At 35.1% G+C, this 144179-nt stretch overlaps 3 protein-coding genes and 1 long non-coding RNA gene across 4 annotated transcripts in view; 1 reads left to right on the top strand and 3 right to left on the bottom strand.

The window, feature by feature from the left end:
- Positions 1–7472, bottom strand: part of LOC145266954 (pantothenate kinase 3-like) — a 51170-nt gene extending 43698 nt beyond the window's left edge. Inside the window, exon 1 of the mRNA XM_080122777.1 lies at positions 7159–7472. Coding sequence (XP_079978903.1) covers positions 7159–7327 — 169 coding nt within the window. The 5' untranslated portion in view covers positions 7328–7472. The remainder of the gene's footprint in view (positions 1–7158) is intronic.
- Positions 7473–7725: 253 nt separating this feature from the next.
- On the bottom strand, positions 7726–18486 carry LOC145266955 (uncharacterized). Its single transcript, XR_013864802.1, has 2 exons — positions 17799–18486; positions 7726–8378 (listed from the first exon to the last, which is right to left on the bottom strand). It is a non-coding gene; the product is annotated as an uncharacterized LOC145266955 (long non-coding RNA).
- Positions 18487–55123: 36637 nt separating this feature from the next.
- Positions 55124–96737, bottom strand: LOC145266953 (uncharacterized). Its single transcript, XM_080122776.1, has 10 exons — positions 96548–96737; positions 88453–88566; positions 84357–85089; positions 79696–79737; positions 76994–77079; positions 69786–70032; positions 66063–66193; positions 61965–62041; positions 58688–58815; positions 55124–55413 (listed from the first exon to the last, which is right to left on the bottom strand). Exons 1-10 carry the CDS (start codon positions 96575–96577, stop codon positions 55253–55255), a joined length of 1749 nt encoding a protein of 582 aa, XP_079978902.1. The 5' UTR covers positions 96578–96737; the 3' UTR covers positions 55124–55252.
- A 7557-nt stretch (positions 96738–104294) lies between these two features.
- LOC145266952 (small ribosomal subunit protein bS18m-like) lies at positions 104295–133582 on the top strand. Its single transcript, XM_080122775.1, has 5 exons — positions 104295–104447; positions 117286–117455; positions 119588–119671; positions 127382–127508; positions 133291–133582. Exons 1-5 carry the CDS (start codon positions 104342–104344, stop codon positions 133386–133388), a joined length of 585 nt encoding a protein of 194 aa, XP_079978901.1. The 5' UTR covers positions 104295–104341; the 3' UTR covers positions 133389–133582.
- The last annotated feature ends 10597 nt before the right edge of the window (positions 133583–144179 follow it).

Genomic DNA, 144179 nt, shown 5'->3' with positions numbered 1-144179 from the left:
CTCTGCCCCCCCCTCGCCAATCTTTCATGATAAACACCCGTCTAGCTGAAACCACTGTCAGTAATTTTCCCCACTCTTTATCTGTGCCTAAATCAAAACATAGATTCCATGAACAAAGCTTCTTTTTTTTAGAAGTGCACGCCTGTTTCCCACCTGACTACAACTTGGATGTCTTCAAGTCCAACATAAACAAATTCCTGATAAACCGCCACTTTATCAAATCTCCATTACTAACGATTACTACGATATTATCCCATTGATTACTGTACACGCAATAACACTTATCCTGCCTTGACAGAGTACAAAATAGACTTCGTGGCTTAGTGGGGGATGCCCTTTTCTCTTCCCTGCAACCTCTCTCCCACAGAAGAGACGTTGCGAGCCTATCTTTGTTTTATCATTATTTCCATCGAGAGTTGATGAAACCCTCTTAGAAAAAAAATTAGCTTTTCTTTGACTGAAATAAAATCAATTTCTGCAAAAGCTAGATAACGCAGATCATTACTTATCAAGGCCTAAAAGGCCACTCGAGGATAAGATAGAGCAGATGTGTAGTTATACAGTAGTGTACTCTACCCTGTCTTCCTGCAGCCAAAGCCGCTAGGAAACAATCCCCATCATGAGAGATACATAATGGGGGTATGGTCCCTCACAGTTGGGAGATTCTATTTATAAACGCTGCTGTTAGGAACTAACGAATCAAATTAATTTACAGTCTGCTATCAACCAATCAGAAGCCAGAATTGCTCCATAAAAATTAAACCTTTTTAGCAACCATGCCCATATTTTTTTCGTGTCAACATCTTTTGCTCTTTGGCTGCAAAATTATAAAGCCCGGAACCGGTACAGAAGGGCTAGGACAACAGCATATTCTTTTCATTGTTTTGACTCACGAGTGTTTATCCTTTGATATCTTATATGCTTTTATATAGTGATGTGGTTCTTTGTTGTCTAACTGTGTCAGATATATACTTGAGAGTCAAAACAATGAAAAGAATATGGTGCTAGTAATTATACAGTACAGTATTCCCTCGCTATTCACAGGAGTTTATTAGTCTTTACACCCCTCCCCCACCAAATGGTGATAAAAACGCAAACACCGAATGCAGTTTTAAAACGTTTATGTAGGAGTTTATATATGGCACTAAATGCTTCCCTAACACTTTCTAAAGACATTCTTACTCATTAATACTCAGTAATACACATTAATACTCAGTAATACCCATTAATATGCATAAATACTCATCAATACTTAGTAATACACATTAATACGCAGTAATACTCAGTAATACCCATTAATACTCAGTAATACACATTAATATGCATTAACACTCAGTAATACTCATCAATACTCAGTAATATTGCATGCAATTACGTATTTTATGTATGTAGTAATGATAATGTGAAGACATTTTTAATTTTGTACTGCAACAATCAAAAGGAAACGTAAGTACAAGAGGACAGTAACACTGCATCGCATAGTTACCCATACTGTATTATCAGGTTGAAATTCTTAATTTTGATTTCAAACTAGCCTGAGTGCCTGGCATTGCAAAAAAGAAAAGTGGTAGTAGGCAGGCAGGCTCGAACCCGTACCACAAAGGAGGAAAAGAACGTAAAAAAAAAAAAATGTGACGTCTTTGCCGTTGCGTCCATCGCCAAACCGGAAGTGACGAAGGTTTAAATTAAGGTAAGTCAATCAAAAAGAGGGGAATGACTTTCGAAAATATTGGCGAAACAAGCGACTCCTCCTTGTAGAAAAGTGCCCATTTGAGGGTGAAGGAATTAATGTTTTTAGTTAATTTTTCGATATTTGTCATCCGAAGGGTCGTGCTTCAAAATGATACCAATCTCGTGAAAATCCTTTGCCTCTGTCGAAAGATTTAAGCATATGTACATACATATATACATACATACATTTAAACGCAGGTGAGATTTATATTATAGATAATGTATTTCCAAATAAGTTTTCATTATAATACCTTAACTTTATGCATCACTTTAAAGAGCATTTTTCGCTCTATCTAATTGCTTAAATTACAATCGTTTTAAAACAATTATGTCTTCTATTCAGAATGCTGAATACGAGATGGGGAAAAAGAAAATTATCTCAATTTTCTTATTTCAATTCAAGCTAGGCCAAAAAAACTGTTGAAACAGCTCGCAATATCAATGAAATGTTTGGCCCAGGAATCACTTTTGAACATATAGCTCAATGGTGGTTTAAGAAATTTCATGACAGCGACGAGAGTTTTGAAGATGATGAGAATAGTGGTCGGCCATCGGATGTTGACAACGATCATTTAAGAGCCTTAGTCGAAGCCAACCCATGCACAACTGTTTGAGAACTTGCTTCTGATTTAGACGTAACATATGCGACGATTTCCAACCACACATTTTGATTTTGTACTGCGACAATAGTTTAATCAAAAAAGAAACGCAAGTACGAAAAGACAGTAACACCGCATAGCATAGTTACCTTTACTGTATTTACTGTACCGTAAAGTAATTTTCTATGCGTACAACATACATATTAGAATTGACAGAAAATGGAACAAATTTAAATGAAAACTTAGATAAATACAGTATGCACAGATCAGGTAATAAAAATAGAGTACAGGACAATCTATATAAATAAAACAGTGCGTGTGTGTGTGTGTGTGTGTGTGTCTGTGAAAATATTTAATAGATAAACTCTTAAACTACTGGTCATATATGATTGAAATTAACAGGAAATAGTAATTTTTTTTTTTTTTTTACATAAGAGTCACCGCTTATCAAGGCCCGGAGGCCACTCGAGGATAAGGGCTAATGGGTGTACAGTAGTCAATGGGATAAAATTGTAGTAATCATTAGCAGTGGAAATTTGATAAGTTGGATTACTTCAGGGGATAGTTCATCACGAACTTGCTTACGTTGGACTTGAAGATGACCAAATTGCAGTCAGTTAGAAAGCAGACAAATGGAAGAGAGTTCCACATTTGTGTAGTTCTAAAAAAGAAGCTTTGTTCATGGAATCTACGTTTAGATACAGATAAAGAGGGGGGGGGATTATTGATAGTGGTTTTAGCTAGACAAGTGTTTTTTGTGAAAGTTTGGCAAGGGAGGACAATAGATTGGAGTTAAGATGAGCCCTTGTCATGAAAATAATGCTAAAGCAGAGACAGGCTAGTAACGTCTCTTCTGTGGGAAAGAGGAAGGATTACTGTTGCTACATCTGGGCAGGAGCTGCTAGAAAGACCTTATCCTGCCTTGACAGAGTTCAAAATAGACTTCGTAGCCTAGTGAGGGATGCCCTTTTCTCTTCCTAGCAACCTCTTTCCCACAGAAGAGACGTTACGAGCCTGTCTCTGCTTTAGCGTTATTTTCATGGCAAGTGCTCATCTTAACTCCAATCTATTGTCCTCCCTTGCCAAACTTTCACAAAAAAAACACTCGTCTAGCTAAAACCACTATCAATAATTTCCCCCCTTCTTTATCTGTATCTAAACGTAGATTCCATGAACAAGGAAGAGAAAAGGGCATCCCTCACTAGGCTACGAAGTCTATTTTGAACTCTGTCAAGGCAGGATAAGATCTTTCTAGCAGCTCCTGCCCAGATGTAGCAACAGTAATCCTTGGGTATACCTGGCATTTATATAGGTAGAGAATTGCATCAGCAGTGAGATATCTACACAAAAGGTGGTTTATAACAAGTAAAATCATTGTTTGGATGGATGAATACAGGAATATGTCGACAAGTCGAAATGCAAAGTATTCATTTCAACTTGCCGACATATTTTTATTACTTTTGCACATTCACAAAGGATTTAATTTTAAATCTTATCTGTCTGTCAATAGCTCAAACAGTAAGGAATCCAGCTGAAGTGCTAAATATTTTGGTTTCAATTTTAGCTGATGCCACTCAAGTTATTTTCTTTTTAATCTTTTGAAACCAGTGCTATATATTAGGTACAATATCATATTCAATAGACAATTGGCGCAGTAATAATAAATACAAAATCTGCATGAATTAAAATATATTTAACCATATTTTACGACCAGGAAAAGTCAGTTACCCACCCTCACTTGCTAGTTCAGTAATAAAAAGCAATTAAAAATATTGCTAATTCGGTAATAAAAACCAATTAAAAACATTGCTAATTCGGTAATAAAGAGCAATTAAAAACATTGCTAATTCGGTAATAAAGAGCAATTAAAAACATTGCTAATTCGGTAATAAAAAGCAATTAAAAACAGTGCTAATTCGGTAATAAAAAGCAATTAAAAACATTGCTAATTCGGTAATAAAAAGCAATTAAAAACATTGCTAATTCGGTAATAAAGAGCAATTAAAAACATTGCTAATTCGGTAATAAAAAGCAATTAAAAACATTGCTAATTCGGTAATAAAAAGCAATTAAAAACATTGCTAATTCGGTAATAAAAAGCAATTAAAAACATTGCTAATTCGGTAATAAAAAGCAATTAAAAACATTGCTAATTCGGTAATAAAGAGCAATTAAAAACATTGCTAATTCGGTAATAAAAAGCAATTAAAAACATTGCTAATTCGGTAATAAAAAGCAATTAAAAACATTGCTAATTCGGTAATAATAAGCAAATAAAAACATTGCTAATTCGGTAATAAAAAGCAAATAAAAACATTGCTAATTCGGTAATAAAAAGCAATTAAAAACATTGCTAATTCGGTAATAAAAAGCAATTAAAAACATTGCTAATTCGGTAATAAAGAGCAATTAAAAACATTGCTAATTCGGTAATAAAGAGCAATTAAAAACATTGCTAATTCGGTAATAAAAAGCAATTAAAAACAGTGCTAATTCGGTAATAAAAAGCAATTAAAAACATTGCTAATTCGGTAATAAAAAGCAATTAAAAACATTGCTAATTCGGTAATAAAGAGCAATTATAAACATTGCTAATTCGGTAATAAAAAGCAATTAAAAACATTGCTAATTCGGTAATAAAAAGCAATTAAAAACATTGCTAATTCGGTATAAAAAGCAATTAAAAACATTGCTAATTCGGTAATAAAAAGCAATTAAAAACATTGCTAATTCGGTAATAAAGAGCAATTAAAAACATTGCTAATTCGGTAATAAAAAGCAATTAAAAACATTGCTAATTCGGTAATAAAAAGCAATTAAAAACATTGCTAATTCGGTAATAATAAGCAAATAAAAACATTGCTAATTCGGTAATAAAAAGCAAATAAAAACATTGCTAATTCGGTAATAAAAAGCAATTAAAAACATTGCTAATTCGGTAATAAAAAGCAATTAAAAACATTGCTAATTCGGTAATAAAAAGCAATTAAAAACATTGCTAATTCGGTAATAAAAAGCAATTAAAAACATTGCTAATTCGGTAATAAAGAGCAATTAAAAACATTGCTAATTCGGTAATAAAAAGCAATTAAAAACATTGCTAATTCGGTAATAAAGAGCAATTAAAAACATTGCTAATTCGGTAATAAAAAGCAATTAAAAACATTGCTAATTCGGTAATAAAAAGCAATTAAAAACATTGCTAATTCGGTAATAAAAAGCAATTAAAAATATTGCTAATTCGGTAATAAAAAGCAATTAAAAATATTGCTAATTCGGTAATAAAAAGCAATTAAAAACATTGCTAATTCGGTAATAAAAAGCAATTAAAAACATTGCTAATTCGGTAATAAAAAGCAATTAAAAACATTGCTAATTCGGTAATAAAAAGCAATTAAAAACATTGCTAATCTGGTAATAAAAAGCAATTAAAAACATTGCTAATTCGGTAATAAAAAGCAATTAAAAACATTGCTAATTCGGTAATAAAAAGCAATTAAAAACATTGCTAATTCGGTAATAATATGCAGTTAAAAACATTGCTAATTCGGAAATAATATGCAATTAAAAACATTGCTAATTCGGTAATAAAAAGCAATTAAAAACATTGCTAATTCGGTAATAATATGCAGTTAAAAACATTGCTAATTCGGAAATAATATGCAATTAAAAACATTGCTAATTCGGTAATAAAAAGCAATTAAAAACATTGCTAATTCGGTAATAAAAAGCAATTAAAAACATTGCTAATTCGGTAACAATATGCAATTAGAAACATTGCTAATTCGGTAATAAAAAGCAATTAAAAACATTGCTAATTCGGTAATAACATACAATTAAAAACATTGCCAATTTGGTAATAAAAAGCAATTAAAAACATTGCCAATTTGGTAATAAAAAGCAATTAAAAACATTGCTAATTCGGTAATAAAAAACAATTAAAAACATTGCTAATTCTGTAACAATATGCAATTAAAAACATTGCTAATTAAGTAATAATATGCAATTGAAAACATTAATACACGGTTACAAAATATGCACTGCAGATACTGCGTACGCATTTATACAAAAAAAAAATATATGTACTGCATTTCACTAATAATTGAAAAAAAAAAAAAAAAAAAAAAAAATCAATATTGTTTGTAGTGTTGGGACAATTAATCGGAATCAGAAAAATTGGAACTTTTAGGTGTATCGGAATCAGAAAAATTAGTACATACTTTCCGATGCCAACAAGCAATTCTTTTAACTGTCTACTTTTATTTAACCCTGTTAAAAGTAGAATCTTCCACTGTTCGTAGTAACGATAAAATAAATATTTATTGATTTGAAAATAATAATTAAACTAAAATCTTATAGATCATCCTTTACAAGTGTATTTTTTTACTCTTGAGAAAATATATGCACATTTAACGTGTTTTTACAATAATTCATGGTTAAATATTTAGAGTTTATAAAGAGTCGGAATTGGTAATTGTATCAGAATCGGGAATTTAGTAAGGAATCGGTAATTGTATCGGAATCAGGAATTGCATTAGAATTGAGGAAAATATTGGAATCGTCCCATCACTAATTGTTTGTGCACTCACCAGTAATGAATGATGATATTATGCCGCCAGCCCAGTATATGATGCGCTAGGATTAAGAGTCTAACCTGCCAATACGCAAGGCCACGAACAGTAAACTGCAAAAAGGTGAGTTATACTGTGTTACATTTAGTAAGTAGTGTAGGGGGTAGAGGAATTTTTCAAACTCTTCTAATTTGTGATCCTTGCTTCCTAGGCAACCATGTTAGTTGTAAACAAATTTAAATAAATAAAATACTTACGTGGGTTTCCGTTCCGAAATTCCTTTTCGTCTCTGTTTATTGCTGATGCCGATTGGGGAGCTGGATTTCCTCCTGCAGCTGCAGCTCCTACCCCTCGCCGTCGATCATCCCCTAGGTTGGAACTATTATTAGTCTCCATGGGCAAAGATTTATCTTTCGACGTAGACATTTGGGGGCAGGGGGGGATAAACCGACAAATTTAATTGAAAAATGTCAGTTCCCACATTCACGTTAGTTTTTATTTTGTTAAGCTCAAGTCTCAACGATTATTATTATTGTTGCCATTTACGGCATATCAACCCTTTTTAATGTCCAAAAAATAAGTTTAGTTTGTTGTGCGGTCACGCGAGAAAAGCTTGCATTTTTAAATTAAATAAAAGAAAATGGAGAAATCATTTTTTTTTTTTCATCCAGTATTTTTCTTTTTATATAAAAAGTGTCAAACATGGGGTTGGAGATTAGTTTGTTTTGGTTTCTGACGCCAGGGTTCAAATATCCAATTTTTATCTTTTCTAAATGAAAGTCAAAATTTAGACTTTTTTTCTTCTTCTTTTTCTTCAAGCAAACTTTTGAATCAAATTACAGCGAGATTTTTTGTTCATTTTTTTTTTTCAAATTCTTTTTTTATAGTAAAAAAACAAAATGCTTTTTATTCCAGTCAATTAATCCTTATTCTTAAGCACATTTTTTTAATCAAACTTTCAGTGAAATTTTTCGTTCATTTTTTTCTTTCAATTATTTTTCTTCTTTGACAGTAAAAACAAAATGCTTTGCTATATCAGTTAATTGGTCCCTTTTTTTTATTTTTGTTAATTTCTGAGACCATATTTGAGACATGATCCATGGGGTTCTCAAAATAATCATTCCTAATGTTTTAAATATTCACGTAAATTGTCAGGAAATTTAAATGCAATAAAAACCAAAAAAAAAAAAGGTTAATGATTAATTTTAAAATGAAAGAAAACGGAAGTCTTTACTTTTCTATTTATAAAGTTTCAAAGTCATGAACAGATTGGAGAGTTAGGATTAGAGTTTTTTCAAAACATTTTTTTTTTCTAAATTAAAGTCAAAGTTGTTATAATTATTTTTCTTTTCCCAAAACTGTTTGTGAGTAAACGGATCCTTTTTGTAAATTTCCAAGGTTAGATTTAAGTGTTACATCATCAAAATCTGCAGGGTGTTTGAGAAAATTCCAGATTTGGTAAATATGCCTTTTGGTGCTGAAGAAAAAAAAAAAAATAATTGAAAAGCTTTTGAATAATTAATTTTTTGGAAATTTTAACTCAAAATATTTTCTGTTTTTAAAAAATACAAGAAAATATCCACTACACAAAAAACTTGTAAACTTAGGGCATGTAAAAATGTAAAAATTATATATATATATATATATATATATATATATATATATTATATATATATATATATAAAAACAAACATACAATAATGTAAAAATATATATACAAAATAATAAACAAGAAAAATCTATATAACATTCTGCTTGCTCCTTCATTCTTTAGTCCGTCCGTTATTTGCCATATGTTATGCTTTGAAAAAGACCAAATTCACTTTCCGAAGATTAAACTGGTTAAAAAAAGTGAAGCACGCATGATCCCATGTGAGTGCACAGTGAACGAAGCATAAAAAAATAATGTAGTTCATCATTTGCCTCCCTCCATTTAGCCTCAAAGGTCCCCAGGGGACGTCAAATCCTGGTGAAAATGAACAAACAGTGCCTTAACATATGCATATTTGAGTTCTGCACCATGCAAAAAAAAAAAAAAAATGACTAAGTCTATTATTTACTCCCCCCCCATTTAGCCTCAAAAGTCCCCAACGCCTTAATATATTTAAATTTGATTTCGATACCATGCAAAACTGCTAAAAAGACAGACAGAAAATATGGTAAAATAGTCCCAAAAATGGAGTGTTTTTATTAGCCCTAAAATAGCCCCTGGGACACACCCAAGAGTTATCACGACGTATAGACAAACAAAATTATATAGAAATCAGGTAATTACTACTTTTCAGAAAGTTTCATAAAAATCCAAGGCATAAATTTTTTTTAATAAGCACAAAAGTGTCAATTTAAACCATTTTAACCCGAAAGGCACCCCTAGGGGGAAACCGGAGTTTTCTCGGAAAATCCATTCTGTTACTTTTTTACTCAAATCATGTTTAATGTTTGTGCAAAATTTCAAAAAATTCGGAGGCGTAGTAGAAAAGAGCAAACAGAACGGACAAGGTTGAATTCACAGGTCCACCCTCCTTTTATAGGGGGGGGGGAAGAAGCCAAATTCGTAAAATTTGCCTTTAAAAAGGCCAATCTGGCAATCCTGGACAAGAATATGAAAGTGACCTCCCTTTGATGTAAGCCTCATTTTTTAATATCATAATAATAATAATATATGATCATTGTTGTAATGATGCTAGGAATGAACTTGTAGTAATTTTGACATGCAATAGTTCTTCACCAAGGAAAGAGGTTAGTGAAACATAACATTAAAAAAGGGAACATTTGAAAGAAACAGGGGAAAAAAATGAACATTGTCTGCCAAGAGGTGTGGGACTGAAGAAGCAAATTAAATTATCTCTTACAATGTGATTTTACTATTTGTATTGAACTACGTAGCACAATATTACTTTCTCAGTATTTATTAGTATTTATTGATTTATCTCATTCATGTCAGTTCTATATTTAAAATACAATGGACACTATTTTCCTATTTGCTGTGTGTTAGTTTTCTCTTCGGAAAAATATGAGCTTTATCAAAATATGTTTTTTGATTCAATATATTTCTTATTTTGTGGAATTTCCATGGGCTGTGCTATTAAGATTTAAGAGAAAAATATAATTAAATAAAAAAAATATATATACTAGCATGAAAGGGGGCGGGGCAGGCTTTGCGTGGGCATAAAATACGGTAAAATATATTTTAATTTGTTCAGATTTCGTATACATTATTATAGAGTCGTGATTTCAAAAGTTTAAAAAAAAAAAAAGTCTTTAAGGTGCCATCAGCTAGAATCAAAACCAAAACTGTAGCATTCAAAGTTGGTGACGTTACCACTGTACCAACGTGACACGCATATAAACTGATTAAAAATAAACCAAGAGAAATGTATAACGATTTTTTTTTCAATTTTGATCCATTTTTGACCCCGTAAAAACAATTTAAACCAGCTAAAGACCCATAAAAGAATGATCCGTAAAACATCCAATCATTTGAGGCCCCTCTGCAACTTTAAGTTTCAGAGAAGATAGAGTTTGCAAATATGGAGACAGACATATAACCTTTCATATATTAGACAAGCTGGGGTATCCGGCGTTGTTTGGGTGTTTGGAGGTATGTGTTGAGCACAAAAAAAAAAAAAAAAAAAAGTATTAGCAGACAGACAGGCTTGAACCTTACATTTTGTACATTTTTTGTGACGAGCATTGCTTGGGTTGTTGGAAAAAAAAAAAAAAAAAAAGTCTTAGTAGGCGGGTAGGTATGAACCCGTGATGCAAAGGCAAAAAAGAAAGTGAAAGAAAACCTCAACTTTTACCGCTATGCTATGAAGCGATAGGAAGTGGAAAGCGTTCAAATTTATCAATGTCAATCAAAATGTTGACTTGCTAAATGAATGCAAAAATGAACATTGGCTGAAGGCCAGTTCAGATTTCCGCCGTTTCATTTATTTGTTTCCCCATGATGTCTCTTTTTTTTTTTTAATTCAATTTTCACCCAAAACAAGGCACAGTGCCACTTTGAAGCAGGGGGCTACTATCAAGGACTTAATTTGCAGGGGCATTATGAAGGGAGATGAGTAGAAAGATGTTTGTTCACATTACACTTGAACTTCTGCATATCAGTACAGTTGGGAAAGCAGAATCTCGGAAGGGAGTTCCAAAGACCTGCAGTTCTGGGAAAGAAACTATTGGAGTAAAAGGCTTTCTTGCACCTAGGGATCTCTACTGTAAAGGGATGAGACTTACTAGCTTGTCGGGTTTGTCAGGGGTAGTTACGTTGAGGAGGTACAAGTGTTTGCAGTTCGTCAGAGCATTCACCATTAAAGTATTTGTAGAACAGGCAGAGGGATGTAACATCTCATTGATGGGACAGAGGCTGAAGCCTAGATGACAGTTGGGGAAAGCCGGCTCCCCATAAAAAGGGAGTGTCCAAATGAATAGCAATTGTCTGATATGAGGAGTTTCCACCAGATTGATCAAAGCTGATTGCTTTCTGGACGTCCCGACACGAAAGGCCAGAAAGCTGTCTTCGCTTCCGATTCAGTTTCGCTTTTATACGAAAAACACCAACAAACACGCGAGAGGATGGAATCGCACAAATTTTATAAAAGTCGATCCAAATAAATGTAGACACAACGTCCCTTCGCAAATCGTAGATATTATGATCTAGGGGGTATATAAGAAGTTGTAAAAAAATAGTAACCCTCCCGAGAACCCTCAAATATATGTCGCCCTATGTCACGATAACATATATTGAGCAAGTTTCTATCAGTTTATACAGTATAGTTTTTTCTTTTTAACTCATTTTCCCAAACTTACCATGTTCAACAGAGAGTTCAGCGCAATTTTTAATTTTCCAATACATTGGTAAACACTGTATGTTTTTCGAGCTGGATAAACATGTTACATTAAATAAAAATACTAAAAACTTATCCAGTGACTTATCTTGCCTTTGATAACATTTATTTATTATGTATTTGTTTTTTGACAACTTTTTCGAATCTATGTGTATAGTAAAACAAACCCTACTGGGCGAGTTTCTACCAGTATTCTGTTTAATTTTCGATTTTTGAGCGATTATCGAGATTCCTCACATGACCATTTTTTTCTTGTTCTAACTTAAGATTTGACACTACTTTTGTTTCAACATAAATGCTTTAAAATAAGTTAAAACACACAACAAAAATTGTCCAGGTAGGTAGAAGAGTAACTTTGCTTGCTTTTGGTAACATTTATTTTTACATTTTTTGCCATTTCTTTTGTTGGCGATTGTAATAAATGCCCGAAAATACTTATGCACCCGCCTGCACGAATTTACTCCCTTGTGGTTTTTTTTTTTTTTTTTTTTTGCTTTTTAAAAACCATAACCAGGTCAAGGGTCGCACCAAATCCAATGACGTTTATATCTCATGTAGTTTCTGACTTTTAGCCGGACACTGACACACATACAGAATAACCCTCTTCAAATATGAACTCAATAAAGTCAAGAGCCATACTGAATCCCATGATGTAACGTTTATAACTGTATCTGGTGTTGTTTCTGACTTTTAGCCGGGAACACACAGAAAAAACTACCTGGTAAATATACCCGGTGACCCAAGCGCTAGGTGTATCAGAATTTTTGTAGAACTTTTTGACACCCCTAACACAAAACTGTGAATAAAATATAAAAAACTCGTAATTTCTCTTTTAAAGGTGGGTTGTTTATTTTCTTTATGGATTATACTTCCAAAATAAACTATTAAAGTTGTATAAAAAGTAATAGAAATATTATTTTTTTATCTTTTAAAAAACAGTAATGAAATTAATTGAATTTTACGAGTTCAGTAATTTTCAATTTTTAAACTTTAAAAATCTATCAAAATTTTTCTATTGATTCAATTTTTACGATATTTTCAGGGTCAATGGGAAATTTTATGCTCTTTCCAATAAACCGAATATAATATTTTAGACAAAAGTTTTTTTTTAAAATCACGCCCCCCCCCATTTTGAAATGTCTATTAAAAAGTAAATAATTAATTTACTCAAAGTTTTATATATCACAAATTAAAGATAAAATATCAATAAATAATATATTCAAATTTAAAACAAAAAAAGTGTTTTTTTAGAAATTTACCTGTAAAGTCCAAAGTTTAAAACTTTTTTTTTTAAAATCACGTTTTTTTTTGTTTTTGTTTTTTTTTTAAATGAAGCCTTGGTTCTTGCTCCTTTAATTGAAAAAAAATTCGGGTTTGAATTACATTTTTCGAGTAGTTATAAGCTTCGAAAGACAGGGGGGTCGAATTATCCAATATTTTTCACAAAGTTTCTAACACACCTACCCAAGCGCAAATGAGATATGAATAACTGTACTCATTAAAGGGACAGTTAGAATCTCAAAAAGATCTCTCGGTTTGAATGTATCAGATAGCGGGCGAATGTCTGGCATCCGGTAGGATGCCCCCATCCCCTGCTTGAACAAAAGTGATAAGGAAAATTAGGTGTTTATTCAAATTAATTGAAACTTATGGCGGCAATTAAAAGTAAAGAAAAATACAGAAAAGTTTGTATGGTGTACTCGTTACAGGACGAAGATGTCACATTCCAAAAATCACGTAATTTGATCATGTAGGGTCTTTTTTATTCAAGAAAATTGAATTTTACGACTAAGCGAGTCAGTTTTCGTCTGGCATGACTAAATGTAAAGAAATAAAGGAGACAACTCAAATGGAAGTGTTGAGGTCAAAAATCAGCCTAATGTTCAATACAGTTTAGAAATAAAATCGCTAAAAATCGTAAATTTTGATTTTCTAAGTTAAAAGAAACAAAGCTACTTGATCGATTTACGTGATTTTTGGAATATGACATCGTTGTTCTGTAACGAGTACGTAATCATACAGAATTTTCTGGATTTTTCTTTACTTTTAATGCCAATTGATAATGAGTACCGAAAACTTTTAAAAATATATATATATGGTTACTATGTATTTTTGGTACCGCGCTGAAATAATAACGTTATTATTTCGAAAGCCATTCTTAACATGGGGAAGTGGAGGGTGTTTTGTAACTATTCTAGGGACTGCCAAAAGTTACCGCAGAATTACCCCCCCCATATGTAACATGATGTAACTTTATTATAAATTAATATTATCGGTATAACTTTTGTGCTATTCAAAAGAAGAAGGGCAAAATAAACCAGTAATAATTTAAATATTTTTCATCGAACGAAAATAATGAAATTGCGAGACGAAAATCGTGTTTACATAATTGGTGCTTTAAAATAACGTTCCCATGTAGTAGACATTCTGAACGTGAAAACGTACCTGTGTTTAATAAATCTAGCAAAAATCAACTAATGGTCAGATTTTCGTGAAATTTTCAATACTTATCCATTTTAGTATGAAATCTATATATATAAAAGCGAAAATGTATGTGTGTGTGTTCGCTTTTTCTGTGTGTCTACAAAAGGCTTCTTTCAGAGAAACGGTCGCTTGCTTCACAACTTTTTAAAACTTTTTATATCACATATAAATCGTAATATCTCACAGTTAACAACGAAGCTCGCCTGTCTATTTAATTTGCTCAATTTCAGGAAGATAAATATTCAACATTTGTCGCTCGCTGCATGTGGTTAGTCTTTTTCCTATAACATCTTAAGGGGAAAAAAGAAAAAAAAAAAGCGTTCAGCAGTAAATGAAGGTATTATCCCGGAGTCAAACTTGACCTCATTAACTCATTAAAATGGGCACCTGCCAAATCCAAGTAATTAAATAAATTCAAACGTGTTTCCGTTAGCATCTCGCGGAGGGGCAATGGTTAACGTCGCACTTTTTTTTTCACACTTTAATTTACAACTTTGCCTCAAGGGTTCAGGTTCGATCCTCATACTTACCTACCAAAACATTTTTTAACCCCACCCCCAGAGTTTCAACACACACCTACAAACACCCGGGCAATGCAGGGTACCCCTCGCTAGTGAAACATAAGAGTTCAAATAAGTAAAAAATATTTATTTTTTTTAAATTTAAATACACGTATTGAACAAAAACATACCTTGAAGTTGCAATTAAAAAATGATATAAATTTAATATTATGTTTTTCTTTAAATAGCGTTTTCTCAAATTAATATATACTATAATCAGTTGAATTGACACGAAAAAGAAAACTTTCTAAAATTAATTAATTTTTAAAAGATTAAAACGATTAATATTCCATTATTTCAAAATGTTCCGTTACAACATAGATTTTTAATTAATTGTGTTAAAAAATTTTTAAATATTAACTTCTAATATAAACATGACTCTTGTCAGCTATTTTATCGCCAGATTAAAACCAATTTGAAAATATTATTGCACAAATATTAAGCATTTTGTAGCCCCCCCCCTCTCATATTTTGTATATCTCTTTTTACCAGACAAAATATGGAACCCCGTAGGTAACCAAATAAACATTCAGTAAAACCGTAGGGTTTGTATTACTGTACACATAGATTCGAAAAAGTTGTCAAAAAACAAATATATAACAAATAAATGTTATCAAAGGCAAGATAAGTTACTTTTCTACCAAACTGGATATATTTTTCGTGTTTTTATTCAATGTAACATGTTTATTCAGCTCGAAAACCATACAGTGTTTACCGATGTATTCAAGATGGCGTCTGATTCTCTCTTTAACACGGTAAGTTTGGGAAAAGGTGTTATAAATAAAAAACCGGATAAAATACTGTTAAAAACTCGCTCAATATATGTTACCGTGACATAGGTTGACATATATTCGGCGGATTTTTAATAGTATTTTGTTTAGTTTTTTAATTGTAACACCTTTTCCCAAACTTACGGTGTTAAAGAGGGTGTGAGACGCCATCTTGAATTTATTTGTTATATATTTGTTTTTTGACAACTTTTTCGAATCTATGTGTACAGTAATACAAACCCCCCAAGTCTGATGTCACGGAAATATGCGGTCCATTTTTCACAATCGTTTGGCAGTCTCTACCTAACAATTTGATAAACAAAAAAAAAAAAAAAATGATATCGTGAAACTGGAAATTAACCTGAAAAAAAAAAACAAAAAAAAAATTTAAAAATAGCGCAGTAGTACTAAAAATACATGACCACCAAATTACGATTTTCTTATAAAAAGGTGCTTATTCAGATTGGCACTTAGCCATAAACAAAAATGTAAGAAAAAAAAAGGGGGGTGCTTGTGCACTTGCACTTTGAACCGCGCTATTTTTAAATAGTATATTCAAGTTAAATTAAAGTTTTACGATATTTTTTTTATTAAATTGTTAGGTGAAAGTACAGAATAATTACAACCCCCCCCCCCTGTTAAAAATAGCTCTCTAAATAATAACGCGGTTCAATCAGTGCATAAGTACCGAAAGTTTATTTTGTACGTACTTGTCACGTAATGAAGATTTCATATTCCAAAAATCACAAAAATTGATCAAGTAGTTTTTTTTTTAATTATTTACGAAAAACAAATTTGCCGTTTTTTTTACAGAAAATTGATAGACGAGATAATGTTTTACTAGAAAATAAGGGGATGTAATCAGTGCTTGTTTTGACAGTTTCCACGTGCATTAGGGTTGTCTGCCCTTGTACACAGATGCATTGTACGTTTTTTTTTTTCATCCTCATTCAAACAGAATAAAAATTGAGTTACTTGCGCATTGTTGCCACCGTGTTGAAATAATGTTATTATTTTGAAAGCCATTCTTAACATGGGGAGGGTTTTTTTGTAACTATTATGTGCTTCTGCTTCCACCTAACAATTTAATCAAGGCATTAAAAAATGAAAATATCGAAAAAAGGTTATATTGTACGTATCCGTTTTGGACTGAAGAAGATCTCCGACAAAAAATTTCATTTAATTTGATCAAGTAGTTTTTATTTTACAGCAGAAAAACGCGTTTTTATGAGAGCGCGTTGAAGTCAGCCATTATGAAATTTGTTGAACACGCCACGGGGAGATAACTCTAGTTAAAGCGCTGACACTCCCTCCCCATCTTTTTTACTAACTTTTCTTCCTAAAAATCGAACCTTTTGCTCGGAATCATAACAAATTGTTTTTTCGCTGTAAAATAAAAACTGCTTGATGAAATTAAGTGAATTTATTTTTTTCGGAGAACTTCGTTCCATAACGAATACGTACAATATAATCTTTTTCGATATTTTCATTTTTTAATGTCTTGATTAAACTGTACAAGTACCATAAAAAGATATCGTGAAACTTGTATTTAACCTGAAAAAAAAAAACTATTTAAAAATAGCGCAGTCATAAAAGTGCACAAACACTAAAAAAAATTTTTTTTTTTTTTTAAATTCTTGATCAAATTACGTGATTTTTAAAACATTTTTTAGGTATTTTTTACGACCTGTCCCCAACCGCCCCATGTTCAGAACGAGTTGGGGGGGGGGGTTTACCTATTCTATACTTTCTTACAATTGAATAAAAAAAAAAAAAGTATACCATAAAACTTTAATTAAACTTGGAAATGCGATTTAAAAAAAATAGCGCGCACTCTCTGTGTACTAGCACTGTAAAAATTTACCTCTTTTTATCCTTGTCTCGTGACCGGTACGTAAATACTTTTTTTTTTTTTTGTCAATGTGGTCTGGTTGTCCCCCTCAAGACTTAGCTGCAAAGAGTTGCTTTTTAGGGGTATTACCCTCCCAACCTCCCCATGTTAGGAACGGCTTTCGGAATAAACACCCGCATCCCCCCCATGTTAAGAACGGCTTTCGGAATAAACACCCTTTGCAGTTAAGTTTCCAGTGAGACAAAACCAGGCCACATTGACTTTTTTTTTTTTAAATTTTAATTTTAAATAACCGTCATAAGTGCCAATTTGAAGAAGCACCGAAAATTAAAAAATAAAATAAATAAACATATGCGATTTTAATAATAAAAAAAAAAAATACCATACCATTTATTCCTTGTGGGGGCGATAATTTGCATAAATCAATGCAAATATTTATTTTTATTTTTTTAATAAATAAATGAATTGCCGATACTACTACTACCACTACTATTATTAAATGTTGAGTAGTAGTAGTAGTAGTGGTGGTAATTTATCAGTTCTGTTGCCGAGACCCCCCCTTTTTTAAAGGGGTGGTTTATAAATAAAAGAAACTTTTCACCCCCTCAAAAGGTCATCAGAACAAACGACATCAACAACAAAGTTCTCCTATTTTTGAGGGTGTCGTTCTCGTGTTGTTGGTTCCCCAGGCCGCCTTCTTCTCCTTCCGACTCAAGCCTTCTTCATCATTTAGTTTTTCTCTTTGTCTACAGCTCCTTGTTGTTGTTAAATAAAGTCCTGACTTTTTAAAGATGGCAAAAATAAACGTCCCTTCCTCCTTGTTCGATGCAGATCCTTTTTGCTTTTTTTTTTTTTTTTTTTTTTTTTTTTTAACTTTTTAATTTGCGTAAAGGTGGGCGAGGTTTACTTTCTGTTTTTCTCTTCATTTTATTTTATTATTTTTTTATTTGTTTTGTTTTTTGTTTTTGTTTGTTTGTTTTTTTGTACTTACATTTCTTTCTGTATTATTACTTACATGTTTCGGAGTATAAAAAAAAAGCACCGGTTGAAAGAAAGGTGTGTGACTAGAATTACCGGTGACGCACATATAAACGTCCCCTATTTAAAAAAAAATAACCCGGACTAAAGATTTGGGCGAATGGCAAAAACCATGCGTATTACCTTAGGATGTCTGAAGTCAACACCAATCCAATGGCTACCAGTAGTAAGTTCAGTCGTACCACCCCACGTAAGGATAAGGAGGGCAGAGGCAACTCAAAAATGGATTCAAAACGTCAAGGTGGACACCAGGGCCTTTATCAGTCCAACAAATCTTAAAAGATATCCCAGATATATCCAGACTCAAGTCCCAAAAGCTCTTTTACAATTCAAAAATAACAAATTTACACCCAGTTGAGACATGGAAGGAGGAATGGAGAAACAATGCTCCCAAAGGAGGGGGCATTAATGGGGGATGCCCTTTTCTCTTCCCTGCAATCTCTCTCCCACAGAAGAGACGTTGCAAGCCTATCTTTGTTTTATCGTTATTTCCATGGCAGGTGCTCGTCTGAACTTCAATCTCTGGTCCCCCCTCGCCAATCTTTTACGAAAAACACCCGTCTAGCTGAATCCACTGTCAAAAACTTTCCCCACTCTTTATCTATGCCTAAATCAGAACGTAGATTCCATGAACAAAGCTTCTTTCTTAGAACTGCATGCCTGTGGAACTCTGTTCCGTCTGCCTGCTTCCCTCCTGACTACAACTTGGATGTCTTCAAGTCCAACGTAAACAAATTCCTGATGAACCTCCCCCTTAAGTAGACATTTTAAATACCCACAATAACGTACTGTACTTACAATAACCCTTATCCCTGAGTGGCTTCGAGGCCTTGATAAGTGGTGACCACCTTGTAAAAAAAAAAAAAAAAAAAGACCCAACTTTGTGCCTCCCAGGTTTTGCTACAAATAGTAAGAAGCAGTGGATAGCCACAAACTGGATCAGAAGAAAACACTGCAGGACTGCAGTTAACAAACAAAATGGGGGTCAAATAAACTCCCCAATCAACCCAGAGCGCAAGAAGGCTCCCCACAGAACATAGACCACCTGACCCTACACTGTTCAGTCACCCGATTTGAAGGAAGCTATGCGACAGCCCATCCACCTGAAGACAATTTCTCAGACTGGTTAAAAAAATAGCGTTATAGATGTTTTAACCCGCACGATACAACTACTAGCAGACTTTTCAGAAAAGCGGGGGGGGGGCTACTTTTTGGCTTTCTTGACTGCATTTCGGTTAATTTGGGTTTTAATATTGTTGGGCTTCTTTTCTTTTTTTTTTTTAACTATAGGCAACAAACCAAAAAATGGTTTAAAGAAGACAAGTATATAAGAAATAAATGATACCAAAAACAATGATGATGAGTCTCCTTGCTGCTTTGGCTGCTTGGAAACTGGGCAGAGAGTCGAGAATCCATTCATGACAATCAGCCTGAAAGTTTCTGGCCCAGTACCTGGTAGATTGAGGTATGACACCTGATTATTGCCTAGGAGGTCCACTCTCCAAGGCCTTGCCACTCAGCTTTCAGGTGGAGTAAGTTTATGACTTGCTGCCTGAGGCATTCCGACCGGGGAATGCCTATAGGGATGCCCAAGCAATTTTTGCCAAGCAAAAGTGCCCTTCCTTTAGGGGTGCTTGCTTGACACCCCCCCCCCACCTTCCGACCTTGTGTCACATCTTGCTGAGGTGGGCAGCAAGTAAATAGCTACCCTTATATAAAACATATTGCAACAAATATTTTTAATAATTTTTACGTGACAATTAAGTAGATACCATTGGTTTTAATTGATTTTCGATTTTTCAGTATTATTTCAGATAAGCACCAAAAATGGCAACCGCTTTCAAAGCTAACGTCTTCAATATAAGCAAAATATTACGTAAAATTAACTCCATACAGTTAAAGAAAGAAAATTTCGATTTTTGATATTATTTCAAATAAGCACGAAAAATAGCAACCTCTTTCGGAGCTAACGTCTTCAATACAAGCAAAATATTACTAAAATTAACTCCATACAGTTAAAGAAAGAAAATTTCGATTTTTAATATTATTTCGAATAAGCACAAAGAATAGCAACCTTTTTCGGAGCTAACGTCTTCAATATAGACAAAATATTACTAAAATCAACTCTATACAGTTAAAGAAAGAAAATTTTGCTTTTTGATATATTTCAAATAAGCACAAAAAATAGCAACCTCTTTCGGAGCTAACGTCTTCAATATAGACAAAATATTACTAAAATCAACTCTATACAGTTAAAGAAAGAAAATCTCAATTTAATTTTAAAATATTTTATTCGATGTGCATCGCTTTTTTCCCTTTATTTTTTATTGTTTCATTTTATTGTGAAAGGTTTGTGTATCTGTCAAGTAACCTGATGCTCTATTATAATGACCTTGTGTCAGACATGACAATGATGAGCTGAAGATGTTTGCTTTTTTAATGTTTTATGCTAAAGAATGGCTGACAAATTTTATTCGGCGCTTGTTGAGAGAGAGTCAACCGATCGATTTTTTTAATATGTAAAACATAACAATATAACGTACTTAATTTTCATGTCGAAAATAGTAATATATCCAAAAATTACGAAAATTCATCGAGCAGAAAGTTATTTATAATTATAAAGGTATTTTTTATGGAAAATTAGGTAAAATTGCATTTTTCTTGTATGTTTTAAAGTAGACGACGAAGAGTTCACACACAGACGACATAACTCGGAATGGATATTTACATTACATTTTAAGGGTGACTAACATTTTAGTCCTATAGCGATAGGCCTTATTTTACCAAAAACGTGGCATTTTTTTACAACCTGCCCCAGTGTTGTATAAATACCCCAACCACCTCATGTTAAGAACGGCGTTCAGAATAAACACCTCCCCCAACCTCCCCATGTTAAGAACGGCTTTCGAGGTTGGAGGTGTTTATTCTGAAACCGTTCTTAACATGGGGAGATTGGGGTATTGATAATATGCTGGGGCACGTTGTAAAAATTAACCAAAAACGTAATAGTAGTTGTTCTACTCAATCAATTTTTGTAATTTTTGGATATATTACTATTTTCGACATGACAGTTAAGTATGTAATATTGTTTTTGCTTGAAAGGACATATTTTAAAAACCGATCTGTCAGCTTTATCTAAGCACTTTCTGTTCATTAAGTTTTGCCAAACTTTTCAAAATGGTGACAGGGCAAATTAATCCACCATATCAATATTTTGCCTGCTTTTTGCGGATTTCTTTTTTCATTTTTATCATCATTTCCCAAGTATCAATTTTTGCGGAACAAATTGTGTTTTGCAGATTAATTTGTGAATAGATAGGGTCCAAAAAAGAGTTTTCAATCTAATAGGCTTCGCACTGTCGGCTAAGCTACAACCTCTGTCTCATCATTGCAATATTGCATTCCATGCGCCTGTTTTAATGAAACTTGTGTCCCTTTAACGTGCATACTCCCGACAAACCTGAAAAGCAGTAAAATTCATCCCCTTCACTGTTGAGGTCCCTAGGTGTCGGAAAGCCTTCTACTCCAACATTTGGAATTCCCTCTTTATTTACTGCCTTCTTTGACTGTACTAAACTGCAGAAGTTTAAATTTAATGTGAACAGTCATCTCGCTGCTCAACTCCTCACAGTCTCTGCTTAGACATGATGCCAAATAGTATCGCCTTACGTCCAAGTGGCAATATGCCTTACTTGGGGCGAAAAATAAATAAATAATAATAATTGTTTGTTTTGATTTTTTTTTTTAGTTTTTATGTTACCAAGATTCCAAATTATGATTAAAAATTACCGTTTTTAAACAATCAAATCCTACCGCTAACCCTAAGTCGGAGTGGCAATTACCACAACCGTCTGTAATATTAGTATGACGATCGTTCAACTACATTCTCAGTTTGTCCGGATTGTTTTGTTTTTTTTTGTGGAAGGGAGGGTTACCTGGCCTTTTTTTTTTTAAATTATATTTTCACCCCAAGCAAGGCACAGTGCCACTTTGATGCAGAGGGCTACTATCAGGGTCATGAGTTGCAGGGATACTATGTGGGGAGTTGAGCAGCAAGATGTCTGTTCACATTACACTTGAACTTCTGCATGCCAATACAATTGGGGAAGCAGAATCTCAGAAGGGAGTTCCAAAGGCTAGCTGTTCTGCGGAAGAAACTATTAGAGTAGAAGGCTTTCTTACATCTAGGGATCTGTACTATGTAGGGGTGGGACTTTGCTGTTTCTTGAGTTTGTCGGTGGTATTTATATCGAGGGGGTACAAGGACTAGGTGTGTCAGAATTTTGGGGGAATTTTTGACATCCCTAACACAAAAGTGTGAATAAAATATAAAAAAACTTGTAATTTCTCTTTTTAAAGTGGGTTGTTTTAATTTCTTTATGGAATATACTTCCAAAATAAACTATTAAAGTTTTTTAAAAATAATAATAGAAATATCATTTTTTATTTTTTAAAAAAAGTGTTTACCAAGTGCATGCGCGCGCTCATGCAGCCATTTTTTCCACGTAATGAAATGAATTGAATTTTACGAGTTAAATTTTACGAGTTAAATTTTTTCACTTTAAAAATCTATCAAAATTATTCTATTAGTTCAATTTTTACGATATTTGCAGGTTTAATGTGAAATTTTATGATCTTTCCAATAATCCGAATATAATATTCTAGAAAGACGTTGTTTTTTTTTAATTCACCCCCCCCCCATTTTTAAATGTCTATTAAAATGAAAATAATTAATTTTCTCACTTCAGGTTCATACATCACAAATTGAAGATAAAAGATCAATAAATAAAATAATCTAATTTAAAACAAAAACAAAGGAATAGTTTTGTGCAAATTTATCTGTAAAGTGAAAAGTTTTAAAAAAACACGTTAATTTTTTTTTTTTTAAGTGGAACCTCATATTTTGAAAATATTGTCCAATAAATATCAAGCACTTACTATAATTTTTTCTATTTCATTCAATGTTGTTATATTTTATATATTAAAAAAAAAATTCATTCCATAAAGAAGAAATGAAATATTTTAAATGAAAACTCATGTATTTCTTTAAGAGAATAAAAAAATGTAAAATTTGTCGAGGGGTTTGTTTATAAAAGTAAACTTACTTATGAGTGAATGTGATCATTTTGCAAGTAGGGTGACCCATATTGACTAACTTTTGTTGACAGCAAGCACATGTCAGAAATAGAAAGGGGGGGTTAATTATGGCGCTTTTAGGTCACCGTAGTTCTCAACTGGAAAGAAGGGAGACAAACCCGCGCTGTGACCATCTGATATAACAATTTAAAGTCGCTGTATTTTTTAATCCTTGCTTAAAAAATTATTTTATTTAAAAAGTATATGGAATATAAAATATAAATATGGATAAATTCTTAACAATGAAGAATGGAAGTACCCATTGATTAGTAAGTGATTTTTTGGAATTTATATATATTTATTATATTCGAAATAAGTTAAAATTTGTTGATTTTCTTGAAATCTTTTTTAAAGAAAACTGATTTAAAAAAACAAATATTGCATATTTTGCTATTAAACCTGTTATTATTTTTAAAGTTGATGTTTGCTCCTTTTATTGAAATAAAAATTAGGGTTTAAATTACATTTTTCAGGTAGTTATAAGCTTCGAAAGATAGTAAGTCTAATTATTCAAGTTTTTATCACGCATTTTTAATAGCGACTTGTGACACTGCTATACAAGGACTTGTAGTTTGTCGGAGCAATAGGCAGAGAGATGCAACATTTCGTTGATGGGACAGCAGATGAACCTTAGATGACAGTTCAGGGCCTATCAGGTTGGCGACTCTCTTTTGAACCCTGTCCAGGAGTGAGAGACTAGTAGCAGGTGCACTAGCCCAAATGTGACAACAATACTCCATACATGGACAGATTAAGGTGCGATATATCTTCTTTTGTAAGAAACAAATAATAAAATCAAGCAGCGTTCATTAAAAATGTAATAAAAATATTTTGGAAATTAAACATGCTGTATGCAAAACTGAAGAAATTGCAATACAGATAACAACACGAAAAAGTGGTAAAAAAAAAAAAAACAAGTAAATGCTATCAAAAGGCAAGATCAGTTACTCTTCTACTTACATAGATTGTAAGAAATGTCTTTCTTACACACTCAATGTCCTCCCTGTAGTAGCAAATGAATTCCACAAACAAAGCCAGACTCAAAATATTTATTTACAGACTGGGAACAAAAAAAATTAAGTTTTAATTACTTACAAATATTTTTACTGTTTTTTAAGACAATAAATATTTTTTGACAATTATTTCTTTGCTGGAAATCCTACACGAACGAGGACAAAATTCATTAAAAAAAAATCATACGTTGCTTAAGTAAATCCTCTACGACAGGTGACAAATTCTAAGTACAGTTTAGATAGATAAGCTAATTTGGCTTATGACATGTTCCTGCGTTTTTGTTTTTTTTTTCTTATGTTTTGTTTATTCCAAGTAATACCTAAATATTGTAAGAAATTTCTTTCCTACACACTCAATTTCCTCCCTGCAGTAGCAAATGAATTCCACAAATAAAAGCCATACCTTTAAACTCAAAATTTATTCACAAGTAACACCAATGAAAGTTCTTTGGTTCTAGTATAGTCCTTTTGCAAAACGATGGCCTGATTTGCTTCCATATGCATGGAGCCTTTAGTTCGAATTCCTACTGTTGGAATGTTAGTTCGTTGTTCCTTTCGAAGGATCATGGAGAAAATGTTTTTATAGTAATGTTTGTTTTTATCTTTTAGACATAAATGCTTTTTGGTCAAATATAATTCAGAAAAATCTATATTTACCAGTCTGTAGATGAAAGAGATTTTTCTCTGTATCTTGTTTGGTTCATCTGTTATTTTAACAACAAGTTTTCTTGTGTTTTCCTTTGGTCAGAGTTATAATAGTTGGTCGCCTCTCATTGCGTCCCAACGTCGTGTTATAACTGAGTTATAAATAGCGATCGTTCGCTTTTTATAGCGATTGCTAGAGAAGGTTTGGGAACAAACAGTTTAGAATGTTTTTTGTTCCATTTTTTGAAAATCTCCAGAGACACTTAAAAAAAAGTTTTTCATTCAAATTCTTAAGTAATACTTTTATATTATTTTATATAATTTTTTATTGTTATTTCCTTTTAATTAAGTAATTCATTATTTTTATTATTGTTATATTATATTTTAAGCATTTTTATTTTGTTATAATTTATAATAATACTAGCATTTTAGCCCGGCGTTTCCCGGGTGTTTGGATGTGTGTGTTGAGCCAAAAAAAATAAAAAAAGAAAGTGGTAGTAGGAAGGCAGGCTCGATCCCGTACCACGAACGAGGAAAAGAACGGGGGGGGGGCCTGATGTCTTTCCTGTTACGACCACCACGAAACCGGAAGTGACGTACATTTTATTTAAGGCTAGACAATTGAAAAGAGAGGATGACTTTCAAAAATATCGGCGAAAAAAGTGACCCCCCCCCTAGAAAAGTGCCCAGTTTAAGGTGAAGAATGTTTTAGCCAATTTTTCGATATTTGTCATCTGAAAGGGTCGAGCTTCAAAACGATACTGATCTTGTAAAAATCTGTCGCCTCTGTCGAAAGTTTTAAGCAGACATGCAAACATACATACATTTATATATTGGTAACTAAAAATTTTCGACCCAAACCGATTAAAAAGCTTGCCCTATCTCTGAATACTCTTTATGTAAAATTTCAAATGTTTAGACCAGAAATTGTCTTAGTAATTTGGTAGAGACCGCAGAGGTCAAATTTTTTTAAACTTTGACCCCTATTATGACCCCTTAAGATTTATTGTTTTGGGCTCAAATCAAGTTATTAAGTTAGATCCGTGTCCAAAGAACCTATATCCAAAATTTCAATTGTTTATACCCAAAATTGGCGGAGGAGTTTGGTAGAGTTCTCAAAGGTCAAATCGTTGAACTTTGACCACTTAACAGCCAAATTTCTGTCCGAAAACTGATTACAAAGATTTTCCCAAATCTCAGTACCCTGTATATCGATTTCGAGTCTGTAGACTTAAAATTGACAGAGTTATTGTGTAGGGAAATGTACACACACATACAGACACGTTCACTTTTATAGATATATAGATTAATAATTATTTTTATTATATTTTATTTTTATTATATGTTATTATTTGGATGATTAATATTTTGTGTAATAAATCATAATTTATTCATATCGTAAGGGGAAAATATATCATCCCATGACATTGACCATGTGGCGACAACTGCCCTCTGCGGACACATAAATCTCATATCCTTGCTGTGCATTTTGCTACAATGTGGCCTGTCCAGTGTTTGAGCATGCAGCTTGCTATTCTGTGGAAGAGCTTGTCCGTGATGTAGTTCTATTTGCAATGATGCCTGACTAGTCCGAAATTGTCGGTCAGCAAAGAAGAACCCAGCAACAACTATCAAGGAGAATCTCGCCATACTTTCTTGATGGTAACTTGATCGGTTAAACATCTTATGTGGCGTTCCCTAGGATTGTGGACTGTTATTTTTTGAAATGTGGTTCATGTTAGAAAAGAAAACCAGCTCAATTTTCCTTTCTGATGTGATGAATATCGGTACAAGTAAAATTACAAATAAGTTTCTACTCCTAAATCAAAGAAAGTCTAATGCAAACAAATTCTTGTTGATCCCACCCCCCTTAAATAATCCATTTCTACCCCATTTCCACAAATAACTATTAATATGATGTTGCCTCAGTGACTACCGTACATTAATCCTTATCCTCGAGTGGCTTTCAGGTCTTGATAAGTGTAAAAAAAAAAAAGTTTCCAGGTGCATTAGGGTTGTCTGTCCTTGCATACAGATTCGTTGTATGCTTTTTTTTTATTTTAACTTTCATTGAAACAGTTAATTTTGTTTTTATGGTACTTGTACAGTTTATTCGACATTAAAAATGAAAATATTGGAAAAAAAAAAAGTTATATTGTATGTACCCGTTATGGAATGAAGTTCTCAGAAAAAAAAATTGCACTTAATTTGATCAAGTCGTTTTTTTTTTTTCTTTCTTTTTTTACAGCAGAAAAACAATTTGTTACGACACCGAGCAAAAGGTAGCCATGTTTCGATTTTTAGACCACGAGGAAGGAAAAAGGCTATTATTTAACATGGGGAGGGGGTGTCAGCGCTTTAACTGAGTTATCTTCCTGTAGCGCCCCCTCCCTTCCTCGTGGTCTAAAAATTCAAACATGGCTACCTTCAGCTCGCTGTCATAAAAATTGTTTTTTCGCTGTAAAAAAAAATGACTTAATCAAATTAAGTGAAATTTTTTTTCAGAGAACTTAATTCCATAACGAGTACGTACAATATAACTTGTTTTCAATATTTTCATTTTTTTTAAATGTCTTGATTAAGCTGTACAAGTACCGGTTTTCTTGAATAAAATTAAAACTACTTGATCAAATTGTTACATGATTTTTGGAATTTTTCAAAATCATTTCATGACTGGTACGTGGTACGTACATCATAAATTTTTTTAGAAGATCTTTTGGTGCTTGGTAAAATAGGATCGACTGATCGATGTTTTTTTTTTTTAATCTATAGCTTCAAGCAAAAAATAGCAGTACTTATTTGTCATGTTGAAAATAGTAATATATCCAAAAATTACGAAAATTCATCGAGTAGAAAGTTATAGTTAAAAGTATTTTTTACGCAAAAATTGGGGGGAAATTGCATTCTCCCTAGAGGTGAACACCTTGAAGATAGCGAATACAGGGATCATACTTACCTCCCTTCTCGCCACTTTAATGGCTGACGCACTGTTTCAGACCGTAGTGATAGACTTTTTTTCTTTTTTTTTTTACTGAATACATAATAGCAGTTGTTCTACTCCATGAATTTTCGTAATTTTTTGATATATTACTATTTTCGACATGACAATTAAGTACTGTTGTTTTTACTTAGCACCACATTTTTAAAACATCAACCTGTCGACTCTATCTTAATAAGCAATTTTTTTAATAAGAAAATCAAATTTTATGACTAAGCGAAACGTTATGTCTTGATCCGTCATGTTTTAAAAATAAGAGGGAGACAACTCAATTCGAACTATCGAGATCAAAATTAGCCACTTTCCTAATAAAATCGCTAAAAGTCGCAAAAAAAAATGATGTACTATCTATAAAAAAAAAAAAAAATAAATAACTTAATCAATTTACGTGATTTTTGGAATATGACATCTTCGTTCCGTGACGGGTACGTACATCATACATATTTTCCTGCAATTTATTTATTTATTTATTTATTTTTCAGATACGTTAAATTCTAAATATGCACCTTAATATTTGTAAAATAATAATAATAAAATAAGAAAGACATTCGCAAAAATCTGACAAAATATTAATAGGGTGAATTAACTCGCCCTGTCACCGGTTGCAAAGTCAGCTAAAACTAATCGATAAAATTAATCATCCATTTTTTGGAAGCTAATCGCTTCAATATAACGTCATATGTTTAATAATTTAACTCATTAAACAATTAAATTTGGTTGAACCGGCATTTTTATTTGCGTTTATCGTCCGGACAAATTTATGAGGGGGCACTTGTTATATCGACGACCGCCAGTCAAGATGGTTTCTTCAGACGGACGCACAAAATAGAAAATATTGTTTCTTTTACTTTTTTTTTTTTTTTTTAAGTATTTTGTTTTTCTTTTCTTTTTTATATAATATTTATTTAACTAAAACGTCTCCTTTGAACCTCGCACACACAAAAAAAGGAGGATTTTATTATTCAAGTTAAAAATATATATATATATATTTTTTTAAAAATGGATCCAAAAAACGGATTAAAACGTAAACACCAATCGTTGTCGATCCAGGAAAAGGTGGAAATGTTAAAAAAATGGGATCTCGGAGTTTCCGTCCGCGAATTATGCGATATTTACGGGATCGGATCGTCGACCGTATACGATATTAAAAAACACAGGGACAAGATTTTGAGGTTCTACGAGGACAGCGACTCCAAGGTCCAGATGAGCCTACGAAAGACCATCAAGGACAGTAAGAGCCGAGAACACGAGGTACGGATGATGGAATGGTTTCGCACACGCCGGAAAAACGGGGTGGACATAACAGGTACCATGATCAAGGATGAGGCGAAAGCGCTTCACGAAGAGCTGGGCTTGAAGCACAGGTGCGAGTACAGCGATGGTTGGTTACAGAGGTTTAAGAAGAGACACGGGATCGTTCTACAGAAGAACGGTACAAACTGGTTGGTCAACCCTGAAAAACCGGACAATGAAGGGCGAGAGGAATATTATGACTACGAAAACGCGTGCAAGGATGATAATTATAATAACAATTACAATAACAGTAACGTCACGTTAGGGCGTTTTATTGTTGACCGTGTTGAAACGAAAGAGCGGACTTATCTACGGCGTTTCTCCCGGGAGACCTCTCCGACAGAAACGGGGGAAATGCCGGAAGATCTTACAAGCAGAATTTCGAAACTCGACCCGTCTGAGATGGCGAAGAAAATTAACGGCAAAGACGCCCTTTCTCTTTCTTTGTCGTCCGGGTACACTCACACGGACATAACTTCTACCCGGGTTGAAACTAAACATTTGATGAAAGGAAAATGTCGATTAAAAGATCTTAAAAAAGATGATGTTCCCGCAAAACAGGAAGATGACAACGCATGGGCGTCGTCGACGTACGGGGAAAGTGAGGAGGATGTGATGGTGGTCACCCAGGGAATATACAGTAATGATAATAATAATAGTAATAATAAAAAAAATCCAAATTTAACTACTAATTCAGAAATTATTACGATAAAATCTGAACGAAAAGTAAAAGAAAATAATGACGATGATTGGGTTAATATTAATAATAATATTATTAATAATAAAATTAACTATAATAATAATAATAATAATAATAATAATAATAATAATCACACTACTAATGAACTCGTAGAGGGAGACGAAAAAGAAGGCATGCTCTCACTCGAAACCTTAATGGAGTTATTAGCGGTTTTAATCAAAGGTTTGGAAACGCAGAGTTTCGTCACGGAGGAAGAGCTGACCAATTTTTATTTAATGTACGAAAAACTCGAGAGAGAAAGGTCAAAACGGATCCAGAAAGTCCACGTGCGTGAAATGTTCCAAAAGATGACCAGGTTTATGTATAACCGACAGAAAATGCGAGCGGACAGAAGGGTCATCGACCCGGCCGAAAACCCGGTACCCTCAACTTCTTCGACTCTCCCGAGGGGAGGGGCATCTTTGCAGCCTCACCCCGAAACAAAACCAAAAATAGAAGAAATAACCGACCAAAAACTTATCAGGTCTTATTATTACTCCCGATCTTGACCATTTGGTCTTATATTAGAATAAACTATTGTTATATGGTAAAAGTGCAGAATAGTGAACAGTCAACAGACAAACAAACAAACAAAAAAACTTATACCAAACGCAGTAGGATTTAATTATCTACCGACCTGTATACTTTTAACGTGTTGAAACTGGCTCAAAGTTCTTTAATTGTTTGTTTAACTGTCTTTTACACAGGAAAAAGATAATTACATGTCGCTTAACTGTTGAGGGACGTTCATTCCTCAAAAGATAATGATAATAATAAAAAAGATAACTTACCCTATCCCTAACCCTAAGTTCGAGTTACAAGCTCCTCTTGACTTAGAGTTGGTGGGGTAAGTTATTTTTTTATATTATCTCTTAAAAAGTATTAAAAAATCTCCAACAGCGAAAGTATACAGGTTGGTATGAACAGTATAACCCAAATAGAAAAGACTTCTTTCTCCGGACCATGAATCTCTCTCTTATATCCGGGGTCCTCTGTATATTAACACAGGCTCTATTATTGGACCAGAGAAGCACACACACACACACACTCTCTCTCTCTTTCTCTCTCTCTCATCGGGTCTCTTATATCCGAGTTACAATGTAATTAAATTCTATTGCGTTTAGTGTAAGTTGTTGTTGTTGGTCTCCTTCTTCTTATTATTATTATTATCATTATTATTATTATTATTATTATTATTATTATTCATTAAGAGTTTTCATACAGGCCATCATCAATCGCAGTAGGATTTAATTATCTACCGACCTGTATACTTTTAACGTGTTGAAACTGCCTCAAAGTTCTTTTATTTAATTGTGTGTTTAACTGTCTTTACGACACAAGAAAAAAAAAAGAATCACATATCGCTTAACTGTTGAGGGACGTTCATTCCTTAAAAGATAATAATAATAATAATAATAATAATAATAATAATAGGTACTTGTACAGTTTAATCAAGACATTAAAAAATGAAAGTATCGAAAAAAGGTTATATTGTACATATTCATTATGGAACGAAGTTCTCCAAAAAAAAAAAAAATTCACTTAATTTCATCAAGTAGTTTTTATTTTACAGCGAAAAAACAATTTGTTATGATACCGAGCAAAAGGTTTGATTTTTAGGAAGAAAAGCTAGTAATAAAGATGGGGAGGGAGTGTCGGCGCTTTAACTGGAGTTATCTCCCCGTGGCATGTTCAACAAATGTCATAATGGCTAACTTCAGCGCGCTCTCATAAAAACGTGTTTTTCTGCTGTAAAATAAAAACTACTTGATCAAATTAAATGATTTCTTTTTTTCGGAGATCTTCAGTCCAAAACGGATGCGTACAATATAACCTTTTTTCAATATTTTCATTTTTGAATGTCTTGATTAAACTGTACAAGTACCTAATAATAAAAAAGACAACTTACCCCATTCCTAACCCTAAGTTCGAGTTGCAATCTCCTCTTGACTTAGGGTTAAGGTAAGTTATTTTTTCATATTATCTTAAGTATAAAAGTCTTCAACAACAAAAATATACAGGTTGGTATATAATTAAATTTGGTGCTTATGCACTTTTGTTACCGTGCTATTTTTAAATAGTTTTCTTTTTTTTTTAAAGTTATATTCAAGTTTCCCGATATCTGTTTTTATATTTTTTATCAAATTGCTAGATGGAAGCACAGAATAGTTACAAAACACCCTCCCCTTCCCATGTTAAGAATGGCTTTCAAATAATATTATTATTTCAGCATGGTAACAAAAGTGCATAAGTATGTTAAATTCTACTAGCTACTGCGTTTGGTGTAAGTTATTTTATTATTATTATTATTATTATCATTATTATTATTATTATTATTATTCAGTAGGAGTTTTCACACAGGCTATCACCAAAGACTTCTCTTCGAGAACAACCTGTAGTGTTCCCTGGAGTCTGAATGACAAGTTTCCCCAGATATACAGTACTCACCACCTCTTTCGATAACGTTTGCAAATTACTTTGCATTATCGAAAAAGCCGTTTACCATGGATTTCTCGCTGGCAATCACCATAGGTCTTCACTGGAATTTGGGTGGCAATAAGCTTCCCAAGGCCCCAATCCTCTTCACATGCATTCAGTGGCGGTCTAATAAGTAGTGCTGCCAGTTTATGCCAACACTACAATATTTTTGTTGACTATTCTGCACTTTTACTTGTTCTGTTCGGTCCTAAATCACCGTCCTCCATAGCATTACACCCTCTTTCAAGAGAAGAGGTATGTTTATTACTGGTCGCCTGAGGCGCCCCTATCAGGGAATGTCGATGGGATTAATCAAGGCAACTTTTGCACCTATAAAAAGTGCTCCCTTTCCGGGTGGAGGTTGGATTGAACACTATAAACTGACTTGACCTCATTTCTAAAATTTTCAGAGAGGTCAATATACTAACTTGACTGTTCAAACCCCCAACTAATAGACACACAAATTCTTTTTCACAAACTAAATTATATTTAAAAGAAATTTGTGTGTGTGTGTGTGTGTGTGTAATTATTATTTGAATTACTTAAACAGTTTGTGAAATTTACTTTTAATGGTCTCTTGGACTATAAATAGTATTTTTGTTTTTTAACATTTCTAAGTGAATTTAGGATGTCATTCTTAACATGGGAAGGGCAAGTCCAGAGTTTAACCTAATTAAAAAAAAATACAGAAAATTTTAATGATGTACGTGCCTGTCACAGTACAAAAATGTTGTATTCCAAAAATCACATAAATTGATCAAAAAGTTTATGTTTTTATATATATATATATATATATAGAGAGAGAGAGAGAGATAGAAAATCTTTTTTACGAGTTTTAGCGAATTTAATGATACAAGATTGATTTTAAAATCTCAGTAGTTCGAATTGAGTTGTCTTTCATTTATTAAACCTGGCAGATTAAAATACCATATCTTGCTTTCTCATAAAATTTGATTTTCTTAGTTAAAAGAAACTCCTTGATCGATTTATATGATGTTTGGAACATGACACTTTTGTTTCGTGGCGGATACGTACATCATAAAAGATTTTTCTGCAACTTGGTTTTCTAATTAGGTTGAACTCCAAACAAGAATCGTTAACTCTAATGTTGCACAGACGGAACTCTTCTAAAATAAAAATAATCAATTTGCTTGCGAATGTTAAAACTGCAAGTGACCTTTTAGGGTCCCTTTTTTTTTTCTTTATATTGTCAGCTCAGGGTTAGTATTTAGGTTAAAAAAAGCATGTTTTGTTTTTGTTTTTTATGAAAGAAAAAAAATTGTTTTAGAAAAAAAAAAAATGCCCTTCTTTAGCCAAAACACTAACCCTAAGTCCTGGTTGGAAATCAAACTTGGTTGATCCTTATCTTATTAAAAAAAAAAATGCCAATGTAAGAATTATCTTACATTGGCATTTTTTAAAAAATAATAATTTGGGTACTTATGCACTTATGTTACCGTGCTGAAATAAGACCGTTATTATTTTGAAAGCCATTCCTAAGATGAGGTGGAGAAGGTGTTTTGTAACTATTCTATACGTTCATCTAACAATTTAATAAAAAAAAAAAAAGATAGATATCGTGAAACTTGAATTTAACTTGAAAATACTATTTAAAAATAACACGGTAACATAAGTGCATAAGCACCATAATTTTTTAGGAACATTCACTTTATATAATTGATACACCGCTGATAAAAAATTTAAGACCACTTAAAAATCTTTTTGAAAAAAAACTTTTTTAAGGATAGATTTTAAACTCTTCCGACTTAAGGTTACCAATACTACAATCTAAAAGGTTATGGAAACAAAAAGCTACATTCCAAAGATTTAGTTTTTAAATTTACATTTTTATTAAATTAGGCTTTTTACACATGATCAAAATTATAAGACCAGAGAGAAAAATTCTATTAAATTGTACAAAAAGTGTGTGAAAAGTGTATGAAAACATTCAACAATCAAACTTAATAGTGAGTTCTACCTCCACTGCTTTTGATGACTTCAAAAATTCTTTAGGGCAATGCTAGAAATAAGAGTTTCAATTAAGGTGCGGGGTATCCTGCTTCAGTTTCTGAAGATGACTTCACGAAGTTCATTTTTTGTTGAATATTGTTTGCCATTTCGATAAACCTCTCTTGTCAACCATCCCCAAACATTTTCAATTGGATTCAAGTCCGGTGAGCATGCAGGATGTCCCAAGAGATGGACTCCATTTTCTTGTAGAAGCTCAAAGTCCATCTTGCATTGTGGATTGCAGCATTATCCTGTTGGAATAAACATCCATCCCACACAAACGATGAGCCTCCATCATCAAAGATGCTTTTTGTAGCATGCTAACATAACCAGCTGCTGTCTGATGACCTTGCACCACCTGGAGCTCCATCGTCCCTCTGTAAGAAAAGGCACCCCATACCATTACAGACCCTTCACCATTATGACGTGTGGAAAAAATTTCAAGGGGCATGTTTTTGTCATGCCAATATAGCTGGAAGACATTAGGACCATCTAAATTGAATTTTTTCCATCAGAAAACAGGATTTTTTTCTACTTCTCAACGTCCCAGGTTTGGTATTCACGACCAAATCTTAAGCGGTTCACTTTGTGACGTGGAAGCAATCGAGGAATTTGTTTAGGCTTTTTATTTACCATGCCTTTTGTTGTAAGTGTTGTCTGATGGTTATTGGACTGCAATCAGCATCTGTAACCGCCTTAATTTGACAAGAAGAAAGTCCTCTGTCATTCATAACAATCTGTCTGATTCTCCTACTCAATGCAGGAGAAATTTTTTTTTGGGGGGGGGCTACCAAAGGATTTTGTTTTTCCATAATTCTCAGTGTTCATTAGAAAGTTGCAAATAACAGTTTTTTGTTTTTTTTTAAGTTTTTTTTTTATTCAATTTTCACCCCAAACAAGGCACAGTGCCACTTTGAAGCAGGGGGCTACTATCAGGGACTTAATTAGTGGGGTCATTATGAAGGGAGATGAGTAGAAAGATGTTTGTTAACATTACACTTGAACTTCTGCATATCATTGCAGTTGGGAAAGCAGAATCTCGGAAGGGAGTTCCAAAGATCCGCAGTTCTGGGGAAGAAACTATTGGAGTAAAAGGCTTTCTTGCACCTAGGGATCTCTACTGTAAAGGGATGAGACTTAGTAGCTTGTCGGGTTTGTCAGGGGTAGTTACGTCGGGGAGGTACAAGTGTTTGCAGTTCGTCAGAGCATTCACCATTAAAGTATTTATAGAACAGGCAGAGGGATGCAACATCTCGTCGATGGGACAGAGGCTGAAGCCTAGATGACAGTTCAGGACCTATCAGGTTGGCGACTCTCTTTTGAACCCTGTCCAGGAGCAAGAGACAAGCAGCTGATGCACCAACCCAGATGTGACAACAGTACTCCATACATGGGCGAATGGTTGCCTTATAGAGGTATAGGATACTGTCAGGCGTAAGTAGTTTTCTAGCACGGTAGAGGGAGCCAACCTTCCTTGCAGCAGCCTTGGCAATGCTCTCGATGTATCTATTCCAGTTCATATTCCCTGTAAACGTTAGGCCGAGGAGTTTAAAAGAAGTACTTTCAGGCAATGTGTTCTTGGCCATTGCTATTGGTGGTAGAGAAGGTTTCTTGTAGTTATTGAAGGAAACAAGCTTAGTCTTAGCAGCATTGAATGTGACCAACCATTTTTGTCCCCATTCCACTACGATTTTCTGCGATTTACCTTAGTTGCTATCGCTCGCTGTGACAAACTTGTTTATAGAATCCTAGAATTCGGTTAGTTTTCTTGCTTTAGGCATAGTAACACCTTTACACAGTGATTGCTAATCTCTAACTGAACTAAAAACATTAGAATTACCATAAATCTAACAATTTATACCCTTAGTCTTATAATTTTGATCCTGTGCCTAATTTAATAAAAATGCAGATTTTAAATAAAATTTTTGGAATGTATCTTTTTGTTTCCATAACCTTTTAGATTGTAGTATTAGTAACCTTAAGTTGGAAGAGTTTGAAATCTATCTTTAAAAAAAAAGTTTCTTTTTAAAGATTTTTAAGTGGTCTTAAATTTTTGATCAACAGTGTATTTAGGGACCGTTAAAAGTCATTTTCCCCTGAAACATTTTTTTTTTAAATGCTATGATTAATAAATTGTACATTTTGTTATATATATTTTATTTATTAATATGTTTTCGTCATTAAATTATTAATTGAATGAAATTGTTGCTGCTTCAGTATTATAATAATGAAAAAATATTGAATTTCAAGGAAAACAAATGGCACCTAAGTAATTGTCATGTCACAAATAGTAACATATCCAAATATTACAGAAAACGATAAGTTAGAAAAATAATTATTCATGAAAAAAGACATTCGTAAAATTTAGGGATTTGGTTTCAAAATGTTCCCATTTGAATTGGAGAGTTACCAGGGGAGTTTTCAGTTTCTCATAAATTCAATCAGTTATTTTTTTTTTTAATAAAAAAATTAAAAATTTAAACAGTTAAAAAAAAAATATTTTTAAACACTTTACAAATTATATGTCATGTTTATTTTTGTTTTCTGAATAAATTCTGTCTGCTACAAATTGTTTCAACTGATTTACCTCCCCTTTGCTTATGTCACGTGACCCAATATGTAATCTTATCGGAATTGTTTTTACCCATATTGAAACAGTTTTTCAAGAATAATTATTTTTCTACCTTATTCCTTTCTGTAATTTTTGGATGTGTTACTATTTGCGACATGACAATTATGTAGGTACCCTTTATTTTACTTGAAATTCAATATTTTTTTTGTTATTACAAAGTTGTTAAAACAGCAGGGTTGCTGCATGCATGTATATAAATGTATGTTTGTCTTAATCTACCTGTATATAAATTACACAGTCAAAAGAAACAAAAAAAAAATAGGCTAGTCTGAATCAAGTATCAATATAGCAAATCGTTTGCTATTTGAGTCTAACTTTTCAAATCTGGGAAGATAACTTCATATGTTGGATGTGTGGCTTAAAGTAGGTAATAATTGACCAACTGGGGATGGGTGGCTTCAATGACCCTTCTCGATGTTGAAGCTGACATTTCCTATTTTACTTATATACCAAATTACAGATGATTTCTTTATTCTAGATTGTTCTTTTTAATATACAAGTAGCCCTGTGCAGCCAAATGGCTGCATATTGTGAAAGAAAAGCGAGTAAGTACAGTGTATTTACACAATTTTTATTTACATGAAAGAAACAGCAACAGTGGAAACAACAACAGCAAGGAAGTGTTCAACACGAAAGTATTTGAAGTTATAGGATTTCTTTATACACCACGTTCCTCGTCTTTTTGCAGTCACTTTTTTTTCAGAGCGAAGATCAGATCGTCTGGGTTTCTTACCCGCGATGTCGCTACATACAGTTGACCATGGGTGAAAGTCCGTTCTTCCAGCCATACACCCACCTTGCTCAGCATCTGGCCTTGACTTTTATTGATTGTCATGACAAAGGCAGGCCTCACCGGGAATTGGTGACGATTCCACGCGACAAATTGTTCATCTTGGTGATTCATTTGTATTCTTGGTATGAGTATCTCCTCCCCGCAAAAAGTTCTGTCAGACACATATAGACACAGATATATAGATATGTAGATACAGGGATTGAGAACGCACTAAAAATGTGACTTTTTTTCATTTTTTTTCATTTCCATACAACAAACATGGATATAAATATCACTAAAACATCTGCTGGGTCAGAAGCTTCATTTCAGTACCTAACTTGTCTGGGTGGGTTGCCTGTAGGCTGAAATAAACCGTATCACACACACATACACACACACAGGCAGACAGATAGTAGGAAAATTTATATATAGATAATATAAATTTCACCTGTCTGTTTAAATGTATGTATGTACGTATGTATGTATGTATAAGGACGAATGAACCCTTTTTCGAGGTCAACGACCAACTAGCACCGTGTGTGTTTGTGTGTGTGTGTTGGAGTGGAGAGGACTCCTGTAAACTGTGGTGAAGGCAACCTTTCTAGGAGAAGCAAATCTCTGATTTAAAAAACCATAAAGCAGGAGACCAGTACCCGCATTAAGCTGGTCTGCAGTTTAACTTCTTGCTGGCTATCTTGCTCATGCTTGTTGCTGGATCTCAACATTTTGAACCGAGAGAGAGACTTAGCTGTTGTACAAAGCTAAGACTCTGTAACATCATCTGTGTATAGATACTCCCTCAGGCATTTGTCTATAAAAGTGGTCCTGTGGCAATGGAAAAGTTGTGACGCGTGGAGGCTTGAAATACTGGAAGCATGTAATAAATGACCATCTTCAGTGTCATGCCTGCTTGAGCGTGTGAATTCACCGGTAGGACTAAAAAAAAAAGTCATTATTGGGCTCATGGACTTTAAGTGTCTGAGGGAGTGGCACTCGTCTGACAAGACGTTGCAATCATCATTTATGTATGTATGTATGTATGTATGTATCTATGTATGCCTAAAAATTTTGACAGAGGCCATGGATTTTCATAAGATCGGTATTATTTTGAAGCTCGACCCTTTGGACGACAAATATCGAAAAATTGGCCAAAAACATTAATTCCTTCACCCTCAACTAGCCACTTTTCTACAGGGAGGGGTCGCTTTTTTCGCCAATATTTTGGAAAGTCGTTTCCTCTTTTCGATTGACTAGCCTTAATTTAAACCTTTGCCACTTCCAGTTTGGCAATGGGTGCAACAGCAAAGACGTCACGTTTTTTTTTTCACATTCTTTTCCTCCTTCGCGGTCCGGGTTCGAACCTGCCTGCCTACTTACTACGCTTTTTTTTTTTTTTTTGCGCAACACACACCTCCAAACACCCGGGTAATGCCAGGCACCCACACTATAAAAGCACCAAATTGTTAATGTTATAATGTTATAAATAAATGTATGGTCACAAGAAAAACAAAGGGATTAAAATTATATGCAAGATGCCTTCAATAAGTTTCATATGAGCACTTTTACTGATAGAAAACATATGAAACTTTAGTTTCCTTTAAAGTAATCTCCTTTGGCTGCAATGTACTTGTTGTACCATTCCAACAAGTTCTGGAAGGCCCCATGGAATTCCTCTTGTGTGATCAATGTCCCTCGTCACAGCCTTTTTCATCTTCTCAATTTTTCATCTTCTCAATTTTCTTATAACAACAGCCTCCAAATTTTTTCCTTGAGCTTAGGGAATAACCAAAAGTCACAATGAGCAGTGTCTGAATTATAGGGAGGATGAGAAACTGTCTTGATGCCCATGATAACGTCTTTGAGTACCATAGGATAAACTTCACACAAATCTTCCACATCTTCAGTTCCTAGACAATAATTGCGTGTACAGTTCCCACACTGACATCAAACTGTGCATTTTTTCTATAGACACATGACGGTTCTTATCTATGGAATTCTTTATTTGGCCAATCAGATCTAGTGTTCTTACTTCCTTACTCCTCTCACACCTCTCATCATCCGTCACAGACTCGCTGCTTTACTTAAATCTCTTATGCCACTCAAAAACTGATGCTCAATTCCTGCAAGATTGTCCAAAAGCAATCTGAAGTGTTCCATATGTTTCCGTGGCATTTTTTCAAAATTTCGATGTCTCGATCTCGATGCCTCCGTTCAATCTCAAAAAACAAAGGATACCCCCTGTAGGGGAAGCTGCACATGAAATTGTGAGGCAAGGGTTGCACAATCTCCAACCACACCTCTTCTGAATCGGCACTGTTTGAGTCCAGTGGACAGGGGAAAGTCCAGGACGACTGTAAACAATGCCAAGATAAGCAATTCATTATATTATTGCTATAAATCGTACAAGATGATCGACCAATTTTTGTGATTGATTTTATGATTTCAGTTTCAAATGAACAGCTACACCAACCATACCTCTCCTGAATCGGCATTGTTTGAGTCCAGTGGCAAGGAAAAGTCCAGGACGACTGGAAACAATGCCAAGATAAGCAGAGAGCACATACAGCACCTGGAAGTCCAAAATGGTCACCCATTTAGTACTGGCCAGGTTCAACGTTGCTTAACTTCAGTGATTTTCGAGCATCTATGACAGTTTTAAATGCTTGTACAAAAAAATCTGGAAACTTATTGAAGACACCTCATACTTTTATTCTCAGTTTTGTGCATTATACTGCCATGAAGAACTTTTGGTTTTTCTTCATTATTGTAACAAAATTCGAAAATTAAAATATTGAATTCCAAGTAAAACCGATGGTATCTACTGAATTGCCATGTCACAGTAATTAACATATCCAAAAATTATGGAAAACGATAAGTTAGAAAATTAATTGTTAATGAAAATAGTTTTTGAAGACAATTAGCCAAAATTAAGTTTTGCAAAATAAGAAACCGGAGAGTTCTAACTGTAAAAAAAGGGAGGTAAGTCTTTTCTGAATACGGAAAATCTTTGTTCAATTTCATTTTCGCTAATTATTTTTGAAAACTGTTTTATTAATAATTAATTTTCTACCTTATGCTTTTTTTTTTTTTGTAATTTTTGGATATTTTCATTACTGTGACATGACAATTTAGTAGCTACCATTGGCTTCGCTTGAATTTCAATATTTAAATTTTATAATTTCGTTACAATAATGAAGAATCAAACTTCTACATTATAATTTATATATCTATACAAGTTAAAATGTTTGTGTGTGTACATTTCCCTACCAAATTACTCTGTCAATTTTCAGTTTACAGATTTGACCTAAGGGGTATTGAGATTTGGGAGAATCTTTTTAATCGGTTTTTGGTCAGAAATTTGGCTGTCAAGGGGTCAAAGTTCAACGATTTGACCTTTGAAAACTGTACCAAATTCCTCCGCCAATTTTGGGTCTAAATATTTGAAATTTAAAATCTAGGTTCCTTGGACATGGGTCAAGCTTTTTAACTTGATTTGAGCCCAAAACAATAACTGTTAAGGGGTCAAAATTGGAGTCAAAGTTAAAAAAAAATATTTGACCTCTGCGGTCTCTAGCAAATTACTCAGCCAATTTTTAATCTAAACATTTGAAATTTTACATAAAATGTATTCAGGCATAGGGCAAGCTTTTTATTCATTTTTTGGCCGAAAATTTGGCTGCCAAGGGGTCAAAGTTCAAAAGATTTGACCTTTGCAGTCTCTAGCAAACTATTCAGCCAATTTGGGTTTAAAAATTTTAAATTTTACATAAAGAGTATTCAGACATACAGCAAGCGTTTTAATCAGTTTTGGGGCGAAAATTTGGCTGCCAAGAGGTCAAAGTTGAAAGAGTTGACCTTTGCAGAATCTACCAAACTCCTCGGCCAATTTTGTGTCGAAACACTTGAAATTTTAGATGTAGGTTACTTGAACATGAGTCAAACTTTTTAATATATATATATATATATATATGCACATAAAGTTATGAAGAGTACATAGGGCCCAAGCAAAGCTGGGCTGAACTGTTAGTAATGAAAAAATTTTGAATTTCCAGTGAAACAAATGGTCTCAAATAGTAAGATATCTAAAAATTATGAAAAAATGAAAAAAGAAATTTGTAAAAGGAAGCAAAATCACTATATTACATTTATGAAAAAAAAATTAGATAAGTTGACAAGAGAGATAATTGTTGCGCACATCATATGACAAACATAATTCAAAATGTTGCACAAAATTTATTCCCCATCTAAATTTTATTGAAAACAGTTTTTCATTAATAATTATTTTTCTACAATATCATTTTCCATAATTTTTGGATATGTTACTATTTGCGACATGACAGTTATGTAGGTACATTTGGCACAGTTGTAACTCAGTTATCCTTGTGCCATACCTCGTGCACTGTACCCTCACTGAGTCAAGAGAGTACTGGGAGGGAGGAAAAGAAATAAGTTGCCAACTTGGAATTATGAGCAGGTAAGCAAAATTGGGGTAACAAAACACCCCATGGGATTAACGCAAGATTAAAAATGAAATGAAAACACTTTTGTCAAGATAAAGAAATTCTAATAAACATTTATTGCTACTTATAAGAAAATCTATTATATAAATCTCACTTGTCTGTATGTATGTACTAGCGAGGGGTACCCAGCATTGCCCAGGTATTTTTCGGTGTGTGTGATCGGGCGGGGGTGGGGGTGTTAATGAAAACCTAAGAATAAGCGAAGTAAAAAAGACCCAGAAAAAACCTTGCTTAGCGGGGGGAGGGGGGGGGTTGTACCCGGCGTTGCCCGAGTGTTTGGAGGGGATGGGGGGTGGGGTGGGGTAATGAAAACCTAAGAATAAGCGAAGTAAAAAAAGAAAACATAAAAACAAAGCGGGGAGGGGGGGGTAATCAAAACATCGAAAAAAAACAAAAAAACTAACGTACGGCAAATGAATGATGTTAAATGTAAAAATCGAAAAAACAAAAAAGAAAACAGAAAAACGAACGTTAAAACCAAAAAAAAAAACACACATGAAAAATGGCTTAAATAAGCCTGTTTCAATATTAAAATTTAAAAATCGGGGGTACCCGGGTGTTTTTGGGTGTGTGTGGTCGGTCGAGGGTGTTAATGAAAACCTAAGAATAAGCAAAGTAAAAAAAAACAGAAAAACGAATGTTACGTGAAAAATGGCTTAAATAACCCTGCTTCAATATTTAAATTTAAAAAATAAAAAATAAAAAAATCTCACACCACGATTCGAACCCAAAATGTTTAGATAATGAACCAACGCGCAAACCAACTGAGCTAACACGATGTACATGAAATTCAGTCAATTCTTCAACTATTTAAACTAAATCAGGTCATGACGTCATCTGATGCATGCTTAGAACCGGTCGCATCATGAGAGGACGGTTTTTGTTGACCCCCCCCCCCCATAGAAAATTGTCGATTTCAGGGTGAAAAAATTAACGTTTTTGGCCAATTTTTCGATATTTTTCGAGCGAAGGATGGAGCTTCAATATGATATCAAGTTTGCCGATTTTTGTTCTGTCTGTCGAAAGTTTTTAGCGGACACACAAACACACATACATACATACAAACATATATACATACATACACACATTTTCGCTTTTATATATATGGATGTATGTTTGTATGTCTCACAAAAACTTTCGACAGAGGCGACGGATCCTGACAAGATTGGTATCATTTTGAATTTGTCGTCTCGGATGACAAATATCGAAAAATTGGTCAAAAACATTAATTCCTTCACCCTAAACTCGGTCGTTTTGTACAAGGAGGGGTCGATTTTTTTGCCAACATTTTAGCAAGTCATCATCACCATCGGATTGACTTCAGTTAATTTCAACGTTTTTGACTTCCGGCCGCGTCATGGAGACATCGGCTAAGACGTCAGATTTTCTTTCAATTTCTTTTCCACCTTCGCGGCACAGGTTTGAGCCTATCTGCCTACCACCACTTTTTTTTTTTGCTCAACACACTCCTCCAAACACTCGGGCAACACCAGGCACCCAGACTAGTCTATTATATAAAAGCAAAAATGCTTGTGTGTGTGTGTCCGTGCGTCCGGCAAAGGCTTTTCTTAGGGGGGATGCTCGGGGGAGGGGGTCACTAATTCTTACAACTTTTATATACTCCCTCGATTATAACATCGATTTACGAAACAAGATTGCCTCTATCTTTTATTTGAGCAACTTTTATGTTAAAAAAGTTACAAAATTCGCGCTGTGACTTCATTTCTCTGTGGAGTGATGTTTGACCCTTAAAGCAGATGTTGATGTTCGTTTAAGCACCTGCTTTTTTAACCGTTTCTCTGCCCTCTTAGGGTCGTGGTAAGTTACCAGGCTTTCTTTTATGACTTCGCTTCAAGGCTTCAGGTTCGAGCGTATCTGCCTACCAAAACTTTTTTTTTTCTTTTACACCGACAAACACCCGGGCAATGCCGGGCACTGCTGCTAGTCTATTATATATAGGGCAAAAATCTGTTTACATGTATGTATGTATGTATGTTTGTATGTCTTGCAAAAACTTTCGACAGAGGCAATGGATTTTCACAAGATTGGTATCATTTTGCAGCTCGACCTTTTGGATGACAAATATTGAAAAATTGGCTAAAAATATTAATTTCTTCACCCTCAACTGGGCACTTTTCTGCAGGGAGGGTAGCAAAAAAAGCATTCGTTCATGACAATTTAGCCATACGCAAAAAAGTTCTTTCTTGAATTAGTTTAAATATTAAAAAAAAAGACCCAATTTCGCTGACACGATCATAGACCAGTCGTTATAGTAGCAGCATCATTATCTTAAGATTGCACGTTCGAATCGAGATGTCAGATATATTTTTTTCGATTTTTAAAGTATTAATATTGTTTCAGGGTTATTTATGCCATTTTTTTCAGTCGTTTTTTATTTTTTTATCATGTTCACTGTTTTTTTTTTGTTTTTGTTTTTCTGATTGTTCGCTTATTCTTGATTTTCTATTTTGTTTTCACAATTATTAAATCATTTCTCTCTGATAGGTTCATAAGAGTAACGGTCGATGATCAGAAGCTCTCAGTATTAATGCTGGAGTCCCTTAGGGATCCATCCTAGGCCCAACTCTCTTACTGATCTACATTAATGATCTTCCAAATCACATCTTTAGATCATTCATAGACATTAATGCTGATGAGACTACCATCTATGGCAGCACATCAAAGACAGTAAACAACCAAGTTCTCTCTGATTCTCTCTCCTCTGCTCTTGAGCATGTGGTACAATGGGGAAAGAGGTGGCTGGTTACTTTTAATGCACCTAAAACTAAGCTTCTGTCTTTACATCATCAATTGCTCTGATCCCCATCTGGCATCAATTGAAATGAATGGTTCTCATCTTGGGGAGGCTCCATGTTTTGACAAGCTTCTAAACTTGATCTTAACTCCTGATCTGAAATGGAACACGTACATCAAATCCATTGCCAAGGTCGCTGGAAAAATGATGGGATCCTTCTAACGATCCAGTGGATATCTCACTGCTGATGCAATTCTCTACCAAGGATGGAGTGCTGTTGCCACATCTGGGCAGGAGCTGCTAGAAGCAGCTTATCCTGCCTTGACAGAGTTCAAAATAGACTTCGTAGCTTAGTGGGGGATGCTCTTTTCCCTTCCTTGCAACCTCTTTCCCACAGAAGAGACGTTGCGAGCCAATCCCTGCTTTATCGTTATTTTCATGGCAAGTGCTCGTCTGAGCTCCAATCTATGGTCCCCCCTCGCCAAACTTTCACGAAAAACACTCGTCTACCCAAACCACTATCAATAATTTCCCACACTCTTTATCTGTACCTAAACCTAAATGTAGATTCAATGAACAAAGCTTCTTTCTTAGAACTGCACGCCTGCGGAACTCTCTTCCGTTTCCCTGCTTTCTGGTTGACTATAATACGGTCGTCTTCAAGTTCAACATAAACATGTTATTGATGAGCCGTTCCCCTTAAGTAAGACACTTTATCAGATCTCCATTACTAACGATTACTATGATATTGTCCCATTGACCGCTATACACTCTTTAACCCTTATCCTCGAGTGGCCTCTGGGCCTTGATAAGTGGTGACTCCTATGTCAAAAAAAAAAAAAGAAAAAAAAACATGGAGCTCCCCCAAGATGTGAGCCATTCATTTCAATTCAGGGCGTTGATGATGATAGAAGCTTGGTTTTAGATACATTAAAATTAACCAGCTACCTCTTTCCCTATTGCACCAATGCAATATCTGCTTAAGATCAGAGAAGGAATCATTATAAACGCTCTTATTTAGAAAGCCGACAGACAGACCGAGGGAAAGACAGACCGACAGGCAGACAGACGTATAGCCATTTATATATTAGATTTACAGATGAACATATTTTTGTTCGTACTGTAACACGATCTGAACGCTAGTACAGAGTGACCCAATAAAAACGGGCTCCCAACTCTAATTAGGCCCCGGTTTCTTAGTGTTTTATCCGAATGAAATGAAACTTTGGTCATAACTAGTTTATTATATTAAAAACATCACATCAAAAAACTAGGGTCTTTGGCCCCTTTTTTCACCGTCCTACAGCATATGTTCTAGATTGTCTTCATTTAGCTTTTGTTTTTTGTTTTTTTGTTTTTGTTTTTGGGTCACCCTGTATTAACTTTAAAATCACAAAGGGAAATAACTCTTATTAACTATGGCGTGGTTGGCTTGAAGCATTGTTAAGGAATAAAGGTATTTTTGAAAGCTTACAATGCAGGAATGTACAGTCGTTATGAGCAGATAAATGAATAAATAAATAAATGAATAAATGAATAAATAAATGAATAAATAAATAAATAAATAAATGAATAAATAAATAAATGAATAAATAAATAAATAAATGAATAAATGAATAAATAAATGAACAAATAAATAAATGAATAAATAAATAAATAAATGAATAAATAAATAAATGAATAAATAAATAAATAATAAATAATTCAATAATTTTTTTTATATTATTTTTTATTTATATCTATCTCTCTACATGAACGTTTTTTTTTTTGAAAAAAAAGAAAGAAAAGAATTCAGGTAGATTAATAAATATAAATAAAAAAATAATATAAAAATAAATTTATTTTAATCAGTTTTGGGGCGAAATTTTGTCTGCAAAAAGGTCAAAGTTGAAAGAGTTGACCTTTGCACATTCTACCAAATTTCTCCGTCAATTTTGGGTCTACAGGCTTGAAATTTTAGATATAGGTAATTTGGACATAGGTAAAACGTTTTTATTACGATTTGAGACGAAAATAATGAATTTTAAACGGTTCAAAATTGAGGTCAAAGTTAAAAAAATTGACCTCTGCGGTCTCTACGAAATTACTCAGACCATTTTTGGTCTAAACATTTGAAATCTTGTATAAATTATATTCACACGTAGGGTAAGTTATGAACAGTACATAGGGCCCGAGCAAAGCCGGGCTGACCTGCTACTATATCTATAAAAGTGAAATTGTCTGTGTGTGTGTGTGTCTGTGTGTGTACATTTCCCTACCAAACTACTCTGTCAATTTTCAGTCTACAGACTCGAGATAAGGAGTATTGAGATTTGGGAAAAAATTTTTGATTAGTTTTCAGCCAGAAATTTGGCTGTCAAGAGGTAAAAATTCAACGATTTGACCTTTGAAAACTCTATCAAACTCCTCCGCCAATTTTGGGTCTAAATATTTTAAATTTTAGATGTAGGTTATTTGGGCATGGATCAAACTTTTTAATTTGATTTGAGCCCAAAACAATAAACGATAAGGGATCAAAATTGGGGTCAAGTTAAAAAAAATTTGACCTCTGCCAATTTTTGGTGTAAACATTTGAAATTTTCCATAAAGTGTATTCAGACATAGGGCAAGCTTTTTAATCGGTTTTTAGCCGAAAATTTGGCTGCCAAAAGATCAAAGTTGAAAGAGTTGACCTTTGCAGACCCTATCAAACTCCTCCACCAATTTTTCGTCTAAACACTTGAAATTTTAGATGTAGGTCACCTGGACATGAGTCAAACTTTTTAATATATTTATATATATATATTTTCTGGTGTCTATGGGGACAGTGCAAGTAGATGAAGTCAAAGAAAGAAAAAAAATGAAAGAAGTCAAAACTTTGTGATACATTTGTCATGTTTTAAAATAAAATGATAAGTAAGAAAATATATATATACATATATATATATATATATATATATATAAGCACATAAAGTTATGAACAGTACATAAAGGCCTGAGCAAAGCCAGGCTGAACTGCTAGTATATATAAAATAACCATTTATTTAACAAGTAAATTAATATTTATACAATGCATTCTCAGTACATCAACATACAAACATGTGTAAGTTCTTATAAGGTCTTCGATGATACCACGTGGAAATCATGATTCAGTTCGTTGTATGTAAATGCATGTGAACTGGTAAGTTACTGAATAATTCATTGTGAATGCGTGTGTAATGAGTGTTCATACAGGTTTGTGTGCCTTACCTTGGAGAAAGATTGTACCTTCTTTTTTTCTTAAAATGAAGGTATCGCCTGCTGAGGCAAAAGGAATGTAGGTTTGATTGTGATACTATAAAGTGGACCTGAGTAACTAAGTGCTGAGGGGGGGGGAAGACAAAGGAATAAGAACTGTCTGCCAATAAACAAAGAGATGGGAAGTAGCAAACAATGAATCTTTAGGAAATTTTAAATCGAGCCTTTTTGATTTGACAATGACAATAGAAACCTACAGAACAGATAAGACAGGAAAGATACCGACACAGAGAAGACAGTTGACATCGAGCTGCCAATTGTGACAGATGGGAGCTGGTAGCGACAACAGTTGGACAGTTTCTAGAGCTGACTGCGAAACAGAGATAGAGATAAATTGTAACTGACAGAAGAACATAACATCGATAGAACAGGGAGAAGACGCACACATTTACAAATCCAACCATCAAATATATGTGAAATATTGGTGTCCATTGGATTTTTCCTTTCTTTGTTCCACAACTTATTTTACTTCCACGTGCATTCTGTTAGCAGCCGCCAGTGTGAACCAAAAGATGATGACATGACCAACAAGAATGACGAAGAGATGGAGGTAGTAAACCACGGCACACAGCTATAGGGTCGGTGGCTTGTCAAAGGGAAGGCCACAGGCTGTCACATGATTACATCAGTGGTTTGAGCGAAAAAGAGAGAGATAGATAGAGCGAAAGTGGGAAAAAGAGACATCACCTGTTGGACAAATAGAAAACAAAAGCAAATAACCATTGCACTATTGATGAATTTTTGTGTGTATGTGTGCGCAACATACCTATTTGCATATCAGTCTGAAAAGTGTATGCCCAACAAATAGATTAGTGAATATGGAAAAATGTATTTTCTGAAATATTTTTTCTGGTGTCTATGGGGACAGTGCAAGTAGATGAAGTCAAAGAAAGAAAAAAAATGAAAGAAGTCAAAACTATGTGATACATTTGTGAAGTTTTAAATTTATTCAAATAAATTCATACAAATAAAAAGATAAGTCAGAAAATATAAAAAATCAATTTACAAAAATTACAATTTTTGAACCGATAATTGTGTAAAGACTAAAAAATAAAACAAAAAAAAATGCTAAGTTTGTAGGTTAGTCACTTTGAGAATGAAATAGTGAATATGGAAAAAAGTATTTTCTGAAATTTTTTTCCGGTGTCACAGTGTGAGTAGGTGGAAGCAAAGAAAAGATTAAAAAAAAAATGAAAGTAGCAAAAAGAAAAATAGGACAAATTTTGTAAGGTTTTAAATTTAAACTCATACAAAATAAAAGAAAAGTAAATCGGAAACTATTTTATTTATTTTATAAAAACTAAAATATTAAAAATAAATTAGAAGTTTCTAGGTCAACTGCTTTTTAAAAAAATAGGAGAATGAAGCAGTTAATACGTAAAAATGTATTTTGTGAATTTTTTTTATGTCTATGGGGACAGTTTGAGTAGATGGCGCCAAAGAAAGATAAAAAAGAAAGTTTTAAAAAAATGTAATAAATTTCGTGATGTTTAAAATTTATTCAAATAAATTCATACAAATAAAAAAATAAGTAAGAAAATATGAAAACTCAATTTACAAAAGATATAATTTTTGAACAGATAATTGTGGAAAAACTAAAAAAACAAAATAAAAAAATAATTTTGGACGGATAATTTTATAAAAACTAAAATATTAAAAATAAATTAGAAGTTTCTAGGTTAACTGATTTTTAAAAAATAGGTGAATGAAGCAGTTAATACGGAAAAATGTATTTTGTGAAATTTTTTCTGATATCTATGGGGACAGTTTGAGTAGATGGAGTCAAAGAAAGATAAAAAAGAAAGTTTTAAAAAATGTAACAAATTTCGTGATGTTTAAAATTTATTCAAATAAATTCATACAAATAAAAAAAAAATAAGAAAATATGAAAAATCAATTTACAAAAGATATAATTTTTGAACAGATAATTGTGGAAAAACTAAAAAACAAAATAAAAAAATAATTTTTGGACGGATAATTAAAAGTTTCTAGATCAACTGATTTTTTAAAAATAGGAGAATGAAGCAGTTAATATGGAAAAATGTATTTTGTGAATTTTTTTTTCTGATGTGTATGGGGACAGTGTGAGTAGGCAAAGAAAGATAAAAGGAAAGTTTTAAAAAATGTAATAAATTTTTGATGTTTTAAATTTATTCAATTAAATTCATACAAATAAAAAAATAAGTAAGAAAATATGAAAACTCAATTTCCAAAAGATATAATTTTTGAACAGATAATTGTGGAAAAACTAAAAAACAAAAAAGTTTGGTCACTTTTTATGAAAATAGGAGACTGAAGTAGTTAATACGTAAAAATGTATTTTGTGAATTTTTTTTTTCGGTGTGCATACGGACAGTATTCATAGATGAAGCAACGAAAGATAAAAAGAAAGTAAAAAAGTGATAAATTTGTGACGTTTAAAATTTATTCAAATAAATTAATACAAATAAAAAAAAATAAGTCAGAAAATACGAAAAATCAATTTACAAAAAATATAATTTTTGAACAGATAATTGTGTAAAAACTAAAAAAAAAAAATAAAAAATAATTTTTGGGCGAATAATTTTATAAAAATTAAAATATTAAAAATAAATATAAAAGTTTCTAGGTTAACCGATTTTCACCAAAAAATAGGAAAATGAAGCAGCTAATATGGAAAAATGTATTTTGTGAAATCTTTTTTTTTCGATGTGCATGGGGGACAGTATTCATAAATGAAACAAAGAAAGATAAAAAGAAAGTAAAAATGTGATAAATTTGTGATGTTTAAAAGTTAATCAAATAAATTAATACAAATAATGAGATAAGTCATAAAATATGAAAAATCAGTTTATAAAAATGGCAACTCTTGGACGGATAAATTTTATAAAAATTTAAAAACAAAAAACAACACTAACTTTGTAGGTTAGCCACTTTTTTAAAAAGAGAGGAAAATTAAATGAATATGGAAAAATGTCTTTTCAGAATTTTTTTCGGTGTTCATGAGGACCGCATGAGTATATGGAGACAAAGAAAAAAAAAAAAACGAAAGAAAAAAAATTTGATAAATTTTGTGATGTTTTAAATTAATTGAAATAAATTTATATGAATAATAAAATAAGTGAGAAAATATGAACATTCAATTTTAAAAAATAACAATTTTTGTAAAAACTAAAAACCAAACTAAAAGAAAAATGCTAATTTTTAAAAAGAGAGGAGAATGAAGTTTTGAATATGGAAAAACATATTTTCTGAAATTTTATTCTGGTGATCATGGTGACAGTACGAGTAGATAGATCAAAAGAAAAGAAAAACACGAATGAAGTAAAAAAAAAAAAAGAAAAAAAAAGAAAAGAAACGCTATGTTTTGAATTTATTGAAATAAATTAATACAAATAATAAAATAAGTCAGAAAATATAAAAAATAATTTACTAAATTATAATTTTTGGACGGATAATTTTATAAAGACTACAAAACAAAACAATTATGAAATAGATAAAAATGCTGTGTGTATTAAGAAGCCATAACAATTTGTGTGTGTGTGTGTGTGTGTGTGTGTGTGTGTGTGTGTGTGTGTGTGTGTGTGTGTGTGTTTTTAAAGCTTTTTATAAATTTATTTACCAGTTTGTTATTTTCGAATCGGTTCAAAACCACAATCACATCTCTAAGTATGGCTAACAAATTAGCTCTCATATATAATGGTTACTTAACAAATGCTGTTAAATCTCTCTCTCTCTCTCTCTCTCTCTCTCTCTCTCTCTCTTCCTTTTTTTCCCTCCACTCTGTGTTTCTCTTGAATAAAGAAAATAATTTCGACCCAAAGTATTTTTTATTTCTAATGAATTATTTCGTTTTTTTGTTTTCAATAAATTATCTCCCTTTTATTTCGTTTTTTGTTTTACAGCATATCAACCATTTTTTGCGTTATTTAATACCGAATCCAGTATAGCTAACAAATTAGCTCTCATAGATAATGATGTTAAATCTCTCTCTCTCTCTCTCCCTCTCTCTCTCTCTCTCTCTCTCTCTCTTTTCCCCTCCACTCTGTGTTTCTCTTGAATAAAGAAAATAATTTCTATTTCTAATAAATTATCTCCCTTTTATTTGTTTTGTTTTACAGCCTATCGACCATTTTCGGGTTATTTAATACCGAATCCAGTAATTTTCGAAAAAAAAAAAAATGCTTTATGTTTTTTATATCTTTAAATATTTATTCGTGGTGTTTGGTTTGCTTCCTTTTTTTTTTTTGTATAGGAAAATTGTTGTTTTTGTTTTTTGACTTACCAAAACAACATGCTGCAACAATCTACAAGAAACACTGGCAAATGAGAATTAAATATTTATATTTTAGGAAGTAAACTATTGATGACAAGGACACAATAAAGAGACTGATTTCACTTGCTGCATTAGATATTAAATGTTTTGGACGGATAATTTTGTGAAGATTAAAATAAAAGCATAAATATCTTTTTTTCAATTGCCCATTGTTTTTTTTTTGTTTTTTTTATTTTTTTTTTTAAACTGATGACGTTTTAAAAATAATTATGATCCAGACAAAGTATTTTCCAGAACGAATTAAATCAAATTCAATTCCTCTAAATAACATGCTGCAACGATTCATAAGAAAAACTGACAACTTTGTGGGAAGAAATCTATCGATGACACACAAAAAAAAAAAAAAAACGATAGACTGCTTTACATATTTATTACACCCTATTTAACACGATGTGGGAACCATTAAGGCATTCCATCATATTTCTCGAGACAATCCCTGTTTTGTAAATGGTGATAGATGATTTGGCATCCCTGACGATATTGTTTCTGATTCCGATACAATTACCGATTTTGATTCCAATTCTTAGAATTTTTTTTTTTTTTGTTCCAATTAACATAAAACACACACATTAAATGTACAGATATTTTCCAACGCATAAAAATACTCTAGTTGGGGGTCATCTATTGATCTAAGTTTTGATAGTAGTATTAAATCAATAAATATTTATTTTATTATTACTACCAGCAGTGGAAGATTTTGCTTTAAACAAAATCAAATAAAAAAAAAACAATTAAAAGAATCGTTTTTGGCATCGGAAAATAGCCACAAATTTTTCTGATTCCAATACCCATCAAATTTAGGATTTTCCCCATTCCCAGTTCTGATGCTGATTAATCGTCCCATCACTAATATATATACAAAAAAAATGCATATATATATATATATATATATATATATATATATATATGGTGTCTCAAAAATGTACTCACACTTTAATTGTTTAATTGATAATAATGGTCATCAATTTGAACATTTGCAAACCTGATTCTTCAATTACATTTGTCTTCTGTATTCGAAACTATTCCATTTCATTATATGTTCATGAATAAAGCGTTTATCATCATTTGAAGTGCGAGTACACTTTTTACATTTTTTGAGACACCCTATATATATATATATATATATATATATATATATATATATATATATATTATATATATATTATATGCATGTTGCTTACAATATAACAACTATTTCTCTTCCCATATCATATTCCTGTTTTTTCTGAAGAGTATATGCAAAAAAAGAATCAGTATTGACATAATAATAACCAATTATTTCTGCTTAACGAAGCAGATCTGTAAAAAATGTACTGAAATTTTAACATGCTGGAAAAGCTGTTTCATATGAAAAATAAATATTTGGATCTTGGAATGTAGCTATACTGTTATTTTATATATATATATATATATATATATATATATATATATATATATATATGATTAGTTTTTTTTTGGAAAAAGAAATCCAGCAGAGTGCTCAATTAAAAGGAAAATCCGAAAAATAAGAACGTATTTATATTTTGTGTACAGAAAGTTGTTACATGAGATAAGTCATTGGTACCGTCGGTCTCAAGCTGATAATTAGGACTGTTTTACATATCCATATCAAGCTCTCTCCAGCCAATACTCATCTCTTGAGCGAGCCTGATATGGATATCTAAAACGGTCCTTATTATCGCGCTTGAAACCGACAGTACCAATGACTTATCTAACTTTCTGTACACAAAATACAATATATATATATATATATATATATATATATATAGTACACAAAATACAATATATATGTCTGCCCACAAAATACAATAAATATATATATATATATATATATATATATATATATATATATATATATATATATATAATTAGTGATGGGACATTTTTGGGAGGGACACCCTGTATATATATATATATATATATATATATATATATATATATATATATATGTGTGTGTGTGTGTGTGTGTGTGTGTGTGTGTGTGTGCAATTTATTTACAATACAGCAGAACTATTTCTTTTCCCATATCATAGTAAACAAAAATACTCATATATTAAATAGCAAACTCTTTTTCATTTAACAGATAAAATAAAATACTCATCTAACAGATATGATGAGATACTCCTCATCTTTTCACATATATTTTCATAAAACGTATCCTTTTAGATTCTTATGCATTCCTGATGCAGGACGAGTCGTTACCAGCATCCCTGCATGGAACTCATTTGCTCAAAATGTCCGCAACTCCGACAAAACTGTCGAGCTTATCACTTGAAGATTTTGACATTTTGGATTTCGGAACAGAAGTGTTTCCATTCTTCACATATTCTTCAAGCTCTTTAATAAGGCTTGCTGCCGATTTGCGCAGTTGGTTTTCGACATCTGCAAAAGAGGAAGAAAATGAGATTCAACATTGTTGTGGCTAAATGAGATAACTGTTTTCAAATGATGATAAAAAAAATTTATTAAAACCATAAATAAATTTTTCTTTCTCGAATTGACCAGTTTCCTGAGAAGGTTCTTGGTCATCAGATTCCAGAGCACGAATTCATTTAATCTGGTGGAGTATCAAACGATTCAGTGTATAGCCATAACATCAGATGATAAAAAAAAATACAGACATTTGCGGAAATAAAAAATTACAAAATTTAAAAAAAAAATTATGATTGTGGACTCATTTTTTCCTTTTGGCAGAATATATATATATATATATATATATATATATATATATATATATATGAGTACTGGGCCGATTGATCGGAATCGGAAACCAGAAAAATTGGAATATTTGAGGGTATCAGAATCGGAAAAATTTGTACTGATGCCAAAGCGATTCTTTTAATTGTCTTTTTTATTTGATTTTGTTTAAAGCATAATCTTCCATTGCTGGGAATGATGATAAAATAATGAATATTTATTGATTTTAAACCACCAAAATCGATAGATCATTCCCCACAAGTATATGTTTATGTTTATGAAAATATTTGCACATTTAACATGTGTGTTTTTACAGTAATCAGAGAAAACATGCAACTATATAGTTAAATATTTAGAGATTTATAAAGAATCAGAATCGGTAATTGTATCGGAATCAGGAAAAATATTGGAATCGTCCCATCACTATATATATATATATATATATATATATATATATATATATATATATATATATATATATATAGAAAGAGAGAGAGAGAGAGAGAGAACAAAAATTTTGAAGTTGAAAAATTTTTTTTCAAATTTTCAAAAACCTTTTAAACCTGTAAGGAAGATATGCAAAATTTTATTTATTCGACAAGGGAGTACAAATAAAACAAGAAAAACCTTATTCCATGGAGTTTCGAAGAATGCACTTCTTCTCATCAGAGGGAAGAGGTTCGCAAAATATACAATAAATTTTGCAGGTTAACGCATTAGACATAAAAAAATCATTTAATTGCATCCTCAGCAATTACTGCCTTCCATAGTTGTTGTCATCTCACCAAATTTTGGCCAAGTAAGCCTTTAGCCGGCTTTGGGTAGAATTGAAACCGCTATCTTCAGACAATGCTCACCTGGAACCATAGAGATTCAATGTCTATATCCACTGCGACACGAGCCCTAAAAGCAGTAATTGCTAAGGAAGCAGTTAGGAGATTTGGAGTTCCCATCCCGTCGCGGTTACCACCTGATAAAGGCCAGAGGAGTAGTTGGCCGAAACGTCATGAAACAACAATTAAGAAAGATGAGGATAATAGTCCGCAATAAATAAAATTAATAAATAATACTCATCTCAATAATGAGTTTTTTTGGGGGGTTTTACCTAGAAAATAAAATTTTATGGTGAGCAAAAAAGACTCGTATGTTACTATCTTGAAAAAACAATGGCAGATAACTCAACAATAATTTAAACTTGTGAGATTAGCCATGTAATACTAACAATTTAACATTAATCACTTAAAAACGGTTTTCTTTATAAAAAATAAATTTGTGATTTTTGGAATATGACCTTTTCAGTCTGTGCATGCGTCAAGGATTTTTCTGAATTTTTTTTTATTTCGGTTGAATTCTGGATAAGCACCATTTACCCCCCCCCCATCCCACCCTTATTCTACTGTTTTCTCCTCTTCCTTCTTTTGCATTTTTTTTTTTTTTTTTCCCCAGATGAAAATCTTGATCCTCTTTGAATTCTAATTTGATCTTGTTCTTTTCAGGCAACAATTAGAACGGCTCCCTAGGCGGCAAGCTGAAATTCCCAAGCCCCCAGCTGTCACTACTACTACTACTACTACCACTACCCCAAACAGTTCTTCCACAGAACCACCAAGTGCAGCTAGCTCCAGTAATTCAAATAGCAACTTACAGTTTTTATTACCCAGGTTAGAAGTATATCACTTTTGGTGCTTTCTTTCTTTCTTTCTTTCTTTCTTTCTCTTTCAAAACAAAATTCATTTTTCCTTTGTTTTCTCCTCACGTTTAGCACTCTGTGCTCCCTCTTCTCTTATTTGAGGTGGCAACCCCAACTTTGGCTGTTCTTGTGTTCAGAGTGGGTGCCGCCCTAATGAAGGCCACAAATGTCGATGAATCTTATTCCATCAGACCGTCACTCAACTCACGTGGTCTTGATCAGGAGTGCAATCACTTTTACGTTTCTCAATTTTTGAGATGAGGATCGATTATTCATATTATTTGGGCTACTGTTCTCATCCTAACTTATTTTCAAGTTTGGATTGTTGTAATCTCCAATCTTTAGGTGTATTTTTTTTTTTTTTTTGCATGAATCTTTCTGTCGAACTCTGAGAATCTGCACAGTTTTAAAGAGAACCTTTTATTTAATTGACGGAGGTAGCATGCTCTCGTTTCATCAGCCATGACTGATTAAAAGTCCTGAGGAATTCACAATTGTATGTTTTAGTATTCATAAGGTTCAGTGTCGTAGTGCATATAAAGTATTTGGTAAAATTTAGTTGTAAAGTTACACTCCTCAAGAGGTTGAAGGTTCAATCCTCAGTGCGTGGCGACACTCAAAATACAATTACGAATTAATTAGGAATTCTATCCGGTCGTGGCTGACAAACCCGAAAGCGACCCCCACTCCCATTCAAAATTCCGTTCAGAATCTCGAGTTTGACAGAAAGATTTTAGAGTTCACCTAGGCGGCAAGAATTCCAATTAAAAAAAATTTAATTATGCTCAATCTACATTTGTTGGAATTTGTGTGGCGAAGAAGGAAATCACAATCAGGTATTTCCTCATATATATATATTTTTTTTTTACTCATGTTCACGCCTTACAAAGCATATCGCCATTTGGACGTAAGGGGCTACTATTTGGGGCCATGTCTAGGAAAGATTAATAAGATATTTGTTTACGTTATATTACTTTATTTTTTCCCGAGGGGGGGGGCACGCTTCCACCGGGCAATGCCGGTTAACTGGTACTGCTATACATTCAACAACTCGGCACAGATTTTTTTTTTTTTTTACAAGGAAGTCGCCACTTATCAAAGCCCAAAGGCTACTCAAGGATAAGTGTTAATGAATCTAAAGTGGTAATGTGATAATCGTTAATAGTGAAAATTGGATAGAATTTGATTATTTAAGGGGACAGTTCACTGTAAATTTATTCAGATAAATATGTAGATGGAAATCAGGTTGTTTGGGTTAAATCGTCTTACCTTTGAGGATGAATCCGGAATCCACAATCGTTTTATTTTGGTTCTTCCAAATGTGATAGACTTTGTAGTAGCATGCGGCGTATGCATCGTTAGTGACAGACATCAAATCATCTGTCTTGTTGCATAACCTGATTAATAATAATATCATAGATTTTCAGTATTTATTTCAATGTTCTATGCTTGTGCTTAGTAGCGATCAGATTAATAATAATAATAATAATAATAATAAATTATATATATATATATATATATATATATATATATATATTTATATATATGTATATATACTATATAACACCAAAAGATGGAGGAAGTGAGGAAGCATGGCTGTGGAAATCCTTTTACCCAAATACGATGTCCAGCATCTTAAAAATATACCATTTGTTGTAAAAATCTAATGGATAAACATCTGAAGAAGTTCGTGGGGACAGGATATTTTTACGGAAACATAAATCGTAAAATTGCCAACTCATTAATGAAACAGCTGTAATGGAAAAATCCAGGAAATAAACGAAGGTTATAAAATAGAAAACGTGAGTCTTTGAATTTTCAACAAAATTTGGCACTATATATATATATATATATATATATATATATATAGGCAGTCTTGCAGTTAAGTCCCAGCAAAGACCGACAACTCTAGAAGGGTCACATCAGTATTTTACACCGTCAAATCACGAATATTACGAATTATTATTTTTAAAATAAAAATAAAAATTATTAAAGTTTTAAAATAAAAAATATGTAATTAATATAAAAAATATTTTAATATTGGAAGTAAGCACTTAATTAAATAAAGTAAACAAACAAAATATACATTTTTATATATTTATAACTATTTATTTAACAGAAAAATGAAAAAATTTTTAGAAAGTGTATTATTGTCTTAACAGAAAAATGAACAAAATAAAATCTGAAGTAATGAACCACGTAACAAAATATAAATTTATACAAAATAAAACAACTTTGAAAATTAAACATTTTTTAAAAAGTGTATTGTTGTCTTATGCTTTTAATAATTCGTGTAAATGAGTGTCCTTTCTCACGCCGTCTCCACAACTCTTCCATTAGATGGGAAAGGAACATATATATATCAATGTAATATATTAATATAATATCATAGATTTTCAGTATTTATTTCAATGTTCAATGCATGCATTTAGTAGCGATCAAATTCGCTGTGTCCCACCCATACAAAACAAATATAAACTTTATGATAGAGTGGTTGAGTATAGGTCAGAAAAACTTTGTTTGAGAGGAGCTCGGTAGTTGGCTAATTAAATTTTCAGTTACCTGTTAATCTTGCAAAGTATTAGCCGTATTGTGGTGAATATTATTATTTGAGAGTAAGTACTCTGCGGCAAGTTCTGCATCTTCCAAGTTTGGATAATGTTTGAAAAGAAAAGAGGATTTTTATAAGGAGAACTACGTAAGTTTCCCGGGTTTTAAGAACAGATATGTCCACGGACAAAAGAGGTGCTCTCCTTTATTGTACACTACCGAGGTACTTGGTGTGAGTAATTTTCTAGCATGGTAGCGGGGAGCCCACCTTCTTTGCAGGATCTGATATATTAAACATTTGTACATGATTTAATTTTCATTAGAAGATCCTCATGGCAAATTATGTCGAAGGTTTTAGATATATCAAGGACTACTTTCAGTTACATATAAATCTTGAAAGATATTTACCGTATTGTGGTGAATATTATTTGAGGCTACGTTTCCCAGTTTTTAAGAACATATGTGCCCACAGACAAAAGAGGTACCCATCAAAAGTGTAACAGATTTTGCACAAAAAAGAAAAAAGCAATAGACTAACTTTACTTTATATATTACATGAATTGGATATTAAATGTTTTAGATTGATACATTTATACAAGCTATAAAAAAAATGCAGTCTCTCATCAAAAAAGTGGTAAAATTATTCTAGAGTTTTGTAAAGTTCCATATTTTAATGATGTCAATCATTTGAAAATAATTCTAACCCAAACAAAATACTTTCTGAAAGGAATTAAATCAAATTATATTTCATGTTTCTGAATTTTTGAGATGAGGATTGATAATTTGTATCATTTGGATTCTTAGGACTACTGTTCTCATCATGAGTGCCATTTTAACAATGTTTTAATCAATGTAACCTCCGCCCTTCTTCAGGTGTATCTTGTCGAACTATCGAAATCTTTCTGTCAAACTCTGGAATCTGCACAGAATTTCCAATGGAATGCTTTATTTATTTCACGGGGGTGGCATGCTCTCATTCCGTCAGCCATGACCAGGTAGAAGTCTTAAATAATTTGCAATTGTATTCTTTAATGTCGTCCATTTTGACGATTGAACGTCTTTGTTTGAACCTTATGTAAGAGAGGGAAGGACGAGTCATAGATGCGGCAGATCAACAATACTCCATGCATGAGTAAATTATGACTGTAAAGACATGGTATACATTGTAGCGTGAGTAATTTTCTAGCATGGTAGAGGGAGCCTACCTTCTTAGCAGGATCAGATATATTAAGCATTTGTACAGTAATACTGTATGATTTAATTTCATTTAGAAACACTTATGCCAGATAGATATATCAAGGACTACCACCCTAGCTACTGCTGCCTTATGTACGGCATAATCACGTTGACACACCGGTTAACCAAAGTTAAGCAACGTTGAACCTGGCCAGTACTAAATGGGTGACCATTTGGGACTTCCAGGTGCTGTATGTGCTCTCTGCTTATCTTGGCATTGTTTCCAGTCATCCTGGATTTTTCCTTGCCACTGGACTCAAACAGTGCCGATTTAGGAGAGATGTGGTTGGTGATTGCGCAACCCTTACCTCACAATTACAGGGGGTATCCTTTGTCTTTCAAGACTGAATGGAGGCATCACAACACAACCCAATGCATGGTATATGCATTCAGAAACTGTTAAAATATCCGCTATAAAGTCGCCTAAATACATACTATCAGTCAGAAAGGAGCTTAGTATTGTTGTGGTCCAATTTAGGGGTCACAATATTAAGGTGAAAGAGACCTGGTGTTCACTACGAGCGATTAAACTGCGTGTGTGCTCTTCACTCGACGGCAGAAATGTCTGGCTTACATAGTGGCAGACGGATCCATACTATCATGAATATCGGGGTGCTAAGTACCCTAGAACAAGAATGTACGAGGTGGTGGGCTAGTGTGTGATGGATTAATGATTTATTGATTTTAATAATTGATCAGTTCTTTCATCAGTTCGTTGATCTGAGCATTCAGAAAACTTTAAAATTTGATTAACGCTTACCGATTTAGTCTGTCTTCTCTCAGCATCTGCAGAACCATCTTGGAGATGTTTAATCCCATGACGCAGAATGGAAAATTCTGGATGTAAAAAAAAAATAGATATAATAAATACAATGATGAAATGTGTATGGGTGTATATATATATATATATACAGGGGCCCAACAATATTTTTCGGAGACTTTGAAAAAAGTACTTCAAGGTGGTTACTAGTGCCAAAAACTTTTGAGATTGTAAGTACGTAGTTGAGGAGTTCATTTTTTTTTTTTTTTTTACACGTTGGTCACCTCTTATCAAGGCCTGGAAGCTACTCAGGGATAAGGGTTATTGCAAGTACAGTATGTTAGTGTAGAGATTTAATGAAGTGTTTACTTAAGAGGGCGGTTCATTAGGATTTTGTTAACGTTGGACTTAAAACTTTTGAGATTGTAAGTACGTAGTTGAGGAGTGAAAATCATTTTTTTAGTTTATATTGAATACATTCTCACATCAAATCGATTGATTGATCTATTTGTTACTAATTCTGACATGTTTTTTGTCAATTTATTCATTGCCACACAATGTTTATCATTTTTTTTTCTCTCTTCCTTTATTTTTGTAGTTTCTATCCGACGAATTAATGTAGCTCATGTAATGATTTCGATGATGTCCTAGCTTGCCTCCAACTCGTATTCTTATTCAATCTTCTAATAGATGCGTTTTGCTTTTTGATTTTCTTGCAGATGACATCAATTCTCTTGGACAAAAACAAATGTCTATGTCTTTTCTATGTTAGTTTTTTTTTTTTTTAACATTCGAGGGAATTTAGTTATTGTCTAATATCTTATGTATGTGTGCGTGTACATATATACTAACATAAAATACACTTAAATATAATACTTTAATTTATGCAAATTTTGTATTATGATTGAGCCAATCGTCTATTGATTATTTTATTGTAATCAATATATAATATAAAGTTGATGAGCATAGGAAAATAATTTTTTTATGTATTTTTCTTTGCCTGTCCATTCCGTTTTTTTCTCGGAAACTATTGGGAAAATCTGGCTGAAATTTTGTATGAACCTTTGTTATGATCAAGTGCAGCGAACTCACTATTATGTATCCGATTTATGTGTAGTTACATATTAATAGGGATTAATATTTAATGCAAAATTAAGTAGAAAATTAACCATATTCAACCATCAATTTGCCATAAACCACTCATTCTAAATCAACAGACAACTTTTACCGTTTTTTTTAAATGAATGTTAAATACTCAATTTTTTGGAAACATTTTTTATTTTTATAAAATTATCTCAAAACTTTTTTTTTTTTTACAAGGGGGTCACCACTTATCAAGGCCCGGAGGCCACTCAGGGATAAGGGTTATTGCGTGTATAGTAATCAATGAGATAGTATTGTTGTAATCATTAGTATTGGAGATTCGATAGAGTGTCTTACTTTAGGGGACGGTTTATCAGGAAATTGTTTATGCTGGATTTGAAGACATCCAAGTTGTAGCCAGGTGGAAAACAGACAAATGGAAGAGAGTTCCACAATCGTGCACTTCTGAGAAAGAAGCTCTGCTCATGGAATATACGTTTGGATTTAGGCACAGATAAAGAGTGGGGATAATTTTAGTTTTTTGTGATTTTTGCGAAAACTTGCGCAACCCTATTTTTTGGACATGACAAAAAATCCCATTTTATTATTTATGTGATTAAATTAAGAAATCATATATATATATATATATATATATATATATATATATATATATATATATATATATATAAATTGCAGGTTTTATGTTTAAATTTCTTTCAGAAAATATAATTTTCAAAACACATATTTTATTGTTTGAACAAAGAATACAACATTTAAAGTAATTTCCTTAATCCATGGATTTTCGATGCAGGCTCATCTCCTCAGAGGAAAGTCATTAGCAAAATATTTGTTCTGGATTGATATAGATTTGCTATTTAGCACATAAATTGAAAATATATTAATGATTAAAATCTTTTAAATGAACATAGAAAAGGAAAAATGGATTGAAACAGTGAAAGGATGTGGGATTCAGGTATTCTATTAGAAAAAAATTATGTTTTTTTTTTTTGTTCCAGACTGGTTGAAGATTGCCACATTGATGGTAAAATCCACTTATGTTCAATCCAGTATCCAAAATGAAAAGCCAATGTTCCTTTGCGAACGTAGAATTTTTGATGTATCATTTCCCATTTTTTGGCAATGGAAAGTTTGTAGAAAGACGTTCTTTTTTTCTAGGGTAAAATTCATCTGGTTATTTTTTCTAATTGGAATGTCCATTTTGACCAAGCTTATTTCCTTTAATAACTACAAGAAACCTTCTCAACCACTGATAACCACGGCTAATGATACACTACGTGAAAATACTTTCCTCAAGCTCCTAGGCTTAACAGCTTAACATTCACAAACCACATGAATTGGAACAAATACATTGAGGTAATTGCCAAGGCTGCTGCAAAAATAGTGGGCTCTCTCTACCATGCTAGAAGGTTACTTACACCTGAGAGTATTTCCTATCTCTACAAAGCCATTATTCGCCAGGAATATTGTTGCCACATTTGGGCTAGCGCATTTACCACTAATTTCTTGCTCCTAGACAGGGTTAAAAAAAGTCACCAAACTAATAAGTCCCACACTGTCAGCCAAACTCCATCCTCTGTCCCATCACCGAAATGTGTCATCCCTGTGCCTGTCTTTTACAAGCACTTTAATGGTAAGTGCTTGGATGAAGTAAAAGTGCTAGCACTCCCTCAACATAAATATTTACGACAAATCAAATAAGCAGCAAAATCCCACCCCTACACTGTAGAGATTCCAAGATGTATAAAGCTTTCTACTCAAATAGTTTCTTCCCTCGAACTGCTAGACTTTGAAATCCCCTCTTCCCCACCGGGTCTCTGCTTCCCTAACTGTACTGACATGCAGAAGTTCAAGTGTAATCTGAACAGACATCTTGCTGCCCAACTCCCTACACAATATCCCTGTAAATCTGGTCCCAAATAGGAACTCCTTACGACTTAGTGGCACTGTACCCTGTTTGAGGTGAGAAACTGTAAAAAAAAAACAGACACACACAAACTCCGACGCATCCTGCAAATATTAATTATACTGTGTGTGTGTGTGTGTGACACCATCGACCCTCTGACCATTTACGTCTTCTGCTGAGGCCATGTTCATCAGCTGACGTCAACTCGATTTGCCTCAAACCACATTTGCCTGCATTCCACTGTATCTAACTGGACACTGTCCGCAATTGTCGCAAACTCAAGATTGTCCGTAAACTGTTCCCAACTGTCATAAACTATCACAAAACTCATCGCCACTAACTCTAAAATATATTGAGTGATCCCGTATTCCCATTACCGGCACACCTTGATCAACAATCCTATTTTAGCTTTCTTTTGTGATCCTTCTTATATCTTTGTTCTACAGATAAATTATTTCCACTTTCTTCGTTATATTTTTTCCTCTATTTTTAACTAGTAGGGAAACCCAATGTTGCCCAGGATTGAATGAGTATCAACAAATATTCCACCCTTCCAATACTTTTATTGTCATCGAAATCAGTGAATAGCCAATTTTTTCGGTACTTGTGTATTAATACATCCTTTGAATCAGACATAACTTTACAAGAGGAAAAGTAGTATTACAAGGGGAAAAACATTAAGTATTTAGGAGAGAGTTGTACAAAGAGAAACTACACAGGAGAAAAACCATGGAGATCTGTTCAGTGTCTATTCAAGGTCGCATTGAAGTCCTGTTGTGTTGGCTGGTTTACGACCCCATCAAATAGCTGGTTCCAATGGAGATGCCACTTGAACTGAGAATGCTGCTTAGCGTTGAAACCTCCGGAACTGTCGAAGGTAAACCTTTTTTGAGTGCCTACAGAGCCTGCGATCTGGGGCAGGGGTGAAGAACAGGTCCCGGTTAAGGCTGCAGTGTCGATGAAACAAACTCAGATACACAAAGACAAAGTGTCTTTTATATATATATACATAGAGACTCCTAATATCTTGGACAGGGGGAGTTGGTTAGTATCACAATAGAAGCACACAAAAAACAAACACATATGCTTACCTGCGTTTTATGTAGAGAAAGATTATATATCTGTTTCTTCAGGGTGGCTAGTTGTGGTTGCGAAGTGAGGTAGAGCAACTGTAGAAGACCAAAAACTCCTACGCCCCTCAGATCTGTCGAAGGATCATTACCTGGAAACCGAGAAGAAAAAAAATCGAAAATTCCAAAAATGGATGTACATATTTAAATTCTGAATAATCAACATTTTAGCAAACATATACAACACAATCAATTTTTGTTATTTAATTTTTTGGGGGGTGGGGTATGCAGTACTAGCATGCAGGGCTCTATGGAAAAATTTATCTTTACCGATGTATTGGAAAGTTAAAAATGGCACCTGACTTTCTCTTTGACACGGTAAGTTTGGGAAAAGGAGTTAAAAATAAAAAACTAGACAAAATACTCTTAGAAACTTGCTCAATATTTGTTATTGTGACATAGGCTGACATATATTCGGTGGGTTTTTAACAGTCTTTTCTCTAGTTTTTTATTTTTAACTCCTTTTCCCAAACTTACCATGTTAAAGAGAGAGTCGGGTACCATTTTTAATTTTCCAATACATCGGTAAACACTGTATGCTTTTCAAACTGAATAAACATGTTACATTAAATAAAAAGCACTAAAAACAACTAGGTGGAAAAGTAACTTATCTTGCTTTTGATAACATTTATTTGTTATATATTAGTTTTGTGACAACTTTTTCGAATCTATAATACAAACCCATTTTTACATTGTTATTTCACAAACATACATTTTAAAACCCATAACAACTAATTAATCCAAGCCAGACATTGTAATATGGAATCAAGCTCAAAAGAACTGCGCTCACTATCAATGTCATAGTTCCAAATGACTTACAGGGTTTTATATCGCGAAAACTACTTGTATCCGCCAAATGTAAATGAGATATTCTTAATCACCATAGTGGAAAACCCGTAAATGTCATCATTTTATAAATAAAGTATGGTTGTTGTTCTTGTTGTTGCTGTCTCACCCCCAACCTTCTCATGTTAAGAACGGCTTTCAGAATGGTCACCCAAAACATTCCCATTTTAAGAATGGATTTCGGAATAGACACTTCATCGTGTGAGTTGAGAGGGGGGATGTAAAAATACTTGCTCCAAATTTAACCTTGATATTCGCTGTCAGGATCCCCACGTGCAAATAATATGAACAAAAAATATCATGAACAAAAAATACCATAAACAAAAAGTACTATGAACAAAAAATACCATGAACAAAAAATATTATGAACAAAAAATATCATGAACAAAAAATACCATAAACAAAAAATACCATGAACAAAAAATACCATAAACAAAAAATACCATGAACAAAAAATACCATGAACAAAAAGAAATAAAAGTTGTCATTTTATAGAAAAGTGTGTCTATAATTAGTCTATAATCAAACATCTGCATAAAATATTGGAGCATCAAGTTAATTCTAAGTGGTTAATGCCTAAAACGAAAACCAAACAATGGTATCCATAAATATTAATGTTACGTTTCAGGGTCTTTCATGTTGTTGTTTTTTTTTTTGGTGGTGGGGGGGTATCTCAATCCATCCATAGCCCTTGAGCCCCTGGAGGGGTATAGGCCATCTACAACTTTTGTAGATGTTTTTGTAGTGAGGAATTCTTTTTACAGGGTGAGCATGCTGGCACCATGCCCAACCTTCCAAAAGATACATGCAGCACATAGCCTTCCCAAATGGTCTTCCCAAATGTTGGAAATAGCCTTCCCAAATGTTGCTTAACTTTGGTGATCTGGCGAGAACTGGTGTGTCAACATGATTGTACTGTAAAGGGGGGGGTCTGCGCAACATTAATGTCTGCATAGGTAGAGAAAAAATATAAATAAGAAAAAAAAAAAAACGTCCTATAGCAATACAAAGTAAAAGAAAAATGTAAAAAAATAGCATCCTTGACATTTCGATAATGAGATTTGAAATCGAAAGAAAAAACAGGGATTGTTTATTTGTAGGAGGGGCGAGTTGCCTGGTGATACATAAATTTCTGATTATGAGCACTTAATATTTTTGTATTTAGTTTAATATTTATAAAATGATTACTTCGTGTAGAGAGAGCTGCCATATTTGTAAAGGTCAGATGCATTGGTTTTTATAAAGGTGTATATTCCAGAATAATTGATATTTCAGCTCTCAGCCAATGAGAATTGCCGGAATTTTAGAAGGGAGAAATTATTATTTTCGATTTAGGAAATGGGAAGATAATTCTATGTCTATGAGTGCATGATCCAGTTATGAAAGATGCCAGGACAATATAGTTATAATTTGAATATTTCTTCCCAGTGATGACTGGGAGTGGTGTGAAAACTTTAGATTTAGAGGGAAAAATAGGAAGTACTTTGTCAAAAGATGTTGCGATTGTGATGATTTTGCTCCTAGGATGAAATGTAGGATTTTATTATAATGACTAAATGTATCTAAAATGTTGTTCTAAAGTTACATAAGATAGTGACTAATATTTTAGACATAATAAATTTATATGTTGTTGCAAACCTACAGTATTTTGGTCCAGAGGGGAATTTCTGCAATCAAAATATTATATAGAAGTAAAAAATGTCTATTTGTAAAAAAAAAAAAAAAAAAATCTATTTTATGCTATTACAAGTTTTTTATATTGTTTTTTAAAGAACACTGTTCTACTGGACTGCTTTCCGGCTGACTACAATATCATAGCCTTCAAGTCCAATGCAAACAAGTTCTTGTTGAACTATCCCCTTAAATAATCAAATTCTACCGAATCTACACCATTAATTATTACTACACTACCACCTTACATTCATTAACCTTTATCCTTGAGTGGCCTTCAGGTCTTGACAAGTGGTGGCTCCCTTGTAAAAATAAAGGATCAGGAAGAGGAGTAAAAGGTTACACAATGAATAAATCACTGAATTGAAAATTTTTCAAAAGAATAAAAGTGCATATGGAATCGGTAATTGTATTGGAATCCGGCAAAAATATTGGAATCGTTCCATCACTAATCCAAACATTCAATCGTCTTTCCTAGAACTGCCCACTTGTAGAACACTGTTCCGCTGGCCTGTTTCCCAGTCAACTACAATATAATAGCCTTCAAGTCCAATGTAAACAAGTTCTTATTGAACCGTCCCCTTAAATAATCAAATTCTACCCAACTTATACCAATGACTACACTACCACCTTACATTCATTAACCCTTATCCTCGAGTGGCCTCTGGGCCTTGATAAGTGGTGACTCCCTTGAATGAATCACTGAATTCGAAACTCCTCAAAACAAGAAAAATGCATCAGAACTAGAATAGGAATCAGAACTTTTGTGGGTATTGGAATTGGTATAAGAATTGGAAGAATTTGTGCCTATTTTCTGATGCCAAAAACGATTCCTTATTATCTTTTTTTCTATTTAGTTTTGTTTAAAATAAAATCTTCCACTGCTGGTAGTAATAATAAAATAAATATTTATTGATTTTAAACTGCCAGTAAAGCTAAAATCTATAGATCACCCGCACCTTCTAAAATATTTGCACACTTAACGTGTGTTTTTATAGTAATCAGGACAAAATAACTTTTACACTTAAAATATTTAAAGATTTATAAAGAATCGGAATCGGTAATTGTATTGGAACAAGGGATTTAGTACAGTAATTGTATCAGAATCAAGGAAAAATATTAGAATCATCCCATCACTAATTGGAGCATTCAAGAACTGATACATACCTTGGAATCCAATAGTTTCCCAATGACTGCCAAACCTTCGGCAATCCTGTGAACAACCTGTCAGATTTCGGTAGATTGCCAATAGAGAGCGGACATGGATGGAATTATCATCATCAAAAGTCGTGGCAGCCATGCAGAAGGTCATTTCTTTGGATGGTAAAAGAGTCGGGTGTAGTTTCGGTGGTCCGAAAAGGTAGTGTGTCAAGGCTGATAAGCCATGCCTTTCAATTGATGGCTGGATTGCGTCCTGAAAGAAGGTTGTGCAATGAACGAGAATTATTTTAGGAGTAAAGAATTTTTTTTTTTTGCATTTTATTCATCTAAATAAATAAATGCAATTTTTTTTCAAGAATGAGAGTTCATATAGAAACGTTTTAATTTGAATAAAATAAAATATGCATCAAATGCGCTTTAAAGCCAAATCACAATGTAATATTAGGAAAATAAACAAATATTTTACTTGTTTGAAATGTATCACAAATATATTTCAGAGGTATACTCCATCCTCAGTATATTGTTTTGTTTCTTTTTTTCTTCTTTTCTTCTTCCTTGCCATGTTGTAAAGTTAGAGAAAGAAGTCTGTTTGTAAAGAGCCACGCGTTGTATCTGGCGGTTGTATTTTGAAATGTTTGAACTGTACGTAGGTAACGCGAGAATAACGTTAAGGATGAGAGTTCATATAGAAATGTTGTTTTAATTTGAATAAAATAAAATACGCATCAAGTGCTCTTGAAAGCCAAATCACAACGTAATATTAGAAAAATAAACAAATATTTTACTTGTTTGAAATTTATTTAAAGCCAAATCACAACGTATATATAAGAGCCAGATACATCCAAGGATGGAATACTGTTGCCACATATGGGCAGGAGCTGCTAGAAAAGACTTGTCCTGCCTTGACAGAGTACAAAATAGACTTCGTGGTTTAGTGGGGGATGCCCTTTTCTCTTCGCTGCAACCTCTATCTCACAGAAGAGATGTTGCGAGTTTGTTTCTACTTTATCGTTATTTTCATGGAAGTGTTCGACTGAGCTTCAATCCATGGTCCTGTTATATATTCGTTATCATCGAGGTTATCCTTGAGGGGTACCAAATTGAGCTTTCGTTACATTTGAATATGTTATATAGAGTTCTTCATTTAGGGGCACTTTTTACGTTTGGGTGTATACTATCAAAAGGCGAAGGCATACATTTACGTTTCTTGTATACACTGTATAACATCAAAATGTATTTGTGTGCGTATGATTGTCTCTAATATAAATGGTTATGTGTTTGATTATCATAAAGGGAATCGTGTGTGTGACATGTAATTTCTGAACCTACTTCTGCTTCTTCAAAACGGACCATCTGGAAATTTCTCATCCTGGAGGGAGACTTGATACCTGTTTGACGAAGATTTATCACTCCAAGACGATGAATCGGTTTTATAGTTTTTTATTTCACTTTCCCCAGAGGTCCTGCAGCAGGTGGAAGTGAAATCTGCTTGTGTGGGTTCTTCTTCACACACGTCAGCGTTCGTCTCCCCCCTCCCAAGTTAAGAGGGGGAGACCACGGAAAAACGTCCGTCTTCTTCAAAGCTCAAATCAAATCTCCCCGATCTGCTGATCACGTCATACATACGTAATTTGGTCAGCTGACCTTCGGTTCTGGTAAACGTGTCTACCTCCACGTTTACTCTCCTCTCTCTCTCTCTCTCTCTCTCTCTGTAACAGTCCCCTCTCGCCAAACTTTCACAAGAAACACTCGACTAGCTGAAAACACTATCAATAATTCCCCCCACTCTTTATCTGTGCCTAAACCTAAACGTAGATTCCATGATAAGTTTCTTTCTTAGAACTGCACGCCTGTGGAATTGTCTTCCGTTTTCCTGCTTTCCAGCTGTCTATAATATGGTTGTCTTCAAGTCCAACGTGAACAAGTTTCTGATGAGCCGTTCTACTTAAGTTAACAAATTTACCGAACTTCCATTACTATCGATTCCTATATTGTCCTTTTGACTACTGTACACTCTTTAACCCTTATCCTTGAGTGGCCTATCGGCCTTGATAATGTGGTGACGCCTATGTAAAAAAAAAAAAAAAAAATATAAGGAAAATAAACAAATATTTTACTTGTTTAACGTGTGGCTCTTTCCGATCGAGCCTTAGTGAGCATTTACGAAAATCCAGTTCTGTAAGGTGAACTAGCACCTTAATTTCTTATGCAAATTTTCATTCACATATACAAGTTGGGCCAAGTTGGACAAAAAAGTTTTGCCGCTGTGGTTTGAGTTGTCCCCCTTTGCAAATTGGCTGTTTGGAGAAATGGAAAACTTGATGGTTCTGTGTGGTTTGAGTTGTCCCCCTTTGCAAATTGGCTGTTTGGAGAAATGGAAAACTTGATGGTTCTGTGTGGTTTGAGTTGTCCCCCTTTGCAAATTGGCTGTTTGGAGAAATGGAAAACTAGATGGCTCTGGTTGATAGTCAATTTGCATAAGTGGAGAAATGGGCAGGATATAAACGGTACTTTTTTTTTTTTTTTTTTAAAGCAGGGTGAAGAGCGCAGAGAGTGAAACGACGGCGAATTCTTTTTATGACGGTGAATTATTTTTGGACGTTGAAGAGTTCGACCTTTTGGAAGGAACAGCAGTGTCTTATATATTTTTTTTTAATTTCTTTTTTTTTCTACTTCATTACAGCCGCGCTCTTGTGTTTCAGCAAAATGAAAAAAACAGAAATGATTGAGAAAATAATCGAAGCAAAAGGTGGCCATTTTGAACTTTGACATGTTCTTTTGGTTTTGAATATACTTTTAAATGATTTTGTCAATGAATTTTATCATTATCCTGCTTTCCTTGCGTAAATCGTTTGGGTTCACCCTGTATATTATCCTCAAAACAAACCACTGTTATTTAAATCAATAATACAATAATATTTTTAAATATTATCTATCTATCTATCTATATATCTATAAAAGTGAGAACATGTGTATGTGTGAGGACAACTCTTAACCTATATACTCAACAAATTTTTGATCTACAGACTTGAAATTTGTATATAAGGTAATCAGACATATGGAAAACTTTTTAATTGGTTTTTAACTGGAAAAAAAGGCTGCTAAGGGGTAAAAATTGAAAATTTGGTACGTGGGGGGGGTAATTAAATTTTATCTGTTTGTCAACTGTTTCACGACTGCGCATGTGCAAATCGTTCACATGACAGCTTCCCTATGTTAAGAATGAGTAGGTTTGAAAATGCTTTTTAAAGATCGTGGTAAACTGGTCTAATGGTTATTGTAGTTGACTCAATGTCTTTAGATTTTAGAGTCAATCTCAGCTCGAGTCTTTTTTTTTTACTTAGAAAAAGCGAACTGTTTAGAAAAAAAACATAATACTCGCATGCAATGTTTCAGTTTCTTTCCATTTTTTTTTACTTAATTTTTTAAAAGGAATTTAATGTTATGTTTAATTTTTTTTAATTTTTATTTTTTTATTACATTTTCACCCCAAACAAGGCACATTGCCACTTTGGTGTAGGGGGCTAATATCAGGGGCCGCAACTACTGGGGCACTATGTTGAGATTTGGGCAGCAAGATGTCGGTTCACGTTACACTTGAACTTCTGCATGTCAGTACAGTTAGGGAAGCAGGGACCTGGAATGGAATTCCAGAGTCTAGCAGTTCTGGGGAAGAAACTACTGAAGTAGAAAGATCTTTTACATCTAGGGATCTCTACTATGTGGGGGTTGGATTTAGCTGCCTGTCGGGTTTGTCAAGGGTGTCTATGTCGTTGGGGCACAAGTGTCTGCAGTTCGTCAGAGCATTCACCATTAAAATACTTGTAGAAAAGGCAGAGGGATGCAACGTTTCGTCGATGGGACAGAGGCTGAAGCTTAGATGCCAGTTCAGGGCCTATCAGATTGGTGACTCTCTTTTGAACCTTGTCTAGGAGTGAGAGACTAGTAGCAGATGCACCAGCCCAAATGTGACAACAAAACTCCATACATGGGTGAATGGTGGCCTTATAGAGGTACAGGATACTTTCAGGTGTCAGTAGTATTCTAGCACGGTAGAGAGAGCCTACCTTTTTCGCAGCGGCCCTGGCAATGTTTTCAATATAATTGTTCCAACTCATGTTTCCTGTGAACGTTAGGCCAAGCAGTTTGAAAGATGTACTCTCATCCAGGGAGTCACTGGCCATTGCTATTGGTGGCAGAGAAGGTTTCTTGTAATTATTGAAGGAAACCAGTTTAGTCTTGGCAGCATTGAATGTGACCATCCGTTTATGTCCCCATTCCACTACAGATTGGAGGTCATCCTCTAGTGTTTTTGGCCATTTCTTTAGATATGTGTCCGTTTGTTTTCCTGTCATGCCTGTTATAGAGTGTAGTGTCATCAGCATATATACCCATCTCAGAGGCAGTTTTGTCGGGGAGGTCATTAATAAATATTAGGAACAATAGAGGTCCAAGGATAGACCCCTGAGGCACTCCTGCATTTATATAACACTGTTTAGATGTACGACCGTCGAGGACAACCTGGATTTTTCTCTTATCTAAGAAGGATTTAATTATGTTAAGTATTCTACCAGTGATACCGTATGATTTAATTTTCCTGAGGAGACCCTTGCGCCATACCCTGTCAAAAGCCTTAGATATATCTAGAGCTACCACTCTGCCCTCCTCCGCTTTGTCCAGTGAATGGTATATACGTTCAGAGATTACAGTGAGGATGTCAGCTATGGAACGGGCTTGTCTAAATCCATATTGTTTGTCAGTCAGAAGTTTACATCTGTAAGGTGCCGAACTAGTGCATGGTTAATTATGGTCTCAAATATTTTAGCGAAAAGTGGGAGGAAGCTAATGGGGCGATAATTATAATAATACCAGGGTATATCTGCTACTTGTATTTTTATATATATATATATATATGGTAGAAACAAAAGATCCAAACTCATCTGCACACCTGATTAGCATAAATATTTCTTTAAACAATTCATAATAAATTAATGCTTCATGTTATTGATTTGGGTACTGTTGCACCTTGCAAACCAGATTTCCATAAATGTCCACTTGGATTTGACTGGCACCTGACGTAAACTTCTGGAATATGCTGATTGCCTATCAAATCTTAAAAACGGTAGGAAACATATTTATTGGATACAAATTACAATTAAAAAAAAATGAGCAAACAATAAAATAAAAAATTATAACAACCTACCATCAGTTTTATTGATAAATATTTTATTTTTGAGTAAATAAATAGTCTTTTTGTTTTTGCATGATTAAAAACTAAATTTTGGGCTTGGTTAAGTTAAAGGTTTAGGTTTAGGGTTTGGGTTTAGAGTAAGTTTAGGGTTTTGGATAAGGTTGGGGTTTAGGGTTAGGGTCAGGGTTAGTTTCTACAATCAGTAACAGTATGTTCCGAGCCCACTCCACATTCTCCTCTTCAGATTTTTTTCAATGACCATGTTGTGTGTCGGGGCGTAAATGATTGCGATGATTTATGACTTGCTCTGACGTGGATAATAATTTGTCCAGAATAATTAAATTCATTGTTGTGTGGTTCATTTTTTTTTTTTTTTGCACAGTGATCACCACTTATCAAGGCCCGGAAGCCACTCAGGGATAAGGGTTATTGCAAGTACATTACGTTAGTGTGGAGATTTGATGAAGTGTTTACTTAAGGGGGCGGTTCATTAGGAATTTGTTAACATTGGACTTGAAGACATCCAAGTTGTAGTCCGGTGGGAAGCAGGCAGACGGAACAGAGTTCCACAGGCGTGCATTCTTCTGAATGATTAAAATTAAAAGCAAAATTTTTTTTTTTCCAATTTATTAAAAGTCGTCTGCTTGGCTTTTTATTGGCTAATCACGGTTTGCTGTCGCTTTCTGGTTGGCTGATCATCTTGTTCAGCACTTGTCATATTCCGATGGTTTATGTCAGTTTCCAGTCAATCCCTAGCAGACATTTATGAAAATCCGATTCATAAGGTGCACCAGTGTCTTGATTTGTTATACGAATTTTCATTCGCTCTTTTAAATATTCGCAGGCCTAATTTGCATAACTATTTTTTTAAACAACTCATGATAAATTAATGCTCGGTGTTATTGATTTGTAATTTTGTTGTCTTCCTTTTTTATATATATATGTAATAATTTTGTCAATAATAACAGAAATTAATTAAAGTGATTTAATTAAAAAAGGATAAGTATTTTTTACTTCAATTTACCCCCCAAAAAGTGGGGCTACTGTGAGTTAGGGGCTAGATTTATAGGGGCACCCTAAGTAGGGATTTGTGTAATGAGGTTCTTATTTACATTTCTGCACTTACGGGAGGAACCACATGAAGGTTCCCAACATTCCTAAACGAAAATGTGTCCATGAAATGAACTGGACTCAAACTTAGTATACCCAGATTGCCAGTATGTGTCATTAACCACTTAATCACCATCACCTCACTGTTATTACAGTCGGGGAGACAAGGAGCAGGAAGGGAATTTTAAAGGGACAGTTTGTGGAAAGAAGCTATTAGAGTAAAAAGGCATCTTGGGATCTGTACAGTGAAGGGGTGCAATTTTGTTGCTTGTCAGGTTGGTCGAGGGGAGGGTATTATTTACGTTAAAGGGGCACAAGTGCAGCACTTTCCATTTAAGTACCTTTTTTATATAGAAATTAATCCAGACAAGACATGAAGCCAGTTGATCTAAGAAGCTATAAAAAAATGCTACTTCAAAGTAAAAACAACTTGCCAACGATAAGTGTTAGATGGAATAGATTGTGACCCAGAAAAAAGCAATTCTTCCCCCTTTGTCAGAAACATCGCTCCTGGAGTGCAAGGACTAAAGGACAAAATAAAGGAAGTGAGAGTTATGCGGATGCCAAAAGTAAATCCAAGATCCACTTTCTATTCTTTTACATGTGGTTGACTTGACATATCAGATATCCTGGTGCCGCATGACTGCTTCCAGGTCCCGCCTCTAACCTTTGTCATCCTCACTAGGACATCTAGGGATGTGAGCATTCTCCTTAACTTGTAAAACAAAAACAGGGATGTAACATTGCAGTGATGGTACAGAGGTTGGAGCTTGGTAGACAGTGTGGGTGGGACGTAAGGTGCTATTGCGAGTTAGGTGCTAGATTTATAGAGGCCTCCTAAGTGGGGATTTGTGCAGCGAGGTTATAATGTTGGGATAAAACTTGTCATAGAGCAGAAAATAATTTTCCGTACCTTAACGTTGGACATGTCAGCTGACTGGAAATATTCAAAGGCTTCTTGGAAAGTAATGACTGGTTTAGTGCTTACAACAATGGCTTCTGGAAAAGATGGAGACAAGAAATTAGATCTAAAGAATTAAATTTATTTGATGTAATATATATATACATGTACATATATACATATATATATACATATACAGGGTGTCCCAAAAGAAGCTGACGGATTTTTAATTTGATTAACTTCCTGAATATTTAAGTTATGCTTACCAATTTTCAAATGTAGGTAGATGAGCTATCATATCATAGTCTACTTATTCTAATTTTATTTACACAACTTAATCCAGGGTATATTTTTCACAAGGTCTAATTTTAGTTATGAAAAATGATGTTACTCAAATGTCCACCATTTTTATTTTCAGAATCTTGTGCTCTCTGCAGGGCATTGTCCAGCACATCACTTCATGTTTCAGGACTTATGGCCCTAATTTTCTATATTATTTTTAAGGGCATTTATTGTGGCTGGTTTTATTTCCAAAAGAGGAGAGATATAACGGGTTTGTATTACTGTACACATAGTTTCGAAAAAGTTGTCAAAATATATAACAAATAAATGTTATCAAAGGCAAGATAAGTTACTTTTCTACCTAACTGGATATATTTTTCGTGTTTTTATTCAATGTAACATGTTTATTCAGCTCGAAAAGCATACAGTGTTTACCGATGTATTGGAAAATTCAAAATGGCGCCCGACTCTCTCTTTAACAGGGTAAGTTCGGGAAAAGGTGATATAAATAATAAACTAGACAAAATACTGTTAGAAATTCGCTCAATATATGTTACCGTGACATAAGTTGACATATATTCGGTGGTTTTTTAATAGTATTTGTCTGGGAAAATATGTGTGTGTGTGTGTGTGTGTGTGTATTTCTTTCATTTTCTTACTTTGCTAAAACAATAACTTTTATACCCAAATGAATTAAATTAAATGTTAGTGTGGGTCTTGGATGAAGACACTATTGTCGTCCAAGATTGATCACACCACAGTATATTTGATACGTTTTATACAAAAGACAAATAATAAGGAGAGTTGATTAAGATAAGGGTGGCGGAAATTACAGGGAAAAAGGGATAGAAATGTCATTCAAGAGTACCTTTACCAAAGTCAGGGACTACATCATATTTGATACATTTTAGACAAATTTTAAATGGATTGAGATAAGAATGTCAGGATTAGGTTATTTATAAAATATATGATGCTGACCGCGATCATGTAATTGTTCTGTGGGTTCGAAGATGGCTTGTTAGACCATCAAATCTGTTGCCAAGGCCGCTGGAAAAATGGTGGGATCTTTCTATCAATCCGGTAGATATCTCACTGCTGATGCAATTCTCTATCTATATAAGAGCCAGGTACGTCCAAGGATGGAATACTGTTGCCACATCTGGGCAGGAGCTGCTAGAAAGGACTTGTCTTGCCTTGATAGAGTTCAAAATAGACTTCGTAGCCTCGTAGGAGATGTCCTTTTCTCTTCCCTGCAACCTCTATCTCACAGAAGAGATGTTGCAAGTTTGTCTCTGATTTATCGTTATTTTCATGGAAAGTGTTTGACTGAGCTTCAGTCTATGGTCCCCCCTCGCCAAACTTTCACAAGAAACACTCGTCTAGCTGAAAACACTATCAATAATTCCCCCCACTCTTTATCTGTGCCTAAACCTAAACGTAGATTCCATGAAAAAAGCTTCTTTCTTAGAACTGCACGCCTTTGGAATTGTCTTCCATTTTCCTGCTTTCCGGCTGACTACAATATGGTTGTGTTCAAGTCTAACATAAATAAGTTCTTGATGAGCCGTTCCATATAAGTTATCAAATTTTACAAATTTCCATTATTAACGATTACTATATTGTCCAATATCACTCTTTATCCTCTGAAGTATTTCCCGCATATTGGACACCGGTGGGATAACTTTGCATCAGAGATTTTGATTGCTTTGTCTTTTCTAATGCCCCACAACTTCTGCAATATCACGACTTGTGCGTTGAATTATTTTAAAGTGAAGAGAACTTGTGCAGCATTGTCCATACTCAGAAAACAATCTGAATTCAATGGCAAACATAGTGAGGACGACAGGAGATTGCTCCAAGTGCATAAACTTGCCAGTGTTTGGTCCAAGTAACTACCTATGGGGTTCCACTCCGAATTTTCTTTCAGGGTTGTTTCCCTTAGATTAGACTGTCTTTTAGGGCTGACGAGCTCAATCTACCCGGGTTTAGAATAGGAGCTTTCATCTTCTTTAAAACATAAATAAATTCTTAAATACTCTGGTGAGGTTTTCCAGGGTGTTGGAAAGCACTTCTCCTTAAGGCAACGCTTAAACAGTTTTGTAAGTATGGGGGCAAGTTCTGGTTGGAGCTTTTTCAGCACTATAACTGGAATGCCGTCAGGACCAGTTGCTTTACTGGAATCAAGGTTCTTGATTAGCTTGGCGACCTAAAAACAGATCAAACACATATGATACATAAAGCAAAGAGTCATGAGTTGATATGTTTTGTGCAAAGTTCAAATTGAAGAAGCGTTTAAAACGGCAGGATTCTTTAATGATCGTAACAATTGTGATGATGGGTACAATAAAATAAATAAAAACAAATCCAACACATCCGATGCGTAGAGCAAGGAGTTGCAGTGTTTTGTGCAATATATACATAGGACTCCTCACCTTGTGCAGTAGCTATTTGATTTTGTGACTCTTTACCCGGAACTGAAAATAGAAAATAAAAAATTTGATCCATCACTAGTGTTAGGACAATTATTAGGAGTTAGGAAAATCGGAACTTTTTAAAGTATCGGAATCAAAAAAATTTGTGGCTATTTTCCAATGACAAAAACGATTCTTTTAATTTTGTTATTTTGCTTAATTTTCCATTGCTGATGTTAATGAGAAAATAATAATTTTTTTTTTTAATGTCTTTGAATTTTTTTATAACTAAAATCTATAGATCAACTCCCCCCCCCCCCGCCCGCATGAAGTTTTTATGTTTGCAAAATTATGTGCACATATTACATGTTTTTTTTTTTTTTAATTTACGGTTATATGAAAATAAAAAAAAAAATCAACCACTCTATGGCTAAATATTTAGATATTTAAAAAGGATCAGAATCGGTAATTTTTTTTTTAAATTTACGGTTATATGAAAATAAAAAATAAAATCAACCACTCTATGGCTAAATATTTAGATATTTAAAAAGGATCAGAATCGGTAATTGTATTAGAATTGGAAATTTAGAAGAGAATCATTAACTGTATTGGAATCGGGAAAAGTATTGGAATTGTCATATTGCTAGCATTTGCTATTTTTAAATCTAGAAAAGACGAAGCCGATGGAGTAATATTCTAATATTTGGTTTGGCTTGTAAGTATTCATCCTTAGTCAAATTGCCTCTGTGGTAACAAGACTTCTGGTGAAAGTTGGTTGGTTGGTTGGTTATTTTTGTTTTATGGCATGTCAACCCTTTTCAGGTTATTTAATGCCGAATCCGAAGATTTTGATGAAAATTTTTTTAATAGAATATATTTGTTTTTTGCAAGTTTCTATTTAACCCATAGTTAGGGCCCTAACAGGTACTACCATTCCGGGTCAGAGTTGACCTGGGAGCAATGGCAATTAAAGGGTGGCTCCGCACTCCCCAAAACCCGCAAGTTGGGGCCTCACGATCGGATATAGTTTAAGGTCATATCCAGGACCTCTGGTGAAAGAATTGACCCGCTCAATTATCATCCTATCAGTCTCTGGTGCTACCAGATCAGGCTGTCTGAAGATATTGGTTTCCTGATATTAAATGCATTTAACATTTGATGCTTTTTGTTGTTCTACTTCTTTTTGCAAAACGTAATTATGTTCTGCAAAACCAAAAACAACAATCCACCTTCCCCCTTTTCCTTCTTCCCATTTTCATTTTTCTCTTTCTATCTCCCTCGTCCCACTTCCTGACTGTTTTCCTAACTTTAAATGTACCAAACATTAATACTGTAACACTTTTCCTTCTCCCATTGCAAAACTCATTCATGTTCTGCAGGGCAGGGAACAAAAACAATAAAACCCACTATATAAAACAACCAAACCAAACACTACAAACTATCGATTGAAGATACAAAGAGCTTGAAGAATAAAAACCTTCTACAAAATAATTCACACGACATGGATACTATCTACAAAATAACTGGATGTGACATGAATACTATTTTCAAAAATTACTGGATTTGGCATTAAATAACCAGAAAAGTTGATATTTAAAACAAAACAAGAGACGTTGCGAGCCTGTCTTTGTTTTATCGTTATTTCCATGGCAACAAGTGCTCGTCTGAGCTCCAATCTCTGCCCCCCCCTCGCCAATCTTTCATGAAAAACACCCATCTAGCTGAAACCACTGTCAATAATTTTCCTCACTCTTTATCTATGCCTAAATCAAAACGTAGATTCCATGAACAAAGCTTCTTTCTTAGAACTGCACACCTGTGGAACTCTGTTCCGTTTGCCTGTTTCCCACCTGATTACAAATTGGATGTCTTCAAGTCCAACATAAACAAATTCCTGATCAACCCCCCCCCTCCTTAAGTAATCCAATTTATCAAATCTCCATTACTAGCGATTACTACGATATTATCCCATTGATTACTGTACACGCAAAAACCCTTATCGTCGAGTGGCCTCCGGCCCTTGATAAGTGGTGACTCCAATGTAAAAAAAACAAAAAAACAACCAAAACTATCAATTTCCGCTCCTCTGCTGCTAAAATCTTTAAGTCATTAATCATTGGAGCACTAGTCCACCAACTCACAAAATATTTTTTTCTCTCTAACTGACAGTATGGATTTAGGCAATACCATTCTATTGCAGATGTTTTACTGATAATCTCTGACTGCATATACCATGAACTAGATAAAGTGGGGGAAGCCATGGGTATAGCCCTTGATATATCCAAAGCCTTTGACAAAGTCTGGCATGAATGGCTCCTAATGAAAATTAAATCATACAGTATTACTGAATGAATGTTAAATATAATTAGATCAAAATAAATACGTATTAGATACGTTTGAAGCCAAAACAATGCATTATTACAAAATAAACAGATATTTATTTTGTTTAAAATTTATATCGAAATTCATAAATATATTTCGAACATACACTTCATCATCAGTATGTCTTTCTTTAAAAAAACAACAAATGGACTTCTACTGATTCCATGCCCCGACAACAACATGTCAAAAAAAACAAACAAAGAAACACATACTGATGATGAAGTGTATCTTCGAGATATATTTATAAATTTCGATATAAATTTCAAACAAAATAAATATCTGTTTATTTTGTAATAATGCGTTGGTTTGGCTTCAAACGTATCTAATACGTATTTATTTTATTCAAACTCAACCAGCGCTTCTATCAAGGAACACGAACCCTAACATAATTAGATCCTTCTTAGATGTTATGCGGAGATAGGTAACCAACCCGCGACATTCTACATAAGGAACCGAGTCACCAGATTCACCGGACTTTTGAATAGAGACTTCTCCCTGAATGTTAACACGCTTTATTTGTCTCGATATAAATACGTAAATAAACTTCTCTTTCAGTATTCAAACCACAGTGTATATTTATTTATTCTTTTCACGGAATACTTTATCTTTGATTGTCCATATAATAGGCCACCTTAGGAGATATTATTTGACAAAAGGAAAATCCAGGCTGTCCTTGATAGACGTACATCGAAACAGCATAATATTAATGCAGGAGTGCCTCAGGGGTTAATCTTTGGATCTCTATTATTCCTGATATTCATAAACAACTTCCATTGTGTCTGAGATGGGTATGTTTGTTAATGATACCACACTGTGTAATTGACATGAGGGGAAAAACGAATGAACACATATCTAAGACAATGGCTGAATTCTTAGAGAGCAGCCTCCTGTCCGCAGTGGAATGAGGCCGTGAACGGATATTCACATTTAATGCTACTAGGACTAAGCAAAGATACTTTCCTTCAACAGTTACAAAAGATCAAAGTGCAGTATCTGTTCTGATTGATACCATGCTTCACTTTTTGTTCTCGGTTAATGGAGGAGAAATCCTTCATGACAGACAATTTTTATTTTTGTTCCTTTCAGAGAGCAACCTCCTGTCCGCAGTGGAATGAAGCTGTGAACGGATATTCACATTTAATGCTACTAAGACTAAGATACTTTCCTTCAACAGAAGATCAAAGTGTAGTATCCGTTCTGATACTATGCTTCACTTTTTGTTCTCGATTAAAGGATTTTAAAAACAAAATACAATTTTTTTTATTTTAATTTAAAGGAAAGTATTTTCTTTTTATATTTGACTCATTTATTTTTTTTAACTTTTTTCTAAAAAAAAAATTTGTTTATTTTTTATAAAAGTGTTTAGCTGAAAAAAATCAGCAGGAGCAATTTTTCATGCATAAATTTATTGTGCCTTAATTTGATGCGCATTAATTTGTCATGCATCAATTAGTCATGCTTAAATTTGTTGTGCTTAAATTTGTCATACTTTGATTTGTCGTACATTTGTCATACATTAGCTGTAACTTGATTTTTTGTAGTTTGATTTGTTATACATTTGCCATACCTTGATTTTCATACATTTGTTGTATCTTAATTTGTCATACATTTGTCAAAACTTACTTGGTCATACATTTGCCATACTTTTATCTGTTGTACACTTGTCATACTTTAATTTGTCATACCTTACTTTGTCATACACTTGTCCTACCAAGATTTGGTGTACACTCTTCATACATTTGTCATACTTTGTGATACATTTGCCGTACTTTAACTGGTCATACATTTGTTGTACCTTAATTTCTCATAGATTTGTCATACCTTAATTTGTCAAACATTTGTCATACCTTAATTTCTCATACATTTGCCGTACTTTAATTTGTCATAAATTTGTCATACTTTAATTTGTCATACATTTGTTGTATCTTAATTTGTCATACATTTGTCATACCATAATTTGTCATACATTTGTCATACCCTAATTTCTCCTACATTAGTCATACATTAATCGAACCTTAATTTCTGATACATTTGTCTTAACTTAATTTCTCATATCTTAATTTGTCATACATTCGTAGCACCTTAATTTCTCATACATTTGCCACATCTTAGTTCGTAGTACATCTGTCGTACTTTAATCCGTAGTGGATTGGTTGCACTTTAATTTCTCATACAATTGTCATACCTCACTTTCTTATACACTTATCATACCTTTATTTGTTATACATTTGTTGAACCTTTATTTGTTGTACATGAAAAAAAGTAAAACCCTATTTTCAAAAACACGTTCAAACACTTACGAATCAATTCCGTTTCCAAAGCGCTCCATTCATCATCCAAAGGAATACTGTTTTTGATGATCAATTCCTTCCGCAAGCCACCAGTTACGTTGAAGCCACAGTCCTTCTGTGAAGCTGCCGGTATTTTAGATGGCTGTAGATATAATTGGACGGCATTAAAAGCAGCAGTTGAGGCATCAGACCTTTGCGATACAATTGCGGTAGAACCAGCAGACGGAATAGGAGGGCAGACAGCTGGACCGACAGGGAAAGAAGCGGGACTGTTTTGACCTATGAGAACTGACTGTTGTGCAGTGGAACTTCTCTGTTGGGCAGCAGGAATTGTATTTTGTGTGCCAGAGACAACTTTATATGCAGCGGTACATGTCTGATTATCAGCAGTGTGGTCCGCTGCAGAAACTGTTTGTTTAGCAGCGGAACTTTTCTGTTGTGCAGTAGGAGTTGTCTGTTGTTCAGCAGAAATTGTGTTTTGTCGATCATGGATTACCTTATCAGCAACGATACTTGTTTGGTTTGCAGCGGTATTTGTTTTGTCTGCAGTGGAAACAGTTTGGTGTGAAAGTGGGAGTGTTTCACAGGCAGCGGGAATTGCAATTTTTGCATCATCGACCCCTTGATATGCAGTTGATTTTGAAGTAGAAGAAAGTGCAGCCGGTGCAGAGTTTCCCTCGGGCTTTCTATTCGCTGTTTCTGCTGCATCTTTCTTAAAGGCACAGAGAAGACTTGGAGGCAACTGCAATTAAAAAAAAAAACCCACTCAATCCATCAAAAGGAAATAAAGTGCATTCTAACATGATTAAAAGTCCAAAAATTTGAAGAGAAGCTGTAAATACCTTATAATATGTTTACATCAATTAAATCACTAGCAAGGGCGCTTGGCCTTGCCCAGTCATGAAATACACTTACACATATTTAAATTTATGCAGATTTCGTATTTATTTTTACAGAGTTAAATCTCTATTGAATATTATATTGTACCTAATATATCTTGTTGGCATACTTCCGTCAGGATAGACGATGGAGAATCGCGCCTGAAGGTTGTCATGAGTGGTGGCAACTGTTGCTGTGACTGAGCAGACCGATGTGAGAGCAGCAGATTCTGTTGCACTTCCCACAGGGATACCCTGTCATGCTCTGCCGATGCTGCTGCTGATGCTGTCCTTTTGTGCCTGCCTCTCTTCTCCTCCTCCTACTGTTCATCTCTTCTCTCCTTGCTCAGTCGGACACGTTTCTGGACTTTGACCAAAAACGACTTGAGTGCTACCAGCTAGAATTGAAACCAAAACAGTTAGGTTTTCCACACTCTTTTTATTAAACTAAATATAGTTCACATTTGAACCCCTTATGCCTAGTAGGTGTATTCCAAAATTCATAATCAGTTAATTAGTTTAGAAATTAATTTTGTACTTACAAATATATAAAGATACCTACCTTTATATATATGACTAGCAGGGTGGGGGGTACTGGTCTTGCCCGGTCATAAAATACACTTAAATATATTTTAGTTCATGCAGATTTCGTATTTATTATTATAGAGCCAATTCTCTCTTGAATATTACAAGTTCCGTCAGAATTTCATAGTCGTTTTTTCAGGTAGCTTAGAAAAACTTCTTGAGACAAATTTTTATTCTTGTTCTGAAATTATCCATTTCAAGATAATTAAAATATTCATGTCTCTCTGCCGTTACTTAAATTTACAACTAATTTTCATCTCTTAGTAAAGATAGAGTTGTTGAGTGTCCATGATAAGATGTCTGGTCTCTTTTTTTCTTACCCAAGACCTCAACAAAATATGTCAGGTAGCTTAGACATATTTAACCAGTCTTAACGCTAAGACGTCTTGTCAACAACTATCTTTTAATTCAAATTCTTCACCATTGAGTGGGAAAATAAGTGGCTTGTCCAATCAGCGAACCAAACGTGATCACGTGTTGTTAAAAAGGAGGAGATAGAATAAATCAGAGAGAGGGGGTAAATGAGGAAGGAAGAATAAGAGAAAGAAAAAGAAAATGGTGGACATAAAATTTCCACAAACTTGGTTCTTTTTTGTTTAAAAAAAAAATGAAAAACTTAATTAAAGAACAGATTTGTAAAATTTATTTTGGTAAGTATGAATTGGATTAATTTAGACTATTCTCGTTAAATACGATGCGAAGCAAAGACAGAGATGGGAAGACAGCATCCAAGAGTTGGCGCTAAGTAGCAAGCCCAGGAAGGCAGAAAATCATGACAGTTGGAGAAAGCCATTTACTAGGACATCTGTAGTGCCTTTGAATGGTCATCCAGACAGATGACTTCACCATATTCAGGCACAATCTTCATGCTTCCCCCGTTGGAAACAGCACCAAAACACGTCTTTACTGCTTGAAATATCACCAACCAAAGAGCCATAAAATCCCCGGCTGTAAGTCACACAGTTCATTAAATTATATAACATATTTGTTCCTAACTTTGAAGGGGTCACTCAAGCATTCACAGTAAGAACTCGGCCATCATCATGTAACAAAACCTCTCTCTCTCTCTCTCTCTCTCTATATATATATATATATATATATATATATATATATATATATATATATTTTTTTTTTTTTTTATTACTGTTTTATCTGCTTAGTTACACATGTTTCGGTTACCGAATCGTATCAATGACCCAGTAAATTCATCAGACTTTAACAGAAAACAGTAATAAAAAAAATATATATATGCTCTGCAATAGTATTGAGCACTTTCTTCAGGTTTTTACTAATTACCATTTTTGCTAAATATATATATATATATATATATATATATATATATATATATATATAGATATATATATATATTTCTCTGTGGAAAGATACTTTATTTCCTTGTAATATATACCAATCCTTATTTAAGAAGCTCAATGTAATTACAGAGCAATATAATGAATAATCATCAGAAGAAATAGCAACAATCAATCCATCGAAAGGAGATCAAGTGCATTCTGACATGATTAAAAGTCCGAAAATTGGAAGAGAAGCTGTAAATATTTTATAATATGTTTACATTACTCCATTTTGAATTTAGAAATGATGAGTTAAGGGCAAAATAGATTCACTGGTTGATATAATAATTAAGTGATTGATTTTGTGCTATGAAACATATACTGTCAAAAATTGTAAATGTCAACTGAATTAAAGGAATAAATTGTAAGATGGTCAACATCATGAACTTTGGAATATAGACTTTTGCCATTCATTCATTATATATATATATATATATATATATATATATAGAGAGAGAGAGAGAGAGAGAAAGAGAGAGATAGATAGAAGGAAGTCACCACTTATCAAGGCCCAAAGACTACTCAAGCATAAGGGTTAATGAATGTAAGGCGGTAGTTTAGTAATCGTTAATGGTGTACATTGGTAGAATTTGGATCATTTAAAGGGACAACTTAACAAGAACTTGTTTACATTAGACTTGAAGGCCAACATGTTTGTATCTCGATCAGCATCAATGGTAAAATTATATTTTTTTGAAGAAACTGCTCACACCTTTTGCTGTAAAAAAAATAGTTGTCATCTTGATATGCAACTGGAGAAAGAGGCTAGCTAAGGAAGAACAATAACTAAAGTTCATAGCTCTGTCCTTTAATTAGAAAATTATGAATTTGAATTATCGTTTCTTCTTAGCTAGCTTCCTTCTCGACTGGTCTTTTTTACAAGGGAGTCACCACTCATCAAGGCCCAAACGCCACTGGAGGATAAGGGTTATTGAATGTAAGGTGGTAGTTTAGTAATCTTCAGTAGTGCAGATTAGGTAGTATTTTGATCATTTAAGGGGACGGTTCAACAAGAACTTGTTTACTTTGGACTTGAAGGCTACCATATTGTAATCAGCTGAGAAACAGGCCAATGGAACAGTGTTCCACAGGCGGGCAATTCTAGGAAAGAAACTTTGTTCATGGAATCTGCGTTTACATTTAGGCACAGATAGAATGGGGAAAATTGTTGATAGTGGTTGTAGCTAGTTGAGTGTTTTTTTGTGAAAGTTTGGAAAGGGGGGGACCATAGATTGGAGATCAGATGAGCACTTGCGATGAAAATAATGATTGATAAGAATAAGGACTTACCCCATCAAAATCATTGATTAAAGTAGTTTCGTTATCATCGACACAGATAACATCAAAGTCCGCATCAATTGGGTCTTTGTTTCGATTCACGTTTTCTTCTTCAGACCCAATTTCCTGTAAAATAATGGAATAATCAATATATTAGGTTGACAAGAAAGTTCTTGCGGAATTTTTAATTTTGATTTCAAATAATTTATTTTCAAATAACTTTACTTTATATATTATACTAGCGGGGGGGTACCTAGCGTTGCCCGGGTGCTTGGAGGTGTGTGTGGTTTTGGGTAAATCAAAACACGCGGGTGTTTGTGCCGGGGGTGGGGGTAAAATAAAAAAAAAGTTTTGGTAGGTAAGTATGAGGATCCAACCCAAACTCTTGAGGCGAAGTTGGAAATTAAAGTGTGAAAAAAAAAACGTGCGACGTTAACCATTGGCCCACCGCAAAATACTAACGGAAATACGTTTGAATTTATTTAACTATTTAGAATTGGCAGGTGCACATTTTAATGACTTAATGAGATCAACTTTGATTGCGGAACAGTATTCTATTTACTGCGGGAACGCTTTTTCTATTTTTATTTTCCAAGATATTGAGGGGGGGGGGAACCAGCTCCCCATAACAAGGGGATTGTCCAAATTGAATAGCAATTGTCTGATATAAGGAAAATTTCCACATTGATCAAATCTGATTGCTTTCGGACATTTCCGGCGATTGCGACCGGAAAAATACCACCAGAATTAATATACAAAAAAGTCTAATCCACATGCGGCGAGCGAAAAATGTTGAATATTTATCTTTTCAAAGTCGAGCAGATTAAATAGACAGGCGACCTCCGTTGTTAACTCGTAGATATTATGATTTATATGTGATATAAAAAGTTTTAAGAAGTTGTGAGCCAATCGACCGCTTCTTGGAAAAAAGCTTTTTACAGACATACACAAAAAGCGAACATACATACATACATACATACATACACACATTTTCGCTTTTATATTTATAGATGATTTTGATTTCAAATCATGTATTTTCAAATAACTTTACTTTATATATTATATGATTTTGCTTTCAAATGATGTATTTTAAAATAACTTTACTTTATATATTATATGATTTTGATTTCAAATGATGTATTTTAAAATAACTTTACTTTATATATTATATGATTTTGATTTCAAATTATGTATTTTCAAATAACTTTACTTTATATATTATATGACTTTGATTTCAAATGATGTATTTTCAAATAAGTTTCTGTTATTATACCTTTACTTTATATATCATTTTTAAGAGTGTTTTTCGCTCTATCTAATCGTTTAAATTAGAATCGTTTTAAAACAATTATATCTTCTTTTCGGAATGTTGAATACAAGATAAAAAAAAAACCCAAATTCGCACAATTTTCTTATTTCAATTCAAGCTAGGCCGAAAAGCTGCTGAAACAGCTTGCGATATCAATAAAGCATTTGACCCAGGAACCACTACTAAATGCACAGCACAATGGTGGTTTAAAAAATTTTGTGATGGTGATGAATGTCTTGAAGGTGATGAGCACAATGGTCAGTCATCGGATGCTGACAACGATTAATTAAGAGCCTTAGTCGAAGGCAATCCATGCACAACTGTTCGAGAACTTGCTTCTGAATTAGATGTAACGTATACAACGATTTCCAACCAATTGAGAGAGATTGGAAAGCTTTGATAGATGAAGAGATTGAAAAGCTTTGATAAATGGGTGCCTCACGAATTAAACGACGACCAAAAAAAAAAGTTATGAAGTATCATCTTCCCTTTTTTTATACAACAAAAATGACCTGTTTCTCGACAGGGTTGCGACTTGAGATATATACGACAACCAGTGATACTTGGTTCAGTGGTTAGATGTCAACGAAGCTCCACAACACTCCCCGAAGCCGGAGTTGCGCCAAAAGAAGGTCATGCTAACTGTATGGTCGTCGGCGACTGGTCTCATTCATTACAGTTTTTTGAATGCAGGTGAAACTATTACGGCGGTGAAGTACTATCAACAAATCGATGAAATGCATTAGAAACTTCGACGACAACACCCAGCATTAGTCAACAAAAAGGCCAAATTCTCTTCTATGACAATCGCTGCCACACATTACTGAACCAAACCTGCAGAAATTGAACGAATTGGGCTACAAAACTCTGCCTCATCCGCCATACTCTCCAGACCTCTCACCTACTGAGTACCACTTTTTCAAGCATCTCAACAACTTTCTATGTGAGAAATGCTTCAAAAACCTAAGCGATATAAAAAACACCTTCAGCGACTTCATCGCCACCAGAACACAAGATTTTTACATTACTGGCAAAAATAAACTTGTTTTGCATTGGCAAAAGTGTGTTGATCCTGATGGCGCTGATTTCGAGCAATAATTTTTTGTTTGAGCCGAGATATGTTCAACTGAATTTAAAAGTTAAAAACTGCAAGAACTTTCTTGTCAACCTGATATATCTCTTGTTCATCTCGAAATTTGTATCTCGGTCAGCACAATGCTAAAATTAGATTTTCTTGAAGAAAATGTTCACACCTTTCGACGTGATAAAAATATTCGCCATCTTGATATGCAAGAAGAGAAAGAGGCTAGCTAAGGAAGAATGATTACTAAAGTTCATAACCCTGCCCTTTAACTGGAAAATTATGAACTTGAGTTATCATTTCTTCCTAGCTAGCTTCCCTTTCGACTGGTGTATATATTTTTACAATGAATGTTCATATTAGTATATTTTCGTTTCAGTTTTTCTTGTGTACAATTCAACTCTCTATAACTTACTGTTTTTAATATTTTTTGTTGTTTTTACTAAAACATGGTTGGTAAAATATATTTTTAATGGTCCCTAAAAATTTAACAGTACTGAGTAGAATGATAAATTGTTGCCCTAAAAAACAACAGTAAAGCTTTATTTTAAAACTTTTATTGAAAAAAATCAATTCAGGTATCTTGATTATGTAGTAGAGCTGACATCTATTTAATGTGTGCAAGCCTTTTCAAGTCTCACACAAAAACACGCGTTCACATTTCAAGCTATATTACTTGTCGCATACATACGCGCACACAAACATACGCGCCCACGTCCACACACATACATATATTCACGTTCGCGTACATACACTCACATTCACGTGTATATACACACACGCTAACATACACACATGTACTCACACCCGCGCACACGAACGCACACACGGACGACGTCACTTCCGCTTTCAATGAAAATTCACACATTCGCAAAGACCACCGGAAACAAGTAAAACGAAGAGCAATAACCGGCTTCTTTCTTTTAGGACCAGCTCTCGACCAGAGAGGTTGGGCTAACCAGCCGCCTCCCTTTCGCGCGTCACGTCCCTATGTATGGAGCACGAGCTAACAGACCGTATGTACACATTCTCACTCTTTCTCTTTCTATCTACTACTGCTCCCTGAGAACACCTTCGCGTAGCTGACTGCTAACTGACGTCAACTCTCCATTCTTTGTCTTTGTCTACACGCTAGACTATCATTCTCATTTTCACTACATTACTCCTTTCTTTTCCCACGCGCGAACAAACGATAGTGACCCGAACTTGAGATGAACACACATTTCCTTTTCTTTCTACAACACCAGTCCCGCAACGCACATTGGTTACACACGCGCGGACATGAACACATGTTATAGCTAAAACATTCATTCTTTCAACAGTAAATAAATGCCGTTTATCTTATCCATCAATTGAGTCTCTGTTTCCTTCAATTCCATTCGTTTCATTATTCTTTTGTAACGGGATTGGGATTTATATATCCTAGTCCCCTACAAATGTAGCTGCCTTCAGTCTCAATCAACGCCTCAATACGGGTAGTTTTATTTTTAACTAAGAAAATCAAACTTTATGACAATGTGACACAGTATGTTTTTATCTGCCATGTTTAATAAATAAGGGGAAATAACTCAATTTGAACTACCGGACCTTCTAATGGCTACAATTCCCTATTAAAATCGCTAAAAATCATAAAACAAACGATGTTCTATATATGTTTAAAAAAAAACTATTTGATCAATTTACATAATTTTTGGTTGGTTGGTTGGTTGGTTGTTTTGTTTTACGGCATATCAACCCTTTTCAGGTTATTTAATGCCAAATCTGGTGATTTTGAAGAACGATTTTTTAATATAGTATATTTTAAGTCGTATTCTATTTAACCCATAGTTGGGACCCTAACAGGCACTACCACTCTGGGTCAGAGTGGACCTGGGAGCAATGGCAATTAAAGGGTGGCTCCACACTCGACAAGGCCTGCAAGCTGGGGCCTCACCATCGGATATAGTTTAAGGTCATATCCAGGACCGTTGTGTAAAAGGGTTCTTTTTACATTTTTTTATAAAGGCCAATTTTTTTAAGATATAAGAGTATGGTGTGGGGATTGTTTTTTTTCAAATAACTCTTTAATATTGTTTTCTTTGTAGAATCGATGTCTTACTGTTACAAAATCAGTACATTCAATTAATATGTGTTTTATTGTGAGTGGTGTTTGACAAGGTATACAGATGGGTTGGTTTTCTTTTTTTAGGAGATATGAGTGGGTTAAGTGAGTATGGCCTATTTTTATTCTTGTTAGTTTAACTTCTTCTTTTCTGTTTAATTTCGTGTTTTGTTCTTGTTTTTTGATTTTTGGCATGATTTCATGCAGTTTATTGTTAGGGTATTCGTTCGAGTAAGTTTGCCATTTCTCTGTTGTGTATTCGTTGATACGTCTTTTTAGATCTATGCATGGAATTTTTAAAATTTGCATCGATTGGGAGGTTTAAGGCATTTTTTGCTGCTGAGTCTGCTAATTCGTTACCTTCAATACCGGAATGGCTGGGTATCCAGCAGAAAATGATTTCTTTTTTACTGTTTAATTCAGTTAATTTTTGGAGTAGTTTTGCGATTAGGGGGTTGTCCATCTTTTTATTTTTAATAGCTTTTAGAGTAGATTGGGAGTCTGAAAGGATTATAAACTTTTTGGAATATGATATTTTTTCTGTCATGGGTACTACATCATACGGATTTGTCTTTATTGATAGAAATGTGAGTGTACTTCAGGGGCTGATCCTTGGACCTGTATTATTTCTGATATTCATAAATGATCTTTATTCATAAATGATATTCATAAATGATAAAATTGTCTCTGAGATGGGTATATTTGCTGACAACACAACTATATAACAAACCTACAACAAACTCTATAACAAACATGAGAAGAAAATGAATGAACACTTATTCGAGATAATGGCAGAAACCCAAGAGGAAGACCTCCAGTCTGTAGAGGAATGGGGACAAAAATGGATGGTAACATTTAATGCTGCCAAGACTAAGCTTTTCTCCTTTAATAATTACAAGAAACTTTTTCAACAAACAATAGCTATGACTAATGATATATATGATATATTACCTGGAAATATTTTGTTCAAACTCTTTGGCTTAATGTTCAGAGGGAACATGAGTTGGAACAGATACATTGAGAGCATTGCCAAGGCTGCTGCGAAGAAGGTGGGCTCTCTCTACCATGCTAGAAAGTTACTTACACCTGAAAGTATCCTCCACCTCTACAAGGCCACCTTTTGCCCATGCATGGAGTACTGCTGTCACATCTGCTACTAGTCTTTCACTCCTGGACAAGATTCAAAAGAGAGTCGCCAACATGATAGGTCCAGAACTGTCAGCCAGGCTTCAACCTCTATCCCATCAATGAAATGCTGCATCCCTCTGCTTGTTTTATAAGTATTTTAATGGTAGATGCTCTGACGAACTACAAGGCGTAAATACTCCCTGACAAGCCCAACAAGCAGCAAAATCCCACCCCTACACAGTAGAGATCCCTAGATGTCAGAAAGCCTTTCACTTTAATAGTTTCTTCCCCAAAACTGCTAGAGTTTAGAATTCCCTTCCGGATTCCTGCTTCCCTGACTGTACTGACATGCAGAAGTTCAAGTAAACAGACATTGTAAGAATTTCTGCAGAAATAAGCAGGTTCCTCATTGGTCGGTTTGACTGCCCAAAGATTTTGTTTGAACCTATCAGATTGATGGTTCTTACTAACTGCTGAGGGTATTCTTGGCGCTAAATTTATCTTTTCAGCCTGCCAATTTTCACACAGACAACATGTCGAAATGAATGTACAAAAACTCATTCAAGGCTTGTAGCTTCAGAACTCCTTTTTCTCGTTGAGACGCATTAATGCCCTAATCTAGGCTGAAATGTTATTATTTGCAAACAGCAATGCCCTTATGTTGGACGAAATATTATATGCATCGTACACTGTTGTGCTCTTCAATTTGATCAACTTTCATTATTACTTATATAATGACTCTCCGAGACGATTTAAGGTCTACGTTTGACCTAACCTTTGTCTGCCATTCGGACAGTTATTCACAGTGAACGCCATGATGATTACCGGACTCTTACCATTCATCCTTGGAAGAAATCGCTTAACTCGTCGCCCTGTTTCAAACATTCTTCAAACAGCGTGGACTACTGAATCCTACGACCGCAAAAAAAAAAAACAGCCTATCCTGCCTTGACAGAGTACAAAATAGACTTTGTGGCTTAGTGGGGGATACCCTTTTCTCTACCCTGCAACCTCTCTCCCACAGAAGAGACGTTGCGAGCCTATCTTTGTTTTATCGTTATTTCCATGGCAGGTGCACGTCTGAACTCCAATCTCTGGTCCCCCCCCCTCGCCAATCTTTCACGAAAAACACCCGTCTAGCCGAATCCACTGTGAAAAATTCCCCCCACTCTTTATCTGTGCCTAAATCAAAACGTTGATTCCATGAACAAAGCTTTTTTTCTTAAAACTGCACGCCTGTGGAACTCTGTTCCGTCTGCCTGCTTCCCACCGGACTACAACTTGGATGTGTTCAAGTCCAATGTTAACAAATTCCTGACAAACCGCCCCCTTAAGTAAACACTTCATCAAATCTCCACACTAACGTAATGTACTTGCAATAACCTTTATCCCTGAGTGGCTTCCGGGCCTTGATAAGTGGTGATCTCTGTGTAAAATAAATAAATAAATAAACATGGACTATTACCCTTTCCGGGTGTTACCAGCCCTGCTAGCCTGATAACTAAAGATGACACATCTTTTGTAACTTGGATCTTTTTACTTTAAAAAAATTCATGTTGAAGTTTAAAGGTGAGCCGCCCCGGTTGTGATTTCTGAGTGTTGTCTTTCATTCTGCCGAAGGCAAAACCGAGGTGAGAGAATATCTTACAACATCTTACTGCTCAACTCCCTACATAGTATTGTTTTTCCGATAAAAATTACATGGGCCGGAAAACTACATAATTACCAAATGTTAAACAAACAATTTTTTTTTCTTTTTCTTTTTTTTCTTTTGAATTGTGCTTAATTTTACATTTTCGAAAAAGTTTTGTTGATAAATTAATTTTATTTCTTTATTTAGGAAAAATTGTTTTTTTCGTAATTTTTCAAATTCTTTTCATCTTAAAAAATATATTTTCAAAAACAAAAAATATTTTTAAGCGAAAAGTTTGATGGACCAGAAGAATAGGTGACTCGAAGTCCGCAGCAAAAAATATCAGCTAAAGAAATTCGCATCATACGTAATTATTTTTTTTTGCATAAAAGAATAAATAAAATGTCATTGTACATAATTTTTAATTTGTTTTAAGTTTTATAAAAATATATTTAAGAAATATTTCTTTGTTTATTTTATTTTTTTTATTTTTTTTTCATATAAAAAATAAAACCATAAACTTTTTGCTGCGGACCTCCAGTCACCTGTTCTTCTGGTTCACCAGAATAATTTTTTTGTAACTATGTTCGCAATATGAAACAGAATAAAAAAAAATCTTGATAAAAAAGTTGGGGTTTTTTTTTTCAGTTGTTTTAAAAAAAAAAAAAAAAATTTATAATTCTTTATTTTTTTTTAAACCAAAGAAATTTTAAAATTAAAAAAAAAAATGAAGTAAAAACAAATTTTTAATCTTTTTTCTTTCTTTCTTTTTTCTTTCCTGAATGAATGTTTTTTTTTTTCTTTTTCGTCTAAAAAAAAAAAAAAGAAATTTTAGAAAACCATAATAAAACTCACAATGTCCAAACTCGTTTCTCCGATTTCCATAACTCTTGTTAGATAATAAAAGCAAAACAAATGCAACGAAATAAAAATGTCTCGATTTCTTCTTTGAAAAATGCCTCAAACTTGTTGGTTGGCAAGCAAAACAACTTCGCCATTGCTAAGAAGAAAAGTCGGCCATTTTGAATGAAAGAAGAAGAAAGACGTTTTCTTTTTTTTTTTTTTTAATGGACGAATTTCTTTCTTCTCTCTTTCTTTTTATTTTATTTTACTGACTTTTTTATTTTTATTTTATTACTATACTAGCATGCTGCCCGGCGTTACCCGGTCGTAGAATACGCATAAATATTGTACTTTAATTAATACAGAAACTGAGACGTCACACGCCTCACACCGTCACATGCAATATGCATGCGATTATTGTTTTTTTTCTCTAAACAGTTCACTTCTTGTACGTAAAAAAAAAAAAAATACTAGAGCCGAGATCAAAACCAAAACCTAAAACAGTGAGTCAAGTACGATAACCATTAGACCAGCTTGACACGGATGCAAAATATATTTTCCAAACCTACTTATTGCTGTCATATGATCAATTCGTGCATGCGCAGTCGTGAAACAGTTGACAAACAGATAAAAATTCGACGCCCCCCCCCCACGTACCAATTTTTCAATTTTGACCCCTTAGCAGTGCTTTTTTCTAGATGAAAACCGATTTAAAAGTTTTCCACATGTCTGGATACCTTCATAGGACTCAGAGCGCTGTCACCATTTATAGGAGTCTGTGCTAGAGTTACTATTCAGTAAGGGTGTGAGTCGGTATCCACCAATTCATAATCAGGATCTATCAATTTTTAAGGCCGAGGTTGCAGGTGCCGGTCTCTCTAAAAGTCGAAAGTAGTAAAGTATCCGTGGGACCGTTAAAGGTAAATTTAACAGAAGGTTTTCACCAAATCACATCCGCGCATACATAAAATAAAAATATGAGTAACTCCGGAAAATAACGACACTTGACAAAGAACTCGAGATCTCTGTATTGATATGAAATAGCAGCATTTACGGTATAACTGGAAATGTTTTCTCAATCATTAAATCATTTCTCTCCGATAGGCTCATAAGAGTAGTGGTAGATGGACAAAAATCGGAGGCCTGCAATATAAATGCTGGAGTCCCTCAGGGGTCAATCCTGGGCCCAACTCTCTTCCTGATCTACATCAATGACTTCCCTAAACACATACTTAAATCATTCGTTGACATCTATGCTGATGACACGACCATCTACGGGAACACATCAAAGGCTGTAAATGACAAAGTTCTCTCTGATTCTCTCTCCTCTGATCTCGAACGCATGGTTCAGTGGGGGAAGATGTGGCTGATTACCTTTAATGCATCCAAAATCAAACTCCTATCCTTACATCATCAACGCTCTGATCCCCATCTGGCATCAATTGTGATGGATGGCTCTCGTCTGGGTGAGGCCCCGTGTTTTGTCAAGCTTCTGGGTTTGACCTTTACTCTTGATCTGAAATGGAACACGTACATCAAGTCTGTTTCCAATGTCGCTGGAAAGATTTTTTTTTTTTTTTTTTTATTACATTTTCACCCCAAACAAGGCAAATTGCCACTTTGGTGTAGGGGGCTACTATCAGGGGCAACAACTACTGGGGTACTATGTAGGGATTTGGGCAGCAAGGTGTCGGTTCATGTTACACTTGAACTTCTGCACGTCAGTACTGTTGGGGAAGCAGGGACCTGGAATGGAATTCCAGAGTCTTGCGGTTCTGGGGAAGAAACTATTGGAGTAAAAAGATCTTTTACATCTAGGGATCTCTACAGTGTGGGGGTGGGATCTAGTAGCCTGTCGGGTTTGTCGAGGGTGCTCGCGTCGTGGGGGCACAAGTGATTGCAGTTAGTCAGAGCATTCACCACTAAAATACTTGTAGAAAAGGCAGAGGGATGCAGCATTTCGTCGATGGGACAGAGGCTGAAGCTTAGATGCCAGTTCAGGGCCTATCAGGTTTGCGACTCTCTTTTGAACCTTGTCAAGGAGCGAGAGACTAGTAGCAGATGCACCAGCCCAGATGTGGCAGCAATACTCCATACATGGGCGAATGGTGGCCTTATAGAGGTACAGGATACTTTCGGGTGTTAGTAGTTTTCTAGCACGGTAGAGAGAGCCTACCTTTCTTGCAGCGGCCCTGGCAATGCCTTCAATGTAATTGTTCCAACTCATGTTTCCTGTGAACGTTAGGCCAAGGAGTTTGAAAGATGGACTCTCAGATAAAGAGTCGTTGGCCATTGCTATGGGTGGTAGAGAGGGTTTCTTGTAATTATTGAATGAAACTAGTTTAGTCTTGGCAGCATTGAACGCGACCAACCACTTTTGTCCCCATTCCACTACAGATTGGAGGTCTTCCTCTAGTGTTTCTGCCATTTCTTTAGAAATGTGTTCATTCGTCTTCCTGTCGTGTCTGCCATAGAGTGTAGTGTCATCAGCATATATACCCATCTCAGAGGCAATGTTGTCGGGGAGGTCATTTATGAATATCAGGAACAATAGAGGTCCAAGGATAGAACCCTGAGGCACTCCCGCATTTATATCATATTGTTTAGATGTGCGACCGTCAAGGACTACTTGGATTTTTCTCTTATCTAAGAAGGATTTAATTATGTTAAGTATTGGGATCCTTCTACCGCTCCAGAAGATATCTCACTACTGATGCAATTCTCTATCTATATAAAAGCCAAGTACGTCCAAGGATGGAATACTGTTGCCATATCTGGGCAGGAGCTGCTAAAAACAGCCTATCCTGCCTTGACAGAGTACAAAATAGACTTCGTGGCTTAGTGGGGGATGCCCTTTTCTCTACCCTGCAACCTCTCTCCTACAGAAGAGACGTTGCGAGCCTATTCTTATTTTATCGTTATTTCCATGGCAGGTGCTCGTCTGAACTCCAATCTCTGGTCCCCCCTCGCCAATCTTTCACAAAAAACACCCGTCTAGCTGAATCCACTGTGAAAAATTTCCCCCATTCTATATCTGTGCCTAAATCAAAACGTGGATTCCATGAACAAAGCTTCTTTCTTAGAACTGCACGCCTGTGGAATCTAGAAATCCAAACAATTGCATTTAAGGGAACGAGGATACTAAAAAGAGCTCTCGGTTGGTTTCAATAAAAAGCAGGGCAATGTTAGCAGCTGGTTTGGCTGCCTCATACCCAGCGTTACAATCTTCAAAGGAAGAAAAATAAAAAATAAAAAAAATCAGAGGTGCTGTGTATTAATCCTTTTTCTCTCCTAGAGAACTTTGACAGCTTCCGGTTTGAAGGAAAAAAAACTCTTTCTTATCAAGAGAGAGACGCCAATCAGATCAGACCCTTCCTCTCTCTCTCTGCTCCTAATCCGATGTCAACGATTCCCATGGGGAATAACTACCGTGACAGCCCGAGATGGCCAGAGGCTAGGTTTAATCGGGAGCTGTTATATAGTGGGATGTGTTAGGATCAATATAACATAAAATATCTTACCACAGGGTGTCCAGCATTCGATATACGTTTATTATGGAGACATAATCACATGTAACGACAATTCAAACATAATACACAAAAGGTTAGAAGTCCAAGTATGATAACAGGAATGAAGGGGAAAAGATGCTCAGTTTTCCATTTTGAAAGTCACTCTCTTTTTCCCTCCACTCTGTACTTCCGGTTGTTGATTTCACGAGAAGTTGCAAGAATTTAAAGTTCAGGACTACAGATAAGGGGAGGCAACTTTGCCCAAAGAAGTAGAGTATTACTCCCCTTGCATAATACTTTTGTATCGTCCTAACAGGAACAATATCTCCCTGCGGACATTCACCAGTAGATTGCCAGAATAAACCCTTTTTTTTGTTACGTTTTATGAAGTTGTTGTGTTTGTTATTTCAGTGGCTTGTGTTGAATTATTTATTTTCCTAGGGTGTGCCCCGAAAGCTTAAAAACTCTAAAAATATTAATTCAAATCGTTCGAACGTTAGTGTTTTCTTGTAACGAGTGTTCATTATGCAAACTTAGCTAAATGAGGATCTCGTGAAAATGGCATGAAATTTGAGATTACTGATTTTGCATGAACCATGAACCAATTGACACATTTGGTTTGAATGTGGTTATTTTTTTCAGAGAGGGAAAACAGTCATTAAACCATGTAAGTGAAATGCGTGTGTGTGTGTGTGTGTGTTCATCGCATAAGAAAACAGTAGTTCAAAAAGTATTGTTAAAAAAAAGATTTAAATTCTCGTTCAATGTGGTAATTTTCCATGGTGAGAATTAAAGGTTCATGTGCTTGCCATGCACATTCAAGACGGGGAATTTTAACGCCTTCCAAGGGCGAAGTTATTTTTAGATCCAGTCTTGGGGAAGACAAGAAAAGAAACTGGAACAAAACTAAACTAAATTTGATTTTTGTGGGCAAATCCTTATATAGAGGTGTTCTCAAACATTCCAGCCTGCTTGGTGTATCACTATGCGTGGAACACAATGTAGTTCCTTTATTCCATGTGTGCAGATAGTCAAATTGCAACACTATGTGCTAGTGTATTCTGATATACGTGGGTGTTTAAACGGTGATTGCTATGAAACTATCTTTGCCAAAGATTTGTTCCGGCCGCATATACCAAAGTTCAAGTCTACTAGATCAAAAAATCCGTTGAGTATATAGTTAAGAAGTGCCCTCTCTCTCTGTCTCTCTCTCTCTCTCTCTCACACACACACACACACACACACACACACGCACACCTTCTCACTTTTATAGGTACATAGATGACTAGAAGATGTACCTGGCATTGCCTGGTATCAAATAAAATGTTAAATTCCTTAAAAAAATTAAAAATAGAAATCGAGACATGATCATGTGAGTTTTGTTTTTTTCTAAACAGTTCATTTTTTGTAAGTAAAAAATAATACTTGAGCTGAGATTGAAACCAAAACCTAAAGACAGTGAGCCAAGCATGATAACCATTAGGCCAGCTTAACACGATCTTTAAAAAGTGTTTTAAAACCTACTTATTTTTAACATAAGTAATCTGTCATCATCATATCTTGTCGCTCCATCTCTTCAACCAGTGGCGTGCGGTTTCATTACCAACACTGAGGTCTTCGTCCGTGCAGTTGGGCCCCAATGGGCAAGATGTTAAAATGTGCTCGATGGTCTGAACTTGGGCACCACAGGGGCATTCAGCAGTTGTAGAGTAACCCCACATGAGGAGGTTGTCGCCAGTTTTTGCAACTTTTGCCCTTGCCCTATTCAGAGTGACGCACTCCGAACGGGACAGGTGTGTGCCAGGTGGTAAGGTTTCACTGGGATCTGGCAGTGCTATATTTGTAGACTGAGGGTCTACCTCTCTCCACATCTGCAGCCTGTAAGAGGATGTAGGAGTGTCCGGTAGCTCCTCCACTGTGGCAAAGCTTCGCCGGGACACAAGTCGTCTAGCCACCTCCGAGTAGCCATAGAGAGGATGTCTGGGGTCTTCGAGTTGTTTAGTACACTCAACTCTCGCAATTATATCCCGGCGGACTTTAGGTGGTGGTATGCCACTTAATTGGTATAGGGCTGGTAGAGGTGTGCTTTTTAAGTGTCCAGTTATGATCTGGCAAGGTTTGTGGAGATCTGCATCAATGCGGTGAGTATGGGCTGAGCGAGACCATACTGCAGCGCCATATTCAGCCGTGGAGTAACATAGGGCTAATGATGTTGTCCTTAGCGTGTGTGGGTCTGCTCCCAACTCGAGTTAGCCAGTATGTTGACTAAGTTAATTCGAGGTGCGATCTTCTTTCGGAGCTTGTCTATGTGTGTCTTGAAGGAGAGAGTTCGGTCCAGTGTGATGCCAAGGTAGACTGGATATGGTTCATTTACTAGCTCTAACCCTAACCCTAACCCTAACCCGCTCCTTACCTTTCCATTGGATCTTCAGCTTCCTGTTGGCTATGTGGTTGTTAAGGTGGAAACTACAAACTTTTGTTTTCCCAAGATTGAGTAATCTGTCATTAAAACGATTCATGCAGGCGCATTTACGAAACAGTTAGCAAACATATCTGATGACCCCCCCCCCTCCACGCACCAATTTTTCAATTCTGACCCTTTAGCAGCGCTTTTTTTCTGGATGAAAATGGATTAAAAGGTTTTCCACATGTCTAAATACCCTATATACCAAATTTCAAGTCTGCAGATCAAAAATTCGTTGAGTATATAGGTTGAGAAGTATCCTCACACACACACACATTTTCATTTTATAAATATATAGATAATTACAGTATTACTTTATTTTAATAAAATTAAAATTTTCGGTGCTTATTAAAAATTACACTTATTTAAAAAAGAAAAAAAATAGAGAAAAATGTTTTTGATGTATGTACTCAGCAGGGAAGGAAGTTGTCATATTCTAAAAATTACGTAAATTGATCAAGTATTTCTTTTTTAATCAGTGTAGATATCTTAAATTGAGTTATTTTAATTAGCGTAGATATCTTGACTTGAGTTATACGATGATCTATGCATAATATATATATATATATATATATATATATATATATATATATATATATATATATATATATATATATATTATGCATAGATCATCGTATAACGATTAGATCACTTGTCTGACTGACGTAAATGAACATTTAAAATTAAAAATGTTTGAATTCAATGTTATTTCACACGGTTAATAGTAGCCGAATTTATACGGTCTTCGCTAATCGAGCCAGAGATGTCTCGTGTTGCGGGGTTCGAATCGTTCAACTGGTGTTGATCGTGACACCCTGCACTGAAGATTCCCGAAAGGGTGAAACTCTAGTGTCTGTAGGTATTTAATTATTAAAGTAAAAAAAATAATTATATATATATATATATATATATATATATATATATATATATATATATATATATATATATATACGTTTTATTTTTTATTACCGTTTTTTTCTGTTCACTTACATTTTTCTGTAAAGTCTGAGGAGGCTACATAACGGCCAAAAAACGGTCGTGTAGCTGAAACAAAAATGTAACTGAACAGAAAAAAACGGTAATAAAAAATAAAACGCATATTTGCTCTACAACAGTATTGAGCACTTTCTTCAGGTTTTTATTAATTACCATTTCTACTATATATATATATATATATATATATATATATATATATATATATATATATATATATATATATATATATATGAAAATTGTGTCCATTTTGTGCTTCCATATCTCAATTTAGAGATCCTAGTGCCAGTTTGAAAGTTAGGCTCTCTCGTTACCCATTTTTCCGTATTTTTGTGTTGGATAGATAAAATTCTGGACTTGTACAGAAAAATTCTAATTCTTGTTTCCAGGATCGAATCGAATCGGGAATATAATTTTAACGTCTCTATCAAATGAGCAACGCCTTTTGTCTCTATAACGTTCAACATTATGGACATTTGCCGGTCATGATAAAAATGCGAAGTCTCAAAAATATATTTTATCAACTTAAGTAAATTTTTACATTAAAAGATATTTAATATTTTTGCGCATTATTTAATTAATATTTAATAACAAAATATTGCAACAATTATTTCTTGTTTGAAAAAAGCAATACCGGAAGTATACCGCTGCAAAAATATCTAGAAATATTTTATAAAAATAAATAAATTTTTTACATCTAAAATATTTACATATTTTCGCGTAATACGTTGTAATATTTAACTAAAATATTGCGAAAATTATTTCTTGTTTAAAAATAATATTAAATAAAAAAAAAAAGAAAAAGAAAAATATAATACCGGAAATTAATACCGTACAAACATGGCGAAACTCGTGAAGTCACCTTCTAAAATATTTTCGCATTTTCGGCGAATAATTCTTCCTGGTCGCCCAAATAATCAGCCCCAGGGACTCTTGGCTGCTAAAAGTAAGTTGAATTTAATTTGGTTCGTTTTAGTTTATGGGGAAATTGTTTTCCCTTGAATAATTGTAGATATATAACTACGTTTTTTTTTTTGTTTTAAGTTAGTTTCACCTTCAAACAAAAGTGTGTAAACAATATGATCACCTACTTCCGAACCATCACGTGTTTACTGAGGTTTGGGCATTATTTCCAAAGAATTTATTGACGATATTAAATTTTCTAGCTCATACGTCCCCATTCCAAATTCGTGGCCGTGGGCCGCCATCAGTGGACTGTTTACTTTGTACAAAACGATTATAAACAATTTTTTATGTTTAATTTTGATAGTTTCTAAACCGAGTTTAATGATTGCACACGAAAATAGAACAAATCAAGCACTTATGCAGTATAAGCACCTTGCTGTACTCGGAATCGTCCGGACGGTTTACGGAAAACACTGAAAGATGTTGAACTAAAGTTTCGTGATTTTTTTTTTTTTTTGTGGGTGTCTAATTAAAAAAACAAAAACTCTTTGGTCAATGTACACTGGTTGCCAATCTGTTTATTCCGAAAGCCGTTCTTAACATGGAGAGAAAATTCCTTTAGAATAAACGGTATTATTATACAAACACCGTGACAGCGTTAGGGTTAGGGGTTAGGGTTAATTCGCTGTCACGGTGTTTGTATAAATTTACCGAATAAACACTCCTAACCTTATGTTAAGAACGGTTTTCGGAATAAACAGGTTGGACAACCCGTGCACGTGCATATTCACCAAATATTTATATATATATATATATATATATATATATATATATATATATATATATGGGGTCGCTATTTTTCAAAGGTAAGGTAACCAGTGAAATATGACGAGCGTGCTCAATATGGAAGTAGAGCAAGTTACATTTTCAATTTGTTTTTACATAAGTAGTAATTTGTTGCTACACAGTCATGAGCATGTTTTGGTCTTCTAGTTTTCAGTAACTAGAGACCACTTCAGGCAACAACGCTTATTTTCAAAAGCGGGATTAGACCTCTTCAGGCAACAACGCTTTGTTGCCTGAATAAGTCTCTAGTTACTGAAAACTTGTGAAAAAAAAACTGTTTAGAGGGCAAAGTAGATTACCCGGTGATAAGCTCCGAGGGGTTGCAAAGGATGCCCTATGCGACCCCCCCCCCCTACTGGGTCGAGTAACAAGTATTGTAGTACGGCGAGCAGCGAGTAACTAAGTTGTGCCAACCGTTCACCAGTAAGTCATTAACAGAACTGGTACTAGTCAGAGACACAATTCTTTTATAACAGAAGAATTGTGCCTCCCCCTACTCCTCCAAGTCTATAAGAGACTCATCCTCTCAACCACTCAGATTAGAATTCCGCCCTCGAGGCCGGCGCTACCAAGTAAGCAATCTTCTTTTTTTATTTTTATTTTTATTTTCTCACACACTCCCGACAAAAACGAGAAAAAAAAACAAAAGGTAGAAGAGAGAAAAGAAAAAGAAAAAAGTTACATCAAAATGACAGACCACCAAAATACTCAATCAAAAAACAACTTAGTACAATATAGCAGTAGTCGATCAGTCCAGATATCAATCAAGCAGGCAGCAGGCTAGGTCTACCCCGTCGTTTTTTCAGGGGCGCGCATTCTGGGCAATACCACTTTTGCCTGTTGGGAGGTTCTGAGTCGATACTGACACATCGGAAATGGTACCAATCGTCGCACGAGTCACACCCGATCATATTCTGATTCTGCTGCGGAGAGCTGCACAGGGGACACAACCAGACCTGCTCCTCAACACTAGGGGGTGAACCCAACGTCTCCCCTTCCTCCGCAACAGGGGGTCCTTCAGGAGTCCTAGAAAGCTCTAAGGGTTACAGATGTTTCAGGGAATGTACTTCCTCCAAGCCCTCCCCTTTTTGAACACGTGCTGCTCTAACGAGACCATCATGGCCTGGAATCAGTTCAGTAATAGTTCCTAAGACCCAAAACGGTCTGGGTTTCAAAGGACTCTTAATCAGCACAACATCATCCTTCTGGAGGCGGGTTCTTGTACTGAGTCGGGATCGACCAGGAATCTTCCTTCCCAGCTCTAGCAGGTACTCCTCATACCATAGTTTGTGGAAATCTGTCAGACATTGGTCCCTAAGTTCCAAGGTTTGAATTAGCCTCTCCCTGCTGGGAGGCAACAAGGTTGTTCTATCCTCTCTATCCAGTCATATCAATAGCCCGGAGTTCTGATTGGGCTTAAGGAACATATTGGGGGTAATTGGAGTAGCATTTTTGTCGGCTGACACCTGGTAAGTAAGAGGCCGGTTATTAACAGACCTCTGAATATCAGATAACACTGTCAGAAGGATAAAGTAATCCAATCTACCCCTGCCAAGAATCTTAAATAGGCAGTTCTTCATGGTCTTGATACATCGCTCCCATGTTCCTCCATACCAAGGAGAGAACAAGGGAATGGTTTTAAGTTTTAACTTACAAGGACTGTATTTCCTTTGATAGTCCGTAAAAAGAGAGAGACAGTCGAAAATCTTTCCACTTCCTATAAACGTTTTCGCGTTGTCACTATAAAGGGTTTCGGGAACGCCATATCGGTTAGTAAATCGAACCAGGGCCTGGAAGAAAGAGGGTATGCTCATGTCGGGAACTACTTCAATGTGTATTGCTCTGATATTCAAGCAAGTGAACAGGAGCAAGTACATTTTCGTATCTCGTTTCCCGTCACTCACCCAAAGATGGCCAGTAAAATCAATCCCAGTGTGTTGATAGGGGACTCTGAAATCGGTACGGTGCGACGGCAGGGCAGCAGCAGCATTCGGCGTCACTGGCGTTGAATTATAACGTTTACATCTGGCACAAACAGCCAGTACCTTATTCACAGCTTGTCGACCCTGCGTGACCCAATAACCGCTTCGCCTCAACTCCGCTAGAGTTGACCCAGTTCCAAGGTGGCAACACTTTTCATGACAATCTAAAATGATGAGTCTGGTAACAGGATGATGTTTCCCTATCAGAATGGGGTTTTTAACTTCATAACCAAAGTTATTAAAGATTTTACTTATCTTTGGTTTAGAAGCTAGAAGTAACGTTAAGAAAGAAATAGCGACAGCTAAGAGGGAATTTACGGAAACCACGAAAAAACGCATCGAAGCACAAAAACTAGGAACTCGTGACTTCTGGAAAATCTACAACAGTGTAGTAAATAATGGGCAATCAACAATTCCCCCACTAACCAACAATCACGAGGTTCTTTGCTCAGCAACCGAGAAGGCTAACATGCTTGCCAGTCGGTTTGCCTCAAACTCCACACTGGACCCTCTAAACCACCCCCTACCTCAATTTCCTATGCGGACAGACGCCACGCTAGACGACCTGAAAATCACCCCTGCTCAGGTGCATGCTATCATAAAAAACCTTGACACTTCCAAAGCATGTGGACCCGACCTCATCCCAGCTGTGCTATTAAAAAAGTGCTCAACCGAAGTAGCTCCAGTTCTCTCCAAACTCTACAACAAATGCCTTAATGAATCTTGCTTTCCGAGCTGTTGGAAAACTGCTTCTGTAGTACCAGTATTCAAGAATTCTGGCGAAAGAACTGACCCATTAAATTATCGCCCTATTAGCCTCCTCCCACTTTTTGCCAAAATATTTGAGACCTTAATTAACCATGCTCTAGTCCAGCACCTTACAGATGCTAAACTTCTGACCGATCGTCAATATGGATTTAGACAAGCCCGTTCCACGGCAGACATCCTCACTGTAATCTCTGAACGCATATACCATTCACTGGACAAAGCGGGAGAGGGAAGAGCGGTAGCTCTAGATATATCTAAGGCTTTTGACAGGGTATGGCATGAGGGTCTCCTCAGGAAGATTAGATCTTACGGTATCACTGGTAGAATACTTAACGTAATTAAATCCTTCTTAGATAAGAGAAAAAACCAGGTTGTCCTCGACGGTCGTACATCTAAACAATATGATATAAATGCGGGAGTGCCCCAGGGATCTATCCTGGGACCTCTGCTGTTCCTGATATTCATAAATGACCTCCCCGACAAGATTGCCTCTGAGATGGGGATATATGCTGATGACACCACACTCTATAGCAGGCACGACAGGAAAACAAACGAACATATATCTAAAGTAATGGCAGAAACACTAGAGGATGACCTCCAATCAGTAGTGGAATGGGGACAAAAATGGATGGTCACGTTCAATGCCACCAAGACAAAACTGGTTTCATTCAATAATTACAAGAAACCTTCTCTACCACCTATAGCAATGGCCAACGACTCTTTATCTGAGAGTACGTCTCTCAAGCTCCTTGGCCTAACGTTCACTGGAAACATGAGTTGGAACAGTTACATCGAGGGCATTGCCAGGGCCGCTGCAAGGAAGGTGGGCTCTCTCTACCGTGCTAGAAAACTTTTAACACCCGAAAGTATCCTGTACCTCTATAAGGCCACTATTCGCCCATGTATGGAGTATTGCTGTCATATTTGGGCCGGTGCATCGGCTACTAGTCTCTCGCTCCTTGACAAGGTTCAAAAGAGAGTCGCAAATCTGATAGGCCCTAAACTGGCATCAAAACTTCAGCCTCTGTCCCATCGTCGAAACGTTGCATCCCTCTGCCTGTTCTACAAGTATTATAATGGTGAATGCTCTGAAGAACTGCAAGCACTTGTGCCCCCACGACGTGAACACCCTCGACAGACCCGACAAGCTGCAAAATCCCACCCCCACACTGTAGAGATCCCTAGATGTAAAAGATCCTTCTACTCCAGTAGTTTCTTCCCCAGAACTGCTAGACTTTGGAATTCCATTCCGGGTCACTGCTTCCCCAACTGTACTGACATGCATAAGTTCAAGTGCAACGTGAATCAACATCTCGCTGCCCTAATCCCTACATAGTACCCCAGTAGATGTTTCCCCTGATAGTAGCCCCCTACACCAAAGTGGCAATGTGCCTTGTTTGGGGTGAAAATGTAATAAAAAAAAAAAAAAAAAAAAAAAAAAAAAAAGTGGGAAGATTGGTTGATTCTTCCCCGAGATCGAATCAAACCGTCAGGGTCCAGAAAAAGATCCAGAGCACGAACCCTAACTGGGATGGGTTTACCACTCGGCTCCTTTAGATACTCCACTTCCATGGGAAATTCTTGCCGTTGCACTGTCTTCATAAGGTAGATCGCTGCCTTAGAGTTGTAGTCCCATTGTTGATTAAATCGGATGGCTAGAAACTTAAACACCAAGGCAGTAACAGTCAGTAAACCAGAGAAAGAGGAAAACCTCTGAAAAGGTATGGCGGAAGTGTACTCTTGATCATGGATCAAAGAACAATTCGCTGAACTGCGGGTCATTCGCTGGCATATCTCACTCAAACAGGGCATATCTTGTCCTGGCCATTGAGATATTCCTTCGCATAGCCAGGAAGGGCCTGAACACCAAAATTCCATCTTAGATTGGAACTTTCTCAATGTTAATCCTCTTGTTAACAAATCCGCCGGGTTGAGTGTACTATCAACATATCTGAAGAGAGTCTTCAAGCCATAGCGAGACTCCAACTCCACTTTCATCTGCAGAACGTCTTTAAGTCTATTTTTTGCAAAAACATTTTTGCTAGCCATGTTTTGAGATAAAATCCAGGACAAGACCACCTGTGCATCCGTGGCTATACACAAATTCTCGGGGACAAATCCTTCACAATTGTCCAGGATTGTGGGGAGACACTTGAAGGCGAGGAAAACGGCCATTAGTTCCAACACAGGCAAAGTCTTGTCCTTCATAGGTGCCACCTTAGCTTTCGCAAATAATAAGGATGACCGACCATTTTGCACGATATACATGGCAAACCCATATGCTTCCTTGGACGCGTCGCAAAACAGGTACATATCTCCAGGCAGCCCTGCCATAAGTGCCTTGCGCAAAAAACGGAAGTCACTCGATCCTGAAAGGTCCCTGGCTAGTTCTCTCCAATCGCTCAAGATTGCCAGCTGGAGTGGATCATCCCAACCTGCACCATTCTTCCACATGGACCTGATTAGCACTCTACTGCGGATAGTAACCGGGAGACATAGGGACAATGGATCGAAGACCTTAGCTGACTCGGAAAGAACACCTCTCTTAGTTGTCACGTCAGGATTGCATTTTACCGGAGCGACGTACAACTCCTCCGAGTGTGGGGAGTATCGGTAGCCCAGTACTCTTTCCCACTCCTCTTCATGGATACTTAGAGTACCATTCTCCTTCATCCTAGTGCGGAGCGCCTGACTGTTTGAGTTTATGACTGGATAACAAAGCCCCCTTCCAGCAAACGCTCTCTAACAAGGGAATACAATGTAGTAAGCTCACTTGCGTCTGCTACGGATGCCACAACGTTATCCACATAAAACCGGTCCTCCATCATCCTGCGGCAAGCATCCTGAGGGTATTTTGCCGCATGCAATTTTAAGATGCACCCCAACACAAATGGGCTTGAGGTAAATCCGAATATCAAGGTAGTATAGCGGAAGCAGCGCAAACAATCTCCTTGCTTAAGAAAAAAACAAAACCGGTTCCTATCCGCCTCCAGCTTAAGCCGAATCATTAGGAATGCTCGGCGAATGTCTGCTAGTAGCACATAATTGTTGGCTCTAAAGGCCAACAACAACTTTAAGATGTCCCCTGTTAACGCCAGAATATGCTGCTTCGTTCAGCGATAATCCATCTCCTGTCTTCAAACTACAGTTGAACACTGGTCTGATCCTGGTAGTTGCCGTAGGGTCCGACTTGAAAACTGGTCTATGTGGTATCCACACATATTTGTTGAACTCCTGAGAGGAGACAAAAATCTCTTCAATTATACCGTCCTCCTGTTGCTGACGAAACACCTCCAAATATTCATCATATATTTTTCTTTTAGTCAAGTTCGCTGCCACCCGGTCTAAAACATGCAAGGAAGTTGCATGATTAGAGGGGACTCTGGCTAATCTATCGTGATGCCAGGGGAGCTCCATATAATAGCTTCCATCCCGAAGCTCTACAGTTTCCTCAAATCGCTTCATCTGCACTTTATCGTAATCAGAAAAGTCCTCCTGACTGGGAAGCCCCAGAGATTGCAACGTAAACATTTGTTCAAGTCCTCTTTGCACCATACTGTCGGGAAAGCACTCCGCCATGGGATCCAGGTATGTTGATTGTATTTCAAGGACAAAACATAAATGTGATGCATCGACCTGGGGGGTATGTTCCAACACCGAATTAAACGAGAGGTGAGTAACCTCAGAGAAGGGCTTATCTTCCAAGAAAAAAGAGTCCACTGCTCCGAACGGGACCAGTCCAGGCAGGGTTGCAAAGGCCCATCCATTCAAACACGGGATCAGCTTCAATGAGTCCAGGTGTTCAATCAGGTCTAACCCAATTATTCCCTTGATCGGTATTAAATCCCTTCCGGTCTCAAACTGGCCGGCCAAAGCATGTTTTGCATCCTGAAAGACACGCAATAGAGATTCCAGGTTGGCCACTCGAACCGACAAGTCCATACCATCAGCTACCAAGACAGGAGATGTCACAGTCCTTCCAGAACCCAAGTCAACTCTCAGGACTACCTCTGTGAACCCACGCTGACACTCACCTAGAAAGGTAGACAATCTCAGCTGACAATTGACACCAAGGGTTTCGATTGGGCACAAAGTTCTCAGTACATCTGCCGCCAGATATGTCCGCCCGCTACCCGTGTCCAGTAGGCAATTCACTGACACTGTCTTTGGTCCACAAGAGAATGTAACTGAGAGAATGGGTGGCAACGTGCGGGAATATCCGGTTGAAGTTGCATTGTTCACATCCACATGAAAAGAAGGAGTAATAGCGTTCCCCCTACCAAACTTTTGAGACGTATTCTGTCTTACTGTTGATGTAAATGCAGTGGAGGCACCGCCCTTAATCTGCAATCTCTTTATTGCTTCTCCAGTTAGTCTCAATATGGAGGACAAAGGCGGCACCCGTCTATCTGTTAGCGCTATTATCTCCCCTTTCAATTCGAGAGGAAATTTCCTAAATAGAATCTTAGCCATCAGTCTGGCTCCGCCAGAATCGTCCACAGAAAAGTCACACGAAAAGGAATTCCCCAGCTCTTCCAACAGCGATGCCGTCCTGGAAACGAAGTCCCCCCAGCTCAAAAAGGGCTCCACCTTTCTTCGGTACATAGTCCAGAATATCCTGGAATATTTGGTCAATGATTTCATCCAGGTCCAGATACTCCCTCTTCAGTATAGCCGTGGCTTGCTGGTAATTGGTGTCAGTGCAACTCAGGTGATTTACCAGCCTCAAGGCTCTGTCTGAGAGTGAACACTTCAAGAAGTTCAACCTCTCGGCATCATTGGCCATGCCGATCACGCAGTTCTCAAACCTAGTCAAGAAGTTTCTGAAACTCATGCGGTCGGACTCCATTTCCTGTCCGCTAAATGTAGGTCCTGTGATCTGTATACGTGGGGGTTTAACAATGAAGGAAGAACCTCTCCCGGTAGTTGCAGAAGCTCTTGAGAACTCAAAGGCAGATTCCGAGTAAGGGCTGGGCTCTGGCTGTCGGTATGCTTGATCCAAATCGCCCAAGTCTTCATAATAATTCTTCAGTTGAGGCAGCCAAGCACCCTCAATCTCGGCAGGTGTACTCTCATCAAAGGAGCCTAACTCCAGCTGTGTGATACAAGTCTCTAACTCGACAATGAATTGTCGAATCTCCGTCCTTAAGAATGAGTACGCCGATGGCCTAACTCCATCACGACACATCTTCAGTCGTCCCTGAATCTTCTGAGTCAATGACTCCCTTCTGCGTAGGAGCTGCTCTTTCGTGACGTTCATGACAGTAGTTAACCAACGAAAGAGTAAGCAGCAAACCCTTTGCAAGATGTGAAAAAAAACTGTTTAGAGGGTAAAGTAGATTACCCGGTGATAGCGTAAGCTCCGAGGGGTTGCAAAGGATGCCCTATGCGACCCCCCCCCCCTACTGGGTGAGTAACAAGTATTGTAGTACGGCGAGCAGCGAGTAACTAAGTTGTGCCAACCGTTCACCAGTAAGTCATTAACAAAACTGGTACTAGTCAGAGACGCAATTCTTTTATAACAGAAGAATTGTGCCTCCCCCTACTCCTCCAAGTCTATAAGAGACTCGTCCTCTCAATCACTCAGATTAGAATTCCGCCCTCGAGGCCGGCGCCACCAAGTAAGCAATCTTCTTTTTTTATTTTTATTTTCTCACAAACTAGAAGACTGAAAGATGCTCATGACTGTGTAGCAACAAATTACTGCTTATGTAAAGACAAATTGAAAAAAATATACATATAGCTGTCACAGAACGAAAATGTCATATTTCAAAAATCATATAAATTAATCAAGTAGTTGATTATGTCGACTGTATCTTAACCAGCACGCAAAATATATAAAAGTGACAGTGTCTATTTGAGTGCTGAAGTACTCTGTCAGACTTGAAACTTGATATATAGAGGGCTGGGATTCGAATCTGGAACAAATTCGATTTGGTTTTTAGCTGGTAAAAATAGCAGTCAAGGAGTCAAAATGGAAAAATTGAACTTGGTAGGCAAATATTGACTAAAAATGTATCTTCTATGCAGAAAAAATATACATTTAACATTGTTTTTGAAAATTTGATATGCATATGGGAATTAACTTGGATGGTAATGAATAATGCTGGAAGACTAACTGTTTTGATTTTGATTCTAATGGCAGCTAAGTCAGATATATATATATATATATATATATATATATATATATATATATAAACTAGAGGGGGTACCCGGCGTTGCTCAGGTGTTTGGAAGTGTAAAAGAAAAAAAAAGTTTTGGTAGGTAGGTAGGCTCAAACCTGAACCCTCGAGGTTAATAGGCTGACTTACCGCCACATTATGATGGCAGAGAACTGAGAATGTGTGAAATAAAATCATTAAAAAGTGATGTGACAGGTGCGTGTTTAATGAGGTCGAACATCACGCCACAGGTAATGAAACGCACTTAACGTTTATAAACACAAGTGGCAGGTGCACGGCGGCAAATTTAATTCTGCACTGAATTTTAACTGCGGAGTAGTTCTTTTGGTTTTTTTTTTTTTACCCAACTTTGTCTGGTTTTGTTTCCCCAACCTGTTAGGGAAAACCAGCTCCTCCTTTATTAGGGGGGGTGTCCAAATGAAAGCAATTGTCTGATATGACGGTGAAAACCGACATTGACCAAACGTCAATCGCTTTCTGGACGCTCACGGCCCATAGGCTGAGACCTGCACCTTAGTTTCACACCAGTTTCGCTTTTATTCGAAAAAGCCGAATCAACGTGTGAGAAGCCGAAATAGCAATAATTTTGTAAAAGTTGCTGTAAATAAATCTAGATGCGACGCGTGTCAGCAAATTGTAGATATTATTATCTAGGGGGTATATAAACACTTCTAAGCGATAATAACCCCCCCGCCCCGGGAAACCCAGCGAAAAAAGCCTTTCTTGGACATAGAAAAACTCTAGTGTGCGTTTTGCCTTTTATATGTATAGATGTATAGACTAGTGGGGGTACCCGGCGTTGCCCAGGTGTTTGGAGGTGTAAAAGAAAAAAAAAAGTTTTGGTAGGTAGGTAGGCTCAAACCCGAACCTTGAGGTTAATAGACTGATGACTTACCCGCCACACTACGATGGCAGAGAACTGAGAATGTGTGAAATAAAATCATTAAAATGTGATGTGACAGGTGTGTGTTTTATGAGGTCAAACATCACGCCACAGTGAATGAAACGTTCATAACAGCACAAGTGGTAGGTGCGTGCGGAATTTAATTCCGCAGTTAATTTTGACTGCGGGATAGTTCTTTCGGGTTTTTCTTTTTATCCAACTTCGTCTGGTTTTGTTTCCCTAACGTGTTGGGGAAAACTAGCTCCCCCTTTATTAGGGGAGTGTGTCTGATATGACGGTGAAAACCGTCATTGACCAAAGTCCACTGCTTTCTGGGCGCTCCTGGCCCGTAGGCCGAGAAATGTGCCTTAGTTTCTCATCAGTTTCGCTTTTATACTAAAATGTCGAATCAACACAGGAGGGGCCGAAATAGCAAGAATTGTGTAAAACTCAATGTAGATAAATTTAGCCATGACGTGCGTTCGCAATTTGTACATAGTATGATCTACAGGGTATATTAGAAGTTCTAAGCGATAGTAGCTCTTTCCCCCCCCCCTCCAAGAATCTCCCGGAGAAAAGCTTTTCTTAAACATACAAAAATGTGCGCGACGCATTTACCTTTTATATATGTAGACTAGCGGGGATACCCAGCTTTGCCTGGCTGTTTTGAGGTGTAAAAGAAAAAAAAAAGTTTTGTACGTAGTTAGGCTCGAACCCGAACCCTTGATCTTTATAGGCTGATAACTTCACGCTCGCTATGATGGCAGAGAAGTGAGAATGTGTGAAATAAAATCATCTAAAAAGTGCGTGTTTAAGAAGGTCAAACATCACGTCACAGTCAATGAAACGTGGCAGGTGCGTGCGGAATTTAATTCCGCACTTAATTTTAGTGCAGGATAGTTCTTTTGGGTTTGATTTTTTTTACCCAACTTTGTCTGGTTTTATTTCCCCAAAGTGTTGGAGAAATCCAGCTCCCATTTTAATAGTGGAGTGTCCAAATGAAAGCGATTGTCTGATTCGATGGTGAAAATCGACATTGACCAAACGTCCATCGCTTTCTGGACGTTCCCAGCCTGTGGGCCGAGAACCGCTCATTAGTTTCATATTAGTTTCGCTTTTATACGAAAAAGCCGAATCAAAACGTGAGAAGCCGAAATAGCAATAATTTTGTAAAAGTCGCCGTAAATAAATTTAGCCGCGACATGCATTCACAATTCGTACATATTATGATCTACATGGTATATAAGAAGTTCTAAGTAATGCCCCCCCCCCCCGAGAACCCTCTCCAAAAAGCGTTTCTTGGGCATACAAAAACGCGTGCGCTCGTTTTGCCTTTTATGCATATATATATATATATATATATAAAAACTTTTGAAATCACGGGTATATATTAGGTACAATAGTTATTCTTTATTTTACTCACCTACACTCCAAACAAGGCACACATCGCTACTTGGACGTAAGAGGCTACTAATTGGGACCATGTCTAAGAAAGATAAACAAGATGTTGGTTTACGTTACATTTGAAGTTCTGTATATTAGTACAGTCAGAGAAGAGAATTCCAAACTCTAGCTGTTCGAGGGTAGAAGTTATTAGAGTAGAAAGCTTTCTGGCATTTAGGGATCTCAACAGTGAAGGGGTGTGATTTTGTTGCTAAGCGGGTTTGCTGGGGATATGTATGTTAAGGGGACACAAGTGCAATGAGTTCATCAGAGCACATTCTGTTAAAACACTAATATTGCGATTATTGGACAAGGGTTGGAGTCTAATTGACAAAGTGAGACATATTGGATCGAAAACTCTTTTTTGGATCTTATCCAAGAGGGAGAGGCTAGCAGTAGATGCACCAGCATGTTTATTTTTGTAAATTGTTATAATTAAAAATATATTTATTTTTTTTTTTTTGTAAATTATTATAATCAAAAATGTATTTTTTTTTTTTTTTTGTAAATTGTTATAATTAAAAATGTATTTCTTTTTTTTTTTTTCCCGTAAATTGTTATAATTAGAAATTAAATTTTTTTTTTTTTTTTGTAAATTGGTATGATTAAAAATGTATTTTTTTTTAAATTGTTATAATTATAAATTAATTTTTTTTTTTTGTAAATTGGTATAATTAAAAAATGCTTTTTTTTTTAATTATACCAATTAACAAAAAAAATGCTTCTTTTTTTATAAATTGTTATAATTTAAAAAATATTTTTTTTTTCCTTCAGCTCCACTTTATGCTTCATCGGCCTCCGTAACAGTCGTTAAACGGCCGCATGTTAGCCACTATCCTCGGAAACCAACTTCCAATGAACCGAAACATCCACTCATGTTGCAGCATATTGAACATAAAGCCACAGAAATTGAAGAAATTCTTAAAGGACATAAAAATGATGTAGTAAGTAAAAAGAATTATCTTTTGTGATCAATTTAAAAGTTTATTTCAGGATGACATATTCTTCTTAGACAGTTGTGACATGAGGAGAAATTTTCATCTTGAGTGTTATTTTTATGATGTTTTGGGCGATTTTTTTTTTTTTTTTTTTTTTCTTTTTTGTGCATTGAACCGCTTACAGCCATGATTTATATTGATGAGTTAATTAGTTTAGGAGTGAAACATTGGCCTTTATTATAGAGTGGAGGATTATTTTTCCTGCACCGTGTTTTTAATTCAAGTGACACAAATATATAGTTGCGAAACTTTGTTTTAGAACGTTGGGATGAATTATGGCAAATCATGAAGCCACTTGATTGTAAGGAGCTAAAATACAAAAAAAAAAAAAATTACTGGTCTTGAGACCAGAAATACTATTTCAATAAATAACAATGTGTTGGATAGATTCTGACCTAGTAAACAGCAATTCTTCCCCCTTTGTCAGAAACATTGCTCATTGAATGTGAGAACTAAAGAACAAAATAAGAGAAACAGGTATAAATGAAACTATTCGAGTAAAAGTACATTGGTAAAATTCATTTTTAAGTGACACTCTTCTAGAGGTTGTAGGTTCAATCCTCAGCACAGGAGATGCTCCAGAATACAACTGCAAATTACTTAGGAATTCTACCTGATCATAATTGATGGAACGAGAGCATGTTGCCCCCGTGGATTAAATATAGGGTCCAGTTTAAAATTCCACACAGATTCACAATTGACCTGAAGAAAGTCGAAGGTTACATTATCCGAAACGTTGTGAAAAATAACACTCAAAATGAGAATAGTAGTCCGAAGAATCTAAATAATACAGAGTATGACACATGTTTGAATATTTAAATTCTGTTCTGTGTTTTCATGCCAACAGGAACAAATAACCAGAATTGAAATCATATCAATAGAGCCCACCTTCCTTGCAACAAATAGAGATAATTGAAATCATATCAACAGAGCCCACCTTCTTGGCAACAAATAAACATAGTTGAAATCATATCAATAGAGCCCACCTTCTTGGCAACAAATAAACATAGTTGAAATCATATCAACAGAGCCCACCTTCCTTGCAACAAATAGAGATAATTGAAATCATATCAACAGAGCCCACCTTCTTTGCAGCAGTCTTGTCTTAGAGGTTAGAGACAGCTGAATCACGAGAACTGGAAAGTGAGCTTGTGTAATATCGTACAATGTCTGACCCCTAAACAAGGGGAAAAAATGACGTTAAATGAATAAAAGAATCTTCAAAAGAAAACGTTCATTAAAAAATGCTGAATGTTTTTTACACTTTGGAATTTTTGAGATTAGGATTGGTTATTCTTATTATTTGGACTACTGTTCTCATCTTGAGTGTCATTTTTACAATGTTCCGGTTGATGTAACCTATGACCTTCTTCATATGTATCTTGTCGAACTCTGGGAATCTCTTTATTGAACTCTGTCCAATTGTAAAATTACACTCTTCTGGAGGTTGAAGGTTCAATCTTCAGAGCAATTGACACTCAAATTATAATCGCAAATTGCTTAGGACTTCTATGGGAAAAAGAGCATGCGACCCAAAGTGTTCCGTTTGAAATTCTGTGCAGATTCCCAAGTTTGACAGTAAGATTCCAGAGTTCAGGCCCTGTCAGTGGGGCATTAGAATACGCCGACTGCCCCCCTGCAGAGGGTAAAAGTCCCTCAATGGTGGTCCTGGATATGACCTTAAACTATATCCAGTGGTGAGGCTCCAGCTTGTGGGCTTTTGGGAGTGTGGAGCCACCCTTTAATTACCATTGCTCCCAGGTCCACTCTGACCTAGAGTGGTAGTACCTATTAGGGTCCCAACTATGGGTTAAATAGAAACCGACGTGAAAACAACAGATATATTCTATTAAAAAAATTTTTCTTCAAAATCTTTGGATTCGGCATTAAATAACCCGAAAAGGGTTGATATGCCGTAAAACAAAAACAACCAACCAACCAATCCAGAGTTCAACAAGATTCATGTAAAGAAAGTCAAAGGTTAAATAAACCAAAACGTTATGAAAATGGCACTCTAGGTGAGAACAGTAGTCCAAAAAATCCAAATAATACAAATATTTTATTTCTTGTTTTTGTAGCCCGTGGAGACGATGCCGAATCCGTATCAAAAACCACCCCAGAAATGCATTCTTTGTCGGCACAAGATCGAACCAGACTACAAGGTAGGCATCTCACTCCATGCACGACAATCAGTATGATTGTTCACCATTATTTATCTCCCTCCTTTTTGTTAGGAGCAAAGTGTAGTATCTGTTTTGATACTAGACTTCATTTTTGCACAAAGACAGCATGCATTCCACCGGTGTGTATGTCATAAGTCAAATACAAATAATCTATATAATTATAAAACTTAAATGACCTTGTAACAATGTATGTAACCCACTTTCCGGTTTACGACATTCAGTTGCGCATGCGCGCATGAATGACCTGCGCACTGAAATATTAACGTTATTATTTCAAAATTATTATTTAACATGGGAAGAGTAAGGTTTAAAATAACTTAAACATACTACAGAAATGAACGAGGTAAAAAAAAAAAAAAAGCAAAAAAAAAAAAGCAGGCAGTATTAACAATTGTTTATTTGGATAATTTAAACACAAAAAAAAACGAAAGAACAATTGGGACGCTGAAATATTAAAGTTATTATTTCGAAATTATTATTTAACATGGGAAGAGTTTTAAATAACTTAAACGTAAGACAAATGAACAAAGTAAAAAAACAGCAGATATATCAAAATTTGATATAATAAGTATTATGGTATCTGTTCAGTGCACATTTACCTATAAGTATGGCCAACCACTTATAATTCAGTAACTGTAAATTTTTTTTTTCAAAAATAATCAATTATAATAAACAAAACGACTCATAGAAATCTATCTATATTCTTTTTTCATTTTAATATACTTTCATGAAAATGTTTCTGTTATGTCAAAAAAAAACCTATTTTCTTTACGTCACAAGTGTCACGCTCATAAATGAATTCCATAGTTAATATAACATACTGACCCAACGGGTTACGGGTAGTCTAGTATATATATATATATATATATATACACATAAAAGGCAAATGCGGCGCGCACATTTTTGTATGTCTAAGAAAGGCTTTTTTTTTTTCGCCGGGCTTCTCGAGGGGGGGGGGTTGTAATATATCTTAGAACTGTTTATATACTGACTAGATTATAATATCTACGATTTACGAATGCATGTTGTGTCTAGATTTATTTTGATCGACTTTTATAAAATTTGCGCTATTCCGTTGTGTCGCGTGTTTATTGGGCTTTTTAGTATAAATAAAGTGAAACTGATGGGATGAAGGTAATTCCTGAGCATTTCCGCTAGGGACATCCTGAAAGCAAATCAGCTTTGATCAATGCGGTGAAAACCGTCATATCAGACAACTGCTATTCATTTGGACTGGCTTTCCACCACCATCTTGGGGAACAAAACAAAATTAAAAAAAAACTGCCTCGATGGCGTGATGTTTGACCTCATTAAATTTACACACCTGTCAGTTAATTTCTTAATGGTTTAATTTCAAACATTATCATTTCCGCTGCCCCTGTAGCGTCGAGGTAAGTCATCACGCTTTTTTTTTTTCCGCCTTCGCCTCAAGGATTCGGGTTACAACCTACCTGTCTACCAAAACTTTTTTTTTTTTTTTTTTTTTTTTTTTTACACTTCCAAACACCTGGGCAATGCCAGGCACCCCCACTAAGAAGTTTTCACATCGTTTTTTTTTTTTTTTTTTTTTCCCCCCCATCACGTTCGCTTTTTTTTTTTTTTTTTTTTTTAAAGAATTTTTAACATTGTTTTTTTTTATATTTAAACAGAGTTATTCCTTCACTTTGTTTTGATTTACCCCCCCCCCCCACACCTGGGCAACGCCAGGTATCCCTGCTAGTAATAAATAAAGAATAAAGGGCAATCAGTAACTCCTCCATTATCAAACAACCAGAAGGTCGCATGCACAGCAACCAAGAAGGCGAAACTGCTTGCCTGCCGATTTGCTTCCAATTTCACCTTAGAGCCAATGAACAACTCCCTTCCAAATTTCCTTATGTGGACTGAAGCCACACTAGATGATGTAAAAATCACTCCTTCTCATGTCTGTGATATCATAAAAAAGTTAGACACTTCCAAAGCGTGTGGGCCTGATCTCGTCCCTGCTATACTAATTAAGAAATGCTCAACTGAGCTAACCCCCATACTTTCCAAGCTCTACAATAAATACCTTGCTGAATCTTGCTTCCCTAATAGCTGGAAGATGGCTTCTGTGGTACTAGTATACAAGAATTCCAGTGAAAGGACTGACCCTCTCAATTCTCACCCTATTAGCCCCCCCCCTTCGCTAAATCTTTGAGATCTTAATTAACCAAGTATTAGTCCACCACCTCACAAAAGCAAATCTTCTCTCTGACAAACCGTATGGATTTAAGCAACGTTGTTCTACTGCAGATATTTTAACAATCATATCTGAACGCATATACCATGTATTGGATAAGGCGAGTGAAGCCAGGGCTGTAGCTCTTGATATATCCGAGGCCTTTTGTCAAAGTCTGGTACAAAGGGCTGCTAATGAAAATTAAATGCTACGGTATAACTAGGCGTATACTAAATATAATTAGATCCTTCTTAAACAATACGACCATCCAGGTTGTCATTGATGGACATACATCCAAACAGCAGAGCATTAATGCGGGAGTATCTCAGGGATCGATGCTTGGACCACTATTATTCCAGATATTCATAAACGACCTCCCTAATAATATTGTATCGGAGATGGGTATATTTGCTGACGATACAATGCTCTACAACATGCATGAGGGAAGAACAGATGTATATAAATCTAAGACAATGGCAGAATCGTTAGAAAATGGCGTCCAGACCGTAGAGGAATAGGGCTGAAAATGGATGGTAACAAATACATTGAGGACATTGCAAAGAAGGTGGGTTCCATCTATCATGCTAGAAGACTACTCACACCTGAGAGTATCCTGTACCTCTACAAGGCTACCATTTGCCCATATATGGAGTATTGTTGCTGAAACATCTGGGCTGGTGCATCTACTGCTAGCCTCTCCCTCTTGGATAGGGTCCAAAAAAGTTGTCCATCTAAATTTTTTTTTTTTTTTTTTTTACATAGGCATTACCACTTATCGAGGCCAAGAGGCCACTCGAGGATAGGGGTTAAAGAGTGTATAGTAGAAATTGGACAATATAGTAATCGTTAATAATGGAAATTCGGTAAATTTGTTAACTTATGTGGAACGGCTCATCAAGACCTTGTTTACGTTAGACTTGAAGACAACCATATTGTAGTCAGCTGGAAAGCAGGAAAACGGAAGACAATTCCACAGGCGTGCAGTTCTAAGAAAGAAGCTTTGTTCATGGAATCTACATTTAGGTTTAGGCACAGATAACGAGTGGGGGGAATTATTGATAGTGTTTTCAGCTAGACGAGTGCTTCTTGTGAAAGTTTGGCGAGGGGGGGTACCATAGACTGAAGCTCAGTCGAACACTTTCCATGAAAATAACGATAAAGCAAACTCGCAACATCTCTTCTGTGAAATAGAGATTGCAGGGAAGAGAAAAGGATATCTCCTATGAGACTACGAAGTCTATTTTTAACTCTATCAAGGCAGGACAAGTCCTTCCTAGCAGCTCCTGCCCAGATGTAGCAACAGTACTCCATCCTTGGACATACCTGGCTCTTATATAGATAGAGAATTGCATCAGCAGTGAGATATCTACTGGATCGATAGAAGGATCCCACCATTTTTCCAGTGGCCTTGGCAACAGATTTGATGTAGGTGTTCCATTTAAGATCAGGAGTAAAGATCAAGCCCAGAAGCTTGTCAAAAGTTGAGGCCTCCTCAAGATGAGAGCCATTCATTTCAACTGATGCCAGATGGGGATCAGAACGTTGATGATGTAGAGAGAGAAGCTCGGTTTTAGATGCATTAAAAGTAACCAGCCACTCCTTTCCCCATTGTACCACTTGCTCAAGATCAGAGGAGAGAGAATCGGAGAGAACTTGGTCATTTACTGACTTAGATGTGCTACCATAGATGGTAGTGCCATTGGCATAAATGTCTACAAATGATGTAAGGATGTGATGTGGTAGATCATTAATGTAGATCAGGAAAAGAGTTGGGCCCAGGATGGACCCCTGAGAGACTCCAGCATTAATACTGTGAGCTTCTGATGTTTGCCCATCAACTACTACTCTTATGAACCTGTCAGAAAGAAATGATTTAATAATTGAGAAGACATTTCCAGCTATACCATAGCTAGAGATCTTGTGAAGTAAACCTTCATGCCATACTCTATCAAGAGCCTTAGATATGTCAAGAGCAATTGCCCGTCAAGATTCGCTAATCCTATGAGATATAACTGTAAGCACATCTGCTGTAGATCTAGCAGAACAGAAACCATATTGCATGTCACTAAGAAGGTTATTTTTGCTGAGATGGTTGATTACTTATCTATTTAACACAGATTCCAGCAACTTACTCATGACGCTCAGGAGACTTGTTGGCCTGAGAGAGGGGATGAGTGATCACCTGAATTTTTAAATACAGGGCATACTGATGAGATTTTCCAGGGTGTTGGAAAGCACTTCTCCTTAAGACAACGTTTAAACAGTTTTGTAAGTATGGGCGCTAGTTCTGGTTGAAGTTTTTTGAGTACTATAATTGGAATACTGTCAGGGCCAGTTGCTTTACTGGAATCAAGGTTTTTGATTAGTTTCGCAACATCACGTACAGATATACGTATATCACATAGCGTGTTTTCTGATACAGGAGAAAATATTGGGGGTTGGCGGCCTTGGTCGTAAAGGGCAGAATTAGCTGCAAAGTTCTTGGCAAAGAGTTTGGCTTTGTCTGATGCTGATGAGATTACCTCAGGTTCATTGATGATAGTTGGGATAGAGCACACGCTTCCGTTCAGGATTCTGTTTGCTATTTGCCAAAACTGGTGGGAACCAAGCCGCTGCTCAGCTATTTTGGACTTAACAGATTGAGCATACAACTCTCTTGCATTCTTTATTACTTTTTTACAATGGTTGCTGGCAGTCCCGAAAGCGGGTTTAGTTTCCATACATCTATTACGTTGGAAGCAGTGGAAAAAGTGATTTCTGTGCGCAATGGCAGAAGCACATTCTGGAGAGAACTATGGCTGGCTGGTAAGTTTTTGCTGGAACTTTTTCAAGGGTATGAAACGGCCTATACCTACAATTAACCATTCCGTCAGGTCTGATACTATAGACGACACATCCTTTTTAAACATGAAACACAGAGGTAGATCCGATATAAATGTACGGAAACTATCCCAGTCAGCCATAGTGTATCGATATACTGTACGATGGAGAGGTACATCTGGGGACTTATTATGTTTCATTTTTATCTTAATTGAAGCAACAGAGTGGTCAGAAAGTCCAAAGAGGAGACAGAACAGAAACTGAACATAGTTCAGGGCAAGTTGTGAGAAAAAGATCTAGTAGACTCGCATACTGTCCGTCATTGTCGAGCACACGGGTGGGTTCATGAACAATCTGAGTGAGGTCACAAACAATGGAGAAATCATGACAGAACCTCTCCTCATCATCGGTCTTGTTTGAGTTGGTCAACTATTCCACATTGTGAACATTGAAGTCTCCACATACGTGAATGTTAGCTGAACGATAAGCAGATAGGATGTGGTCAATTTGCTCAGATATGCTTTTAAAGATAGTAACTCCGCTGGTGTGGGGGTGATAGAGAGTAAATATAAATGCAGTAGTGTGAGATAGTGCAACCCAGAAAGTACATAGAGGGTAAGTTAGGATCTTCTCTGGGGATGTCTCTACCACATGGAAAACCATCTTTTATTTAGACACATATTCCATGCCCGTGGCAATCGATTCCACTTTGTCGACTTAACTCCAAACCCTGTCCCATCACCACAATGTTGCATCTTTGTGCCTGTTTTACAAATATTTTAATGGAATGTGCTCTGATGAACTTGTTTCACTTGTACCCCCTCGATATACATATCCCCGATAAACCCGCTTAGCAACAAAATCACACCTCTTCACTGTTGAGGTTCCTAAATGCCAGAAAGATTTCTACTCTAATAGTTTCTTCCCTCAAGCAGCTAGACTTTGGAATCCTCTTCCTGCTACCTGCTTCCCTGATATGTAGAAGTTTAAATGTAACGTAAACCAACATCTTGTTAATCTTTCCTAGACATGATCCCTAATAGTAGCCCCTTATGTTCAAGTGGCTACATGCCTTGTTAGGGGTGAATGTAAGTAAAAAAAAAAAAAATGGAACAATTTAATAAATGTGTAATATTTATTTCTTGTAACTGTAAACTATTTTTGGTTCTCCGATTTATTGGAGAGGGACCTATGTTTTCAGTGGTCAACTCAAATATACATGTGTTAAGGTTTGAAACTGCATAGTTATCCATTTACACTGGCATTCGGCATCCACAAGGGCTCAAAAGAGGTAAAAAAACGTTCCAAAATGGCCAAAAATGATACTTTTTGCTCCATAGCGTTTTATCCATCCATTAGATTTTCCTGAAACTTAGCCAAAATGTGGAGACTATTGTTCGTAATATAAATTCAGTATAGGTGACCTTGGCAAAATTCTGGTTTGCATCCATCTGGGACTTTTAGGGCTAAAAAACATGCCTTTTTGGAGCTCTTTATTCATATTACTACAAAACTTGATATGTATGTCTGTATAGTGGTTTTCCATGATGCTGAATTCAAATATACATGTCTTGAGGTGTGAAACTACACCATTTGTCCATGTTCACTGGAATTCGGCATTTCCAGGAGCTCAAAAGGGGTCACAAGTGCCCCAAAATTGCAAAAAAAAAAAAAGAAAACATTCTAAAAAGTAAAATATATTATTAAAAAGTATCATTCTTATATCAAACTATTTCTACTACTACTAATGATAATACTAATACTACTACTCAGAGTTGATGCCTCAATTTAGTCTCGAAAGACAAAAGATGCCCCCCTGTAGGGGCAGCTGCGCATGTAATTATGAGGCAAGTCTTGTGCAATCCCTAATCACACCTGATAAAAATAATAATACTATTGAATAATAATGATAATAAATCTCTCTCTTCATCTCCGTCATCTTTTAGGAAACTTCAAATACTACTACTACTAATAATAATAATAATACTAATACTAATTCGTCTAAGAATGTGATAAATTTATTCAGTTAAAATATCTCTTTGAAGATGTTTTGTCGGGATACAAAATCATCTATCACTGTCTAAAGAACAGGGGAAGTAATCCAAGAATGAAATGCCATGGCAAGATTTTAAATTTGGAGATCTTAAGTACACCTAAAAAAATAATAGTTACTTCCCTTGGATGGAAGGAACGAGGTTTATCGTCCTTTGAGAGAAGCGGTTTGTCATGACAATTTCGAACGTAGATAAAATCCATCTCGCATCACGCATCACAGACTTTAATCATCACGCATCCAACAGCTACCATTTAATCTGTAAGTTGTTGAATAAATCTCTTACTAACCAAACTCAGCATTGCTTAACTTTGGTCATTTAAAGAGAACCGGTGCTAATCTGACTGTCCCAGTGGTGTCTACGCTGGCAGGATTTACCCAAAGTATTTCTTTAAACCTCAGAGATTTCTACCTCGATCTTCTGGTGATGTTCGCTTGTACTTCTGTTAGGTATAACCTAAAAATAAAAATAATAGAGTTATTTCCCTTGGACCGAAGAAGGGAGAGTTATTGCCCTTGAAGTATAAGACATATCTGCCATGAGAGTTTGAGAGGTAAACAATCATTACGCACCCAACAGGTTTAATCTTTTCATTTTCTTGTTTATTTCCTGCAGAATGTCCAACTGTTGAGTCAGTTTGTTTCTCCGTACACGGGACAGATATTTAATCGCGCAATAACGGGTCTGTGCATTCCAATGCAGAGGAAAGTTGCCAGGTCAATCATCACGGCACAAAGATTTCGTGAGTATTTGTTTGTTTCTTCCCGATCTTTTTTTTTTTTTTTTTTTTTTTTTGAGATGGACATTTTTTCTTCCGAATGAGTAATTAAAAAACTACACAGTGTTATGTCCTCCCCACCAATCCCAAAATGCGATTAGTTATAAATTAAAAGCATTGCATTTTTGTTTAATTACTTCAGACAAGGCATGAAGCCACTTGATGTAAGAAGCTAACAAGAATGAAAGATGATTATCGCAAGTATAGGAGATGCCTAGTGACCCTAATCTTCAAAAGACCAAGTTTGGTAAGGAGGAAAACAGTGAGCAGGAAGGGAGTTCCACAACCTTGCAGTCGTTGGAAAGAAGCTACTAGAATAGGAAGCTGTGTTACAATGAGGTATTAAAACAGTGAACTGATGGAGACTACTAGATGAATGAGTCAAACGAGCTGGAAAAAAGGAAGCAGAGATTTTTTTTTTACAAAGGAATCACCACTTATCAAGGCCCAGAGGTCACTCAAGGATAAAGGTTAAAGAGTGTAGAGTAGTCAAAGGGACAATATCATAGTGATCGTTAGAAGTGTAAATATGGTAAATTGGATTACTTAAGGGGAACGGCTCATCAAGAACTTGTTTACGTTGGACTTGAAAACGAGTTAGCTGGAAAACAGGCAAACAGAAGAGAGTTCCACAAGCGTGCAGTTCTAAGAAAGAAACTTTGTTCATGGAATCTACATTTAGGTTTAGGCACAGATAAAGAGTGGGGGAAATTATTAATGTTTTCAGCTAGACAAGTGTTTCTCTTGAATGTTTGGCAAGGGGGGGCATAAATTGGAGCTCAGATGAGCACTTGCCATGAAAATAACGATAAAGCAGAGACAGGCTTGCAATGTCTACTTTGAACTCTGTCAAGGCAGGATAAGGTCTTTCTAGAAGCTCCTGCCCAGATGTGGCAACAATACTCCATCCTTGGACATACCTGGCTTTTATATAGGTAGAGAATTGCATCAGCAGGAAGACATCTACTGGATCGATAGAAGGATCCCTTCAATTTTCCAGTGACCTTGGCAATGGATTTGATGTATGTGTTCCATTCAGATCAGGAGTAAAGGTGAAGCCCAGAAGCTTGTTAAAACATGGAGCCTCCTCAAGACAAGAGCCATTCATTTAAATTGATGCCAGATAGGGATTGATGTTGATGATGTAAAGATAGAAGCTTGGTTTTAAATGCATTAAATGTAAAATAGATCAGAAGATTTTAAAGAACACAATGACATAATCTATAATATACATTTCAACTGTCTGTGTGTATGTTTGTATGTCCGCTAAAAACTTTTGTCATCTGCATGAACCTGTTATCATTAAAAAAGCGATCTCTCGGATAAATGATATCGAAAAATTATAAAAAAATCGTTGTAGAAATGTTGTTTTGTTTGAGAGGGGGCAGGTAAAAATGTTGTTTTTGTTTGAGAGGGGTCAGGTAAAAATGTTGTTTTTGTTTGAGAGGGGGCAGGTAAAAATGTTGTTTTTGTTTGAGAGGGGGCAGGTAAAAATGTTGTTTTTGTTTGAGAGGGGTCAGGTAAAAATGTTGTTTTTGTTTGAGAGGGGTCAGGTAAAAATGTTGTTTTTGTTTGAGAGGGGTCAGGTAAAAATGTTGTTTTTGTTTGAGAGGGGTCAGGTAAAAATGTTGTTTTTGTTTGAGAGGGGTCAGGTAAAAATGTTGTTTTTGTTTGAGAGGGGTCAGGTAAAAATGTTGTTTTTGTTTGAGAGGGGGCAGGTAAGAATGTTGTTTTTGTTTGAGAGGGGTCAGGTAAAAATGTTGTTTTTGTTTGAGAGGGGTCAGGTAAAAATGTTGTTTTTGTTTGAGAGGGGTCAGGTAAAAATGTTGTTTTTGTTTGAGAGGGGTCAGGTAAAAATGTTGTTTTTGTTTGAGAGGGGTCAGGTAAAAATGTTGTTTTTGTTTGAGAGGGGTCAGGTAAAAATGTTGTTTTTGTTTGAGAGGGGGCAGGTAAAAATGTTGTTTTTGTTTGAGAGGGGACAGGTAAAAATGTTGTTTTTGTTTGAGAGGGGACAGGTAAAAATGTTGTTTTGTTTTAGAGGGGGCAGGTAAAAATGTTCGTTTCAAAGTTTGTTAATCATGCATGCATGAACATCGATTCATTGTTTCATTTTAAAAAGCTAAATTTGCTACCTCACAACATCTGCGTCAACATGGTTTGATTGATAACGTGTTCAACTTAACTTTTGCAAATTTGTGTCCAGTACGTGGCATTTTTTTTTTTTGTTACCTCACAACATCTGTCATCATAGTTTGATTGATAACGTGCTTTTTTTTTTTTTTTTTTTTTTTTTTTTAAATTTTTGCAAGTTCGCATCCAGCATGCAGCATTTTTTTGCTAATCAAATTACAGGTATGTTTCTGCAATTTTTCAAGACCCTTCAAATAGAACATGATAGAGAATAGTCTAACAGGAGAGTAAATGTTTAGAGTGTGTGATACATTTATTAAAATGTATAATAAATTATTTTATTGATTTTGAACCGAGAGGAGATATATTTTCAGTATATTTTATTCACCGGACCATTTTTTGTGCCAAAAGGATTCGATTCACGTCTGCTCGGTCACATTTTGTAAACAAAACAGAAGAAAAAAAGGGAAGGAGGAGGCCTGCGAACAGGAGGAGAAGGGAGAGACAGAGATACTGTGAACGAAGAGTGTAAAAGGAAAGAGAAAAGAAAGATAGAGAGAAATAAGAGAGGGAAACTGTGTAGAGAAAGAGAGAGGTAGATCGTATAGAGAGAGAGGGGCCTGAAAACAGTTGTCAACAGGTAGTGGAGCCTCGCGCTTCAAAGCGATAAGACGTAAGTCAGCGAAGGTCGGGTTAGCGAAGCCGGGGAAAGGCGACGAGGTTGTAGTGGCGTCGCGGAGGTAAATATCAACGACATCATCTGATGATCAGCGGTCAAAGTTAAAATATTGACTGAATAAAAGAATGAATGCAGCGAAGGAAGGATCCATAGAGCAGTGAAATTTTTACTATAAACCAAGGACTTTGATGAGCTTTGGAAACAAATATTTGGAGCAATTAACACGCACGCGCGTAATGAAACATAAATCATCTGAAGGACAAAAATATGAAAATTAACCTGTACGCGCGTAATCAAACATAAACAATTTACAGGAAAGAAATATATATAAAAAAAAAAAAGGAGATGAAAGAAAGGTCGCATTATAAAGGACATTAAGTGAGTTTTTCAATCAAAACTTTCATTTCTCCAACATTTCTCTCTCACCCTAGAACCTGTATCTAATTGAACAGACGATTCCTTGTTTTATGTGAACATTGACTGTTAATATATTTTTCTCTCGGTAGAATTCAAATCATTTCATTTAGTTAGGCATATTTAATTTTCTTTTCTTGAATTGAATTGAATTTTATTTTATTTGATTTTTATATACATAAGTTTGTTAATTTTTCGATGATATTTGTCCTCGTTATTTCTTATGTGATTTCGTTGTCCAATACATTTCATTTTATTGTTGTCTTCGGGATGGTTGTCCCATTCCCTTAACACATTATCAAGGAACCTGGGAAACTTTATTTTTTTTTTATATATTTCGTTACGTCACCCATCTCTACCGTCCCCAGTAGGATTGGGATACGTCGTAACAAGTGATATAGAGAAGCGACTTTGCGAGGCGCAGAAAAAGCAATGGATCTAATATATGGACTCCATGAAAGATTTGATGAGAAAGAAAGGCCATTAACTTAAAAATGCCATCACCTCCAGACTTTTACAACCGAGGCATCAAAAGAGGTAAAAGTGCACGGAGAATGCTGGTGACCATGTAGAAGAGTAAATTCCGGAGCACAATAAAGTCGCTCGTTTTAATGGTACCACTCCTGTCTTCGTAGATCTTACACATTTTAGTTAAAAAATGGGAGGCCTTACTTTTGGAATGCCCATTGTATAAAAACATAACAATTAAATAAATTTTAACAACGTTAATAGAAATACGGAATATGTTCGGGTCTTTTGTTTCTCTTGAGTTTTTTTTGTTTTTGTTTTTTTGTGTGTCAATCACTGCATGTAAGCAGTTGCCAATGTGAGAGGCATTTTGTGCTCCAGCCGTTGTTACTATTTGAGCTGTTGTCAGATGCATAAGAAATAGAAGAGACGTTGCGAGCCTATCCTTGTTTTATCGTTATTTCCATGGCAGGTGCTCGTCTGAACTCCAATCTCTGGTCCTCCCTCGCCAATCCTTCACGAAAAACACCCGTCTAGCTGAATCCACTGTGAAAAATTTCCCCCACTCTTTATCTGTGCCTAAATCAAAACGTGGATTCCATGAACAAAGCTTCTTTCTTAGAACTGCACGCCTGTGGAACTCTGTTCCGTCTGCCTGCTTCCCACCTGACTACAACTTGGATGTCTTCAAGTCTAACGTTAACAAATTCCTTATGAACCGCCCTCTTAAGTAAACCATTAAATCTTCACACTAACGTAATATACTTGCAATAACCCTTATTCCTGAGTGGCTTCCAGGCCTTGATAAATGGTGACCACCGTTTAAAAAAAAAAAAAAAAAAGAAATATTTCAAAATTTACTGACTTTAATGTATAAATGTGTGTTTGCGCATGCTTACAAGAGAATTTTAACTCGACTAACACCTGCCAAGTTCCAATTTTTAACAATTTTGACGACCCCCCCCCCCCGTTAGCAGTTATTTTTACCAGCTAAAATCCATAAAAGAACTGTCCATAAAAATGCAGTCATTTGACCTGCCTCACGCCACTCTGCAACTTTGCATCTCTTCTGAGATGCAGTTTGAAAAAAATGGAGACAAATAGATAGACTGAATAGTATTTTTTATTATTGGAATCTTTTGAAATGAGTAATTTGTATATTTATTTGTTTGTTTATTCCCCTGGCCTTCGTCAGTTGGTTAACCGCGACGGGATAGGAAGGCTGAATCTTAACTGCATCCTCAGCAATTACTGCTTTCCATAGTTGTCGTCATCTCCCCATGTTTTGGCCAACTAATTCTCTTGCCGGCTTTAGGTACGATTGAAATGGCCATCGTCAGACAATAGAGATTCAATGTCTCTATCCATTACACCATGGGCCCAGAAAGGCAATAAAGATTGTGAAACAATGAAACAACACGCTATGCAGATGAGAATAACAGTCCGCAAATAAATAACAGACAGACATCATGAGTTTTATAAGTAACTAGCCTGGGTGCCTGATGTTGCCCGGATGTTTGGAGGTGTGTGTTGAGCAAAAAAAAAAAAAAAAAATTTGGTAGTAGGCAGGTAGGCTCGAACGCGTACCGCGAAGGAGGAAAAGAACATGAAAAAAAAGTGACGTGTTTGCTGTTGCACCCATCGCCAAAACGGAAGTGACGAATGTTTAAATTAAGGCTAGTCAATTGAAAAGAGGGGATAACTTTTGAAAATATCGACGAAAAATCGACCACTCCCTGTAGAAAAGTGCCCAGAAAAGTGAAGGAATTAATGTTTTTTAGCCAATTTTTTGATATTTGTCGTCTGAAGGGTCGAGCTTCAAAATGATACCGATCTCGTGAAAATCTGTCGCCTCTGTCAAAAGTTTAAGGCAGACAGACATACATACATACATACAGACATGCATACATTTAAACAGACAAGGTGAGATTTATATTATAGATGATTCCCATTTTTATTGTCTTTTTTTTTTTATGTTTTAATTAAATTTTTTACATTTGTCCAAACTTTGTTTTTCATTTATTTATGACTTTCTTTATTTCTTTTTTTGCAAAGGTTTGATGCCGTTATTTTACAAGAATTTGCGTTATGTGAATGATCCGAAGTTGTTCAATCCGTTTCGACCATCGCGGGTGAGGAAGACGAATAACTGACCAACTTGGTCAAATGTGGAATTCCCTTCCAGTCAACTTGGACTCTTTGCTTGTGAATGCCTATTTCAGATAATTTTTTTTTTTTTTTTTTTTGTCAACATGATATGCAGCGGTTATTACTTGTGAGTGGAGCATTTCTATTGAAAGAATTTTATTTCCAAAATTATTTATTTTATTAAAAATTGAAAAAAGTCTTTTTAGTGTTTCATTTATTTTTTTTTATTGAATTACGGTTTTTGGTCCTCCGACAAAAGGAGGGTGGACCTGTAAATTCACCCTTGCCCGTTTGTCTGTCCGCACTTTTCTCAATAACTACGCTTTAGAATTTTTTGAAATTTTGTACAAACATTAGACATGATGAGTAAAAAAGTAACAGAATGGATTTTCTTGTATTGTATGGGTGTCATCTGTACTAAGCATTTAACCATCAACCTCCGGAAGAGTGAAACTTACAAACTAATATAACCAAATACTTTATTCACTACACAAGGTGTCCTTGCAAGTTAGATCAACTGAAACGTTGAGAAAATAAGCATTCATGAAACCTGGCCAGTGAGGATATGTGTTGCATGAAGAGACATGATATGAGAATGACAAAATAGATATGAGTTAAATTCCAGCTCTGTCCCCCGATATTGACAAATGCTTGTTGCGGGCCTGTCAGCTAATTTCCATATCATTTTTCTCCATGCAACACATGTCCTCATCCCTCATGTTGATCAGTCCATTTCCCCCATCTGCTCTGAGCAAGAACCCGTGTTCTGTTGGATCAAACTCACAACTGTTATCAACTATGATTATTGTAAATCATCGTGAACCCAAGACTGTTTGTAAAGTGTTGTAAGCTGTTGCAAAACTCATTGACACTTCTAGAACACACACATGCACATACACATACCAAGGTCTCATGTATGATATGAAAAGAAACTGGAACCTAAAGGGGATATCGATCATACCAGTTATCATAGGTGCCACAGGACTTATGAAGAAGAACCTGAAGTCCTACCTAACTAATATTCCTGGTGAACCAAGTGCAAAAGAGATTCAGACAATTGCACTTAAGGGAACAGCGAGGATACTAAAAAGAGCTCTCGGTTGGTTTCAATAAAAAAGCGGGGCAATGTTGGCAGCTGGTTTGGCTGCCCCATACCCGGCATTACAATCTTCAAAGGAAGAAAAATAATAAAAAAAAAAAAAAACAAAAAAAATATATATGTATATATATATATATATACGTGCACACACTCACACATATATATATATACACACACACACAGTTGTTCCTATTTTAGCTCCCTTTTGTCTATCTTGGTGAACAACTTCCTATACCATTGTTCTACTGATAAACCTATTCCCCCCCCCTTTTTTTTTTTTAAATTCCCACCACTTTTAAAAAAATTTTTTTATTACATTTTCACCCCAAACAAGGCACATTGCCACTTCGGTGTAGGGGGCTACTATCAGGGGCAACAACTACTGGCGTACTATGTAGGGATTTGGGCAGCAAGATGTCGGTTCACGTTACACTTGAACTTCTGCACGTCAGCACTGTTGGGGAAGCAGGGACCTGGAATGGAATTCCAAAGTTTAGCGCTTCTGGGGAAGAAACTATTGGAGTAGAAAGATCTTTTACATCTAGGGATCTCTACAGTGTGGGGGTGGGATTTAGCAGCCTGTCGGGTTCGTCGAGGGTGCTCACGTCATGGGGGCACAAGTGCTTGCAGTTCGTCAGAGCATTCACCATTATAATACTTGTAGAAAAGGCAGAGGGACGCAACATTTCGTCGATGGGACAGAGGCTGAAGCTTAGATTCAGGGCCTATCAGGTTTGTGACTCTCTTTTGAACCTTGTCAAGGAGCGAGAGACTAGTAGCAAATGCACCAGCCCAAATGTGACAGAAATACTCCATACATGGGCGAATGGTGGCCTTACAGAGGTACAGGATACTTTCTGGTGATAGTAGTTGTCTAGCACGGTAGAGAGAGCCCACCATTCTTGCAGCGGCCCTGGCAATGCCTTCAATATAATTGTTCCAACTCATGTTTCCTGTGAACGTTAGGCCAAGGAGTTTGAAAGATGTACTCTCAGATAAAGAGTCGTTGGCCATTGCTATAGGTGGTAGAGGGTTTCTTGTAATTATTGAATGAAACTAGTTTAGTCTTGGCGGCATTGAACGTGACCAACCATTTTTGTCCCCATTCCACTGCAGATTGGAGGTCTTCCTCTAGTGTTTCTGCCATTTCTTTAGAAATGTGTTCATTCGTCTTCCTGTCTTGCCTGCTATAGAGTGTAGTGTCATCAGCATATATACCCATCTCAGAGGCAAGAGTATATTCCCCACACCCAAATGTTAGGAATTCAGAGAGAAAGAGAAAAGGAAAATGACAAATCAAAAGTTTATCAACAGAACGTTTATAAACGAGATAAACGTTTGTGAATTTTTGAGATGAGGATTGGTTATTTGTATTATTTGGATTCTCCGGACGACTGTTCTTATCCTGAAGCATTTTCACAACATTCCTTTTTTTTTTTTTTTTTTTTTTTTTTCTTTCTCCTTTTTTACACAGGAATCACCACTTATCAAGGCCTAGATGCCACTCAAGGATAAGGGTTAATAAGTGTACAGTAGTGATGAATAGGACAATGACGTAGTAATCGTGTAAATTTGGTAAATTGGATTACTTAAGGGGAACAGCTCATCAAGAACTTGTTTACATGTGACTTGAAAACGATCATATTGTAATCAGCCAGAAAGCAGGCAAATGGAAGGGAGTTCCACAGGTGTGCAAGGCACGGATAAAGAGTGGGAGAACCTCTAACCTTCTTTAGTTGTATCTTGTCAAACACGGAGAATCTACATGGAATTTCAAACGGAACCTTTTATTTACTTGACGGAGGTAGTATGCTCTTGTTCTGTCAGCAATGACTGGATAGAGGTCCTAAGTACCTGCGGACGCATGGCGCAATGGTCAAAGTACTTGGAAAAAATTCAGCTGTAAAGTGATATTCTACTTGAAGGTTCAATCCTCAGTGTGGGGAATGAAACAATGCATCAGTGAATGCAAGTGTCTTCAACCGTCACAAAACCCACAACCACATTCAGAACTGCCTGTAAAATCTGTGTGTGTGTGTGTATATATATATATATATATATATATATATATATATATAATCTCATTCAAACATTACTGCATTTGAATAAATGGTTAAGTAGCAGTTTTAGTCATTTAGAACTGCTTTAGAGCTTCACCGCTCACTCATTTATATTGTGAAAAAAAAATGTTCAATTTTTGTTCAGTTAAACAAAAGTTATGAATTTTCTTGTGTTCAAAATTATCATTCAACCACGGTAGTGGTTGAATATATGCTTAAGTCCGAAATTGAATGAATCGAGACACATTCAAACCCCCACCACTAATTCCGTTCGCAACCAAATTTCAAACAGGTTATATAGTTGGATAGAACACCTCATTAGCTACATTTTGAAAAAAAAATTTCGAAAACTGGTTCAGTAGAAAAAAAGTTACAACAAAATATCTGGGTTCACAAACAGGAGAGTAAGTACATAAGTGACTAACGCTTTTTTATTTTGCATAACTTTTTTTGTATATAAATATTTTTTATTGCGATTTTACCAATATTACATGTTAGCGTAACGGTTAGAGTACCGGGGGTTGGTGGAAAGATTTTAGGTTCAATCCCGTGTATCGTTTTTTTTTTTATAATTAAAAAACCGAACTTTTTTTAATAACTAATTTTTTTTTAACTCTCCTTATGATTTTATAGCAAAGAATGGTGAATTTATCGATTAAAAATATTAGTGAATTCTATGATATACATATTCTTTGAATGAACTCAAATTTTTCGTTATCACATTTGATGAAAAATGTAGTCCCATTTTGGCAATGTGTCTGACCAATGATGCTTTTGAACCCGTGACCAGCACTGCGATGTCATCAGCATCAGCCTGGGCATAAATATTCCTATTTTTAAACTCCTTTAAAAGAGGATTCAGCATACAGTTCCATAGTAAAGGTGATAAAATCCCACTTTGGGGGTTTCATTTAACTACTTCCCTTTTAACAGTTGCCCTCAGTAGTTCTACTTGAACTGTTCTGTGCCTCACCATATACTCAATCCATCGGATGAGTACTGGTGGCACATTGAGTTCTCGTAGCGACTTGAACATACTACTGAAGGGTATGTTGTCAAAGGCTCCAATGATATCTAAAAAGACACCGAGTGCCATCTTCTTTTTTGTTAGTTTACGCTCTATACAGATCACGAATTCATGAACCGCAGTCTCGGTAGAGACCCTGGCTCGGAACTACTGTGATTGAATGATAAATATTGCATAAATGTGTGTTTGAGAGCTAATTTTTTTGACAATCATTAATAAATATTATAAATTTATATATTAATACAATAGCAATGCCTGGAAAAATCATGGATTATATGGAAAAATGCGCGCATGAAAAATAATATTCTTAAGATTTTATTAAACCTGGAAAAGTAAAGGACAAGAAATTCAACCTGGAAAAGTAAACAACAAGATATTCTAGTAAAGTAAAAAATAAGAAATTTTTAGACTTAAAATATTGCAGCTAAAAATAAAATTTGAATATTGATAAATATTTTATTTATTATTTGCATATGTTTATTGTTGAGTTAGAAAGAATTAAATGATCCTAATTATGATATAATAAAATTATTAATTTTTATGTAAATTATAAAATTATTAATTCCATCTACTAACTAACTAACTAACTAATGAATTAATTTTATTCAAACAATTTTCACTACATAAATTTATGCAAATAATAGGGGGGAAATAAGTTCAATCCAGCCACTGACTCCCTTTCTAACTCAACAATAAACAACAACATATGCAAATAATAAATAAAATATTTATCAATATTCAAATTTTATTTTTAGCTGCAATATTTTAAGTCTAAAAATTTCTTATTTTTTACTTTACTAGAATATCTTGTCCTTTACTTTTCCAGGTTTAATAAAATCTTAAGAATATTACTTTTCATGCGCGCATTTTTCCATATAATAAAAATATGTAAGGAGATGAGCTACGCTTTTTATGACTGGTTTCCATAGCAACCACATTGCTTCAGTGACTACTGTTGCTACTGCTGTCTTGAAAAGAGAAGTAACAAGTGAAACAGAATGAAAGGGAGATAATTGGGGGGGATTTTATTGAAAGCAGACAAGTGCCGTACATTATTATTACTTATGTGTTTATGGGGGCAAAAAAATAAGATTGAAATTAAACAAAGAACAAGTGAATTTATTGAAAAATCATGGATGACAATAGAAAAATATGAGCATGAAAAGTAATATGGTTAAGCTTAAACATGGAAAAGTAAAGGACTAGTTAAAACTGGAAAAGAAAAAGACAAGATATTCTTGTAAAAAATATAAATTTATAATTTAAAATGTTGCAGCATTAGGAATTCTTTTTTAAAATTCAATTTATAACATTCTTAATGCTGCAATATTTTAAGTTATAAATTTATATTTTTTTGCTAGAATATCTTTTCTTTTCCAGTTTTAACAACTAATTCTTTACTTTTCCATGTTTAAGCTTAACCATATTACTTTTCATGCTCACATTTTTCTATTGTAATATATCCTATCCTTTTGTTCCTGTTCACTGGCACACCTTGATTAACAACCCTATTCAGCTTCCTTTTGTGTTTCTTGAACAACATCTATTATTATTATTAACATATTATTATTAACATCTATTATTATTATTATTAACATATTATTTCGATTGTTTACACTACTCTTTGCAGTTTGAGAAAAACCCAAATAATACGAATAATCAATCATCACAAAAGTTAGGAAATATTTTCTCTTAATTGTAAATTCATTTTCTCCCGTTATATATTCTATTGATTAACAATCCTATTTTAGTTCTCTTTGTGCGCGATTTGGTGAACAATTTCCTCTCTATTCGTAATCCAAAATAATACGAGTGTAGAAGAAATTGTCATCAACACACACAAAAGGGAACTAAAATAGGATTGTTAATCAAGGCATGGCAATGAACGGAAACAAAAGGACTAAATATATATTTTTAGAGTTATTTTACCGGCAGTTTTATGTATGGCAGTGGGTTTTGCGACAATCACAAGTTGGATACAGTCGATGGCAGATTGCGACTTGGACCAGATCGGAATAGCATTAGGAGGCTAAGATAAAGAAATGAATTGATCGATCGACAGAAAAACTAAAATGTGGACGTTAGCGTTGAGAAGATTGGTTTTCTGAGATGGTATCACACGCACACACACAGAGTACAACTGACATTTACAGAATGTGTCGGCGTTTGTGTTTTATTTTGTCTATCTGTACTCATCTCCCTTGGTAAAAATGATTACACAGCTAGGGGAGAAGATGAAACAGGAGAACACCATGGAAACAGTGTTGGAATTGGCGATTGGTTTTGTCATAACAGATTATGTAGCTTTTATCTCCCTGGTACTTGTACAGTTTAATCAAGACATTAAAAAAAAATTAAAATATCAAAAAAAAAAAAAAAAAAAAAAAAAAAAATTAATTTAATTTCATCAACTAGTTTTTATTTTACAGCGAAAAAACAATTTGTAATGATACCGAGCAAAAGGTTCGATTTTTAGGAAGAAAAGCTAGTAATAAAGATGGGGAGGGAGTGTCGGCGCTTTACATGGAGTTATCTCCCCGTGACGTTTCTAAAATTCAAACAAAAATTTTTTTAAAAATCCAAGATGTCTGCCTTCAACGTTTTGTCATAAAAACAGGTTTTTCCGCTTAAAAAAAAAAACAAAAAAAAACTACTCGATCAAATTAAGTGAAATTTTTTTTCGGAGATCTTCAGTTTAAAACGGATACGTACAATATAACCTTGTTTTGATATTTTCATTGTCATTCTCTTGATTAAACTGTACAAGCTCAGGGTGTTTCCTTCAAACTCAACACTGACTGACATTTCCCGGCACGCATACCCAATCTTGTTTAGCTGTATTGGCCCTATGGTAGAGTTTATCTATTCCATTATATATCTAGACATTTTATCTATTCCATTATATATCTAGACATCCTTTGGGCATCACCAGTAAGAATTATTTTCTTTCTTCTTTCTAATAATAAAATTGTATAATCCAAGTATTATTTTTTAGTATTTCTTTTATTTAAACAAACATTCATATTATTTATCTATTTATTTTATTTGAATCCTTTCAGAGGAATAATTTGTGTATTTAATTATTCATTTGCAGACTTTTATCCTCATCTTCATAGTCGTTGTTGTTTCACCACGTTTTGACCAACTCATCCTCCGGCCTTCTTCAGGTGATTAACCGTGATGGGATTGGAATGAGTCTTGGGTTGGATTGAAACTGCTATCTTCAGACAATGCTTACCTGGAACTGTAGAGAGTCAGCACCTCTATCCACTGCGCCTTCGGAGCCTGTTAATCACCTGAAGAAGGCCGGAGGATGAGTCGGTCTAAAACATGATGAGACAACAACAACTATGAAGATGATAATGGTCTGCAAACAAAAATAAACAAACATTGTTTATCTTCTCGTCACATGTGAAATCTCTTGTAATTCAGTTCTTACTCAGCATGTGTGATTTTTCCCTTTCTATTCTGTAAGTTTATTAAGTCTATGAATCTCGATAAGGTTTTAGGAAACTCTTCGTCTCTGCCTTGTCTTTCTCATGTTACATCTCCCCTCTTTCGGAAATAGGGTACGATTATGAATACAATCTTTATACACTCTGAAATTTACTTTATGTATGAAAACCAAAGGGGAAGATATAACATAAAAAATATTTGGAATCAAGTCTCCCCTTGCTGTTATTTCAGATCATTTGAAACCATAGCAGCAAGTTTTAGTCTCCCCTCCATCAAGACCAGAGGTTTTGGGGAAATATCAGATATTTTGTAATTCATATGCAAAACTAGGAAAACAAATGACTATGATTGAAATATTTCATACCTATAAAAAAGTACCATGGCTCTGGATGATCGACGGTCCCCTTAATATGCAACCTTAAGGAGAAATGTCACGTAGCCTACTACACAATTCAGGTCATTACCTTTCCAATGAGCCTTCATTTGTTAAATTCTGATCAACAGTTTCTGTGATTTGGAACTTATAAAATTGACCCAAAAGGTGGTATCTCTCTCTCTCCCATAAATATATATATAAATATATACTCATAGCCAAATTGAATATTAAAATGCTTATATCTTTGGTTCTATTGTTACAAGAAAGGTCCCCCTTTTCTTGTAAGTAAGAAAAACATTAGATAAGTAAAAACGAGGTTAGGATAGACCGAGATTCGACCCTCGTAAACAAGGTTTAGGAATAGGGTCAGAAATGGAATTTTCGCATTGTTCAGTTTTCACATAAAATAGTTTAGATATGCTGTTTGAAAAGGAATTTTAATTATTCAATTCTTTTTATGAAAACTGAATTAAAATAAGGTCAGTTAGAAGAACAAACAATAGCAAATTTAAATATGTTGAAAAATAAGTTAGGTCGAAAAATAGGTTAGAGAAAATTCATTGTCTGCAAAAGTGGTTTGGAAACGTTTAGGCCACGTGAGTTCTCCACGAGGTCCAGCACGTTTTGGACATACGTATGATGTCATGGCAGAAATTAATTCTCAATATAGGAGCTAGAGTCGAAGAGAGTTGGACACACGAGAGACAGAGCTGACATCGTCAGAGAAGCAGGGTCCCCCTTTTGAAGCGAAGGGTTAGAATGTTTTAATCATGTAGTTGGCTTTGAATTCCTGGAACCATCGTCACTGCAAATGGCCAAATGTAATAAAGGAACACATATTTTGTAACTGTCTTCGTGTTGTCATTCTTCAACAATTAAAGGTAATGTGAAACATCCTTTATATGAACATTGTGTCCACTCATCATTATAATGAACTTTGTGTATAAACCATTTAAGTACTGTGTCCCCCTCTCTATCATAAGTAATGACTGATCCCCTAATTTGTCCCCTCCTGTGTCATAAGAACTGATTACCCTCCTCTCTAAAAATATGTTATAAGAACCACAGACAGTAAAATGTATAAATGTCGTTCTCCCTCTCTTCTATCTCTCCCTCACCAAATGGTACAAGTACCCGTTACCTCTAATATGGACCCGTATGTAACAGTATGGGACGAAACTACACCTAAATTTGCAGATTTTTTGAAGATTATAATACGATTCTATGGTTAAAATTTATGACAAGTGATAAAAAATAACTTATATTTTCAAACTAATAAAATATGCCCAAATTTGCCTACTTTTGTATATATATATATATATAATGTCCTGGCAGACCAGTTTTGCTGCTTCTTTTGTCTCCCCCAAGCAACTAATTATATATATACATATATATATTTTGTTCTTCATAATACTAATATTAATTATAAATAACTACAGACTGAAACATCGTCATGCCCATGTAGCATAGACTGTAAGTGTCAGTATATATATATATATATATATATATATATATATATATATATATATATATATTAATGAAATCAGAGATGTAGTGTTTACCTGATATATGCAATCGTAAACTTCAAACTAATATATATATAGATAATTTAATCCAAACCGAATAAAAAAGCTCAATACGCTATAGAGTAGAGCTTATTATTTCTCATATATATATATGACTACGAATATGGTTACAACTAAGCTAATTGGCTAACTAAAAAATTCAATATCATGAGTTTATATAAAAATGCACAATAACCACAACTTTACGCAGAATGCTGACGATTTCTCACGAAGATGAAGCCCAGAATATTCTGTGTAGCTAAAATTACCATATAAATTTATATATATATATATATATATATATATATATGTTATGTAAATTTATATGGTAAATAACAATGAACCAGTCTACATTTATAATCCAAACCAAAATACTAATCGCAATGCCTCTAACCCACCTAGTCGCATCAGGAGAAAGAAAAATATTTGGTTTAATCCTCCATTTAGCCTAAATGTCAAAACTAATATACCTAAGGAATTCTTCAACATTGTACAAAACTCTTTCAAATACCCACACAGATATAGTTCTATTTTCAATAAAAATTCAATCCGGATTTCTTATTCAACAATGCCTAATTTAGCAAAGAATCTTAACATCTAATAACAAAAATTAAATCAGCCCAAAAAATCCCTTTCCCAATTAAACCCAAAACTAACTGTAATTGTAATAACAAACATCTTTGCCCACTCAATAACGATTGTATCCATAAAGATGTTATATATTCTTGCACTATAACTGAGCTCCCACGCAATCCTCCCATAACAGACACCAATATTTCGTCTTCAAGTTATTCTTCTTCCCATCCTCCATCTGATATAGTTACTAATCCAATACACCATTCAAGCAGCCCTTTCATCTACAATCATGCTAGTAATAATGATAATAATAATAATATTAATGATAATAATAATATTTCTCCTAACAACCATCCTAACACTAACAACACTCATTATCCCCTCCAAAATAGTCCTCATACAGACATTGTCCCACCATTTGTTGAACACTATGAACAAAATTCAAACTATTTAACTAATACAAATCACCAAATTAATATTAATACCAGACCTCGAGCTTTTAATAAAGTACATACATATATCGGCGCTACTTCAACATTAATTAAGAAAAGAATATCAAACCACATTTCCTCTTTTAACAACCATAATTCTAATAACCAAGGAACTTCTCTTACCACTTTAATTAAAAAACTTAACT

The sequence above is a fragment of the Euprymna scolopes genome, chromosome 42 (assembly GCF_053919585.1).
Source record: "Euprymna scolopes isolate OS-2025 chromosome 42, ASM5391958v1, whole genome shotgun sequence".
Taxonomy (NCBI): domain Eukaryota; kingdom Metazoa; phylum Mollusca; class Cephalopoda; order Sepiida; family Sepiolidae; genus Euprymna; species Euprymna scolopes.
Note: the sequence above shows the minus strand (reverse complement) of the source record. Positions and strands in the feature narration are given on the sequence as shown.

Excerpts from the sequence above, each read along its gene's own strand:
- LOC145266952 (XM_080122775.1), top strand. The coding sequence starts at position 104,342 with ATGGCGAAACTCGTGAAGTCACCTTCTAAAATATTTTCGCATTTTCGG. Across the intron at positions 117,456-119,587 it reads AAGGACATAAAAATGATGTA|CCCGTGGAGACGATGCCGAA; the intron begins GTAAGTAAAAAG and ends TTGTTTTTGTAG. Across the intron at positions 127,509-133,290 it reads CATCACGGCACAAAGATTTC|GTTTGATGCCGTTATTTTAC; the intron begins GTGAGTATTTGT and ends TTTTTTGCAAAG.
- LOC145266953 (XM_080122776.1), bottom strand. The coding sequence starts at position 96,577 with ATGGAAATCGGAGAAACGAGTTTGGACATT. Across the intron at positions 79,738-84,356 it reads TTTGGAAACGGAATTGATTC|TTCCGGGTAAAGAGTCACAA; the intron begins GTAAGTGTTTGA and ends TTCTATTTTCAG. Across the intron at positions 55,414-58,687 it reads TTCCGGATTCATCCTCAAAG|ATGTCGAAAACCAACTGCGC; the intron begins GTAAGACGATTT and ends CCTCTTTTGCAG.